Source organism: Grampus griseus (genome assembly GCF_964374135.1).
Source record: "Grampus griseus genome assembly, chromosome: 7".
NCBI lineage: Eukaryota > Metazoa > Chordata > Mammalia > Artiodactyla > Delphinidae > Grampus > Grampus griseus.
In genome coordinates, this window is record NC_139001.1 from 22358051 (window position 1) to 22502229 (window position 144179).

At 38.1% G+C, this 144179-nt stretch overlaps 1 protein-coding gene across 1 annotated transcript; it reads left to right on the plus strand.

Moving 5' to 3' along the window:
• Nucleotides 1-1103: 1103 nt before the first annotated feature.
• Nucleotides 1104-76574, plus strand: BARD1 (BRCA1 associated RING domain 1; the record flags this gene model as incomplete). Its single annotated transcript, XM_082658764.1, has 11 exons — nt 1104-1246; nt 12793-12849; nt 16195-16343; nt 29106-30067; nt 38938-39018; nt 40710-40882; nt 50861-50969; nt 56949-57081; nt 57666-57758; nt 75080-75177; nt 76242-76574. 11 exons carry the CDS (start codon nt 1104-1106, stop codon nt 76572-76574), a joined length of 2331 nt encoding a protein of 776 aa, XP_082514890.1.
• Between the last annotated feature and the right edge of the window lie 67605 nt (nt 76575-144179).

Consider the following 144179-nt stretch of genomic DNA (forward strand, 5'->3'; position numbering starts at 1 on the left):
CTTAAATCACACAATTATGCAGTGGAGGAAGTGGGATTAGAAGTAGGACTTCCCTGCTCCTGAGGTCTCCAACTAACTCTATTATACACCATAGCATCTCTCCAAGTTCATTTAACATTTTAAGTTCTCTAGAGTTTGATTTCTCTGCAAAGGGTAAGCAATGGCTTAAAAAAATCAAGGATTAACTTCTTGGCTACCTGTGAGGTTAAATGTATATATTTATATATATTTGGTTAATTTCATGTGTTATCATAGGTCAGGTAAAACACCCTATAAGACCTTATTTAGTTTTACTCGTTCTGCGTCTACTAACCACGTGTTTATTTGGAAATGTTTTAGATGGCTGCCGTGTAGCTTGAAGACTGAGCGGGACTTGGGTGGACACCGGGTTATCAGCTAGAAGGCTATGGGAACACTCCAGGTGAAAATGATACAACTGGGCCTGTTGTGAAGACAGAAGTGGGAAGATTTGAGAGTAAGGGGAAAAAGATGCAAGGGTTTGGCAGCGGACTGGATGGGGAGGGTGAAGGGGTGCGTAGTAGGTGTATCTGTATATATGGCCATCAGTGAAAAGCCGGGGGGTGGGGGTGGGGAGAGAAAAGAAAGTTACCTTCTTAGGAATTAAAAGAGTGTCAATGTTACAAGCAAAGCGTTTCCAAGCTCAGCAGTAGTCGAAACAGCACAGACCATGCTCAACTAAAAAGTTTCTCGGTTTGTGACTTTCCATTGATTAAATTCGGCTGAGGGTCCCTAGAGTCCTCACTATGGGAAAGCAAGGACTTGCTCACTTTCTTGCCTTTACGCCTCAGGGCAGCCTGTGGCCCCGCCCCCTTTCCCAACGACAGCAGGTGTCCTACCAAGGCCGCGCCCCGCCCCTCGCCGAGGCCCCGCCCCCCGTCCCGCGCGCCGGGACTTTTGGCGCGTTTTGGCCATGCCCCGCCCACCCCGCGCGCCTGGTGCCCTAGGCGTCCCGCAGGCACAGAAGTGGGAACAGCTGGGGCAGGGGGCCTGCTGTCAGGTCGCAGGCTTGCGCTGTCTGGGTGGTTGCCCGAGTTCGCCCAGCCTCCCGCTCTCCCAGGAGGCTTCTCCGCGAGGGCGGGGCGATGCAGGGGAACAGGCAGCCGAGGGTCCGCTCCGGGAACGAGCCTCATCCTGCGCCCGCCATGGAGCCGGCTGGTCGCGGCGCCTGGGCCCACAGCCGCGCCGCGCTCTACCGGCTGGAGAAGCTGCTGCGCTGCTCGCGTTGGTAAAGACCGACCCTCGAGGGGGCTGCCGGGAGGGCCTCGGCGGGGGGCAGGCGTCTTTTCAAACCTCCGGTTTCCTCCGTTCATTCCCGTCTCCCCACCTCCCCCCAGCAGTTGGGCCGCCGAGCAGAGTTAGTACCAGGGATCTGGTGTTATTTATCCCCACTCCGGGCCCCCATTCAACCCTTTCTGGGCGGCTTTCTAGCCTTTCTTGCACCAAACCCAACTAAGATGGTAGTTTTCAAACTTTAGCGGGCCTGAGAGTCTAGAGGCGTGGCTAAAGATGCGGATCCCTGTTCCCGCCTCCAGAGTTTGAATCTGTAGTGCTGAGGCATCTGCACTGTTTACCGGGCCCGTGATTCTTGTGACCAGGGTAATACCAGAACCTTAGGCCGAGGGCTGTTACGTTTGAAGAGGCCCACTAAATTAGAAGCAGCTGTCACCGTTTGCTGAGCTGGCCCCGTTGACCTTTTCTCCGTCGCAGCCTTGTTTGGGGAGGGAGGAGAGTTTTGGGGACTTTTTTGAGGGGTAGATTGAAGATGGCGGGGTGATGGACATCGCCAATTTCTCTTTCAATATCACATTTCCTTGGTTTGATCAAAGACTGTATGGTTTGGGGTTCCAGCTCTTAAGAGATGCTGTTTATTATTTTTGCTTATTTTCCTTCATGCTGTTACACCATGGGAATCCTTTAAGTTCAAAGTTTTCATTCCATCTGAAGACATCACTTTCTTGACTGGTACTCCTTGCTTCTTCTTTTCCTGTAGCTCCTCCTAGTATAGAAATAAAGAAGGTTTATAAAACCCAAGAAGGGCTTATCTCACTTTTCATTTCTTCCAAAAGCGTTTATTGAGCGCCTGCTGTGTGCACAGCTCAGTATTTCTGCATCCGTATCACTCTGGCAGGTTTTCTCTCTGCTTGTAGCTGTTCTACCCTATTTCTTTTTTGGGACTTTGTTTTGATTTTTTTTTCCCCCCTCTGATGTCCAACTTGCAGAACTTTGTTGTACGTAAAGCATAAGTAACATAGCAACTCTTTCTTTAAAAATGGAAAGGACGTAACTGTCAGAGTTTCGCACTTATATTTTGTTTTACAAAATCTTCAAACCTTGTGACAAAATGACATCATTACCCTCCTTAGAAAAGTGGCACTTTTGTACATGAAGACATTCTGATGTTGTGTGTGTTTTCCCATAGCACAAGGGTCATCCATCAGAGACTAAAAAATTTAAAACTGGCTCTGCTGGTTGCTATAAGCAATTGTAGTCACACCTTCATAAGTCAACGAAAGTTAGACATTCAGATGGCACATTTCTGTACGGAAGGCACTAGGGCGGCAGCGTGATGCCTCACTTGGACCGTAGAGTCAGACTGCTGGGGTCAGGTTCCAGCTTTGATACTGCTGAATGGCCCTAGTCATTCAACATCTCTGTGCCTCAGTTTCCTTATCTGAGTGACGATGGTGCTCAGCTCATCCTCCTGTGAGGATTCATTAATAATAAAAAAATATATTATTGAACACCTACCAAGTGCCAGACTACTCTAGGCATTGGAGATTCATTAGTAAGCAAAGCAGACAGAAACCCCAACCCTTATGAAGCTAACATTCTATGGGAGGGAAGAAACTAAATGAAATTATACATGTAAAGTGGTGAACGTGGTGATTGTTATAGAATAAGTGATTAACAGCAGGTGTTTTATGAAAATACAAAAATACAGTCTGCTTGCTGAATGGTTTGGGGGAGACAAAAGAGGAATAAAAGAGGAATAATCTATAGGTTGTCCTGAAATCTAATAAAGCCAGTTTCACTTTTATCCCCTACCAGTATTTTTCCAGTTTCTAACTGAAGTGAGCAGACAGTAGGAGCCAAAAGACTGAAAGTAGACATCAGTAACTAGGTCCAGACTTTTAATACAACCCATCGTGGCTGGTTAATGATACTGAACTCCAGTGATTTGTTTATTCATGAAAAAACATTTTTCTTTTTTGGTCCGCAGCTCGCCATGCGGCTTGTGGGATCTTAGTCCCCCAACCAGGGATTGAATCCGGGCCCTTGGCAGTGAATGCGAGGAGTCCTAACTATTGGCCTGCCAGGGAATCCCCTCCAGTGATTTAAAAAAAAAAAAATTAATATACGGACCACTGATGGATTAACTAAATCTCAGGTGTTTCTTTTGGTGCATATTTTAACATAGGGCTCTGCAAACTTTCTCTGTTAAGGGTCATATAGTATATATTTTAGGCTTTGCTGTCACAAACAGTGTCTGTTCTTGTTTTTTTTTTTTTTACAACCCTTAAAAACATAAAAAAATAATTCTTACCTCAAGGGCTTTACATAAACAGGCTACTGGCTTGATTTGGTGCATAGACAGTAGTTTGCAAAACTGTTTTAACAGGTAAAACATCTTAAGGTTAAAAATCCTTTTTGGTGTAAAATTTAATGTCACATGGGGTTTAGTGTTTAGAAATGATTAGTGTTCCTCTCCCTGTCACTGCACGTTTGGCACTGTCTGTAGTGAGTAAAGCATAGGAAAAAAACAACGCATTCTTCCCTCCTGTGCTTTGCCTAGTAGCTGCCTGACATCATTACTCCAAAGGAGCAACTCAGGATGGCCTGCTTCTTGCTTTTGCTACCCATCATTCAAAACAGTGTCATATTATTTGAAATTGTGTGTCGGTGTGTCTGTCCTTTTTACAGAGCTTCAAAGTTTTACCCAGTGGGCTCGTGATTACCCCAATTACCCTCACATTCAGCTTGCAGCTGTCATCCATCTCGTGCTCCCAGCTGTCACCTGTCCTGTGTAGCATATTGGATCTGTTTTGCGGCAAGCATTACTTGTGAGTGAGGGTGGATTGGCTACATTACAGAGCATCTTTTCTTCACCTTTAACATAAGTATGACTCAAAGGTGAAGCTGATGAAATTGTTCAAGAGGCCAGATGTGACATATGTGTTAGGTCCAAGCCTCACAACCAGATAGAAGCTATTTAAAGATTTGGGAAAATGAGACAGGAAGCATGAGAATAATGGGTTCCTAAAGGAAGCAGGAAATGGGAGCTGTAGTGAAAAAGCCCAGGTGTCTTATGACACTGTTTTGGGAATTTAAATAACTAGATACCTCTTGATCTGTTTTTTGGTGGGGGCTGGGGTTTAGCATCTACCACAATTTTAATTCGGAGTTCTGGTGACTTTTATTTATTTTTTATTATTATTTTCATTTTATTTATTTATTTATTTTTGGCTGCATTGGGTCCTCCTTGCTGCGCGTGGGCTTTCTCTAGTTGTGGTGAGCGGGGGCTACTCTTCGTTGTGGCGCACGGGCTTCTCATTGCAGTGGCCTCTTTTGTTGCAGAGCATGGGCTCTAGGCGCGCAGGCTCAGCAGTTGTGGCGCACGGGCTTAGTTGCTCCGTGGCATGTGGAATCTTCTGGACCAGGGATCAGACCCGTGTCCCCTGCATTGGCAGGCGGATTCTTAACCACTGCACCACTAGGGAAGTCCTCTAGTGACTTTTAAAATTGTAGTTGATTTACAATGTTGTGTTAGCTTCTGGTGTACAGCAAAGTGATTCAGTTATACATATATGTACATTTTCTTATATTGTTTTCCATTATGGTTTATTACAGGATATTGAATATTCTCTGTGCTATACTATAGGACCTTGTTGTTCTAGTGATTTTTTTCTTTTTTCTTTTCTTTTTTTTTGCGGTACGCGGGCCTCTCACTGTTGTGGCCTCTCCTGTTGCGGAGCACAGGCTCCGGACGCACAGGCTCAGCGGCCATGGCTCACGGGCCCAGCCGCTCCGCGGCATGTGGGATCTTCCCGGACCAGGGCACGAACCCGTGTCCTCTGCATTGGCAGGCGGACTCTCAACCACTGCACCACCAGGGAAGCCCTCTAGTGATTTTTTAATCAACTTTTAGTAAAAAGTCAAAAAACAGTCTTGTGATTTTTAAGATAGGTGATTTTATTTTTCTAAATTATCTCTTGTCGTTTTAGTAAAGGTGATTGAGATTGTTTTCTCTTCTCTTTTGAGGCTGCATAGTTTAGTGGTTAAGAGAATGGATTTTGGACCCTGGCTCAGTGATTTTGGACAAATTATTTCATTTTTGTATGCTTCCTTTTCTTGACCTGCCGATGAGTTAGTAGTAGTTTCTACTTTTTAAGTTTGTTAGGGGAATTAAATGAGTTAATTTGTAAGGTACTCAGAGCAGTGTGTGTTATGTTCTAAGTGCTATATGAATGCTTGTAAAATAAAGGGTAGACTCCCTGACTCCAACATTAGCCTTTGTCTTTCTTCATTAGTTTGGAATGTTGAGAGGCATTCTTATAGGCCATTCATCCTTTGACGGGATGATTACTCCCTTCATTGTTAGGAAACAATCCCTGAGGCACTGTAAGTTGGGTAAGTGGTGATGCAGTGAGGCTTTCTACCCTTAAGGCGCTATCCTTAGTTATAAGGGATGAAGTGTACACACAGTTCAGGGTAAATTAGGATGAAGGCCAAGGGGATGCAGAGAAGAGTACTTGGGTGGGATCAGTGGAGGAAAGATTCCTGGACTTTTGAATTGGGGCTTGGAGAGATTTTTATAGGTGAGCCGGGTAGAGGATTATAGCAAATAAAAATATGCTAAAAAGTATGTAGAATAGAGGGGGAGTGAGTCAGGTGGGCAGTGTTAAAGACAAGGTCAGATCCTAGGGATTAGAAGCTTAACATTGTTTCACATAGTTACTACCTGAGGAGAGCAATTTGTGTAACTTTCCTGGGACGCCGGTGTCCTCATATGTAAAATGAGGAAAATGGATGAATTGATTTTTCAGGCTCTGTCCAATTCACAGACTCTGGAATTATTAGTGTCTTTTGGATGCAAAACATTGTTTAAAACGTTTTAGGGCTTCCCTGGTGGCGCAGTGGTTGAGAGTCCGCCTGCCGATGCAGGGGACACGGATTCGTGCCCCGGTCCGGGAAGATCCCACGTGCCGCAGAGCGGCTGGGCCGGTGAGCCATGGCCGCTGAGTCTGCGCATCCGGAGCCTGTGCTCCGCAACAGAAGGGGCCACGGCAGTGAGAGGCCCGCGTACCGCAAAAAAAAAAAACCCAAAAAACAAAACTTTTTAGTGAAGTTTGACATACACATAGAAAAGGGCACAAATCATTAGTGTTCACGTATCATATGTCCCTCCAAATTATGGGATTCATTTACTTTTGTGGTATTTTTATTCTTTGATTGACACCTGTCTCCTTCAGTTATACTGCACATTTCATAAAGACAGGTTCACATTTGCAGTCACAGTGCTGGACACATAGTTTCTTAGTGTTTGTTAAATTAAGACATGAAAATTTAGGTTAAGTTAGGGTCACATTGCAGGTGGAAATACCAGAGGACCTGGTTAATTCATTTGAATTGCCAAGAGTCCTCCACAGCTTCCTGGTAGTAAACAGTGACTAAAGTTTCAGGGGAGTTGTAGAAGGTGCAGGTCTTTCCCCCTGGGATTTAGAGCTAGAACCACGACATGCACAGTCCTGTTACAGGCTACACATGCCTGGTGTTATATAGGGCTTGGGACTGCCAGGGAGACTTACCAGACAGACACATTGAGCACCCTTTAGTACTGTCCTCCATAGCAGAGGAGATGGAATTACAAGTGAAGTTACTGTTATGCAGGTCTGGGGGCCCAGAGGACAGTTTTCAGGGTGGAGGGCAAATTTGAAAGTTATCTACGTATATGTGGCAATTGAAGGCATACTTCTGGAAGTGGGCTGGGAAGAGGGTGTAAAGGTGAATGCCTATATCTGAGCCTGGAAACTCAATATTTGAACATCGGGTGGAGGAAGTGATGCTTTAAGGACAGGAATATCAGCAATTACTTAGATACTGTTTTGCTTTGGAGGAAAGGGAATATAGAAGACAAAATAACCTAAACTGTTTGAGCTGGGTATACATGATATTCTCTGTGGCTTATCTGTCTCCTAATAGTAGATTCTATTATAGTCATTAATAGATAGAATTCTATTACCCCTTTGATTTTGGGGATATTTGACTCATTGATTTATTCAGTATTTATTGACACTGAACAATTAGACATGAGTTACTGTTTTTCTCATATGATTTACTTTAATATGGCATACAGAATAACTATACAAAATAAGATGCTTTCATGTCATTATCCATATCCCTGACTTGTTAACAATTTTATTTATTCTCCTCAAGAAAAATAAAGCCAATTGTTTAATTGGCTTGGGGAGCCTCTGCATTTTGTTGTTAAATGTGTTGGTCCACACCTAAAAATAGCATGGGAATTTTCTAAAACGCAAGAGCGTCGTAGTAGCTATCTTGCCTAATATTAAATAGCAGTTGATATCTCATGGAAGCTTAGGGAGTCATTCAGTTAAGAAATAGGTCTCCCTCTGTATTGTAATCTCAACTGAATTTACTTTCCTTTTCTTCTTTGCAAAGAAAATTTTCTCTCAATAGGACCTTTAAAAAGAAAAAAAAAAGTTTGTTTTCCCTATTTAGTTCTTCCCTAAGTTATAATCCTCTGACTGTACCGGTCTTTCCAAATGAACTACATATAAAGTAACAGAAGTATGACTGCAGATGGAAAAAAATAAAGTAGCTGAATTTTCAAGGTACAGAAGTCCTGTTACCATGCAAATGTCTTTTGTTATTCTTCTGGATTTTTTTTCCTTCTAATATATATGTATATCAAACAAAAAATAGGGTAAGGATAAAATAGAATTGTTAATATAAATGCATTTTGTATGTAGTCTTCCACTTAGTTCGTTCACTAAGGATTTATTGAAATCCTGCTGTTCGCATAGCACCACGCTAGGTAGGTAATGGTGTGTTGGGGAGCTCTGAAGAATTGAAAGTCAGGATCTCTTGTCTGTAGGACTACAATCTATTTGGAGACTTAAAAAAAAAAGAAGAAGAAGAAAAGAAAGAATCAGGCAGATAAAATACAAAATACTTAGTTTCCAACATTGATTTCCGGAGCCCCAGCTTGATGCCATCTCTGGAACTTTAGAGCATTTTGTACTTAAGTCGTATGTTAACTTGGCTTATAAAACTACCCAGCTAGATTGTAAGCCCCTTAGGAAAGACTGTAATGCAGTCAATTTTGTGTCCTTTATATGTGTCTGCTGCAGGGTACAGATTCTGCACGAGTGATGGCATGGAAACTAAATTCCAAGAAACTGTGCTTCTTTGTTTAGTGTCATTTTTATTGTATCATCTTGGATGGTATTTGGAAAATGTGTTCGGCTTGAATAGTTTTGTGGGAGGAGGAAGTATATTGTAGGCTGGGGACAGTCTGAGCAGTACTAGACTTGGAATTGGTCATAAGGTGTTTGATAAATGTTACAGACACTGACTGGCCTGATAAGAGCAGTTTTTGTTGAGGAGCAGTGAGAACAAAGATTGCCTGGCTTTGGAGTAACCAGACTGTGAAGAACTTTTTAAGTTTTTAAAAATTGAAAGTAATACATGTATATGCCAAAGAATTAAAATAACATGGTATACGGTTATTAAATATTTGTTAAATGAATGACAGGTATGTCTGAATCTTCTTCAAGAACCCACTCTGATCAGTTTCTTGTGTATCCTTTAAGAGGTTCTCTATGTTTGTGCCTCAGATGAGAGGGTACCGGTCATCAGGTAGATGTATCATGATTTATTTAACCATTTCCTTGGTAGAAACTTAGATCATTTCCAGTCTTGTGCTGTAATAAACACAAGACTTATGCTGGAGTGAATATCCTTGTCCATGTGCCTTTACATTAAAAATTTTTTATTAGAATTATACGTGAACACAGTTGACAAAGTCAATAGGACAAATATTATAATGAAAACATTATTTTGCCTCATCCCTTATCACCCTTGAGTTCTATACTCCAGATACAACCTCTTTCATCTCTTTTTATTCTTTAATTTCCAGATTACGAAATGTGTTTCTATTGCTAGTTCTAGATTTTTTTTTTCCATTTTAGACATTTTTTGTTAACTTCCTACTCTGAAAGGGTGAGTTTTTTTTTTTTATTACCAATGATCAACTTTCTACTATGGAAGATGACTGGATATAGAATTCAAAGTACAAAATAATTTTCATTCATTACTGTGAAGGCCAAATGTTTTTTCCTTGTCACCCGTGAGATGTCTTACGCTATTCTGAATCCTTAAAAAAAAAAAAATATATATATATATATATACACATACACACACACACACACACACACACACACACACACATATGTATCTGACATTTTATTATTTCTTAGTTCCTGGAAGCTTTTGGTATTTTGTTTAGATAGATATCTTTAGTGTTTTGAAATTTCAATTTTTCAAGCATCTGAGATTATCTGAAGAATAAATTCCTTGTAGTAGGATAGTTGAGTTAAAGTTTGGTACATTTAAAATTTTGATAGATACTGTCTGGTTGTAATAAGAATTCTTTTATTCCAGAGTGTCTTCTCAGCTAAGCTCTAGACATTTTCAGAAAGTCTCGCTTTGACAAAGATTTGTGCCACCCCCTGTGCAGTGTATCTATTCTTTGAGCTCTTCCATTAAAATTCTTTTGAACTTGGCACTACCGTCTCCCAGCTTTGGCTATAACACTCCTCTCTCTGCTCCTTCTCCCAGCACATGTGTGCACGTACTTTTCATTCACTCTCCCAGTGTCTTTTCTCATCTATTAACAGCAATAAAAAGTATTTTCTAGGTCACTAATTAGAATAATTAGTACAGTTGATCAGTTATTTGTAGTACTAGATTCATTGCTACTTGCACTGTAGCATCTTGTTGCTAGGGTGAAGGGTAAGAACTATAGATCAAGGGGTACAGAGTCATCTTAGGATGGAAATTTAAGTTTAGAAATAGAATCAAGGCACTGAGTCAGGTATTGGCAGAGAAAGCCAGAAGGCTGTGGACTGCATCCTGGGGGTAAACCTACATGGAGAGATGGGAAAAGAAGCAGCTAAGGACGAGCTGAAATCAGCACATAAATGTGCTATAAGGAAATTAAAACTCAGTGGAAGGGAAGGTTTTAGGAAAGAAGGTGACGTCGATGTTATTTCACAGAGGGTCAGGGAGAGAGGACCAAAAGATGCTTTGGTCAGCAGTTTGAGCAGAGTGGTGGGAATTAAAGCTAGGAAGGAAAGGAGATGGAGTTAGCTGGTACAGAGCACCTACAGAGGACTTACCAGAACTTACATCAGCAAGAAAGGGAGGAGTTGGGGCAGACGGTACAGTGGGGGGCACGGTATAACGCTGGGGTCCCCAAGCCCCGGTCCGTGGCCTGTTAGGAGCCAGGCCGCACAGCAGGAGCAAGTCTTCATCTGCCTCGCTCCCCATCGCCTGCGTTACCACCTGAACCATCCCTGGCATTACTGCCTGATTCTGTCCTGCCGTGCCCACCCCGCCCCCCGTCCATGGAAAAATTGTCTTCCATGAAACCAGTCCCTGATGCCAAAAAGGTTGGGGACTGCTGGTCTAAAGGGTTTTTTGTTTGTTTTAGTTTGCAGGAGAGATTACGTTTGCATGTTTAGATACAGATGGAAGATGAAAGGTGACTGTAGTGATGAGAACAGACTGTTAGAAAGCAGAGAAGTTAAGGGATCTAAGGACAATAGAGCAGCACGTTTTACGAAGGAAGAATGACTGAAGGAGTTCTTTTCCTCTGAGCCTGGAGGGAGGGGTAAGATTATGGGTGGAGAGGTAGGAATGAGTCTGGTGGTGAAAAGCTCACACTGCTTGCCTTCAGTAAGGTTAATGGGATTTAGAGCCTGGGGATTGTTTTGTATAGCCGTCTATTCATTTGTTTACCCACAGAACGTCTACTACATCACTTTGGTAGAGATACAAAGGTGAGGAAACTACCAAATGAGTTTATAGAGACAAGTTTGTATATCTTCCTGTCTTTTTGTAATGGTTATTCAGAGCCTGAGAGCAGGCAGGGGAGTGGACTGGGGAGCCTGTCTAGCATTGTATCAATAGATTGGCATCCTTGAGTGTCTAAGAGGTTAGTAGAATTAGGGTGGTGGTGAAGATGGCCCAGAACAAGTTAGCTCTGTGGCCTGGGCTGGTAGGGAATCCAAGGAGCTAATACTGAATGGAAGTCTTTCCATGTGGAAAACAACCTGAATATGGAGGTTTGGTCAGGGTGATGGGATAAAAGAGAAGCGGGATATTATGATAGGAGGGAGTGAGATCACACCACTTTTGGGATCTTAGAGGCAGTAGAATGCAGCACACTTGATTCGAGATCAGGGGTTAGGTTTCGTAGGTCAAGTAATGAACAAAAATTACAGGACCAGCATACGCATTGTAGTAAGGGTCATCTGAACTGCCAGAATCACAGAAGTGGCTGGCACATCACAAGTCATATTTTTATCACCGTGTTCTATGTAGTATGACAGAAAAATCAGATATTCTGGGTTTTTAGAAAGTGATGGGTTTTATAATGTCAGTGAGCCCCATTTTCGATATCTTGAGTATAACATTGTGGGTGTGCTCTGTTTTTAGCACTCTTTCTGAAAGCTCAATTTCACTTTAATGTTCATATCTATTAAAATGTGCAGTGTGATACTTTTGATCTTTCAAGAAGTGTGGAAAACGTTTTATTGATATATGGTATGTGTACAGAGGTAATTGGATAATAATGGTGTAAATACCTACAGGTCCTAGGGTTAGTATAATAAACCAAGCACAAAAGATGTTCGTTCTTTAAAAGCTTTACTTCTCCTGTTTGCTCCTGCCTCATTACGCCCTCTGAATATAATGACTTGATATGTGTTTATTAGTTAAGTAGCATTACCTTCTTAGGATTATCAAACTTAGCAGGTGTTTTTTGATGGAAACGTTGGGAATACTTACTTGTCTGCAGACAGCCAGCCTAATGATTCCCATTTGCAGTTGCTTTAAAGAAAACAAACAACTTCCTGTAAAATGAAAGAATGGCTGCATTTTTGATAAGACATCTGTAGAAAATTGGTGGGTACTTGACAACAACCGGAAACCAAATTTTTTTTTTTTTTTTTAATGGGAAACCATAAATTCTTACGGTCAAAGTGACCAGATGTCCTATTTTTCTGTGGCAGTCCTGCTGTTCTATCTAGTTATCCCCTTCGCTCTCAGAAGTGTTCTCATTTGGACAATACACTACATAGGCATTCTACTTGTGGGTCTGATTTTGAGATTGATGGTCTACACTTTGAATCATTAGTTGAAAGAAGCAGCCAGTGGTTGGTTTTGCCTGTAAGAGGTTCAGAGACACTGAACAAAGTTGCTTCTTTCTATGATTTCACAGTATATGCATTATAAAAAGTGTTATAATTTGTACTGAGTTTGGTAGTTGCTATTTGAATTCAGCAGGTGTGTGATGAGACAATATTTAATCAGGGAGTAGCAACCTTTCAAATGAATATACCCTTAATATCTTCTGTTTTGAGAAAGAAATATGGTAGTGTTGGGCCTTGGACTTGTGAAATGTTGAGTAAAAAATGTTTATCTAACAACGACCTAAGTCTTGATTATTTTTCTTTCTTCAAACAGCACTAATATTCTGAGGGACCCTGTGTGTTTAGGAGGATGTGAGCACATCTTCTGTAGGTAAGTAATTATGGTTTATGATAGCTATACACACATACACACACATTTAGTGTAACTATGTTTTTTACTAGGTAATAGTCATGCAATCATGTTGATACTAGTATTACCTTATGTTGTGTAACTCTCATAGATTGCAGTGACTTACTGTACATTATCTCATTTTGGTCCTTTCAACTGTCTTAATTTACAAATCAGAAACTAAAAGCTCAAAGAGGATGACTTGTTGACAGTTACAAAGCTTAGTAAGTGACTTTGCTAAGTTTTGGGGAAAAATTAATATCTGTTGTATAATTCAAATATGTCTCTCTTATTTTTCCGGTTAGTTTTGAATCCAGACTTTGCAAATTGTGAAACTTTAGTTCTTATCGTTACTGGATTAGTTTCCTAGGGCTGCCATAACAAAGTACCAAAAACTGGGTGGCTTAGAGCAACAGAAATTATTGTCTCACAGTTCTGGAGGCTAGAAATGTGACAGCGAGGTGTCAGGTAGGTTGGTTCCTTCTGAGGGCGATGAGGGAAAATCTGTGCCATGCCTCTCTCCTACCTTCTGGTGGAGAATCTTTGGATTCTGACATTTTCCTTGGCTTATATAGATACATCACTCTCATCTTAGCCTTCATGTCCACATGGCAGTCTCCCTTGTGTGCGTGTTTGTCTTTGTGTCCAAATTTCCTCTTTTTATAAAATACCCATTATATTGGATTAGGGTACTCACCCTGATGGTCTCATCTTAACTTGATCATTTACAAAGACCCTATTTCCAAATAAGATCACATTCACAGGTCTTCGGGTTTAAGACTTCAGCATCTTTTGCTGGGACACAATTTAAGCCATAACAGTTATTATAAAATTATACCCATTAAAGCCCTGGCTGAGAGGTTAGTATATTAGGTTTTCATTTCATCTTATTTCTTACTCAGTAGGAATCAATTAAAGGAGTGAATGTCATAGTTTAATTGTCTGAGACAGGGTTAATATATCCTCCTTTGAATCAATCTTTTAATTATTTCAAGTTATGACTGTGATTATCCGGCATGCACAGACTGCAGTATGAAGTTTAAGCACATGTGGAAGTAATTTACTGTATGACTTCAGTGGGCTGGGGGTGTGTGGAGGGCACCTATGCTTGGGGTCCCAATTTTGTTTCTAGAAACATAGGTCTGTTACATAGGGCATATCCAGCAGGAGGATGGGGTAGGAAATAGTATCTATTGCCTACCTGACGTCTCCATCTGGATGACGACGAAATGGGATTTCAGACTTGATATGTTCAGAGCAGATCTGTTGATCGTCCTCCCCTTTACTCTGTTCCTGCCTCGGTAATCTTCATAGCAGTAACTGGTGCCACTGGAATAAATGGTATCAAAGTTGCTCAAAGCGAAAACCAGTAGTCATACCTGGTTGCTATTTTACTTCCTTATCCCACGTCATTAAGTTCTGTCAGTTTCACCTCAAAATGTGCCCTAAATCTTGAACTTTCCCACTTTTCTCTATATTTACTACTGTTTATACTTTGGTCCAAGCCACCATCAAATTATTTCTCCTCAGACTAGTTCATAGCTGGTTCGCTTCCCCATTTTCTACGTTCTTGTGGGTGATCTCACAGGAGATCTTTTGAAAATGTAAATCACGTTTGTATCATTACGGCTCTTAAAGTCCTTCAGTGACTTCCTATTACAATTAGAATGAAATCCAGACTCTGCTCTGAGGCCCACGAGACCCTGTGCAGGGCCCAGTCCTTGCCTGCCTCTCGGACCGCACATCCCTCTGGCTCACACTGTTCAGCCACCTTCTCCTTTTAGTGTAGTAAACACATCAGACTCACTCCTGCCCCAGGACTTTTGCACTTATTATTTCTTCCGTCTAGAATGTACTTCTGCCAGATTTTTGTGAGGCTAGCTTTTCATCAGTTCCATTTCAGCTCAGATATTACCTCCTCCAAGAGGCCTCCCATTATTCCTGTATAAAATTTTGGCCGCTCCCTGTCTCCGCTCTGAAGCAAGCAGATTTGTTTCAGGTGTTGTACTCACTGTATATAATAGATTAGTGACAAATCTGGAGCATAACAAACTTGAAATTGTATGTAATGAAATTGTATGTAAAGCTTGTGTATGTGTGTGTGTTCCATACATTTAATTGGATTCTAAAGGGGTCTGTGACTTCAAATGGCCAAAGAAAGATTAAGGGAGGCATGAGAACATCTTAAAAGAGAAAATGGTCATCTGTATGTGAACAGAGGAAAGAATTGATTCAGTGTAGTTTGGTTCATTTTTATTATATGATGCCAAGAATTAGGGTTTCCCATATAAAACTGAGACATTTAAAAAATACTAATTCATTTAAAAACAACAATAAAAAACCCATTACATAATAACATAAATAACACTTTTTAAGGAGAAATAACTATTTTGCAAACTAAAGAAAAAATAGAAGAGTGGCACTGCTTTTACATTTTTGCAGATTTCTTTATTTTGCTGAGTAGAAGACAGGTTACGTATTTTGAAGGGGGCTCCATTGTAAGAATCCTCTGGCCCTACAAACGAGAGGGTTACATGAAAAGGGATGTAGTGTTTGGAGGAGATGTGGCTTTTACGACTATTATATTACCCAGTCCTGCTAGAGCCCATCTGGTGAAGCTAAGGGAGGTGTGGATTTAGAGCTTTCTTATTTCAGGATTCACAGATAGGCTTCAGGGGGGATTGTGAACAAACGCTCGTGCACATCTTTGTCAGAGTCACAAAGGGTTTGTAACCCCCAAAGTTAGGAAAAACCTTTCTAACTATGAGACTGTAACTCTTGGACATATAACCCGAGGTAATTTAGTTGAGTTTACAGGTTATAAAAGTACCTGAAAGAACCAAACATCTTTTCTCAAAAACTAAAGCCTTTAGACACTTGTACAAAAATAAAAGAAAAAACACCTTTCCCCATTTCTTTGCAGTAATTTTAGGTATCTCCATGAAGCACAGTGTTAGCTTTAGAGTAGGAAAGGTTGAGATGCATGGCTTACATGCATTAGGTACTAAATATTTTTTTATATCTCCCTCTGTACTCTCACTCTTTAGAAACTATAGATTTATTTTCAGGGAAAAAGTATGCAGACTATTGTCTGGCCAAGTGTAGTGTCTACATAGCAAATTACATAAGCAACTTTAGATTTAGATATGGTGTGTGTGTGTCAGTGTCATACTCTTTCAAAAACACTGTTTTACCTAATATTTTATAATTGACCATTGTTTATTAGAACAGCCTCTGCTTCATTTACTTCAGTTCAAACTTCATTTTTTTTTAATTCAGATCCTGCTGAATGTATTGATATCTATATATTTTTTGATCCTTTTTAAGTAATTGTGTAAGTGACTGCATTGGAACCGCATGTCCAGTGTGTTACACCCCAGCCTGGATACAAGATGTGAAGATAAATAGACAATTGGACAGCATGATCCAGCTTTGTAGTAAGCTTCGAAATTTGCTACATGACACTGATTTTTCAGGTGAGAAATTTCACTGTCTCTCTTAGTTAAATAACTGATAAATTCATATTGATTTCATAGTATGTAAAATATGAATGACGTATTTCAGATGTTAAGATTTATAGTGTTAGGAATCATTTTGAGAGGTGACAGATACCTTAGAGGTAATTAGGTCTGACTCCCTTATTTTATAGATGAGAAACCAGGGTCCAGAGAGGTTAAATGATCTTGCCTGAAGTCACACATGCAGTTAGTACCAGGAGCAGGAGAAATAGAGCCCGTTTCTTCTGATTGTCAGTCCAGAGACTTTTTCACCACCTATACTACCTGCTTTTTACAGTTATAATAATTTCTGTATAATATATATGGAGTAGTGATTTTGTCCTTAAACTCAGTTAACTATTATTTCACAAGATAGAACACAACCTTTTGGGTATCACTTTTCTACAAATTAGTTAGATTAATTTTGCACAGTTTTGAAAGAGCAAAACTCTAATATCCATTTTCTTTTCTATTTAAATGGAGGTTAATGTTTTTCAAATTGTTCTTACACTCTGTGTATTAACTATATATTTTCCCATTGTGCTTTCCGCTGAGAGCTAATTAGCTGTGGAAAGCAAGTAAAGTGTTTTTGAATCTTCATAATCAGATTGAAATTGTCTTTTTATTGGCCAGATACCATCATTTTAGCTTGTGTTTATGGGAGAACCTTTTCTTGACTGGCAGGATGCCATGAATGATTGATAAAGCTCATATAAAATGGTTGAATTTCTGTTTTGAAAACTTTTGATCTTAGTTTTCCAACATGATGTGTTATTGTCAGCTACTAAAGGTGAAGTTGATTGGGCAAAATAAAGAAATAAGGCAACTACTTTGAGTCGTATTGACCAGGTCCATATTTCTGAGAAGAATTTAAATCGCAGTTTACCTAAGAAAAGTTTTCTTCGTCTAGTTTTCTGATTTTTGTATTAGACTCCATCCTTTCATGACAAAATGTGCTATGGTGATAAAGTTTTACTGATTTTCAGATGTAATTATATATGCACATGTTTTAAAAAGTACTTTAAAAAAATAATATGTAGTAAACCTCTTTAAGAGCACAGTGAAGAAAAGTTTTATTAGTTCATCTGTAATGTTTTCCTTCTTTATCAAAGCCAGTGCTGACAGTGTTTTATTTTCTGTTTAAAACAGATTAGTGTATGATCTGTTACCCCTCCCCCCAGCCCCTTACCATTGATTAAAACAGGAGTTGTTAATTAAGAGTCCATGCATTTTTAGGGCTTCCCTGTTGGCACAGTGGTTGAGAGTCCGCCTGCTGATGCAGGGGACACGGGTTCGTGCCCCGGTCTGGGAAGATCCCACATGCCGCGGAGCGGCTGGGCCCGTGAGCCATGGCCACTGAGCCTGCGCATCCGGAGCCTGTGCTCCGCAACAGGAGAGGCCACAACAGTGAGAGGCCCGCGTACCGCAAAAAAAAAAAAAAAAAGTCCGTGCATTTTTAGCAGTGTTGGGGCTTGGGGCCGGGGTGAATTAGCAAGTCTCTTGAATTAAGTGTACAATATGAAAAAGGTTCATGTCTATGTGAAAGTGGCTTTCCTCAGATTCTTTAAGATGTGTGGTCCGTTAGGAATGTTGGCCATGCATTGAAATTTGGGTGCCATCTATATTTTGTCTGTGGCTGTCATGATGTTTCATTCTTCTTCAGTTGCTGTAGAGTAATATATTAGCTTGCTAGGGCTGCTGTAAGCAAGTACCACAGACTGGGTAGCTTATCAACAGACATTTATTGTCTCACAGTTCTGAAGGCGAAAGTTCTAAATGAAGGGCTAGGTGAGTTTGGTTACTTTGAGGTCTGTGAGGGAGGTGTGTGTTCCAGGCCTCTCCTTGGCTTGTAGAAGGTGGTCTTCATGTTCACATGGTATGCTTGTATGCATGTTTGTGTCAAATTTCCCTTTTTTATAGGGACACCATTCATATTGCATAGAGCCCCACTTTCCTCATCTTTACCAATTATATCTGCAATGACCCTGTTTCCAGATAAGGTTATGTTCTGAGGTAATGGGATTAGGACTTCAATATATGAATTTTGGGAGGGACATAGTTTAACCCATAAACAAGTAATGTGACATTTTTAATGGTGATAATGGGGGAGCAGAATAACCTTCAGTGGGTTGATTGTAGTCAGTTATCGCATGCCGGGGTACTGCGTACCATGTGGTGCAAAGAATTAGATGACTCCTCAAGAAATTTTACTGTAGTTAGTGATGTTTGAATTATCAATATGGTTTTCATATTTTGTGGACCATGGAATATGAAATGCCTTAAGATTTCATCATTAAAAAAGATATTTAGGAAAATTGCTGAGTTGAGAACAAGTTTTTGTGTGGGACCTGAGGCCTTTTGGAATGCTGTCTTTCTCATCTCAGAGGAGAGGTGGAGTTTGGGGAGAGAATTATGGTGATTCACTTTCCAAAGGCCATTTTGTGTTCATTTTCCTTATTATAATGAATAATAATTACATTTAGTCATTACTAGACTTTAACTGTGCTGGCTTTAATAGTTTACTTATTTTAAGATGAATTGAAATTTCACTGATTGCCTAACCTATAATCAGAATTTTAGGATCTTTATTCTGTAGGTGAGGAAATTGAGGGCCTAGGTTAAGCAGGGTGGTCATGCTGTCAGTTTCTTGCTTATTGTTTTATCATTTAACACGGTGCTTTTGTTATACGTGTGGCCGTTTGTTTTACTTGTTGAATTGTGTTGGAGAAAAATTGGCAGCGTTAAGACTAATTCATATCCTAGAGACTAGACTTAATTAAAACAATTTTTAAAACAAACTCTTAGGTTTTGATTTCAATAATCCATTTTATAATGGTGACATCCTCCTTTGGTACATTTAGAGAAGATGAAATAAGTCTAGAGTATAAACATATACTTTTCTATCTGGAGCTGTAATTTCCATGGTACAAAGTGTTTTCTACTTATTGTAAGTTGCATTGTTATCAACTTTTCCTCCTAAGGTCCCCCAAAACAAATTTAGCCTTGAAGGGCATTTGAGGTGTTTTCTTTCGGTATATCCCTTGGTTCCTTATAGTTTATCTGTTCAATATATTTCATGTATATATACCTTTATGTTAGTTTATCATCTAGCAAGTACTTCTAAAACTAAAGTATAAGGCAAACTAGGTGAATGCGTAGAGGGAGCTAATAGCTGGGGACGAATAATGGTTGATCCTCTTTATAATGAGGAAATTGGAAAATGATATCATTATAAAATAAAGGTATTAGATTAAGTGATTCCTGAGTTCTAGCTCCAAAATCATATGGTTCTGTTAAATAGTCAAGTGCTGAAGATGATGAATTAAGCGGAATGGTTGGACATCTCCCACATTTTCTGTATTTATTTTTTTAAACCTGTAGTTCACAATTCATCTTCCAAATGAACCTTGTTACTTTCATTTACTATAAAATATATAATTACTATAATTAAGATGGGTAATTAGGAAGAACTTGTTAAATGGTGGACATAGTATATAGTGTACTGGAGATAAAGAAGCTTGATTTACAGTAATACTTTCTCAAATGAACTTCTAAATACTTGAAGAAATTTTTCTTGGTTCAGTGTACTTTAAAGAGAAGAGGTTGTCTGTCATAAATTTTTCTGACAACCATTTATGGATAATTTTACCTTATTCTTTAAAATGTAGTCTGCTTTCTACCAGTGGCGTTAAATTTAAAAGTTTTTATTTTCTCTTGCCCCCTATCATATTAAATCAGACCTTGCAGGTGCTGGTTAGGTTTTGTGAAGCATATGTTGGTGTTGGTGACATTAAAAAAAATGCTTTGATTATGCTTTCATAGGATCCCAACTTTCCCTTCTGTTTTCTGGTTTGGGAGAGATCCTGGTCTTTCTGTAGCAAATTACATAGTGTTTCATATATGCTATGACTTTTTTATAATAGATGAAGATGAGCATTTGAATAGCTGTGTCGCTGTTGTTTTGTTTTAAATAGAACTGAATACTTCTTAACTTACAAAATAATCATTCTTTAGTGAAGGTGTTAATGTTGCACAGATGGTAGCAAAGTACTTTCCTTTGATTTTTAATAAGGGGCTAGTTTGTCAGAGTTTTCTCAACTTCTGCTGTGAAACCTATAATAGAGAATAATTTGAAAGGCACACAGTGTACATCATTATAATCCTTTGATGTAGATTAATGATAGCTAAATCACATTTTCTAATTGCCTCCCTTTTCTTTAGTTTATTACTAAATTTTAAGAAAAACACTTGGCTAAGCAGCTCCTTAGCAACATGTGTGTTGTCTGTTCCTCGATATTTTGTGGTGTACTCAGAAATATTTAAATTCAGAGAATAGAATTGTTTTAAAAATGTCATCATTAGGAAATTTACTATGTAGAGGAAGGACCAATATTTTTCTTCATGAAATGAGTATGATAATTTATCATGCTTAGAAGCATTCACCCGTAAAAACTGTTGTAGCTGTTAGTAGTATGATTTATGCCAGCAGTGGTGGTGATTTTGCTTTTTACAGTCTTAACTTAGTTATACTGTGTAAAATCCAGAACTTAAAATCATGCTTGCTGTACTGGTTCTTGCTTAGTTAGGACAAGATGCATAATCAAAATCTTCTTAAGTAAATTTATTACTGGATGACTAGTGAGATTATTGTGTACAACGTAAACTACATAAATATATGCTCTCTGAATTTACTCCTTTATAAGTTAGGAAGTATGTGCTCCTGAGTTTGAAGTTTTGTTGTCTTTTTAGATTTAGATTTTTTAGTTGATTGAGTGTGTTGTTACTACCTACAAGCCTCAATTTCCTTTAAAATGCCTAATTCTACATTTTGGAAGTTTTATAAGTGTTGAGGACTTCAGAATTTGACATTGTTTTTAATTGAAAATGTCATCAGCTATGTTTAATAATAAATTTTAAAAACTCAAGTACGAGTTTTTACAGGCTACCAGAGGATTAACCTTTAAGACTTTGTAATGCTGAGTCTTCCTTAAAAAGTAATCTTGATAACATTTCATTTTGACCTTTTCTCTAGTCTCGAGATTATGTCGGAAAGGACTTGGTTTTGAAATCTACTTGTCACTGCAGAGAAAAGACCTTGTTGAATTTAGACATAAAGTCTGTGTGAATGGATCCTCATTCTGTTTGTTTTTATTTCCAAGATCCTGTCCTAACAGCACTTTTCTGAGCAGGTGATGTTCAGTTCGGATGTAAAAGGGTGTCAGAGGGTCTGCTCTTATTCGGATACCCACTCCTCCTTCCAGCTGGGTTTATCATTTACTGACTTGTCAGTGCAGTGCTTTCCTTTTCCATTTCCAGAAGGAAGGGATAGCTTCTTTGGAGTGGAGTGGCGTTTGACTGAATTCTTTTGCTTGGCAGGGATCATATGTCTGAAATTTCTACAGAGATAAATGCTAATTGTTTTTCAAAATCCACTGTTTCATTTTTTCTTATCTGTTTAAAGTGCTGTCTTTTACTTGGTAGATGGTAGATCTATTTATAAGGATAGGACTTTTGTACTTAAGAAACATGAGGTGAAAGAATAGGCAAAAGAGATTTTGAACTTTAGAGAAGATCTGAGCTTTTAGTTTATTAATCCTCTTGTGTATTAATAATTTTAAACTGATAAAATAAAGTGTTCTGTGTGAATAAAGAATATCTAAAAGGAATTCAAAAAATGATATTTCATAACTTCCTTGTCTTTTGCTAATATTTTAAGACATGAGAAATGTTGAAATGTATTCCCAGAAACAATAAGAAAAATGAAATTAAAATTACGTTGTCTCTTTTAACTATGAAAGCTTTGTAGGAAGAGCACACTTGACAATGTTTTATAACACTGTAGTAATGTCAGACACGCTTATTCCCTACACAGTGGCTGTTACCAGTCCTTAGGCGAAAGATGTACCGGTGGCTGTTGGTTTTCTTCTTAAAGTAACTTAGTGTTAGAACTTGGTTCATTAAAATTTTTCTCTTGATTCCATAATGTAAGAAAACTGTTATACAGAGTTCTCTTCAGCTTGAATGAGGAGTGACCTCTCAGGAGAAAAACATGATTCAAATAATGTCCTTTTTCCTTCTTTTTAAAAAAATAAGACAGAACATATTTCAGTTGTCCTAGTTGGTTATAGGAGATTCAGTCTGTGTTAATTTGGAGAATGAGTATCAGGCAATATGAAATTATTTGTTAGTCACTGTCAATCCTGTCAGGTGGTGGCGGTCATGGTGATGGTGTTTTTTCTAGTTTCCCTGCCTTTCTGGTGTTCTTTTTTATACCTGAAATGTCCTCTTGATAATCCAGTTTGTGTGGAGAGAAGAGCACTGAATTGGGAGTTAGGAGACTCCCTTCCTCTCCTTTTTAACTTCAATGCCTCATATTTAAAATGAGAGAATTGGACAGGTGATCCTTCAGATTTCTTCTAGCCCTTAAATTGAATTCTAACCTCCCTTGTCTCAATACCTGTCAAGATTTAAGAGAGGATATCAGATAATTTATTCATCAATTCATCAATGTTTTCTGAGCACGATTTATGTGCACACCTCTGTGCTGGGCTGACCTGGGTTTTACCTGCCTGTGTGGGGCGAGAGAAGAGAATTTCAAGGGAATATTTTTTAAAGAAAAGTGAATGGGCTTAAAGGCAAAAACAAAGCAAGAGAACCTGAAGAGGGATCACTGCCAGAATCAGAAAGGGAAAACTGTACAGTTCATCACTGACTCTTTCTGGAGCATCTGTTAACAGGCAAGATCAGTAGGTCTGAAAAAATACAATACGTACAAAGATTATACTATATGTGTGTAGAAAAAGGCTCACTTCTCCATTGTGTCTCCTCTACTCACACTACTGTGTTACATACAGTACTGTTTCACTTATGACACCAGATGTGTGGGTTTTCCACACATCATGCTATTCTGTGACATCAGCTGGGTGTCTACAGTTTACTCAGTTCTGACACTGTCCACTTGGGGATAGTGTCAGATCTTACAGGTTAAGAGTCCCACAAGACTGCCCCCCCGACCCAGCCTCCACTCCCCCCCCCGCCACACCAGGTGCCAGTCTCAAGTCCAGATTGTGCTTCTGACCAACTGGCTATAGATTGGAAGCTCCCGTCAACTCCTCAGGTTTGAATAATTTGCTAAGTGACTCACAGAATTCAGGAAAACATTTTACTTACCAGATTACTGGTTTATTATAAAAGGATATACCTCAGGAACAGCCAGACAGAAGAGATACATAGGGCTAGGTATGTTGAAGGGGTAAGGGGCTTCCATGCCCCCTCTGGGTGTGCCGCTCTCCCAGCAGCTTCACACGTTCATCAACCTGGAAGCTCTCTAACCCTGTTTTGGGGGTTTTTTAATGGAGACTTCTTTACATAGGTATGATTGATTAAATCATTGGCCATTGGTGATTGGCTCAACCTCAATCCCTCCTCTCTTCCTGGAGGTCAGGGGGTGGGACTAAAAGTTCTAGCCCTATAATCCAGGTTGGTTCCCTTGGCAACAAGCCCCCATCATTAGGGGCTTTCCAAAAGTCACCTCATTAACATAAACTCAGGTGTGGTTGAAATGGGGCTTGTTATGAATAATAAAAGACACCCATTTCACCTTTTTCATTTGGAGCTATTTTGGGAACTGGGAACACAACTAAATATAACAAAAGATGCCCCTGTGGTTCATACGGGAAATTACAAGGGTTTTAGGAACTATGTGCCTGGGACAGTGGACAAAGACGAAATACATATTTCTTGTAAATCACAATATCACATATAGTGTGTACTTAGTGAAACTTTTGAATGTTTACTTAGTGGCAACATGAATTCAAATGCCAGCTCTATCACCAATTAGGTATATAACTTCATGTATTTTATTTTCTATTTGTTTAATTTACCTAAGAAATATAAGAGAACATTCTCTAAGTAACTGATTAAGCAATATAAAAGTGTGTAAAGTGTGAAAGTCCCCCCTTCACCCTTTATCCCCAACCAAAAAACCCAACATCTTTTTCAGAGGTACTGTTTTCATTGTTTAACCTTCCTAGTCTTTCTTTTATGAATTTATGAAAATATTTGGACATAAACACAATAAAATTTTAAAAATGTAAATAGGGTTGTGCTACACTTAAAGTGTCTTGAGGATGTTTGCATGTTAATTGACATGTATCACGGCTACATAAGATTTTGTAATATAAATGCTGCATAGTTAACTGATTTCCAATTGATGAACAATAGTTAACTGATTTCCGGTGAATGAACACTGACTTTTTTCCTAATTTGGGCTATTACAAATATGGCTGCAATTAACACATCTATGTTTTCAGGCACATGTATGAATATTTTGTATATTTTGTAAGATAGGTTACTGGAGGTAAAGTTGCTTTGTGAAAGAGCATGTACGTGTAAAATTTGCAAATATTTTATCACATTGTCCCTGAAGTTCCTCAGTGCAGTGCTGCATCTTTGGTGATACTTGGCAAAGGGCCTGTCATGGCTTCCTGCACGTACAGGGGGTTGCGATATAGGAAAGGAGCTCTGAGCTTTGGGGAACTGACTGTTTTTATAATAAGCAGAAATAGGGGAGCTTTTTTTCCCCTGGGGAGACACTACTGCATCCCTCACGGTGGCTTGCTGCAAACACAGCCCTGAGCAATGGCCTGGGTACAAAGCAGCCAGGGCCTTGCCTTCTTGGTACATCCTGCAAGAGTGTGTAGGGATGTTCAGGAGCCCGGGCGGCCTGTCTCTTCCAGCATCAGTGTTTTTTCTCTAGGTGCCTTCAGTGGTGCAAGCCAGAAACATATGAATTGTTTTTGTCACCTTCTCCTTTATTCATTTCGTCACCAAATCCTGTAAATCTTATCTCCTAAATATTTTTCAAATAATTCTACTTCTTTCTTTTTCTACTATCACCTCCCCAGGCTGTCGTCTTCTACTTAGACTCCTCTTTCGGCCTCTTAATAATTATTCTTGCATCCACTCTTGCCTTCTTCTGACCTATTCTCCCACACTCAAGCCAAGAGAGATCTTTTAAAAACACAGGTGTAATCATGCCACCTGATTCATATAAAGCAATTTATTGGTTTTGTATTGCTCTTAGCATAGGTATCGAAGTCTTTAACATTGCCAGCTAGAATCTGCACGGTCTGACTATCGCTTTATAGTCTTCATCTTTAAACCACTTTATTCCTTGCTCTCTCTGCAAGGCAAGTGTACTGGTTGTCTTTTAGTTACTGAAATGTATCATACGCCCTCTTGCTACTGGGCTTTAAGCATTTTATCATCTCTCCCCTGCCTATTTGTTTAATTAGTAGCCTTTTAGGTTTTGTATTTTACCATTTCTACTGCTACAGTGCTCGTCAGAGCCACTGTGATCTTTCTAGTGGATGATAGCTATGTAACTGGTCACTGTGTCCATTCTTTTCTTCTAAAGTTCCTTCTCAGTAGCAGCCAGAGTGATCATTCTAAAGCATAAAACATTCTTCTTCCTGAATTGAGTCTGAATGAGATCCAGCTTGCTTTAGCTGGGTTGTATGATCCCATTAAGTTCATTTATTTAGCAGGAGGCATTGGTTGAACATCTACTATGTGTTAGACATTGAGTAGACACTGGGGAATGGCAGGGTAGAGATACAAACTTCTGCCTTCCTAGAGCTTATATTCTGATGGGATGAGACAGACAAGACACAAAAAGAGGTGTAAAATAAGTAGGAGGTGAGAATTTGTAAATTTAAATAGAGTGTCAGGGATGATCTCACAAAAAATGTGACCTTTGAGCAATGACCTGTAGTTGGTGAGAGAGTGAGCCATGCAGATATTTGGGGGAAGAGGTCTCTAAGCAAAGGGTCAGCAAATGTGAAGGCTTTGAGGCAGAAGCATACCTCTTGTGTTTGAGGAACAATAGGGAGGCCCAGTGGCTGGAATGGTGAGGAAGGAAAGAACAGGAGGTGAGATCAGGAAGGAAATGGAGGGTCTGGTTATTTCTGGCCTTTTAGACTAAAATTGTGGCTTTTATTAAGAGTCAGATTGACAGCCTTGGTGGGTTTTAGTGACAGGATCTGACCAGTTATAAAAGGACCACTGACTGCTGTGTTGAGAATCGACTTAGAGCAGAGGAGGCAAAGACATCATCAGGGAGAGGACAAAGGAGGGTGGGGCAGTAATCTAGTGAGACAGTATGGTACTGTGGTGGTAAGAGTGGAGGTGCAAAAAGTAGTCAGATTTTGGATGTATTTTTCAGGTAGAACTGGTAGAACTTGTAATTTACATATGGAATGTGAGAGAGAGAACAGAGACAGGTTTGACTCTTAAGGGTTTTGTCCTAAGGCAGCCGGACTGATGGATGTGCCATTTACTGAGATGGGAAAATTGTAGGAGGAGCAAGTTTTGGTCATGCTTGGTGTGAGATACTTACTAGGAGTAGACATGCAGGTAGAGTCGTTAAGTAGGCAGTTGAATAGTGGAGCCTGGAGTCCAGGGGAGAGGTCTGGGCTGCACTTACACATTTGGAGTTGCCAGCGTATACATAAATAACTGCGTGTATGTTATGTATATATATGATTATTAAGGGAGAGACTGCAGATAAAGTCCTGATCCCTCCCACCTCAGAAGTGAGTGGAATGAGGAGTAGCAGCAAAAAACCCCGAGACTGAGCTTTTTATAGAATGCTTCTGCTTACCTGCCTGACTTCATTTCCCTCCATTTTCTGCTCCTTCTCCAAGTTCCAGCCACAATGGCATGCTATCCATGGAATATGCTAAACTGGTTCCCATCTTAGGACCTTGGCACTTACTCTGCCTTCTGCCTGGGAAACCCTTTCCTAGATCCGTAAGTGACTGCTTCCCTCTTGTCATTTAGGTCTCAACTTAAAAGTGAGCTCCTCAGAGAGGCCTTTCTTCATGACCTTAGCTGAAGCAGCAAGGTGTTTGTGTAAAGAGTGCTCACTCACAAAATGTCATTAGGGACAATGATTATTTTCTTTTTTAAAGTTCTAACGAATCTTTGTGTTTTATTTCCTGATTATAAATAGTATCTTTTTAGAAAAACTTTCTTATATAGTATATAATACATACATCGTAAATGTATAACTTGATGAATTTTCACAAACTGAACTTACCCAGAAGAATAAACAGTACTCTAGAAGCCCCTCTCATTGCCTGTTTCCAGTCACTGACTCCTTTCCCCATAGGGATGATCACTGTTCTGACTTAACACGTTAGATTAGTTGCAGCCGTTTCTAGGTACTCTTTTATATCTGGCTTCTTTTGCTCAAGAGCATGTTTGAGTATATAGTTATAGTTTATTCATTCTTTTTAGTTTTTTGTTTATATAGCTCGAGGTTACTTTAGATGGTACCTGAAGAGTTGTGACTATTATCTTTAATTCCCGAGATTCATTTTGTCTGAAGTAAGTTGAAATCAGGTAGCGTAGTCCTTTCAACTTTGTTCTTCTTCAGTGTTGTGTTGGCCATCCAGGTCTTTTGCTTTTCCACATTATAGTTACTTTGCTCTTCCATGTAAATTTTAGGATTAGCTTGTCTATTATTTTTTTTTAAAACATACTGGAATTTTCTTGGGATTATGTTACAGTCTATAAATCTGTCTGGGAGAATTGACATCTTAACAATAATGAGTATTCCAGTTCATGAACACGGTATGTCTTTCCAATTGTATAGGATTTCTTTCATAAATATTGTTAATTTTCAGCAATCAGAGCTTGTACATATTTTGTTAGACTTGTACTTAAGTATTTTTTTTGGTACTATTATAAACAGTACCAGATTTTTTAAAAATTTCAGTTTACATGTTCATTGTTAGTATACAGAAATACAGTTGCAGTTGAACTTGGTACATTGACCTTGTATTCTATGACCTTGTTACAGTCACCTGTTTTATTTTTTTAAAAAGATTCTCTGGGATATTCTATATAGCCAATCAAGTCAGCTGTGAATAGACACAGTTTTATATCTTCCTTTACAATCTGTGTGCCTTTTATTATCTTTTTCTTACCTTGGTGTGCTATCCAGGACTTTCAGTATGACGTTGAATAGGGATGGTGAGAGCAGACATCTTCACCTTGTTCTTGATGACAGGAACAAGATAATAGGAACAAAACAGTAGTTCCAGTTTTTCTTCATTAAGGATGGTACTAGCGGTGTGTAGTTTGTAGATGTCCTTTATCAGGTTGAAGAAGTTTCCTTTTATCCCTAATGCTGAACCTTTCTAAAAATAATGAATGGATGTTGGATTTTGCTTTTTTCTATATCTGTTGAGAAAAGTCACATGGTTTTCTTTTAGTTTGTTGATACAGTGAATTATATTGATTGATTTTCAAAAGTCTTTTTTTAAATTAAGCATCAGTTAATAAGTCTTAATTTTTTTTTGACTACTGCTTATTAAGTCTCATACCTGCCTATCAGTCTGTTTATTTATTTAGTATAGCTTTTCTCCATGGCTCTTATCACTACCATACAGCAGACTGTATGTTGTACTTATTTATTTGTATATTTTGTCTTTCCCGTGTTCTGTTCCCTGCTGTGTCTCCAGCCACTAGAACATTGTCTGAAATAAAGTAGGATTCTGTAAATATTTGTTGAACGAGGATATCTGCTTTCAGGGAGTTCAGAATCTAGGAGGGAAGGAAGAAGTACACAAATAAAAGGTGATACACCTTAGGAGAACTATCAACAAAATTCTTTGGGAGCTCAAGATGGGAGAGATTGTCGTGTAACAGATTTCTTTTCCTTTTTCCTATCAGATGTGAAAGAAGAAACATCTAGGAAAAGTTTATTTAGTGATGCAGAATATAAGAAGAATTCAATAAAAATGTGGTTTAGTCCTCGAAGTAAGAAGGTCAGGTATGTTGTGAGTAAAGTTTCAGTGCAAACTCATCCTCCTGTGATAAACGATGAAAATGCTCAGCAGGCCTCCATGTACGAATTTGTCTCCACAAGCCCTCCAGTGGATGTTTCTGAGAGAGCTAAGAAGGCTTCCACAAAATCTGGAAAAAAAAAGAAAAAGAAAACTTTGGCTGAAATCAACCAAAAATGGAATTTACAGGCAGAAAAAGAAGACGGTAAACTTGACTCCGAAGAGGAATTTAAGGAAAAGCTAGTATCCTTCTGTAGCCAACCATCTGTTATTGCTAGTCCGCAGATAAATGCTAAAATAGACTTACTAGCGAGTGGCTCCATAACAAAATCTGAATGTTCTAGAAGCTTAACTGAAGTCTCTTTACCATTGGCTGAGCAAATTGAGTCTCCAGAAATTGAGAGCAGGAATGAAGTAGTGACTCCTGAGAAGACTCTCTGTGAAAACGATCTTACATCTAAGAAATCCTTGCCATCAGGTCATAATGGGAAACGTGGGCGTCGCAAGAGACTTTCCAGTTCTGTTTCTAAGAGACGTAGAAGCAGCAGTCCGAGCACCAGTGGAAATTCTATTAAGCAAACAGTGCTCTCAAAAAACATGCCATTGCCTGGATGTTCTTCACCACCTTCAAAGAAACTTAAAGTTGGTGACACAGTGAGGAGGAAAAGCAGTAATATATTAGATGAATCCATTAGCCCTTCACCAGGTACGCCCCCTTCTACACTGAATAGTCCAAGTTACAGACGAATGATGTGTAGTCCCTCAGCAATGAAGCTATCGCCCAGTAGTCTTATGGCTATGAAAAGAAATCATCGAGGAGAGACTTTGCTCCATATTGCTTCAATTAAGGTAGGATGCTTACTCGAAAATACAACTTCAGAATGAGACCCAGTATAAAACAGTTTCTTTGGAGTTTGTGGAAAATGATATAAGATTACTAGGCTAATTAACCTAACCAGATGTGATACTTCCTGTGAACCAGAGAAGCAGAAATTCATAGGGACTGTATCCCTACGTCAGAGCAGTGGCCCCTAGTCCTGAGGAGCTTGATCTTGCAGGACAAAACCAATATTTCCGTATTTCAGCTTCAGCTTTGCCAAGTGCTTTCATTTTTGTCTATTCCATAATGTTTTTTGTCAGTTTTCACCATTTTGTTTACCCATTCTTCTCATGCTTTATGGATATAGACAGACAATTGCCAAGTTACTGCTGGCAACACATCTTTATTACCTAACTTCAGAGCTCAGGGGCAGTGTGAGAGGGGATGAGCTTCTGTATTGTTGACACTGCTAGTGGGTACTGCCGGGATCTGGGAGGTTGCGAGACGTGGTCTGTACATTTCTCCAATGACCTGACAATTTGATTGTCAGAAATGGCTCCTGTGGTTCACCACAAAGGGGCTTCTCTGGAGCCCACAGTCAGCCCATTCCTTTTCCTAGCCTATTCACTGAGTTACCTTTGTTGCCTCTACACCTGGGATGCGGCAGTGTTCGTTTTTTGGAACCTGGCTAGTTTGCTGAGCATGTGGTGTATGTACTTGTAGTGGTTAATCTTTGAAATTGATGCAAGTGCTGCACGTAGAGGGGAGCAGTTAGCATCGTAGCTTTATAGACTTTGGTCTGTGAATTCATGCAAGTGTTATGAAAATACAATATGGGAGAGATTAGTACTAAATTAGCGTAGCTTTTATGATCTTTCAGTAAATTTACTGGGAAACCCTTGGGTCCTTTGCATGGATGGGGAACTTTGGGAGGTCTGGAAAGAGCCCCTTGAGACCCTGAACATGAAGCTGGTGAGCAACATAAAATGTCTGGGAAGAACACGGAGTAGGCATTGAGTCCAGAGATTCCTGTATTTTTCTGTGGAGAAAGGGAAAAGCACAAAAGTGAGTTTCTTCCAACGCTTTTTTTTTCTTGCTTTATCTTCCAATAAATGATGAATGTAGGATCTCTACGCCTGATGCCAGTAAGGGGAGAACCTGCAACATGACTACTTTCTAGGCATTTCGTATCCTATGAACAACTTGAATTTTTGGAGTTGGCTCTGGTTACGTTTTAGTCTGATTTTTTTTCAAAGCATGATTTTAAAAAGCAGACTATATTTTTTGTCCTCTTTGTTTTACTTATATCTATGTGTTTGTATCGTATAATATATAAGGTATAATAATCCTAACAATGTTATTAATGCTTCATAGATATAAGTAGCTAGCATAATAATAAATATTTTTTGTTCATTTTTCTGGCTAATACATACATGTAGACTGCTTTAGTTTCTACATTTTGCTTACTGGGAATTATTTTCAGACCAGCAGTTAAGCATCTGCTTTCATTGGTAGAGAATTTTTCACTCAGTTGTAAGAATCATTTATCTTTATTAGTGAGGATCTCTAGGACCTAGAGTCTAGGCCATGGTTTGGCACATCTTTCTTAAAGGGGCAATTAGAGTAAATATTTTCGGCTTTGTAGGAATATAGTCTTAACTATTCAACTCTGTTTTAGTGCAAAAGTAGTCATAGATAATATGTAAACCAATAAAACTTTACACATGAAATTAGGTGTCGGGCCTACAGGCCGTAGTTTATCTGTGCTTGGGGTAGCCTGTGGAATCTTAAGACAGGAAAGAATGGTGGCATGGTGCCATCTTGGTGAATTTTCTCTATTGATATGTTTAAGATTGCTTCAATACAAGTTTTGTCAGATTGTCATTTTACTCAGCAATTGTCTTGCCAGAATTAGAATTACTCATTTTGATTCTCTTGAACTTATCAAATACTATACTGTCATTCATTGGCAGATTCTGATATAGTACATTTAAGAAAAGTTAATTGATTTCTATTGTATTTTAAAATGCCTATTTAACAATAATGTCCTCTTTTACAAATTTATTATAAGTTGAATGCATGTCCCCGTCTCAGCTAGATTTTAATAATCAAACAAATACTTGAAGGAAAATCAAAGGATTTATCAGTATATTTATCCTTTTATAAATAGTATTCATTTCATTTTCTATCCTAATTTTTTTGTTTACAACCGAGAATGAATAATCTGTGCATACTTGAAAACCAAATGCTGCAATCCTGCTGTCTTGTTTATGCTTTGTGTCCACCTCCTTCAGAAAAGGATTTGAGGTGGCTCTAAAGTTAAAGCTACAGTTGGCCTTTGAACAGGGCAGGGGTCAGGAGGGCTGACCTCCACATAGTCGAAATCTTCGTATAACTTTTGACTCTTAAAAGTTAACTACTAATAGCCTACTGTTGACTGGAAGCATTATTGATAAAACAAAGTCGATTAACACATAGTTTGTATATTATATGTATACTGTATGCTTACAGTAAAGGAAGCTAGAGAAAAATGTTGTCAAGAAAATCATAAGGAGGAGAAAATACATTTATGGTACTGTACTGCATTTAGATAGCATAAGTTTACATCATCTGTTTATAAGATGAATCGTCTGTCAGTACATGCATCAGCGTTGTCTTATATGATACAAAACACTGTAGTTGGTATATGTATTACTAACACTAGACGTCAAAAATGAAAAGATATTGTGACGAAGAAATTCGTATTTATTTACATGTATAATGATTCATGCATTGATAAGAAGCAGTAATATGATTGCTTTATGGTAGACTAGTGTAATTGATAGAGTTGCATCGCTGTAGCCTAGCTATATACTATAAATGAATCATAAAATTTTATGGCCTAAGTATTACAGTCGTATTCATATTACAGTATTGGAAACATCATTACGTTTTTTTAAAAACCACTTACCTGTGATGATAGGCTAATGGGCAGTTTCTCCAATTACAAGAGAGAGGCATGCTGTACAGAGAGGCATCTTGTATGGTAATGTAATTCTTTGAGAGCAAAGTTATAAAACAGTAAGAAGACTAACACATTATTAATTTTATATTAAATATCACCTTATGTCTATGTAAGGATAAACTATTATCTACATATATTTTATGCATTCATGACATACCTAACTTTTCTTAATTTTTTTGATAGTTCTGTGCTACCTGGATTGTCTGCAAGGTTTTTCAAATTGTCACAAATATTCCAAAAACTTTCCAATATATTTATTGAAAAAAATGTGTGTATAAGCAGACCCGCACAGTTCAAATCTGTGTTGTTCAAGGGTCAGCTGTACTATAACATGGAACGAGGAGCAGGGAAAACGAAAGAGTTACTGCAGCTGAGTCATGAATACAGACCTGATGACTTTTCAGGTAGCCGGAACAAATGAGGTTTTTTGCTGTCAAAGATAGATTTTGTTGTTGTTATTGTAGTTGTTATTTTCCCCTGAAACATCTTATAGACATGCAGTGTCCACATTTTCCATGTTTCCCCCAGATCCTAAGTGTGCACTGTGCATGCCTGGTGGATACACTGAGGGCAGAGAACCCCACAGTAGTTTTACTCTTCTGTTGGGCTAGTTAGCTTCCCTTGCTAGTGATGGCTTTATAGAATGATCTTTGAACTTAGTCACATCATTAATAAAATTCTTTAATAGCTTGCCCCAGACCTACCTCTGGGCATCTTTGTTGGCCATAGCTATCACCCTAGTGGAAGCTACCTGTATTTTCTTGTCCTAACCACTTGAAATAGTTTCCTATTGCTGTCATAACAAATTTCCACAAATGTAGTGAGTTAAAACAAGGCAAATTTATTTTCTTACACTTTTGTAGGCCAGAAGCCTGGTATGAGTCTCACCATAGTAAAATCAGTTCGTTGGCTATGCTACTTTCTGGAGACACTAGGAGAGAACCCGTTTCCTTGCTTACTTGGGTTGTTGGCAGGAACTGTGTACTTCCTTCTGGTTGTAGGACTGAGATCCTGTTTTCTGGCTGGCTTATAGCTGAGGGCCCTTCTCAGGTTCTAGAGGCTGTCACATTCCTTGGTGTGTGGACCTCTTCCTCTGTATTCAGAGCTGACAGCAGCAGGTGGAGTCCTGGTATTCCATCCTTCTGCCCCAGCCGGGAAGAGTTCACTGCTTTTAAGGACTCATGTGATTAGATGGGAGCCACTCGGACAGTGCAGGATAAATCTTCCCCACCTCCAGGTCTGTACACTTAATCACATTGCAGAGTTCCTTTTGTTGTGTAAGGTAACATAGTCACACGTCCCTGGGGATTAGAATGTGGACATTGTTGGTGGCAGTGTGGGTGTTGTCAGTTTTCATCCACATCACTGAACTACCTTCTCTGCTTTTCCTCTGTACTTAGTGCACTCATTTCTTTGTATAACAGCCAAAGTCATCTGACCAAAGCCATAACTTGTCTTTTCTGTGCTGCCCTACCAATAACTTCCCGGCTCACTTAAAATAAAATCCACAGTCCTCCTTATGGCCTCTACAGACCTCTGCTCAGACGCCACTTCTTCAGAGAGACTTTTCTGAACGTACATAAAATAGCAGTCTCTGCCATATGCTTAGCTTGTTTTGTTTTTCTTCCTATTATTATTTCTTGACATCATTATTAGAGATCTTTTTGTTTCCTGTCTTTCTCTTCAGAATGAGAGCAAGAGTTGTTTGTTCAGTGTTCTGTCTTCAGTGTCTAGAACACTGCCTGGTATGTAATAGATTGATATTTGTTGAATAATTGAGCGATTTTCCCACTTAGCCATGATCTGAACCCTCTTCTTCTGACATTGAACTTTAATGCTACCAATACTTGGCACATGTTCTTTTTTCTGCCTCTTATATCCTTTCCTCTGAATCTTTCCCTTTTCCCTCATGATCCTTTGTATCTAACGTTCAAAATCTAGCTTATAGCCTGCCTTCTGAATCAGTCTTTTACAGAATTCCCAGAGTTGGTTTTTCCTCTATGGTGACATTGTTTTGTTTGCATTTATATGTTTTTAGCTTTCTGTTTATTATATGACTCCTCAATTTGACTTTGTGGTTATGTGGAGTTTATTGCCCATTTAAAATGTAATTTCAAAATGTGAGTAATAACTTCATGCTTCAAAAATAAGAATAAAAGTATTTACAGTGGAAAGCCTCACTCCCATTTCTGTCCTCAGCCACCCTCTTGCTGACAAGCCCTTTCTTGTGAATTTCTTTATACAAATATAAGTAAATGCTTTCCATATTAGTACACACTTTTCTGTACATTCTATTGTAGCATAGCGTTCCATGAATTTTTATTATTTTACTGGTTCCTTACTGATGGATGCCTGTGTTTCCATTGTTCTGCTTCTATAAACTGTGCTGCAGTGAGCAATCTTTGTTTCATATGTGAGCAGGTATATCCTTAGGATAAGTTCCTAGAAGTGGGACTTTTGGGTTAATGTAAAGCATCTGTTAACCTTATTTATCTTGAAACGCTCCGTACTTGGCAGTAGAAGTCTCTTATTAAATATCCAGACTGCCTAAATATTCAGGCTGCCTGAATGTAGACAGTTACTATATCATCAGCAGATAATGTTTATGTTCTCAGTTCTCAGATCCTTTTCTCCTCAGGATCATGGGCTTATAGGCCAGCCAACTAGTTTTTGGACATTCAGTGCCATTTGCATGCATACCTTAGACAGGATTATTCTTGAATTCTTTCTTTATACATTTATTTTCTTACACTATGGAATTTCAAGCAGAATATTTATTAATACTGTGTCTGGGATGTTGTGAGTATCCTTATTCAACCAGAACAAAAGTTGAGATTCACTGTGCTCTCTTCATGCCCCCATGTTTGTACTTGAATATCTATGTCACCTATGGCTAAAGTGATTTTGAGAACATTATGTTATAAACAAGAGATTTTATGAGGAAGCATTATGCCTACTAGAAACTAAGATAAACACTCATTGTTTATTCTTCTGATTTAATAAGAAAAATCTTAGTATTTGACATTTCATTATACAGAGAGAAAAATTTGATTTGTTATTCTGCTTTTTCACCTTTGCTTTAGAATTTGTTGATGCTGGAATAAACTGCCCCAAAGTTCTCTAGCACAGATTCTTCAAATGGTAATGATTACTCATAATTCATGCCATGGCAGTGAATGTATTAGAAATAGAAGAATGGCTTGAAGTTGACATGCCATGATGTATTTAAGGTACAGACATAATAGATAATATGTTGAAGGCAACTTACAAGGGATGGTATGCCTAACATAACAAAGGTGATGAGGATTTCTTAGGTAGAGAGAAAATCCCTTGTGAGACATCTCCTTTAGGGTTTGACTTTGTAACCATTCATTATACCTTAACTTAAGGCAGTCATGTTATAGTGTGTGTAAAATCATGTTATTACTTATCCTCCATACTGGCTTCCTCAGACAATAACAAAGGACTCAAAAGCAAACTGGCATCTGTGATATTTTCAAGATTTCAATTTCTAGAGCACCTCTTGGAGTCAGTCTCCATTTTTCCCTTTGTCACCCACCATCTTTGTAATACCAGTAATTTACTGTCACGATGGCTAGGTTGTCTGAGTCATCTGTGAAATTATTTTATTCAGTAAATAACTAAGACACCCAGAAAATGTTTAATAAACTTTAGAGCTCCATTCCAGATGACTAAACTTTTTTTTTTTTTTTAACAACACCTAGTTGCTAAAAGGAGAAATTTTAGGTACCTGATTAGTTCATTTATGTGGAAAAGCTTAACCATTTGGCTAAGTCATCATTATTGTACCTAATTGTAATGTACTATTTTTATAAAAATATTTATTCTTAATAGTATTTTAGAAGAGCTAACCTTTATAAGGAAAAAGTTTTATTTGTGTGTGTGTGTATTTGTTTTTGGAAAGTTAACTTATACTACTGCCATATGCATGTATGAAGAATATTTCCTATGAATGAAAGGTTAGCAATAAGAAAATTCAATATGACACTCATGTTCCCTTGTTTTCAGCCTTTAAGGTTTTATTTGAAAACACCAAGTCTATTTAAAATTTTTTATAAGCTTTGGTAAATACTTTTTTCTTAGATGGTTTCCCCCGCTGTGGTTTTAAGAGAATCTCAAATATTCTTTTAAGTTGTGAGAAGCCTAAAAGTGAGTGCTTATTACTCAGAAAATATTCTGTTTGAGAAGAAAGTAATTTAAAGAAATCAGAAGCGGAAGTTAATTTGTTTCCTGGAAACTTTATATTGGTTCAAGCTTACGCAGTTACTGTGGACCCTATCTAATTATCGTAATTTTATTTATGTGCATGACATTAAATTTACATAAAGTAGAAGGAGAAAATATGACGAGCTTTTAAGTACTAGGGAGGAAAAAGCAGATCGGGTATAAAAAGCAAGCAATTTGCAAATCAGCTATACATTTCAGGGAAGTATAGGGGTAAAATGTTAACAGAAGACACTTTTGATAATATGAAGAGGTAACATGAAAGAAAAATACCACTGGCTAGCAACCTGAAAAGAGATTCTGCTTTTAGCTTCTGAATTGTCACTAATTGTCTATGGGACTCTTCCATTCCACAGTTATGTTTATATTATTTTACAGGCTTCTTCAGGTTAATATGTTTTTGTGATTGCCATGTAGAATTAGACTGAGGACATTTTTGAGAAGGTTTACATATATTTTTTTGTGGATACTTTCATTTTGAAGGTCAGGAATGCGTGTGGTTCTGGCAGTTCATCTGCCCCAATATTCATGGGTTCATTTAAAAAAAACCAAATTTGTATCTTGACAGATTTTCCTGAGCTCATTTGGAACTGGCTTGAATATAGTGCAAAAGGTGCTAAGTGTATGTTAACTTGTGCTAGAGGTGTAGAATTTGTACCTCTAAGGAACTATGGGAAATATTTTTTTATTGGAAGTGGGGCAATTGATTTGAAACATACAGAATACTTGTTTTTTTAGGCCCATTTAATATTTAAGGTCATTTTGCTAATTTAGGATCTTAAAAATATATGTTGTATGCAGGTTTGTTTTTTTTAGAAAACTGAGTAAGCTACCATCTTAAGATTTGCTGTATTTGAGAGGTAGTCCGAAACAATCCAATAAAAGCAAATGTTACTGTGTTTAGGGGACTTAGTGACTTCTACATTTTCAAACCAATAGAGAAAAACTCATTTCAGAAGAGTGCTGGGGCTGGAAGTGGTAGGAGAGAGGAGATGTCCTTCTCCCTAAAGAAGCTCTTCTCAACACACAACATTGGCATGTATAACTTTTGTCATATGTGACTTTTATTTATTCAGCCTTTTTCAGAGTAAGCTGTCAGTTATTTTGGAGAAAATAAGCTTTGCTTTTGCCTAAAAAATATCTTTGAGCAAATAAGGTAAATATAAACTAAATATTTCGAGGATAAGTGGATTAACTGCCAATAAGACAACAGTTTTTGGCTTTCTAAGATTGGTTTCACTGAGCAGCCCTGTTGGCTTTAATTTTGTTTTAAACAGAAATCAGAAACCATTTTCATGTGTGCTCAGAAAGGATGTTTTTCACAAACAAAATGGTGACTTTAAAAACTTCATTTTGATCAGGTGATCTTTGGCTAGTGTCCTTGGTATTTTGAAATGAATTTTGATACAGGTTGTTAATAGCAGAGATTTTGTACTCTGTATTCAGTGATGGACCACATGGCTTTGATGAGTTGGTACCTCGGAACAATCCATGCATACATAGCTTACCATTTATTGACTCACGAGCAATAGGCATAGAAAAGAAAAGATTTAAATTTTATCTTGAAGAAGGTAAAATCTTAAATCTTAATATTTTTTTTCTGTCCTTGATGATTTTTAATTTCTTTCTACCTTTTCATTTTTCTACTAGGGCGACATACCTTCTGTTGAATACCTCTTACAAAACGGAAGTGACCCGAATGTTAAAGACCATGCTGGATGGACACCATTGGTAGTTTCTAGTTGTTTGTTTTTTTATTATCATTCTGTTTATGTTTTATAGTTATTATAGTTTATAGTTATATAGTCACCTATATATCATCCTCTACCACATATACAATCTCTTTTTAATCTGAAGAACTTATATTTTCAACAAATAAGAGTAAATGATTATGTTTTATCTAGCTTTTCTGTTGTGACGGGCGAAAAATTGGCTACCTTTTGACTGACTACATTTAGATTTAAGAATCCAGTTACACCATATTGCTGAATTTAGCTCATTTATGGAGAGGTAACTGCTACAGCTGACATCTGGCTCCATTCTGCAGCATTGCATGTCATTGGAACCACATTTCTTGGAACAAAGAGAGGTCGTAGGAACTGGGTGTAGCAATGTATCACAAGGCAGTGATTCTTATCGAGGATCTGTCTTAGTCTCACTTATACCCTATCTAGGGTATGACACACAGAGGCAGTAGAAATCTTTGCTCATGTTAAACATTTTTTAAAGTCTTTGCTTATTATTACTAAAAAAAAAATGTGAAGGATAGTCTGGGAAAAGAATGGTACAAATACATGGGAACAAGTGCTATATCGGCTAATTACATTAGGACAGTAACATGTGGCTTGAATGCAGCCATAGAAGTGTTAAGAGATGAGGTGGATGCCCTTATTCTGTGAACTGTAAATTCACAGAAATTGAGAGAGTCTCATTAGAATAGGTGCACATAGGGTTTTAAAGTTGTATATAATGACTTCTTGCCAATTTTTTAAGCTGGGAGTGTTTATTCTGGATCAGAGTCACTTTGTTGTTTGGACTCCACAGGCTGGCAAACCTTTTCAAAGAATGGTTAATTTTTCTTTTAAGCCACTCAGGCAAACTGTAGTAAAGTTGGTGAGTGATTTAGAGGACCTAATGCCTTATTTGGATCCCTTTCTCCTAGAAATAGACCTACAGACATTTAATGTGGTGTATCGCCTATTAAGATTTCAAAGTATGTACTTAAAAAGTATGGCATGCCAGAGGTTTATTAGAATACTACAGCATAGTGGCATTTTTAGCAGATCGTTAAACATAAGGAAAGATGTGCATGTAAAGCATCTTTGAACATTCATTCAGTAAGCTCTTTTTGAGTGCCTACTCTGTGTTTTTTCTGTTATCATTGGCACCAGCCATACAGTATCTGTAGCTTCAGCAGTTGGAGAGGCTTTTCTTATAAATACTCATTCTAGGATATTCACTTTGTTGGGTGGTTATGTATACATGCAGGTGCACCGCTTAGCTTATGGCTAAGCCCCTGATTTGGTGAGTTCTCTTCAGCCTTGGAGGATTTCAGATTTTATGCATGATCTGGTTGTTAAATATTTTCTGTGGTTTTTTTTTCTTGTTTTAGATTTCTTACTGTAGAACAATTTAGGAGCCATAATTGGCCCAAAGCTATATTTTCTTCCAAATTAAGAGAGCTTGACCCAAGGCTCAAATGAAAAAAATCTTTTTCCATGAATTGCATAAATCTTGATCGCCATGCATCTTACCATAAAGACTATTAATAGTGGCTTTTACTCTGTCAACAACTTATGGTTTAGTACGAGTATTTAGGTAAGAACCAATTTACTGATTGAGGTTCACATTTTTCTGAAGTGTGGTTTTGTTATGATGCTGTTCATTGCTCTTCCTCATCACTCTTCTTTTTCTTTAATTAGCACGAAGCCTGCAATCACGGGCACCTGAAGGTGGTGGAATTGCTGCTCCAGCACAAGGCGTTGGTGAACACCACTGGGTATCAGAATGACTCACCTCTTCACGACGCAGCCAAGAATGGGCACGTGGATATAGTCAAGCTGTTACTCTCCTATGGAGCCTCCAGGAGCGCGGTGTAAGTAGTTCAACTTAAAAACTGTTTTTTTTGCTGACTTATTCTTGAATCAAGGTCTGTGATGAAACAGAGACTTTACTACCCAAGTTGATGGCTCTGTTTTCTTTCACAACTAAATTTAGATGTGGCCATTATATTCTGGATTTAAAATCAGCATTCATGCCCTTTTCCTTTATGATACTTACATATTTGAGGGAGATTTGCTCTTTTAATTCAGAAAGAGTTGTCAAGTTAACTTTGGAAGCTTTGACTTTCTGGCAAAATTCACTTAGTTTCTATATTATATAAAGTGATTCATACTTATTAATAAGGCAAGAATTAGAAGCATATAACTACTTTGTATGCTTCCCAATACTTTAGAATTGTTTTAAATATTCTATTCCTTTTCTCCTTTTTTTTTTCGCATATTTAGTGTAACCACGGTTAAAATATGTAAGAATTCAGATGTTAGGCAAGTGCAGTCAAATTATTTCTTAGATTTTTTTACATCATTCAGATGAGCTCTGGGTAAATTGTTTTGCAGTGTTAGGGCAGAGAGACACATTAGTGAATGCTGGCGGCTGCATTTTAAAATTGCTGTTTTCAAGAGTGTCACAAGCAAATGCTCTATGTGGATTTTATATCTTTAATCTCTAACTTGGTTCATGTCTCCCTATATATTATTTTACTCTTTTCAGTTAACGAGGTAGTTGAAATGAAAATGCAAGAATTGCCTCTCTGTGCCAGCATTACTTCTACAGGTTTGGAAGGAGCACACAAAAGTCAGGACTTAACGCTGGTTACAGAGGCAAATAAGGATCACAAAATGCAGAGCTTCTAGGTTGTAATTTTTTTTATAGGTAATCATATAATGTAATTGAAAAACAAGTTAATAACACAGGAATATACCATACCTTGGTGCTGTTAGTTTTGATAAGTGTTTTTTTTTGTTTTTTTTTTTGGTACATGGGCCTCTCACTGTGTGGCCTCTCCCGTTGCGGAGCACAGGCTCCGGACGCGCAGACCCAGCGGCCATGGCTCACGGGCCCAGTCGCTTCGCAGCATGTGGGATCTTCCCGGATCGGGGCACGAACCCATGTCTCCTGCATTGGCAGGCAGACTCTCAACCACTGCGCCACCAGGGAAGCCCTGTAGGTGTTTTTAATATCCTTTATTTCCCATCACATGTAATAAGATAGGGCAAGCTCAGGGAATACATATCTTATATTTTTCAATTTTTCTGTTTTTTTACATACACACACATACACAGTATGTATTCATGTATGTGTGTGTATATATACATATATATACATATCTAACAGATATGACCCTCCTGTGGGCATAGCAATCCATTTGATAGAGCAAGTGGTTGCTTGGGTCAGGTGAAACAGAATAGTTTCTATTCATGGGTTCTTAAATCAGCCATGACTACTCTAATGAATGGAGGACTAGTCAGGACATTAGGGATTCCAGCTTTTATTTGTGACTCCATTATTGACTTTATAGCCTCAGGCAGGTTAGTTTCTGTGCCTTGGTGTCCTTACCTATAAAACATGGGTGATGCCGGCTGCTTTTCTGTTTCCTTAGAGCATAGTGAGGATTAATGAGCCAAAACACAGGGCCTGTCTTATGGTGTGTGCACCATGATTCTTCACTACATCGTGAAGCCCATTAATACACAAGGTGAGGGCCTGAGACAGTGAGCGGGTCTGCTTTCACAGGTGCCTTCTCAGATAGCTGTGTTGTTCTCAGTAGGCTTACGTAGTGAAGTGGCAGTTTTAGGTACATCGATAGCCCAGCACTGTCCAGTAGATCTTTCTGCACTCATGAAAATGCTCCGTTATCTGTGCTGGGCACTCAGTAGCTACTAGACATCTGTTACTATTCAACACTTGAAATGTGGCTATTGCTACTGAGGAAATAAATTTTAAAATGTATTTTAATTAATTTAAATAGTCACATATGCCAAGTGGCTACTGCATTCCAGAGAGCTGGTTGATATAATTAGGATAGTAGGGAAGGAAGGTTTATTTGGTGACAGAAGTTGGGAATGATGTTGGATAGAGGATAGTAAGGCAACTATAGGGCAAATGCAAGAGTCAATTTAATCTAGGGTATAACAGGTTGGGAGCTGTTTCTAAACATCCTTATTTTGTGGACTACTGGTCATTATACTTAAGTATTTTCTGTGTTTTCTGCTTTCTGTTTTATTTTGTGGTAGTTGTTGTTGACGCGATTGGCTTTGCCATTTACTAACTGGTTTCCTTTTCAGATTACTTTTCATAAAGCAGCCCAAGAACTTTAAAAATATGCAATTCTGGTCAAATGACTTACTTGCTTAAAACCCTTCACTGGCACCTCTTAATGTTTTTAAAATAAAAGTCAGACTTTAGAACATGGTTTGTAGGGCCCCAGATGGTCTGGCTCTCCTCATCCTTCCAGACCCGTCTCTCCACAGTTCCTCCTGTCCCCCTTCTCCTTCAGCCTTTTTTTTGCACTAGCATTTCTAAATTTTTATTTCCTTAAAACGTGCCAAGCTGTTTTGCTTCCTAACCTTTAAATATACTTTCTCTTTGTCTGGAGTATTCGTTTTTGGTGGTCAGTTTCTCATTCTTTTGGTTTCATCTTAGGTATCATTTCTTTCTGGCTGGCTTTCCCGAATCCTTTGTCTGTATGTGACGCTTCCTCTCAGTCATAGACCAGAGGTGGTAGTGCACCTGCCTCTTACTATCTTCTCATTAGGTAGTATGCTCTAGGTACCAGGGATCGTGCCTGCTCTCCCAGGCCCTGCCGAGTGCCTAACGTAGTCTGTACCCACATTTATTTGTAGAGTGAATTAGTAAGTGTTCGAATGCATAAAAAGACGGTATATTTTTTCCTCTCTTGATAAAAGGGGCTGATGAGCTGAAAATAGGAATTGCTTCCTTCTGCTCCCAACTTGACTATAATTGTGAAGAGAATGTCTAAAACTAAGTTTCCGTAAGCTGCACCTTGTCTAGGCCGGTAGAATGGGTTCCTGGTAGATGCCAGAGTAAATGATATGTGCTCCCTGAGCAGAATTGTTAGTGTCTTGCCCATTAGGCACCCATGTTACCTTTTGTGGGATCACAAAATAATTTCCCAAAGTAATTCCTCCAGCCTTGGCATTTTAAGGTTTTAGGGTTCTTACTACTCTTTTTTTTTGCCTGAAGTTCTTGTTCCTTTTAAGCCATTAATATCTCAGACTCCAGACTCTGAGTTGGCAAACACGCTTTTCTTTTTTTCTCTGTTACTCTTTTTTTTTTGCAGTATGTGGGCCTCTCCCGTCGCAGAGCACAGGCTCTGGACGCGCAGGCTCTGGACGCGCAGGCTCAGCGGCCATGGCCCACGGGCCTAGCCGGTCCGCGGCATGTGGGATCCTCCCGGACCGGGGCACGAACCTGTGTCCCCTGCATCGGCAGGTGGACTCTCAACCACTGCACCACCAGGGAAGCCCTTTCTGTTACTCTTAATGTATCTCTTTTCTCAATAACCAGGACTAGACTCTTTCCATCCCTGGGAGAAGAGTAGAGACCTTCTCCCTACTCTTAGAGTAGAAGAAAGTAGTAGAAGAAAGGGCAAAAACTATTCTTTTATCTTTCCTTCTTTAGGGCTTGGTACTTTGACTAATTGAAGTTGTAGATAAGTAGGGTTCTTTTGCTTATTCTAAATTTCTAAATGGCATTCTTTAGCTCTAGAACAGACATTTTGGCAATCTTTATTATCTCAAAGTTGAAGTCTTCTTTCTACTTAGATGCCTTCTTTTCCTGGGTTTCCAATGAAATGCTGTTAGGTTTTCTCATTCTCTTCTCCATCACTCCCTTTACTTCTTAAACCTCCCCAGTTGTTTTACCTGCTACTTGTATTCTAGTAGGAGGGAACAGACAGTTATATTAGTGGTTACAGAACAGTATGATACAGGCCTTCATAGCTCAATGCCCCAAGATTCTGTGAAAATCCAGGGTAGGGGCTAGAAATATGACTAGAGGATGCCATGAAAGGCTTTCTAGAGGAAGTAGCACTTCAGCTGAATTTGAAGAAAAAGAATAGGAGGATGGGCTTTTCAGAGAGAGGATGATGGGTGCTAAGGTACTACGGCCAGACTGCTTGTTGGTTCACTTCTAGGAGCTGATACAAGACTGGAATGAAGGGAGGGAGGAGGATGAGATGAGAGGCCAGAGAAGGTGGGCAGAAGCAGTGAAAGGCCTTGTGTGCTAAAGAGTTCAATTTTTTTTTTTTTTTTTTGCGGTACGCGGGCCTCTCACTGCTGTGGCCTCTCCCGTTGCGGAGCACAGGCTCTGGACGCGCAGGCTCAGCGGCCATGGCTCACGGGCCCAGCCGCTCCGCGGCATGTGGGATCTTCCCGGACCAGAGCATGAACCCGCGTCCCCTGCATCGGCAGGCGGACTCCCAACCACTGTGCCACCAGGGAAGCCCTAGAGTTCAAATTTTAAGTTGAAAACTTTCACCTTCACACTGGGCAGGAAGTTCAGTGAAGAGGTGTGTCCAATAATCTAGGGTACAAGTGATGAGAGTCTGAATTAAAGTCGTGACAGTAGCAGTGGGGGGTGGAGGGGGAATTGGCTGTTTTTATCAATTTATTCCTTCACATGAAGTTTGGTTTACTATGTTAAGTTTCAAGAATATCCTATTATGATTTTGATTAAAATTGGGTAAGTGTATAGATAATTAATAAAGTTGATTTCTCACTCAGGACCATGGTATGTTTCTCTGTTTGTTTAAGTCTTCTGTTATACATCTTAGTCAAGTTTTTAATCTATTTTATATATGTGTGTTTGTATACACATGGAACTAACTATTTATTGAGATTTTCCTAGGTATTTGAGCCTTTTGTTGCCCTGGTGAAGTGGATATTCTGTTAATAAATAAAACTTGTTATTCCTGGTATAGAGGAAAGCTGTTGATTTTAGTGTGTTTCTCTTATACCTAGCCAACACCTAATTTGAAGGATTTAATGGTCATTTATTAACTTTTATTTCTTACTGCCTTTGTCACAGTTTCCAGAACAATATTATAAAATAATATTGATAGTTGGCATGCTTGTTTTATTCTCATTTTTAAAAAATAGTGATTGTAGGTTTATAAGTCACTATTAAAATCAATATTAAAAATAAAGATCTTCTCATACAGATGGCCAACAGGCACATGAAAAGATACCCATATCACTAATTATTAGAGAAATGCAGATCAAAACCACAGTGAGGTACCTGCCACCTCACACTAGTCAGAATGGCCACCATCAAAAAGTCTACAAGTAATAAATGCTGGAGAGGGTGTAGAGAAAAGGGAACCCTCCTACACTGTTGATAGGAATGTAAATTGGTGCAGCTGCTATGGAAAACAGTATGGAGACTCCTTAAAAAACTAAAAATAGAGCTGCCATATAATCCAGGAATCCCACTCCTGGGCATACACCTGGAGAAAACCATAATTTGAAAGGCTGCATGCACCCTGATGTTCATTGCAGCACTGCTTACAATAGCCAAGACATGGAATCAACCTAAACGTCCATTGACAGGAATTGATAAAGAAGAGGTGGTATACGTATAAATACAATGGAATATTACTCAGCCATGAAAAAGAATGAAATAATGCCATTTGCAGCAACATGGATGGACCTAGAGATTATCATACTAAGTGAAATAAGTCAGAGAAAGACAAATACCATATAATATCACTTTTATATGGAAGCTAAAATATGATGCAAATGAACTTATTTACAAAACTGAAACAGACCCACAGACATAGAAAACAAACTTATAGTTACCAAAGGGGAAAGGGGATGGGGGAGGGATAAATTAGGAGTTTGGGATTAACAGATACAAACCACTATAAATAAAATAGATAAGCAACAAAGTCCTACTGTATAGCACAGGGAACTGTATTCAATATCCTATAATAAACCATGGTGGAAAAGAGTATGAAAAAATATATATATATGTGTATATATGTATGTATAACTGAATCACTTTGCTATATACCAGAAAACAGCACAACATTGTAAATCAACTATACTTCAATTAAAGAAAAAAATCTTCCTCCCAGTTATTTTACCATTTTTAAACAAGACTATTTTATTTTATTAAGTGATTTTGAGATGATCTTAGACTTTTTGCCTGTTGATGTCATTAACATATTTTAAAATATTATACCATGTTACATGCCTGGGATAAACTTGACTTAGTGTATTGTGTTATTCTTTAAACAAATACTTTATATTAGTTTGCTAGGGTTTTATTTAAGACTTTTGCATCTATAGGTGTAAGTTAGAATGGTTTGGTTTTTAGGTTTCATTTTTTGCCCTCAGATTTTGATATGAAAATCATACTTACAGCTTCTTAAAAATAATCAGGATGCTTTCCACCTTCTCTGGTCTGGGGGATGTGAATGGAGTATCTTACAGAAATAATTCCCACCCTGCCTCCTGTTTTCCATCCCCTGTCCCTTGTCTCCAACCTGATATAACATTATTTATTTTGATAACTTTCATACTGTATAATATTTGGAGATCTCTCTTAATTTGGTTACTAGTTGTTATCACTCTGAAATACTAATGTATTAATAATAGAGTGCAGGAACTAAAGAGAAACGGACTTTTTGTTATCCCATTAAATTTATTCTGAAATCGTCCCTGTGGACTATAATACAAAGTTTACCTATTTTATAGTTTTATCTGAGGCCATATGTGTACTTCTGACTTTATCTTTTATTTTGATTTAATTTTAATATTCTAATACTTTACTGTTTTCTTAAAGTCACATTTTGCTTGGAGTACTTTCTTATGTGCTTTGAGCTTTTGCTGTGCAAACTTTGGCGTTTTTTAAATGCCTCTTACATTTGAATACAGTGTTAATTCATTTAACTCTGAATTTACTTGTGTTTTGCATGAGAAATTTACTTCTTAAGGACTAAAATGAGAGTCCATTACCTAAGAAGGAAAATTTGTTCTATATTAACTTCAGATGTGAGAATAAGGTTCATATCTTCTATACTTCTTTGTTGCTCAAGAATATTTTTATTGATAACTGTTCAAAACCTCGTTGGCTATCCATCTGCACTGCCTTCTGTGCATCCCAGTGTGAACTTAAAACCAAAGCTATTCCAGTCACATCAGAACTATTTTGAGTGTTTGGAGAATATCATATGCTTTTTTTTTTTTTTTTTTAACAGAAATACAGAGTTTAGGATTTGTTACTTGGTCTGCTATTAACAGAGTTTTCCTTGCAAGGAGGTAGAATTCTTAATTAGAAAATAGTATATAGACCATTGGACTTACTAATTATTCCACTGCCCTAGTTAATGTTTAAAAAATTAATATGTAACAGATAATTTATGTTTTATAGCTTTTAAAAAAACATGTTGCTCTTTTGAATTTCTCTGCTTTTTCTTGCTTCACCACAATTCAAGTGACTTGAAAACTTAAAATCTATGTTTGCAATTTCATAGTTGTTCATAAAGGATTTCATCATGGACCATCTTGGTATTCTGTCATGCATGATAGGTTTAGCGTTAGTAAAAAAACCTTTTTGCGTGTGTGTTTGGGATTGAATGATCTGTATGTGCAAGTGCAAGTTTAAATTTGCCCATCTCTCCTTCTCCCCTTCTACTGGTGGTAAAACTCATCTTGGGCACAGTTGTAGGTGGGTGTCTATTCTATCATTCTTGAGGGGAAGAGGACATTGAAGTGCTATACTATATTCTGAACTCTACCTTTGGGGTAAAGCCAAAATGTTAAACTCCTGAAAAAAAGCTGAAGTGTTAAACTTCCTTTTTATTAGCCTTAGTGATTAAAAAGAATCCTAGTGAGGAAAGGACTTTTCAGAGTCATCTAGTTTATACTTTTTATCTTTACATTGTACGTTCATACTTTTTATCTTTTATGTTGTACCATATAGGAAAACATAAATCTACTCCTATTTTAATGTTGCTAAGAAACCAGGTTTCTGTCCTTCCCTTTAGTGTATATCTAAATTGTCATTACAAAGCATACATGAAGTATGTCATAAAATTGGAGAAAATAAAGAGAAGAGGTCAACACTGGAGATGTAACTTATGTTCCTATAATCTTCATTTTGTATCTGTCTCCCCCAAAATGCCAGTCTGTTAATATTAATAGCAAGCAATTATTGAGCACTTACTATCTGCCAGGCACTGTTTTAAGTGCTTTTGATACATTAATTCATTTGGTCCTTACATATACATTAATTCATATATTAATCTGACGAAGTAGGTTGTATTCTCATTTTACGGATGAGGAAACAGAGACATAGGAGGTTAAATACCTCTAAAGTCATACAACTATTGAGTGGCAGAGCTGGAATCTAAATTCAGGCCGTCTGATTGTGTAACTCTAGCTCTTAGCTACCCTGCTCTATTGATGATATCCCTTCTGCTTACAACCGTCTAGGGAGCTGTTCAGGGTTTCTTGTGCCCTAAGGAGACAGTCTACCTCTTCAGTACCATCCTTTTTGTTTCTGGTCACAGCTTACATTTCCAGAACACCCCATTCTTCTGTGCATTCTCTCTCTTCTCTCTCTGTCTTTCTCCTCCTTCTTCTCTTCTGTCTTTCTTGCTCTTCTCTTTGTTTTTAAATTTTTTGGTGTTTCTCATTTGCCACACTAGCTCACTTCAACGCCTTCGCACAAGGCCTTCGCTACTCTCTGCTGGGAGACTCATTCTACTTCTGTACCTCCTTTTATTCTTTCTCCTTTCACATATAAGCAGCTTCACCAGGCTTTTAAGTTCTTCCTATTTTCTTTCCTCTGCTTTTGCCCCACTGAGCTCTGTGCAGACCTTATATCTCATTGGTTCTTACGGGAGCACAGGCTCCAGACGCGCAGGCTCAGTGGCCATGGCTTACGGGCCCAGCCGCTCTGCGGCATGTGGGATCTTCCCGGACCGGGGCACGAACCCGTGTCCCCTGCATCGGCAGGCGGACTCTCAACCACTGCGTCACCAGGGAAGCCCCCACACTGCATTTTTTTACATGAACATTAATGACCATTATATAGATACCATGTAATATTAAAAAAACAGAAAATTTTAAAAGAAATGTTCATTTTAGAAAATTTTTCTTCCATGGTATAATAAATTAAAATCATTTTGAAACCATATGTAAAGAAGTGGAATAATAGACATGGTGCTATAGTTTTAACAATTTATGATTGGAAGACTAGTCATGGGCAATATGGAATATTGTTGGAATGAATGGAAGGAAAATGTGACCTTGTCAAGTCATTGGAACCTTTCTCTCTGTTTTCTAATCTATGAAATAACCATTGTACCATGTTTCTGAGGTCTCTTCCAGTATAATATTCTGTGACTCGTGAATTAGCGCATGCTGGGAATTCTGCGTCACCATGTTCTCTGTAGCACGTCAGTTTGCTCTGTGATGGCTGTGATTATTGTAGATTATAGTGTACATACATAGTAAAATTAATTTAAAAAGTGCCCTGTTTACTACTTTATTAAATTGTTTGTCATGTGGCATAGTTTTCCTTCTAGTGGATCTAAATTCCTATCTTGTGAATTTATCTAATTTCTGTATTTGTTTATATAGACTATGGAGCCTATAATAGCTACAGTAAATGACTTTTACTTGCATTTGAAAGCATCTCACCCCATAGTGATTAATGATTATGAAGCTATATTTTAAAATATGAATATGAATACACAAGAATACAGAGTTGTGAAAAACTTCATGTGTAAGTAACAATAAATTCAGTTAGAAATACTCCCTATAAAGGTCTGGTGTCAAATTGAAGTTTTATATCTTTTTTCTATTCAGCAGCTTGTGGTACTTGATCCTTATGCCTTATGTGAATTCTTGAGTCATTTATTTTAGTAAAAATTGTATATTATTAAGGAAGTTGAAAAAGTTGTTCCACTAGTTTATTCATTTAGTTAAGAATCAAATCACACATTTTATTTACTTAAACCCATCTGCACTTATTTTACCAGTAACATATTTGGTCTGCGGCCTGTGGATTATACAGACAGTGAAAATATGAAATCGCTGTTGCTGCTACCAGAGAAGAATGAATCATCATCAACTAGCCATTGTTCAGTAGTGAGTATGGTTTTAGCTTTGGGAAATTTATGTATTTTATTGAAATCAGTTATAAAACAAACATAATGACAAAATTTCCAGTTAGCAAACTGCTTTTATTCACCAATTATTGAGCACTTTCTGTGTAGTAGCTATTGTGAATTCAAGTTCAAAGACATAATCAGAATAAATCAACAAATATTTATTAACCTGCCCCCTCTATATTTTAGGCAGCACTCATACAGCAATAAATATGACTGATAGAACTCTTATTCTCAAGAAGCTTACATTCTAGTGAGATCTAGGAAAGAAAAAGACTGTAAATATGTAAACTAATAAAATAATTTCGGAAACTTATAAATGAGTGCTTTGAAGCAGATCTTGTAGAGTGTAACAGAGTGGAGAATGGGGGCTCCAAAAAAGGCACTGTTTTAGCTGGGTCATCGAGGAGGGCCTTTAAAGAACCGATACTTGGTCTGAAACCTGAATGACGATGAGCGGGCATCCAGGTGAATGTCTGGAGGACAAGTGTCCAAACAGAGGGAACAGCAAGTATGTAGGCCCTTCAGTGGATGACCCTGGTGTATTTGAAGATTAGAGAGAGGGTCATTATTGCTAGTGAATAGGGCATGTCTAAGAGTAATGGGAAACCATTGATAGGATTTAAAGCAAGGAATGGTATGATTTGATTTATGCTTTAGAAAGTTCACTCTAGCTGCTTTCTAATCAAGAAACATGGTGTGGCAGCAAGAGTGGAAGCAGGGAGATTACTTAGGACTGTTTCTTTGTGACAGGAGAAAGATACCGTCCTGGATTAAGGTAACAGCAGTGGAGATTATGAGAAGTAATGAGATTAGTATGTATTTTTGAGTTAATGCCACCAGAACTTTTGGATGGATTACATACAAAGTGTGGAGAAGGAGTAGAATTAATAGTGGAGAAGATGGTGGTGCTATTTACTGCCTTGTGGAAAGAATGCCTGTTCCTTAGGAACCTCTAGTTTAGTGGGGAATATGGATGTAAAAAAAATTATTACACACTGCAGTGAATTTGTAATACATGCCATAGAAAATGTACAGTAGAATCATGAAGGAAGAAGCTGACTTTAGGAGGGATCAGAAGAGAAGGTGACAAGGTGTTTAAGTAAGCCTTTAAAGGTACAACTTTTAACAGGGTATCTAATAGAGTGCTAGTGGCTGCACATAACGAAAACGTTCACGCAAATGCTTAAAGACAGCATATTATCTTATGTAACGATAATCCCAATATAGGATAGCTCTTAATTTGGTTAGTTTAGCAATTACGTGGCTGCACCAAAGACCCAAATTATTTCTGTTGTTCTACTTCGCCATCCTCCGCTTGGTGGCTTTGTCCTCACTAATCTCCCTCCTAGTGGCTGCAGGATAATTGCCACAATTCCAGATGTGACAGTGTCCAGCGTTAGGACCAAAACCTTTCCCAGAAGCCTTCCAGTGGACTTGCCCTTTATGTCTTACTGGTCAGGACTGGTCACACAATTGTTTTTGGCATACATCACGGTTGAAGATAGGGTCAGTCCTTGAAGAGTGGGTGTCTGAACAAAATTAGGATTCTCTTAGTGTGGAGGGAGTGAGGAATGGCTTTTGATTGCTTGCTGCAATCAGGTGTACGAAGCAGGGATGGCAGGACAAATCTAAGGGACAGCTGGTCAGAGAAACAGAGACACGAAGGAACTTAGAAATTTGAGAAACTAGAGTTCAGTGTTAGAGGAGCATGAGGTGTGTTAAAGAGCAGTTGGAGGTAAAGAGGTTGTGAAAGACCTTGAGTTCCCTGTGGAGGAGTTTAGACTTTATTCCCCAGTTAGTGGGGCGCCTTCAGCGTGTCTCTAAGTGGAATGGGACTCTGCAGGGGGTAGTTGGGGGCAGGCCGGGACTGAAGACTGGTTAGGAGGCTATTGAAGTGGGAGTGAAATGGTGAGGACTGGAACTACAAGTGGTGGGGGAAGGAGGAGGTGTGTGGAGAGGAGATGAGGGCTTTTAGAGAGACAGGGATGGTGGACGCACTGTATCTTAGCAACTGCTCAGATGGGGGAAAATGAGAGAAAAGGATGAGCTGAGATCTAGAACTGTTCAGAGAAGACTTCTTGTCTAGTGAGGGCAGTGGAATAGTGATTGACCCCATTGTTTAAGATAAGGAGGTCACCGAAAGTGTTTATAATTTGAGGTGGTCATAGGTGCTGTCACAGGCTGGTTACCCTTATACTTTGAAAACTCTTAATGTCCTGCTCTAGACTTAAGCCTTTTAAGTGTGCCCCATCTATAGAATTGGAAGACCTAGAAATTAGCAGTTTAATTTCCTCATTTTATAAATGAGAAAACTGAGATGTAGTGTGATTTGCCCAGGGTTAACCAGCCATAGGGAAAAAAAAAACTTTTTTAATGGATCAATTAGAACTTAAATTTCTTAAATCTTAGGTCAGTATTCATTCAGTCCCATCGTACTTAACTATAAATTGGCACTTTATTCATTTGGACTTGAACTCTGCTGGCAGAACATAAATAAGTTGTCATTTGCCAATGTTTCTTTTATGTAAAATCTGGGAAAGGATTATTTTAGATATGTCAAAAATAAAGATATCTTTATGGTATTATCGGAATCTGAGAGTGGCAATCTTCCTTTTAATTCAGCTATCCAATTACGATCCTGTTTTTATTAAATGTAAGAAACCTATACTTTCTTCATGTCACATGGACATAGCCTGTGAATATCGTTATTTGCTATCTTAATGGTAGATCGTTGGCTAAGGAAATGACAATGAATGGTAAAATGTCCTTAAGTTGAAAGGGTTGTTTCTTTTTTTTTTTTTTTTTCCCCGCGGTACGCGGGCCTCTCACTGCTGTGGCCTGTCCCGTTGCGGAGCACAGGCTCCGAACGCACAGGCTCAGCGGCCATGGCTCACGGGCCCAGCCACTCCGCGGCATGTGGGATCCTCCCGGACCAGGGCACGAACCCGTGTCCCCTGAATCAGCAGGCAGACTCTCAACCACTGCGCCACCTGGGAAGCCCCTGAAAGGGTTGTCTCTTTACGCGTACTCATTAAAATCAAGCTCTGGGATCTGCTTCCCAGCCACTATCAGACTCCCTTTCACTCATCTTTTTCAGCCACACAGGCTACCTTGCTGTTTCTTGAATACCCCCAAACACGGTCCCATTTCAGGTCCTTAGCATGAGCTGTTTTCTCCACCAGGAACAAATGTAGGGAGCCAGATGTACACATGGCATATGCTTCCTCACTCCCTTAGACTCCTTGTATAGTTTTTCAGGTCCTGTTACTGATAAACTCATTAATTTGGATAAATTCAGAATAACTAATTTTTCTAAGAAAAAGTTTCATATCTAATTATTCCTTAAATAAAAGTGTATTTAATGCCAGTGTACATAATATCTAATCTCTCTAAAAGCAGAGTATTGAAACTTTTGGATGTTTTCTGAACATCTTTTGAACCTCCTGGTTCTGAGACATCTGCTTACTCTCAAATCAGATGCCTTCCCCACTCCCACCTCCCACCCCATATCAGACATGTGGCTTTGATAGCTGTTTGCTTTATTTTATTCTTTTTTTTTTTTATATGCGGTACATGGGCCTCTCACTGTTGTGGCCTCTCCTGCTGCGGAGCACAGGCTCTGGACGCACAGGCTCAGCGGCCATGGCTCACGGGCCCAGCCACTCCGCGGCATGTGGGATCTTCCCGGACCGGGGCACGAACCCGTGTCCCCTGTATCGGCAGGCGGACTCTCAACCACTGCGCCACCAGGGAAGCCCAATTTTATTCATTTTTTAAAGAGTTTTCCTTAACTATGAAAAATTAGTGCCAGTTTCTATTTTTTATTCTAATTTAGAAACTGGATAGGAAAATGCTTGACCCACTTTGGTGCTTTCCTGAGGTTGGTGGAAATAGTATCATATGCTATATTTAGAATTGATATCCTTTCATTTGTTATTTCGTGCAGAGAACTACTTTAGCTGAAGTGGAGTTATATAAATTGAAAAGTAATGTGTTCCGTTCAGAGCTATTTTATGGCACTTATTTGTATAACTGACAAGAATATTTGAAATGCTGTTTTTTAATATTATCATTGTATAGCAATTGCATGATTGATAAAGTAGACAACTATTTTCATCTTACGGAGTGTTTACAGTGTTTAGGTTAGGCATGGTTACCTCATCTTATAATTTAGTGAATAGGAAAGGTAAGTGGACAGAAATGTGATGTCAGTATGTGTGTGGTGTGTGCACAGCATATCCAGGAAAACCTTTGCAACTTGAACCTTAGAGAAAGAAGTAATTCAGTAAGCCAAACTTTTAAGTGTTGAATATTGCCATTAAAAAAACTTTTTATAGAAATCTTTTTAAAAATGTCTACAATACACACTTAAATACATAGTAGAATCTTACTTAATGTATTTTGAGTGAATAAATTATTGAGATCAGTCTGTTTACAGTTGTAGCCAACAATTTATGTGTAATATTGTACAGCATCAGACTGGATAAATTGGTATCACTACTCAGATATGTGAAATGAATATTTAAATATCAGTTTTCTCCAATCTACTTGCTGAACTATACTGGTAATTATACCTGCAGTGTTTCACTTATGTTCTGTGGAACTTTTGAGAGCCCAGATGTCCAGAATACATATACACTCATACATTTAGGAGGACCCTTTGTATGGTGTTTGAAAATTAAAATATTATGTTTGGCTTTTTATCTTGTAATACAGTAGTCCTGATTTACGTTTTCTTTCTTATCTGCTGGGTCATTGCTTTTCTATCAGGTAGCTTTTGGCTAACTCTCACTCCAATTTCATTTATTAAATTTCTGTTGGCTGCTATTGAAAACACTGTCCCGTTGCTTCTTTGAATCTTTCATGTCTAATCTTTAATGGTGTCCATTGGTGCCTCCTTTTTATTCTTGTCTTTTTTGTCTTCTGTAAGTTCTAAGTCTTTCTATTAAAATGAAAATATTAGTCTTTGTTAGATCACTTCCCTTTTCATAAGCTGCATTGACTTACTACTGTTGGTGGGTCTGATGTAACTTTGGTATTCCTTTGTCTGTTTTCACTTTCTTGGTTTTGAGAGGTAACTGTTATAGTGTTAAAATTTTGTTTTCTGTCTTTGAGATCAGTGCTGTTCTAGAAGTCTTAGTTTTCTTTAATTTTTTATGTAATCTCAGTTTAAATTAAAAAGACCAAGTTGAGTTTAACTCTATTGGAATAAGTTAGTGGGGGGGGGAGATAGAGAATTGATCATTTTAAGTGGGTATTTTGGGTTACTTTAAAAAAGGGGGGAGTGCTTACTGGTGACAGAATGAAGTTGTAAAACCCTAGAGAGACCCAATTTAGCATCAAGGAGGGACTTCCTAGTGGCACAGTGGTTAAGAATCCGCCTGCCAGTGCAGAGGACACAGGTTCGATCCCTGGTCCGGGAAGATCCCACATGCCGTGCAGAGCAACTGAGCTTGTGCGCCACAGCTACTGAGCCTGCATTCTAGAGCCCATGAGCCGCAACTACTGAGCCCGCGCACCGCAACTACTGAAACCCACGCGCCTAGAGCCCGTGCTCCGCAACAAGAGAAGCCACCGCAATGAGAAGCATGCGTACTGCAGTAAAGAGTAGCCCCCCGCTCGCTGCAACTAGAGGAAGCCCCCGCGCATCAAGGAAGACCCAATGCAGCCAAAAACAAATAAATAAAATAAATTTATTAAAAAAAAGTAGAATCAAGGAAACAAGACATTCTGGGTATAGACAGCTAGCCCAAGTAGTGTTTTATTGGGAGAAGGGGGTAAAGAAATAGGAAAACAGTTATTCAAATGCATTGAGCATTAAGGTTCAATGGAAATTTTGGGAAATTACTAGATAAACTAAGGAATGAAATCCAAGCTTCTATCAATTGAAAGTCAGTTTAATTTTTCTCTAATCTTTAAATGTTTTTAACACTGGCATCTCCTCTTCCATTGACAGGTAAACACTGGTCAGCGCAGGGATGGGCCTCTTGTACTTATAGGCAGTGGACTTTCTTCAGAACAACAGCAAATGCTCAGTGAGCTTGCAGCAATTCTTAAGGCTAAAAAATGTGCTGAGTTTGACAGTACAGGTGAGGATTATTTATTTATTTATTTTTGGTTGAAGAAATTTTTAAATGGGTAATTCCATTGTAGAGCTCCCTGCTCCCTTTGATAATTTATATGTTTTAACCATTGGGATCTGACTATATACTTTGAATCTGGTAATAATTCTAAAATGGTTTTACAGTTATAAACTACTTACTTACAAGTCTTAATTTAGTTAGGAAATATAAAGTTTAAAGCTTTGCACCTATTTTAAGACAGAACAATACATCAGAGCAACTTTATGAGTTTGCTAATGACAAATAAATTGTAATGCAGCGTAATGCTTTACTTCCTTAGTTATAATTTGAAATAGAAAAGAAAAATTTGTGTTGGCTACTGTGGCTTTAAGATACATGGTTTATGATCTGGTTTTTCATGTTGGTAGCCAGAATAGAGAATGAAACTAAATAAAAGAAGTCTTATACCTAAGTATAAAAATTGTTGCCTTTCAAGAAAATTCAGGTATAAGTTTATAAAATGTAGACTAACTGGTTATAAAAAGCAGACTGGTTAAAAAACTATTTCGGTTTATATTTCTGTTTCTCTTATTGCTTTTTTTGTTTTCCAGTAACTCATGTCATTGTTCCTGGTGATACAGTTCAAAGCACCCTGAAATGTATGCTTGGGATTCTCAGTGGTTGCTGGATCCTAAAATTTGAATGTAAGTATTGGATTTGGGAGAATTACAAAAGGAATTAAGTAATGAAATAAAATGAAATTGACTAATTTCATTTTTATAATACACTACTGCCAATGATTATTTAAGGACCTTATGCTAATTTTTTTTTTACCTCTGGCTAGTCACTGCATTTTGAAAAAGCGTCTCATATTAATGGTATCATTTAGATGTTCTTAGTAAATATCCACAAGTATGTTTCAAAATCTTTTATTCTGCAGTACCAGCTATTTTAATTAAGAGTAAATGGATTATGTAATAGACCTGTAAGCTTAAACAATCTGTATTACTGTTACGTGATATATTTAACTTAATAAATGCATGTTTTAAATATACAACTATGAAATGAAAGTAGTTTGTTGCTTTCCCTTTTTGATTCCTAAAAACTTAACTGTATAACTCTCCTTTGCTCTCTTAGCTAATATGGTATATTTTAGCAAGCTGTTTGGCAATTTAGACGGCGCTGTACTACCTCGTTTGGGGCGAATACACTAGGTAGTCTCTAAACCTCTGATGAAAATGTGTCCCCATTACCCCTTTCTAGTTACGTAGTCAAACACCACTACCTTTGGAGCTGCCTCTCGCCTTCCCAGCTCTCACTTGTTTGTTTTTCTTAACCTTGGATTCACCTAGGACTTAACAAAATAAAAAGAAAGCTCATGCAAGGTTATTTTCTACTCCTCAGTCACTAAAGTATCTACTTGTGATATGACGGCTAATGTAGGACAGTGAAATGATCTTTTTTGCTAACTAATTGTTTATAAAAGAATAATGGCTATAAAGGGGGTACACAGGGAATCTTGTTATGATGCAGTTGAGTATCTTGATCCTAGTGGTAGTTATGTTACACAGTCTACACATGTGATTAAATGTCAGGTGTACGTGCGCATGTGTGCACACATACACACAAAAGAGAGCATGTATAATTGATGAAATCTGAATAAGTTCTTTGGATTGTACTGGTGTCAAATTCTTGCTTTTGATAATTGTGCTATCGTTGTGTAAGATGTTAACATTGGAGACAGGGTGCATGGAACCTCCCTGTATGTTTCTTTGCAACCACCTGTGAATCTATAATTATTTCAAATTAAAAATTTAAAAAAGAATAGTGAGTATTTTTAATGAACCTTTCCTTTTAAAAAGCAAATGATGGATTAGTTTTGAAAAATCTTTTGTTTTATAGCTTTGTGTTTTGAAGGTTTTATGGCAGAGATGCTTGATTTAATCAAAATCTTTATATTATTAATTTAATCTGTTGTTTGAAATTAACTTGGTTTGTAAAAAAGTTTCCTTTTAGCAACTGATATTCACGTCTTTATAAAATACAGCTACCACTTTTCTTGTGATGGTAGTCTCCACTGATTTGGTCTGAGTTGGCTGTGACTAGTAATGCTACTCTATCTGTTCTCGACAATATCTGTTACTAGACTCTGCCAGTCAACCAGTTAAACAAGTATGATAAACAATTGGACTGATTGGCCATTTACATAGAAAAAAAAGTTTCTCTTTATGTCTCTTATTTTTGAACTTTCATTTCCCTTTCTAATCAAGGGGCAAGTCTTATTGGGCCTCAGTATTTTAAAAAATGACTTAAAATGGATCCATGATTATAGATGTTTTTGTACTGAACTTGTGCCAGAAACCTTGCCTGTGGTTATAGGAAGGAATGGATTTTCATAATAATAAGGTCTCAGTAATAAAGAAGCCATGTGAAATTTTGAATATTAAGACATTTACCACTTACCCAGTAAGTCTAGTTCTTGTGAATTTGCCAGACTTGCATCTGTGTATACAGACTACATGATTCATTTCCAAATATCTGCCTTCTTTAAGAAAGGGAAGTTTTGTCACTTTAGTGGCTTGGTCATGTCATTTTTATAGAATCACTGATGGATTCAAGCTGACCTAATAGCGTGCTGCTTGGTGATTTTCACAGTAGTGAATAATATACTCTAATGTCAATCGTTCTTTTAGGATAAAAGATGGATGGAATCTCTTACTGAAGTTCATATCCCCATATTGTCTAATACAAAGTTCAAATAGGTTTGAGAAATAGGTTTAGAGTTTGAGACAATTACTTTAAATAGCCGCTGGGTTTATAAAAAGAAAGCAAGAACCCTCAAATACTTTCTATCCTAATACATTTTTCTATGGTTTCTGTGTTATTCTTTCTTTCTTTCTTTCTTTTTTAAACATCTTTATTGGAGTATAATTGCTTTACAATGGTGTGTTAGTTTCTGCTTTACAACAAAATGAATCAGTTATATATATATACATATGTTCCCATATCTCTTCCCTCTTGCGTCTCCCTCCCTCCCACCCTCCTTATCCCACCCCTCCAGGCGGTCACAAAGCACCAATCTGATCTCCCTGTGCTATGCGGCTGCTTCCCACTAGCTATCTACCTTACCTTTGGTAGTGTATATATATCCATGCCTCTCTCTCGCTTTGTCACAGCTTACCCTTCCCCCTCCCCATATCCTCAAGTCCATTCTCTAGTAGGTCTGTGTCTTTATTCCTGTTTTACCCCTAGGTTTTTCTTGACATTTTTTTCCCTTAAATTCCATATATATGTGTTAGCATACGGTATTAGTCTCTCTCTTTCTGACTTACTTCACTCAGTATGACAGACTCTAGGTCTATCCACCTCATTACAAATAGCTCAATTTCGTTTCTTTTTATGGCTGAGTAATATTCCATTGTATATATGTGCCACATCTTCTTTATCCATTCATCCGATGATGGACACTTGTTTCCATCTCCGGGCTACTGTAAATAGAGCTGCAATGAACATTTTCGTACATGACTCTTTTTGAATTATGGTTTTCTCAGGGTATATGCCCAGTAGTGGGATTGCTGGGTGATATGGTAGCTCTATTTGTAGTTTTTTAAGGAACCTCCATACTGTTCTCCACAGTGGCTGTATCAATTTACATTCCCACCAACAGTGCAAGAGGGTTTCCTTTTCTCCACACCCTCTCCAGCATTTATTGTTTCTAGATTTTTTGTTGATGGCCATTCTGACTGGTGTGAGATGATATCTCATTGTAGTTTTGATTTGCATTTCTCTAATGATTAGTGATGTTGAGCATTCTTTCATGTGTTTGTTGGCAGTCTGTATATCTTCTTTGGAGAAATGTCTATTTAGGTCTTCTGCCCATTTTTGTATTGGGTTGTTTGTTATTTTGTTATTAAGCTGCATGAGCTGCTTATAAATTTTGGAGATTGATCCATTGTCAGTTGCTTCATTTGCAAATATTTTCTCCCATTCTGAGGGTTGTCTTTTGGTCTTGTTTATGGTTTCCTTTGCTGTGAAAAAGCTTTGAAGTTTCATTAGGTCCCATTTGTTTATTTTTGTTTTTATTTCCGTTTCTCTAGGAGGTGGGTCAAAAAGGATCTTGCTGTGATTTATGTCATAGAGTGTCCTGCCTATATATTCCTCTAAGAGTTTTATAGTGTCCGGTCTTACATTTAGGTCTTTAATCCATTTTGAGCTTTTTTTTGTGTATGGTGTTATGATCTAATCTCATACTTTTACATGTGCCTGTCCAGTTTTCCCAGCACCACTTGTTGAAGAGGCTGTCCTTTCTCCACTGTATATTCCTGCCTCCTTTATCAAAGATAAGGTGACCATATGTGCGTGGGTTTATCTCTGGGCTTTCTATCCGGTTCCATTGATCTATCTTTCTGTTTTTGTGCCAGTACCATACTGTCTTGATTACTGTAGCTTTGTGGTATAGTCTGAAGTCAGGGAGCCTGATTCCTCCAGCTCCATTTTTCATTCTCAAGATTGCTTTGGCTATTCAGGGTCTTTTGTGTTTCCATACAAATTGTGAAATTTTTTGTTCTACTTCTGTGAAAAATGCCAGTGTAGTTTGATAGGGATTGCATTGAATCTGTAGATTGCTTTGGGTAGTAGAGTCATTTTCACAATGTTGATTCTTCCAATCCAAGAACATGGTATATCTCTCCATCTATTTGTATCATCTTTAATTTCTTTCATCAGTGTCTTATAATTTTCTGCATACAGGTCTTTTGTCTCCTTAGGTAGGTTTATTCCTAGATATTTTATTCTTTTTGTTGCAGTGGTTAATGGGAGTGTTTTCTTGATTTCACTTTCAGATTTTTCATCATTAGTGTATAGGAATGCCAGAGATTTCTGTGCATTAATTTTGTATCCTGCTACTTTACCAAATTCATTGATTAGCTCTAGTATTTTTCTCGTAGCATCTTTAGGATTGTCTATGTATAGTATCATGTTATCTGCAAATAGTGACAGCTTTACTTCTTTTCTGATTTGGATTCCTTTTATTTCCTTTTCTTCTCTGATTGCTGTGTCTAAAACTTCCAAAACTATGTTGAATAAGAGTGGTGAGAGTGGGCAACCTTGTCTTGTTCCTGATCTTAGTGGAAATGCTTTCAGTTTTTCACCATTGAGGACAATGTTGGCTGTGGGTTTGTCATATATGGCCTTTATTATGTTGAGGAAAGTTTCCTCTATGCCTACTTTCTGCAGGATTTTTATCATAAATGGGTGTGGAATTTTGTCGAAAGTTTTCTCTGCATCTATTGAGATGATCATATGGTTTTTCTCCTTAACTTTGTTAATATGGTGTATCACGTTGATTGATTTGCATATATTGAAGAATCCTTGCATTCCTGGGATAAACCCCACTTGATCATGGTGTATGATCCTTTTAATGTGCTGTTGGATTCTGTTTGCTAGTATTTTGTTGAGGATTTTTGCATCTATGTTCATCAGTGATATTGGCCTGTAGTTTTCTTTCTTTGTGACATCCTTGTCTGGTTTTGGTATCAGGGTGATGGTGGCCTCGTAGAATGACTTTGGGAGTGTTCCTCCCTCTACTATACTTTGGAAGAGTTTGAGAAGGATAGGTGTTAGCTCTTCTCTAAATGTTTGATAGAATTCGCCTGTGAAGCCATCTGGTCCTGGGCTTTTGTCTGTTGGAAGATTTTTAATCACAGTTTCAATATCAGTGCTTGTGATTGGTCTGTTCATATTTTCTATTTCTTCCTGATTCAGTCTTGGCGGCTTGTGCATTTCTAAGAATTTGTCCATTTCTTCCAGGTTGTCCATTTTGTTGGCATAGAGTTGCTTGTAGTAATCTCTCATGATCTTTTGTATTTCTGCAGTGTCAGTTGTTACTTCTCCTTTTTCATTTCTAATTCTATTGATTTGAGTCTTCTCCCTTTTTTTCTTGATGAGTCTGGCTAATGGTTTATCAATTTTGTTTATCCTTTCAAAGAACCAGCTTTTAGTTTTATTGATCTTTGCTGTAATTTCCTTCATTTCTTTTTCATTTATTTCTGATCTGATTTTTATTATTTCTTTCCTTCTGCTAACCTTGGGGCTTTTTTGTTCTTCTTTCTCTAATTGCTTTAGTTGCAGGGTTAGGTTGTTTATTCGAGATGTTTCCTGTTTCTTAAGATAGGATGGTATTGCTATAACCTTCCCTCTTAGTACTATTATTGCTGCATCCCATAGATTTTGGGTCTTCGTGTCTCCATTGTCATTTGCTTCTAGGTATTTTTTTATTTCCTCTTTGATTTCTTCAGTGATCACTTCGTTATTAAGTAGTGTATTGTTTAGCCTCCATGTGTTTGTATTTTTTACATATCTTTTCCTGTAATTGATATCTAGTCTCATAGCGTTGTGGTTGGAAAAGATACTTGATACAATTTCAATTTTCTGAAAGTTACCAAGGCTTGATTTGTGACCCAATATATGATCTATCCTGGAGAATGTTCCATGAGCAGTAGAGAAAAATATGTATTCTGTTGTTTTTGGATGGAATGTCCTATAAATATCAATTAAGTCCATCTTGTTTAACGTATCATTTAAAGCTTGTGCTTCCTTATTTATTTTCATTTTGGATGATCTGTCCATTGGTGAAAGTGGGGTGTTAAAGTCCCCTACTATGAATGTGTTACTGTCGATTTCCCCTTTTATGGCTGTTAGTATTTGTCTTATGTATTGAGGTGCTCCTATGTTGGGTGCATAAATATTTACAATTGTTATATCTTCTTCTTTGATCAATCCCTTGATCATTATGTAGTGTCCTTCTTTGTCTCTTCTAATAGTCTTTATTTTAAAGTCTATTTTGTCTGATATAAGAATTGCTACTCCAGCTTTCTTTTGGTTTCCATTTGCATGATATATCTTTTTCCATCCCCTTACTTTCAGTCTGTATGTGTCTCTAGGTCTGAAGTGGGTCTCTTGGAGACAGGAAATATGTGGGTCTTGTTTTTGTATCCATTCAGCCAATCTGTGTCTTTTGGTGGGAGCATTTAGTCCATTTACATTTAAGGTAATTATAGATATGTATGTTCCTATTCCCATTTTCTTATTTGTTTTGGGTTCGTTATTATAGGTCTTTTCCTTCTCTTGTGTTTCTTGCCTAGAGAAGTTCCTTTATCAGTTGTTGTAGAGCTGGTTTGGTGGTGCTGAACTCTCTCAGCTTTTGCTTGTCTGTAAAGGTTTTAATTTCTCCATCAAATCTGAATGAGATCCTTGCTGGGTAGAGTAATCTTGGATGCAGGTTTTTCTCCTTCATCACTTTAAATATGTCCTGCCAGTCCCTTCTGGCTTGCAGAGTTTCTGCTGAAAGATCAGCTGTTAACCTTACGGGGATTCCACTGTGTGTTATTTGTTGTTTTTCCCTTGCTGCTTTTAATATGTTTTCTTTGTATTTAATTTTTGACAGTTTGATTAATATGTGTCTTGGCGTATTTCTCCTTGGATTTATCCTGTATGGGACTCTCTGTGCTTCCTGGACTTGTTTAACTATTTCCTTTCCCATATTAGGGAAGTTTTCAACTATAATCTCTTCAAATATTTTCTCAGTCCCTTTCTTTTTCTCTTCTTCTTCTGGAACCCCTATAATTCAAATGTTGGTGCGTTTAATGTTGTCCCAGAGGTCTCTGAGACTGTCCTCAGTTCTTTTCATTCTTTTTTCTTTGTTCTGCCCTGCAGTAGTTATTTCCACTATTTTATCTTCCAGGTCACTTATCCGTTCTTCTGCCTCAGTTATTCTGCTAGAGTATTTTTAATTTCTTTTATTGTGTTGTTCATCGTTGTTTATCTTTAGTTCTTCTAGGTCCTTGTTAAATGTTTCTTGCATTTTGTCTATTCTATTTCCAAGATTTTGGATCATCTTTACTGTCATTATTGTGAATTCTTTTTCAGGTAGACTGCCTGTTTCTTCTTCATTTGTTAGGTCTGGTGGGTTTTTATCTTGCTCCTTCATCTGCTGTGTGTTTTTCTGTCTTCTCATTTTGCTTATCTTACTGTGTTTGGGGTCTCCTTTTTTCAGGCTGCAGGTTCGTAGTTCCCGTTGTTTTTGGTGTCTGTCCCCAGTGGGTAAGGTTGGTTCAGTGGGTTGTGTAGGTTTCCTGGTGGAGGGGACTAGTGCCTGTGTTCTGGTGGATGAGGCTGGATCTTGTCTTTCTGGTGGGCAGGTCCACATCCTGTGGTGTGTTTTGGGGTGTCTGTGGACTTACTATGATTTTGGGCAGCCTCTCTGCTAATGGGTGGGGTTGTGTTCCTGTCTTGCTAGTTGTTTGGCATAGGATGTCCAGCACTGTAGCTTGCTGGTCGTTGAGTGAAGCTGAGTGCTGGTGTTGAGATGGAGATCTCTCGGAGATTTTCGCCGTTTGGTATTATGTGGAGCTGGGAGGTCTCTTGTGGACCAGTGTCCTGAAGTTGGCTCTCCCACCTCAGAGGCAAAGCACTGACTCCTGGCTGCAGCACCAAGAGCCTTTCATCCACATGTCTGAGAAGAAAAATTAGAAAGAAAGTATTAGTAGAAGTAGAAAGGAAGGAAGCAAGGAAGCAAGGAAGGAAGAAAGAAAGAAAGAAAGAAGGGAGGGAGGGAGGGAAGGAAGGAGGGAAAGAAGCAGGGAAGGAAGGAAAAAAAGAAAGATAAGATAAAGTAAAATAAAATAAGATAAAATATAATAAAGTTATTTAAATAAAAAAATAATTATTAAGAGAAAAAAACAAACAAACAAAAACGGACGGATAGAATCCTGGGACAAATGGTGGAAGCAAAGCTATACAGACAAAATCTCACAGAGAAGCATACACTTACACCCTCACAAAAAGAGGAAAATGGAAAAAAATCATAAATCTTGCTCTCAAAGTCCACCTCCTTAATTTGGGATGACTCGTTGTCTATTCATGTATTCCACAGATGCAGGGTACATCAAGTTGATTGTGGAGCTTTAATCCGCTGTTTCTGAGGCTGCTGGGAGAGATTTCCCTTTCTCTTCTTTGTTCTCACAGCTCCCAGGGGCTCAGCTTTGGATTTGGCCCTGCCTCTGCGTGTAGGTCGCTGGAGGGCGTTTGTTCTTTGCTCAGACAGGACGGGGTTAAAGGAGCCGCTGATTCGGGGACTCTGGCTCACTCAGGCGGGGGATAGGGGGCACGGAGTGCAGGGCGGGCCTGCGGCGGCAGAGGCCAGCATGACGTTGCAGTAGCCTGAGGCGCGCCGTGCGTTCTCTCGGGGAAGTTGTCCCTGGATCCCGGGACCCTGGCAGTGGCGGGCTGCACAGGCTCCCCGGAAGGGGGGTGTGGATAGTAACCTGTGCTCGCACACAGGCTTCTTGGTGGTGGCAGCAGCAGCCTTACCGTCTCATGCCTGTCTCTGGGGTCCGCACTTTTAGCCGCGGCTCGCGCCCGTCTCTGGAGCTCCTTTAAGCAATGCTCTGAATCTCCTCTCCTCGCGCACCAGGAAACAAGGAGGGAAGAAAAAGTCTCTTGCCTATTCGGCAGGTCCAGACTTTTCCCCGGACTCCCTCCCGGCCATCCATGGCACAGTCACCTCCTGCAGGCTGTGTTCATGCCGCCAACCCCAGTCCTCTCCCGGTGCTCCAACCAAAGCCCGAGCCTCAGCTCCCAGGCCTGCCCGGCCCGGCGAGTGAGCAGACAAGCCTCTCGGGCTGGTGAGTGCCAGTTGGCACCGATCCTCTGTGCGGGAATCTCTCCGCTTTGCCCCCTGCACCCGTTGCTGTGCTCTCCCCCGCGGCTCCGAAGCTTCCCCCTCCGCCACCCGCAGTCTCCGCCCGCGAAGGGGCTTCCTAGTGTGTGGAAACCTTTCCTCCTTCACAGCTCCCTCCCACTGGTGCAGGTCCCATCCCTATTCTTTTGTCTCTGTTTTTTCTTTTTTCTTTTGCCCTACCCAGGTACGTGGGGGAGTTTCTTGCCTTTTGGGAGGCCTGAGGTCTTCTGCCAACATTCAGTAGGTGTTCTGTAGGAGTTGTTCCACGTGTAGATGTATTTCTGGTGTATCTGTGGGGAGGAAGGTGATCTCCGTGTCTTACTTTTCCGCCATCTTCCCAGAAGTCTCTGTGTTGTTCTTAATGTCAGGCAACTTAGTGTGATTTTTAAAAAAATGTTCACAGCTATTCAAAAATAGTTGAAAACCATCTATATTAAGGAAAGATGTGGTGGACCAAAGCTTTCAAAATTAATCATAAAGATTTATGACTTATTAAAACTAGATCTTGTGTTTGAGGTTATCCACCAGCTTGCCTGGTAGACAGAAGCTTTACTGGCTGAACTATATAGAAAGTTTAGTATCAACGTTTTATGGCATTTTCCACAAACCAGGTAGATTAAAGAGGAAATTTCATCTAAACTTTCTCTGCAGAGAACTGTCTTATTTAAAAACTTAAGCAAATTTAAACAAATTAACAAAAAGAATTACACAAAACAGTCTGGATCTATTGGATCCAAATTTAACTATTGGAAGGCTTCTGTTGAAACTTATTTTGTCTTAATTGGTCCATATCTTTTATTTCTTTATATTATATATAGAGAGAGAGCATCTTACAGTGTCATAGTTAATGAACTTTGAATGAACATTCTAAGAATAGGGCATAATTATACTATTGTACTAGCCATTCTGTCTCATCGTATTTATTTTACAGATATTTTATCAAATGGTATTTATCTTTATTTTACAGAAACGGGAGATACAGCTAGGAAAGTTCCTTCTTCAAGGTTAAATTTGTGCCTGAGATTCTGCTTTAGTCCTAGTTTTGGTGCTAATTCCTCACAGGCAACTAATAACCATCCCCATACAGGGTGAATTTTGGTAATGAAAGAGGTGACTAGAATGAAGATTAGAAGATATATAAATATGCCATTTTATTCATCTCTTAGAGAATGAAAAAAGTGGAATTGCATCCTAAGGATGTAAACTAGCCTTCAGAAAGTGAAAATGTATTTTACTGACGTGTTCTTTCAGTACACTGCTTTCAAAATCTCATCTAGCCTAACCTTTTTTAAAAAAAAATTTAATTCTGCCTCTTCATTTCTCATCTCATTGTGATGGGGAGAGCAAATGGTTGTCCTCTTTTCTTTCATAATCTCTTCCTCTTCCCCACTCTCATCTAAGTTTAAATAAAATTGCTGCTATAGAAGTTCTGAAAGGCCTTAGCACCTAAGGGAATTGCTGTGGGAATGTGCCAGACATTTTGCACTGGACTTGTGTCTGTGAAGAGAGAAAGGGCCAGATACGGTGTTTCTTTGTTTTTGTTTTAGATGAGGAAGATTGATCCTAAGAGGCAATCATTATATCATCATTTTATAAATAGCTTCATAATCAGATTAATAAATTTATACTTTTCTGTTAAAATTTATTTCTTCAAATTGATGTTGAGTGAGCTGTGGAATTTTAAAAATACAGGTAGTTTTTACTAGTCATATTTTGCTAATTATCAAAAAATAAATATACCAAAGCATTTCTGTCAGCTAAGATTGATTAGGCAACTTCATGCTTAGAGAAATATTTTACAAAGATTGTCTAAGAATAAAAAAAAATTAACATCTGTTGATATAATAGTCCTACTTCTGAGAATATACTCCAAGCAAGTAATACAAAAGAAAGAAAAAAAACTATTTGCATTGTTATTTCTTATAACAAGAAGTAGGGGGGAATAACCGGAATATGAGAAAATTGAGAACATTCTGGAATGCTTAAAGGTGTTTTCTGAAAAAAATTTTATTTTTATATGATAATTAGTAGGACTGAATATGAAAAAACAAGTTTGTTTAAATTTTTTAAAGAACATAAAACAATTATATCTTCACTGTCAATATATAAATGTGTGAATATGTACAGGGAAAGAAACAAAACAGTTGTAGATTGGTAGGTAGAGGTCTGTTAGTTTATAACAGTTTCAAAATCAATGTATGTCTCTTAAATTCAAGTTTTTTATGAAGAAGTTCAAATTCTCAAGTTCTAATAACAATTAGATCTTCTTTTTGATCTTTTCTAAAAATTAATTGGGTAGGTGAGGGTTTCATTGTTTTTTTTTTGTGGTACGCGGGCCTCTCACTGTTGTGGCCTCTCCTGTTGTGGAGCACAGGTTCCAGACGCGCAAGCTCAGCGGCCATGGCTCACGGGCCTAGCCGCTCCGCGGCATGTGGGATCTTCCCGGACCGGGGCACGAACCCGCGTCCCCTGCATGGGCAGGCGGACTCTCAACCACCGCGCCACCAGAGGGTTTCATTCTTAGTCAGGGAAATTAGAACCTGTGTATGTGTATTGCTCCAATCTGGTACACCAGATTGTTGATACCTGTTGTGCAGACCTAGCAGATAAATTTTAATATGGTTATTGTCCAATAAAAATGGAAGTCTTACATAAATATTTCAGTTTTAAATATATGACTAACAAAGGACACCAAGTATGAGTTTTTAAATTATTGAGGATTGTTTTGATATTATTATTCATAATACAAGGTTTTAGAATTGATACCCAGATTTTGCCCAAGCAAATTTTATGATACAGTAATATATTTTTGTGATAGAATTTGACCTGCTTCTCAATATGCATTAAGTAAAATAAATAAATTTAGCAAACTATCCTATGAGGAAATGTATTTTTATGTATAAATATGCTTATAATTAGAATATTGGCTTAAAAAGTAGCCAAAAATAAAGTTGTTCAATGGTATTTATATGAAAACACAAAATCTAATGATCTGTGGCAGTTGATTTCCTAAATCTAAATGTTTATGATGGCACGAGAGGAGCATTTACCTTTTATTTTACATTTTCAGCCTTCATTTTATTGTCCTTCCACTCTTCACTGTGGAATTTCATAGTATTGGGCTTAGCTCTTCTTTTACTTGCCATTCTATTTTTTAAAAATTTCAGTGAGAGTTTTTCCATTTTTGTCATTGTTGTAAAAAGTTTCCTCTTAAAAACCATTTCCTTTTGTCTGAAATTTAGTGACATCATAGCCTATTTGACTAAAAAGCCTACTAGAAAAGCATCTAAAAATAATTTTTTGTTGTTTTTACAACTTGGGTGTTCATTTTCAATACAATCAGAAAGGAAATTCTTCAGTGTTTATTTTACTAATAATGCAGTTTTCTTGAGTTACGTAAGTGCCCAGTTTGGATCTAATGACATATTTATTAGGATTTTTGATTTTGACATAAAATATTTGATTCTGTATTTTCTTGTTTTTTAGGATAACATTTAGTGTTGGCTAAGAGTAATATTTAATTCTGATTTTCAGTGCTATTTCAGTTACAAATAGCCAGTGGCTTCAGAAGAATAACAGTTCTTTAAATTAGGAATTTATTTATTACTCTAGCTTTTGAAGAGAGTAAGCACATTCTGTGGTCTTCGTGGAGGGATACTTTCCTCTTTGGACATTTAACAGATCTCCATTTGAACGCTTTATTCTGTCTTCATTGTATTCTATAATCATTTGTATGTAGCTGTAGATTCAGAAACCCTTTTTTCTACTCCCTCCCACTTGTGCAATCCTTTTTTTCTTTCTAAAACTAGGAAAAGTGACTAAACTTAATATAGATTAATGAACATCATCAGTGGTTCATGCAGCTGAAATGAAAATATACATCCATGGATATATGTGCTTTTATGAGGTAGGAGGCAAGAGTGGCTCCTCGAGATTCAGAATAAAGGAATACATTTCTGGATGGTACAAGCTTCCTTTAAAAAAAAATCATATCCCGGAATTCATAAGCTGCATTAGTATACAGATTCTAGACTTTGCTTAGGTAGCCAGAGCTACTTTAATGACTTCGAGTTAATGACTTTGAGTTAAGCAGTACTTTGGGAATTGGGCTGCTTACCTCTATATAAAAAAGTAATAAAATCAGGGCAAAAGGAAAGCTTACCTGAAATGGTATACACATGATCCGGAATACATCTGTGCTGAAAAGAATCTTAGTTTTAATAAGATAGGTAGTTGATTCCTGTACTTCTGAAAAATGATAGCTTTGGTCAAAATCTTAAAATATAATAGAACGTGTGAAAAGTAAGAAAGACGATATAAAGCATACATTTTACAAGGATAGTGGCTTGACACATTTTAAAGTATATATCATTCTGGCATATTCAGAAATCTGTGTTTACATAAACAATATAAATTATTCATGTATAGTCATTTCAGTTTGGATTCAGATCCTCCTATTTAGCTGAGAAGGTTAACTAGTGATGTTGCATATGCGTATTTCTTCACAAGAATCAATTTCTGCTGAACTGTTTTATTGGCAGGTAATGGAATAATATGGACTTTATTAAGTACAAATACAAAATATAATTTGGTTGAGTTTTAGGATGTATTTTTTATTGAAGTATAGTTGATTTACAATGTATTAATTAGTGCTGTACAGCAAAGCGATTCAGTTATATATATACATTCTTTTTTATATTTTCCATTATAGTTTATCATAGGATATTGGATATAGTTCTGTGTGCTATACAGTAAGGAAGTATCTTTAAATTGCTGGAAAAAGACCTGTTTTAAAATCTTTATAGAGATTAAGGATTACAGTATATATTATACTTTAGATGAGTTTATGACTAGGAATGTTGTGAAAGTTCTGATAGTTTTTTTAACATGGAAAATAGATATAACACTTCTTGCTGCAGTTTGCTTAACTAACTTACGTTGAGTAATTAAAACCTTAAAATATTATCTATTATTTAGGTTTGTTAATTAGGTAGTATTATGGCTTGTAGATTCTTCCATTTCATTGATGATGTTAATATATCAGCATTTAGGTTGCTGAAAGTTGAAAGCATTTCATTCTTGTTTTGGTAAATCAGTTCAATTGGTTTATCTCAAAAGAAATCTACTAGGAAGTTGATATTAAATGTAATTATCGTAAATGTCTACTGAGAAGTATGAACATTCTGAAACTCATAGGGTACAAATGAGAGAGTGACAGCTTTGGCATCAGTCAGATTAAAACAAACTCATTGATTCACTGAAGACAAAGCCAAATGCACTGTTCTCCCCCCTCCAACCCCCCACTCCCAGGTAGTCAGCAGTTTTTGACACTTTGGAATACCTTTTGGCTAATCTCTTAAAAATAAGGATCCTCCTGTTTAGTCATCTGTTAAGTGGTTGTGTCATTTACTTTGAGATACAGTATATTAAATCTGAGTAGAGAGTACCTGGCATTTCCTAAGATGCTTTATTTTTTTAATAAAATAAAGATAAAGAAACACTGATCTAGAAGTTGGAGGATATCTGAGTTCTTATCTCACATGTATCACTGGGAAAGCTGCTTAAATCTCTTAGGATTTAAGTTTCCTTATCTATGAAATGAAGAGGTTGATTAGACAAGCATCAAGTCAAATTGGCAATCTAAGTCGAAAACAGATAAAATTTATGTGGTTTAGTTCAGCATAATCATTTAATTTTTGTGTCTTTAGGTATGATGTACATTTTCCTATTTGTTACAGTCTCCATAACTCCCTACCACTTAACACAAGGTTCCCCACATGATTATATAATTTGAGTGGCCCTTGTAGGTGTTCGAGTTACAGTACACCCGAATTTCAAAAAATTCTCCATGTTTTCTGTTCTACAACGGCAATCCTAACAGATTGTTACAGACCTAGAAACTGTTCCTTAGTTTTCACGGGGAAGCTGTATTTTCCTTCTTTAGCTGATATTAAGTGGTAGAGAGAGTTGGCAAATTGTTACTTGGAATAAAAGGATATCAGAGGAACACATTCTTCATTTAGCTCAGTAATTGTAATTAGAGCATTGGATTTTTCTGCCTGCCTTTACAGAAATTTACTGAACAATTGCTATAAGGCTGAAAGTTTTGTGACTTGAGGCATATTTACACTGAAAGAATACTGGCATCTTCCTCTGGTAGTGCCATGCTGCCCTCTTGGTGTCTGCCATCTCATTTCTCTTGATGCCATGCTTATCTCATTCTAGTATCTGTTAAGACTACATTCTGTTGATTGACTAACGCTGGCATATTGCCTGGATCAATTGAAACCATTTTAGTATGCTTTTTTGATAGTTTAAATAACCAGTCAAATAAACCCATAAAATGCATAAGCAGCCAGCATAGGCACAGCCCATTTATTTATTTCTGTAGTTACACATTAGCTCTTTACTTGTTACAGTTACTTGATATTATAGGAATTATTCAGTGTTCAGTCCTTGGCTTTATATGCTGGCATATACAGTTCATCTAAAGATACTGGTATAAATGCTCTTCAAATATCATCAGGAAAGGAGGTTTAGGAAGGGGGTAACATGCTTAAGTGATAAAAAGTAAAAGTAATAATTTATATGTGAAATAATGAGTTTGAGGTAAGTCAATGATTTGGCTAGATTGGTAATTTTTTTTGCATTGGTGTTTAATGTAGAACCAATATATGATGTCATGTAAGCACACTGTCAGTGTTTCTCCTATGATTTTGACCTAGTCAAAAATTTTATTTTGAGACTCATTTTTAGTATAGAGTAATGTTAATATTTTAGTATTAGCTTCATTGGAAAGATAGTTTTTTATACCCTGTGGGTAGTTATTAAAAATTCTATTTTTAAAATATGATTTTTACTACATGCAAAAAAACAATTTTTAATAAAAAACATCATATTTATGATAAGTTAGTGAGAAGAGTAGAATTCAGCATAGCAAACTTAGCTAAATATGATCCTTGGACTTCCCTGGTGGCGCAGTGGTTGAGAGTCCGCCTGCTGATGCAGGGGACACGGGTTCGTGCCCCGGTCCGGGAAGATCCCACATGCCGCGGAGCGGCTGGGCCCCTGAGCCATGGCCGCTGAGCCTGCGCATCCGGAGCCTGTGCTCCGCAACGGGAAAGGCCACAACAGTGAGAGGCCCTCGTACCGGAAGAAAAAAAAAAAAAAAAAGTCCTTGTATTGAAAACACTGGGGATGTTTTAGTCCCCAGGCAAAACTAGCAAAAAATTAAGAATCACATGATAGGGAATTATAGATATGTCAGGGTTGAGTGTTCAACTGGAATATGCATTCATAGTCCCAAGTTAAGAAAAAATTCAGTCCCTTGACAAAGCTCTGCTTTTGGTGAGATAGATGTATTCAGTCATTAAAATATTCTAACTTTTATATATTATGCAATGTCTTGGAATATCTCAGTTGAAGCAGCTCTAAAACATTTGAAATATTCACCAAGTCATCTCTAGACTGGTGACTTCATTGACTACCTGTCAATTCCAAACACGTCCCAGACTCTGCTTTACTGTTTATTTTAACAAGAGCTGTAGAGCCCCTGTTATTTGACCAGCTTAATAAGCGAGGTGTTCTGGACTCAAGTACTTTCCTTAATGTCAGATCACTTATAGTCTAACAGGAGGTTAGGCATAGGACCACCAGAATGAGTGGGGCAGATGATAAGACCTCAGGGTCAGATCATTGTGGGCTGAACTAAATGAGGGACTTTTTATTACTTTAATTTTGATAATGGTTATAAATTAAAATTTAGATTTTTATTCTTGTACATGAAATAATGTACTGACTTAGGTTTTTCAGAAAGAAAACTAAAATTTGTATTCAGTACTACTTCATTGCTCAGTCCTCTGAAGAAAAGATTTCTTACATTTTCTTTATATGGAAAACCAGTTTTGTTTTGTTTTTTTTTGCGGTACGCGGTCCTCTCACTGCTGTGGCCTCTCCCGTTGTGGAGCACAGGATCTGGACGCGCAGGCTCAGCGGCCATGGCTCACGGGCCCAGCCGCTCCGCGGCATGTGGCATCTTCCCGGACCGGGGCACGAACCCGTGTCCCCTGCATCGGCAGGCGGACTCTCAACCACTGTGCCACTGTGGAAGCCCTGGAAAACCAGTTTTATTACATTTTGTTTTGGCATAAGTAAAGTTTCTTTTTCTGTTTCAGAACAATATTTAACCATGAAGAAGAAAAATCAGGTAAATGGCATAATTTCAATGTGAAAGAAATAATGCTCACTTGATATTTATTTGGCTTTTATCCTCGTTCTTTTTCCCAGGGGTGAAAGCATGTCTACAAAGAAAAGAATATGAACAGGAAGAAAAGTATGAAATTCCTGAAGGACCACATAGAAGCAGGCTCAACAGAGAACAGCTGGTATTTTCCTTTTGATACTACTTTTATTGTTCTTATTATAACTTAATACTATTATTACCATCAAGAAAAACTTCTCCTGCCCTTTCAACAAGTCCAGGTGACTGATTAAAATTTTAATTGTGCTTATTTCAAGCACTTGATTCTGAGAGATGATTACAATGAGCAGTAAAAACCAGAATGTAATAATTTCATACTGTTACTAGATTTTGGGCATCTTGAACATTCCCATAAACCTTTCAGAATCTGAGGTGAGTCTCAGATATAGGAAGTAGCTTGAGAGAAGACTTAGAGCTACTGCTCGGATTTAGTTAACCATGTCTTTATTACCATATATTGTAGTTTTAATGGATAAAATTCCATTACCCTATTGACATATAGGTATATTAAAAATGCCAAAGAAAAGTTTTTGTAGAAGGGACTTGTGAAACTTTTTCTGTAAAGCTCACAGAAGTGTGTTTCATATCTAATTGGATCCCTAGCCATGGCCATATAATGTATTGTGTTCTAAGGAAAACATCTCTAGAATCCTGGAGGCCACACTCCCACGTCACTGCCCTGGGGACCTTAGATTGGTAGTATATAGGAACCTAAATATGGATGGGCAGAATTGGAAAACTCCATAGAAAAGCTGTTACTCTTACAATTAAGTTTAGCTTGGTATCCATGAAGCATGTTTCAGTTACCCTAGGAAGGAATTCTTGGGGCTTTAAGTCCCACGAAATAAATGAATAAATATTCTGATATAAGACGCTTGATGAACAGGTTTTATGTGGGTGTATACCATACACACACACAGAGACACACGCACAGAGCACACCTAAAATGTGAGAAGAGTGAAAAGCACCAGAGTCTTAAGGAAAAAATTGTATAGGAAACCTTTATTTGCATGAGTATTTTTTTTTTTTTTTTTACCTAAGTGGTTTATTTGAAATACAGCTTGTCCTAGCACCTCATTAAGTAGCTTCTTAACTGCTTGTGACTTCTCTTTTTATTTCCCTATTCATATGCAGTGTTTTTAAATATTTTGGTCTGCTTTTAATGAGCTTTTTTTTTTGTTTTTTCAGTTGCCAAAGCTGTTTGATGGATGCTATTTCTATTTTGGGGGAACCTTCAAACACCATCCAAAGGACAGCCTTATTAAGCTTGTCACTGCATCTGGGGGACAGATCCTCAGTAGAAAGCCCAAGCCAGACAGTGACGTGACTCAAACCATCAATACAGTCGCGTACCATGCCAAACCTGACTCTGATCAGCACTTCTGCACACAGTATATCATCTATGAGGATTTGTCTAATCATCGCCCAGAGAGAGTTAGGCAGGGCAAAGTCTGGATGGCTTCTTCCAGCTGGTTTATAGATTGTGTGATGTCCTTTGAGTTGATCCCTCTTGACAACTGAATCCTATACCAGATGTACATTTCAAATTGAACTTACACAGTGTGAGAGCCCAGTGACTGCACTGTTTTGATCATTCACATTTTTACAAATAGGTAGACTCATTCATACATTTTTTTGCCTTGAATTAAAAAAAAACAAATTGCCAGATTATGAATTCATTCTATGTTTACCATTTAGATGCGGAGATTGCTTTAAGGGATTTTTCTTTTTAAAACTGGCATATGTGTTGATTCATCATGTCTTTCTATTCACATTATCAGCTGTCAAAGATTAATGAGAGGGGATCAGAACTGTTGGTTAAACATACAAGTGGTGTCATTATGTCTCACCCTTTTAATGTTCTTTGATGAAAAAAATCCACACCTGCCACCAGCAAAAATACTTGCCTTCGTTTAGTAAGCAAATAATATTGTCAAATAATTTATTCTGGCTTTGTTATAATGAAAATAGATTACCTGGTCTAAATTTGCCACCATAGGTGTTGAATTCTTCTCCTGTCTACAGTTGTATTTATTTTGCTACTTATAATTTACCTGTTCCTACATTTTTGTTCCCTTTTTAAAAAAATCTTGTCTCTTAATCAGGAAATCATGATTTGAATCTCAACATTACTGTTCTCTGGTGGTGAAAGTCGACATTGGGCTCATGATATATATTTTTATTGTATATATTTGCTTATTGTTAATCAACTTATAACTGTGTTAATATATATATAAATGTGTAGGACATTTTCTCTAACACATTTTAGAGACATTGTTAGTCAAATGTAAATAAATTAGGGAGCAGTCTTTCTGGTAGACCTTATGTATTGCTAAAATAATTTTTCTGTAGGTCTTAATTTCTTTCTTCATAAATTGTTTTTCACTTTTGGATTGCTGGGGAGGCAGAAGTTGGTGATTACTTGATTTAGAACAGATTTTTGTGCAGGTGATACAAAAGGCTATGACAGTAAGTTTAATGGTAGTAGTGAAAAGGACTTATTCGTAATACCAGGACCAGGACCATCAAGGCTGCAGAATAGTAGACAGGATGTCACCTGAGAATGGGGAGACCTGGGAAGGTTACTCTGGTCTGAGTATTTCTTATTTGTGAATCAATAAGGTAGATTAGATCATTTTAAAATATTTTCTAGAAGTAGATTCTTTAATAAGTCTTTCTGAAATTTAATGTACTTATAATATTAAAGATTTGGAAAGGGTGTTACTGTTGAGACTTGCCAGTTTGGTCCCTTTTGGGCCAAAGGGAATAGTTTGGTAACCATTAGATTAGAATACTGAGATTCTGAAGTTCATGAACATTTTAAGATCCATTTATTTGAAGTTTGAGATTCAACTGATTATTTCAAAATAAAATTTACTTTAATCCCTTCTTTGACATGTTATTTTTCTATATGAAGAAATAAATTATGTGAACACAATAATACAGCTGACCCTGACCTTCAAGGGTGAATTAGCTCTGAAACACTCTCTCCAACCAGTATTGTGTTTGTTCCACATTTCATTCAAATGGAGAATGATAAACAACATAGCACCAAGCAAATCTGAGGGGTTAGATAATGTCTGGATTAAATAATTTAAGACTCTGGGATTTTGGTTGTCATTTTTGATTTATAACTGACTTCTAGTCACTTTCTATTGCCTCATTGGTCATATTCCTAGACAGGTTTGTGTTTGTTCCTCTGATCTGAATCCCCGTTTGTAAAAACACTTTGGGGAGTTGCTACTCGCTTTCCTTCATTCACTTTCTTGGTTTGTCCTCCTCCCTCTTTGTTGTATTTTGTGTCCCACTATTAAGCAGTTTTGTTTTTGGTTTCGTTAAATATTTATTTTGGCAGCAGTTAGTTGATGTTAAGCTCTTGAAACTTGTATTTTCTGTATAGATATACTTGTAATTATTTTCATTTTTCAGTCATAGATGCAAGCTTCCTTTTTTTTTCTTAAATTTATTTATTTATTTTTGGCTGTGTTGGGTCTTCGTTTCTGTGCGAGGGCTTTCTCCAGTTGCGGAGAGTGGGGGCCGGTCTTCATCGCAGTGCGCGGGCCTCTCACTGTCATGGCCTCTCCCATTGCGGAGCACAGGCTCCAGACGCGCAGGCTCAGTAGTTGTGGCTCACGGGCTTAGTTGCTCCGTGGCATGTGGGATCCTCCCAGACCAGGGCTCGAACCCCTGTCCCCTGCATTGGCAGGCGGATTCTCAGCCACTGCGCCACCAGGGAAGCCCCTCAAGCTTCCTTTTTATTTGCCATAAATCACTAAAGTTCTTTGTGCTTCCACATCTCTGTTTCTTCTATAGAGGTGACTTACTCTGCACTGTTGAAGAACGATCTTCTGCAAGACTTGTGAGGAAATCTTTAAGCTGACAAAAGCTTGTCTTTTTGAGCACTGCATTTCTAAAGTATATTAGGTACTTTATTACTTAAATAAACTTTTTTGAATACAGTGTAACCTTGGTAGTTTGGAATCATCATTAAGACTGTCATTTATTACACAGTGATTCCCTTGTGGTTCATTTTTTTTTAAACTGAAGTGTAATAGATGTAGTACTGTATCAGTCTCATATGTGTGTCATAGTGATTCAATATTTTATATACATTTCAAAATGGTCACCTTGTTAACTGGTTACCATTTATCACCACACAAAGTTATTACAATATTATTGTCTATATTTCCTATGCTTCGCATTACATCCCCATGACTTTATTTTATAACTGGAAGTCTGTACCTCTCAATCCCCTTCACTGATTCTGCCTGAACCCAACCCGCCAACCCCCTTCCCCTCTGGCAACCACCAGTTTGTTTTCTGTATCTGTGAGACTGCTTCTGTTTTGTTTTTTAGATTCCACATATAAGTGAAATCATAGAGAAATTGTATTTCTCTGTCTGATTTCACTTAGCATAATATCCTTTATGTCCCTCCATGTTGTCGCAAATGGCAAGATTTCATTATTTTTTTATGGCTGAATTTGTTGATATTGTATATAAACATTGTACACATAAGTCACATCTTTTTCCACTTTCTCTTGATGGGCTCTTAGGTTGTTTCTGTATCTTGGCTATTGTAAATAATGCTGCAGTGAACATCGGGGTGCATATATCTTTTCAAGTTAGAGTTTTTGTTTTCTTCAGGTTAATACCCAGAAGTAGAATTGCTGGATCATATGGTAGTTCTATTTTTAACTTTTTGAGGAAACTCCATATTGTTTTCCATAGTGGCTGCATGAATTATGTTCCCACCAACAGTGTACAAGGGTTTCTTTTTCTTCACATTCCCTCCAACACTTGTTATTTCTTGTCTTTTTGATCATTGCCATTCTGACAGGTGTAAGGTGATAAACACTTTTGATTTGCATTTCCCTGATGATTAGTGATGTCGAGCATCTTTTCATGTGCTTGTCGGCCATCTGTATGTCTTTGGAAAAATGTCTCTTCAGGTCCTCTGTCCATTTTTAAATAGGGTTGTTCTGGGTTTTTTTTTGTTTTTTGGTGTTTTTTTTTGTTTTATTTTTGGATATTAAGTTATAAAAGTTCTTTATATAGTTTTGATATTAGCTCCTTATGGAATATATGATTTATGAATTCAGTAGGTTACCTTTTTATTTTGTTGATGGTTTCTTTTGCTATGCAAAAGCATTTTAGTTTGATGTAGTCCCATTTGTTTAGTTTTGCTTTTGTGTCCCTTCCTTGCCTGAAGAGACAGGTTCATCAAACTAAAATGCTTTTGACCAATGTCAAAGAGCTTACTGCCTATGTTTTCTTCTAGGAGTTTTATGGTTTGCCTCCAGCTTTGTTCTTTCTCAAGATTGTTTTGGCTATTTGTGATTCCATACAAAGTTTAGGATTCTTTGCTCTAGACCAGTGAAAAATGCCATTGGTATTTTGATAGAGATTGCATAGTATCTGTAGATTGCCTGGGGTAGTATAGACATTTTAACAGTGGTAATTCTTCCAATCTATGAGTAAGGTGTATTTTTCCATTTATTTGTGTTGTCTTCAAATTCTTTCAGAGTACAGGTCTTCCACCTCATTGGTTAAATTTATTCCTAGGTGTTTTATTCTCTTTTTATGCAATTGTAAATGAGACTGTTTTCTTAACTTTCTGATAGCTTGTTTTTGGTATATAGAAATGCAACTGATTTCTATAAAGTTTGTATCCTGCAATTTTACTAAATTTATGTATTCCAGTAGTTTTTTCATGGCGTGTTGGATTTTCTGTATATAGTATCATGTCATCTGCAAGCAGGGACATTTTTACTTCTTTTCCAGTTTGGATTCCTTTTATTTCTTTTTTTGTCAGATTTCTGTGGCTATGGCTTTCAATACTACATTGAATGAAAGTAGTGAGAGTGGGCATCTTTGTCTTGTTCCTGATCTTAGAGGAAAAGCTTTTAACTTTTCCCCAGTGAGTATGATGTTAGCTGTGTATTTGTCATATATAGTTTTTATTATGTTGAGGTACATTTCCTACACGCACATTATTGAGTTTTTATCAAGAATGGATGTTGAATGTTGTCAGATGTTTTTTTCTGCATCTGTTGAATTGATCATATGATTTTTATCCTTTGTTTTTGTTAATGTTAATGTGGTATATCACACTGATGGATTTGCAGGTATTGAACCCTCCTTGCATTCCTGGAGTAAATCCTATTTCATTATGCTTCATCATGATGTATGATCCTTCAGTGTATTGTTGATGACTTTGGTTTGCCATTTTTTGTTTTGTTTTGGTGTCTGGTTTTGGTGTCAGGGTAATGCTGGCTTCGTAAAATGAGTTTGGAAGTGTTCCTTCCTTTTCAACTTTTGGGAACAGTTTGATAAGTATTAACTTTAAAAAATTTTGGTAGAATTCCCCTGGGAGTTTTTAAATTCCTGTTTCAATTTCACTACTAGTAATTAATCTATTCAGATTTTATCTTTCTTCATGATTCAGTTTTGGAAGATTGTGTGTTTCTAGGAATTTAGCCATTTGTTCTAGGTTGTCTGATTTTTCGGCATATGATTGTTCATAGTAATTTCTTATCCTTGGCATTTCTATGGTATCAGTTGTAACTTCTCTTTCATTTCTGACTTTATTTGGCTTCTCTTTCTCTCTCCACTCCACCCTCCCCCCCGCCACACACACCCTTATGAGTCTGGTTAATGATTTATCAATTTTGTTTATCTTTTCAAAGAACCAGCTCTTACTTTCATTGTTCTTTTCTATTGTGTATTATTTTTCTAGTCTCTGTTTCAGTTATTTTTGTTCTGATCTTTATTGGTTCCTTCCTTCTACTAACTTTAAACTTTGTTTGTTCTTCTTTTTCTAGTTTCTTTAGGTGTAAAGTTAGATTGTTTATTTGTAAATTTTCTTATTTCTTTTTAAAAATTTTTTAAAATTTATTAAGGTATTGTTGATGTATAATATTGTGTTAGTTTCAGGTGTAAATTTTCTTATTCACATAGTCTTGTCTCTCTGAACTTCCCTCTTAGAGCTACTTTTGCTACATTCCACGGATTTGGGAAAGTTGTGTTTCCATTTTTATTTGTTCAAGATATATTTTGATTTCCTCTTTGATTTCTTCATTGGCTGATTGTTTAGTAGCATGTTGTTTAGTCTCCACGTGTTTGTGTTTTTTCCAGTTTTCTTTTTGTAATTGATTTCTAGTTTCATACTGTTGTAGTTGGAAAAGATGTTTGATGATGATTTCAGTCTTATTAAATTTATTGAGACTTGCTTTGTGGCGTAACATGTGATCTGTCCTGGAGAATGTTTCATATGCACTTGAAAAGAATGTGTGTTCTGCAGTTTTTAGATGGGATGTTTTGTCTATATCTCTTAAGTTCATCTGGTCTAATGTGTCATTTAAGGTCAACATTTCCTTATTAACTTTCTGTCTGGGTGATCTAGTCATTGATGTAAGTGTGGTATTAAAGTCCCCTACTATTATTGTATTACTGTCAATTCCTCCCTTTATGTTTGCTAATTTTTGCTTTATGTATCTAGGTGCTCCTCTGTTGAATGCATAAATATTTTCAAATGTCATATCCTCTTGTTGGGTTGACCCCTTTATCATAATGTATTGTCCTTCTTTGTCTTTTGTTACAGTTTTGGTTAAAGTCTGTTTCATCTGATACAAGTATTGCTACCCAAGCTTTCTTTTTGTTTTCATCTGCATGGAATACCTTTTTCCATCCCTTCATTCTCATCCTGTTTGTGTCCTTAGATCTGAAGTATCTTGTAGGCAGCATATAGATAGGTCTTTTTTTTTTTTAAATCCATTCACTCACCCTATGTCTTTTGATTGGAGCATTTAGTTAATTTACATTTAAAGTAATTGTTAATAATTAGGAACTTACTGCCATTTGGTCAATTGTTTTCTGGGTTTTTTGTAATTCTCTGTTCCTATTTTCTTTTCCTATTCTTTTTCCTTGCGGTTTAATGATTTTCTTTAATGTTATGTTTGGATTCCTTTCTCTTTATTTTTTGATATATCTATTAGAAATTTTGGTTTATAGTTACCATGAGGTTCATATATAACAGTCTATATATAAAGCAATCTATTTTAAGTGGATAGTTGCTTAAGTTTGAGCACAGTTTAAAACACTAGGGACTTCCCTGGTGGCATAGTGGTTAAGAATCCACCTGCCACTGCAGGGGACATGGGTTCAATCCCTGGTCCAGGAAGATCCCACATGCTGCGGGACAGCTAAGCCCGTGTGCCACAATTACTGAGCATGTGCTCTAGAGCCCGCGAGACACAACTACTGAGCCTGTGTGCCTAGAGCCCATGCTCCACAACAAGAGAAGCCACTGCGATGAGAAGCCTGCGCACCTCAACGAAGAGTAGCCCCCCACTCACCGCAAGTAGAGAAAGCCCGTGCGCACCAACGAAGACCCAATGCAGCCAAAAATAAATAAATTTATAAAAATAAAAACACCACATCCCCCCCAAGGTTTATGTTTTTTACATCATATTTTACATCTTTTTGGTGCTTATTCATTTATTACTTATTGTAGTTATAGTTGATTTACTACTTTTGTCTTTTTATCTTCATACTAGCTTTGTAAGTGGTTAATTCACTACCTTTACTATATATTTGCCTTTACCAGTGATATTTATGTTTTTCATATATTAATATTTTCTTATTTCTATTTATGGTCTTTTCTGCTTAAAGAATTCCCTTTAACATTTCTTATAAGGCCAGTTTAGTAGTGATGACTTCCTTTAATTTTTGCTTATCTGCAAAACTCTTTATCTCTCTTTATATTCGGAATGACACCCTTGTCAGAGTGTTCTTGGTTGTAAGTTTTTTCCTTTCAGTGTTTTGAATATTGCATGCCACTCCTTTCTGGCCTGCAAAATTTCTGCTGAAAAGTCTGATGATAGTCTTGTGGGGGTTCTCTTATATGTAATTAGATTTTTTTTTTCTTCCTGCTTTTAAAATTCTCTCTTTAATTTTTGACATTTTAATTATAATGTGTTTTGGTGTGGACCTCTTTGGGTTCATGCTCTTTGGGACTCTGTCCTTCCTGGACCTGGATGTCTCTTTTCTTCCCCATGCTAGGGAAGTTTTCAGCCATCATTTCTTCAAATAAATTTTCTGTCCCTTCTCTTTTCTCCTTCTGGAACCCCTATAATGTGAACGTTAGCACACTCGATGTTGTTCTAGAGCCCCTTAAGCTATTCTCATTTTTTTTTTAATTCGTTTTTTCTTTTCGCTGTTCTTTTTCTTTTGCTGATCTGTGTAGTTTTAATTTCAGTTATGGTATTCTTCAAGTCTGAGTGGTTCCCTCATATTTTCTAACTGTTGAAGTTCTCACTGTGTTCATTCTCTTGAATTCACTGAGCATATTTCTGACCATTACTTTTAATTTTTTATCAGGTAGATTACTTATTTCTGTATCATTAAGGTCTTTTTCTGAGGTCTTGTCTTGTTCTTCCAGTTGGAACATATTTCTCTGTTTCCTCACTCTTCTTGGCTCTCCGTATTTTTTCTATGTATTAGGCAAAACTATTCTCTCATTCTTGAAGGAGTGGCCTCGTATAGGTGCTGATTCTTCTTATTCAACCCTGCACTAGCTCTTGGTTGTCTCTTGGGTCTTTGTGGTTATCTATACTGCCTAATTTATTTATTTATTTATTTATTATTTATTTATTTTTGCCGTACACGGGCCTCTCACTGTTGTGGCGTCTCCTGTTGCGGAGCACAGGCTCTGGACGTGCAGGCTCAGCGGCCATGGCTCACGGGCCAGCCGCTCTGTGGCATGTGGGATCTTCCCGGACCGGGGCACGAACGTATGTCCCCTGCATCGGCAGGCGGACTCTCAGCCACTGCACCACCAGGGAAGCCCTAAGCCAGACATTTTTGAGGCTGGTCTCTTTGGTATAGATCCTAGGGGTTGGGGTGCCTGATGTGGGGCACCAACCCCACACTCCTCCAGGAGAAGCACCTGCCTGGTGAAATCCCTCCTTATTGTGTGCCACCAGGTGTGGGTGGGATTTTTGGCAAGAGTGTTTCTCTGCCACTCCTACCCATCTTGATCTCCTTTCATCTTTTCTTGTAGAGCAAGTATTCAGTTAGTTCTCAGGTTCTATTCAGATGGAATTGATGCAAATGTAGTTTTGTATTTGTCATGTTTGTGGGAGGAGGTGAGTTCAGCCTCTTCCTATGCAGCCATCTTGAATCACCTCTGTCAGAGCCTTAGGGTTCTACTGAAGTCAGAGGGTTGGGAGCTTTTCTACAGTGTTACACATGGCTGTTTTCTAGTTCTAGTTCTACCTGTATTTTGCAGTTTTCCCCTTGACAGCTGCTACTTTATAGCTACTTACCTATTTCCATAAATACATTACCCTATCTAATTTGTTAATTTTTTTTTCTTTTGACTTTCTGGGAAATGGAAACCAGATAGGAAGCATATTAGAATTATGGATGAAATAAGGATAAATAAACAATGTGTGAGAGTTTTAATGATTCACCTGAGTTAGATACTTACATTTTCATAGGTAAGACTTATCATTTATTTCATCTTTCTTGTTTTCTTTTGAGCCTTCTTTGTGAATTCAGCAATTAAGTGACCTCTGCATAGATGAAGATTGTGTTTCGGAAGGTTTGATGTTTCCTGTGGAAATAAGATGCAGAGAGGGGGACCACATTACACGTCAGCTCTTACTGCCTCCATGAGTTGGGGTAGAAAAAAGAGTCAATGATGTTCTAAAGGTTTGTGGACCTCATCATGGTCACAAATGTCTATTCTCTAAATGTGGCAGGAAATAATGTTTTTATTTGATAACGATGAGCCACTATTTTATTTGAAGACGGAGTGAACTACAAATTGTGAACTTAATGTATATCTTTATAAGTCAGCCCTTTTCAAGAATATGCACATCAAAGCAACCAATAAATGAAAACTAAGCAGCTCTACTTTTTTTCCCAGTCAGCTGATATGTATTATGTTTGGCTGCTTAGCTGCATACTCTCTTATGAATTAGGGATTGTTGGTTATTGGTGTAGCTTTCTAAGTCTCTGAGTGCACCTGTCTATACCTGGAAGTGTCTATTAGAATGGTGATATGGGAGAAGTGAGGAAAACACTAAACTGTTCTGACTCTGACCTGGCTTAAAGGGTTTGTGATTAACACCCCAGCACTTACAAGGATTCCTTTGGTCCCAGTGCTCCAGTTTGCCTGCGCGAGCCACTCTGAGAAGGTCAGTGAGCCTAACGTCAGGCTTGAAGATTGGATTGAAGACCCAGGAAGGGCATGCCTCCTGCACAAGCTTTGAAGTCGATTGGACTTGGGTTTGTTTACCATCTTTTTACTAGTTTAGTTAACCTGTGTGTACAATTATAAAGTTGGGATAATACTGTCTGTCTCAGTTGGATGTCAAGGTGGATGAAAGCACTGAGCACCTTGTAGGCACTCACAGGATCACCTTTCATTCCTGTGTGAGCAAGATGGATCAGAGACATCTCTAAAAGCAGCTCTTGAAAAGTGGCTTTGGGTAGCACAGCTCATCTTGGCCCTGAATCATCCTGGCTATTGTCCCCATCCCCAGCTCAACTGCTGGCTGTCCTATCTTCACTTTACTGACATTAGCCTTAACAACATCCAGGACCTGGCTTGTCTGGCTAATTTCTCATGTCTGACTTCTCTCCCCAGCTATGAGTGAAGTTTCCCCAGCTATGTAGCCTCTCCTACCCATTCAGGTAAGATTTTGTTTGGCTTTCATCCCCTGAATGCATGTACTTTGGGTACCAAGACTACTTGCCTTCCATACTTAACATATGCCCCTTAGAAAGCACTGGCCAAACTTCTGTCAGCATTGTGTCACAATCCCTTTTGGGCACCTCAACCCTTCTGCTGTATGACTTTGGGATAAACTTACTTTACACATCTCTTAAAAAAAAAAAAAAGAGGTTGATTTTTGGCTGCCTTTGGTTTATAACTTGTGAGACTCATATTTTCATTATTAATACTACAAAATTTTCAAAACCACTCCCCATTGCCTGCTGGCTAAAATAATATTGCCAAAATATTCTTCCATCAGTGAAGTATAGAGGTCTTTTTCTAAATTTTACCAGTGTGGCTACACTGTTTTTTAATAACTCTTCTTACATAAGTATTACATAGTTACTGTAGAAAATTTGCAACATACAGAAACACAGGGAAGAAAATAATAGCCAAATTCAGGGACCATAAACTGACAAATTGGTTTTTGGCTTTCGTAATGTAAAAAAATAGATTGAATGCTAATTGAAAGGTCATGTATGCTTCAGTTTTCCACAGTCCCCATCACTCCTTACTGTCTTACCCTGCTTCCACTTTATTCACTTACTTGGGCCTTGGAAATATTGAGTTAATCCACAACTCAGAATAACAACTATTAACATTCTTATCTTTTCTTCTATGCAAGCACACACACATATAGCTTTTATAACTAACGATTTAAACCCTGAAAATACTTCCCATATTTTTCCATGTAATTAAATATTCCTAAATGTAATTTCCTGTAGTTGTATAGTAGCCTATCAACAACATGTAGTATAATTTATCAAATCTGTGCTGTTGAATATTTGGGTTATTTCCATTACAAATAAAGCTGTATAAACATCTTTATAATACATTTTGGTCCTGGGGGAAGGGAGAGATTTTCTTTAAAATGTCAAGCCAAGTCAGTATCTACCATTACCATCTCTATAAAATGCAGTGCACACCCTACATATTTAAATTAAGACCTATAGTTATGCTTAAAATATAAAAATTAGAAAATGAGCCTTCGTTGATTGCTATGATTTTCATGAGTTGATGAGGCTTTACATGTAAGGTTCAGAACACTCCAACTCTTATGGGTTAGAAGCTAATTAGAAAAAGAAGCGGAAAAGGAATTTTAGGCTGTTTGGTAGAGATCTTACGGGTCATCTTGCCAGTGAGGAGCTCTTGTGTTAAGATGAGGAAACGGGCCTGGAGACCTTTAGATCACATACCTCGTTATTGGCTGGGCCCAGATTAAAAGCATGCATTTTTCTATTTCTGCCATGTCACCTTCCAGGGTACGTTGCTTCTTTAAGAAGTCCAAAGCACTCGCTGTTGTAGAGCCTATAATCTGACTTCTACTTAAAAGAACTTATTAAGCTGATGTAGAGCATCTAGAAGAGTAGATGGCATCCATCCCCTGCATGCTGTAACCCCCACCAGCCTCTACCTCAGCAGAGGTTACTAATCATTACTTCTGTTTTTGAGACCAAAAAGGGTCTTAAAATCTTTCTCAACTCTTACTTCAGGCAGCCACAACCAACTGGTCAAGTTGGTTTATCAGTTTGGATGTATTTACCATCACTAAACTGAGCCATGCTTGAAAAACTTAAGGAATCCTTATATGTGCATTGCTTTCCCCACAGCATACAGGAAGTATAGGACCTATTCCAGTCACTAATTGTGGCTCAGTATAGAAGTGATTCTCAACTGGGAGGCCATGCCCTCCTAGTTGAGGGTTGAAGGGGGATAAAAGCTCAAAGACAGGGAGAAATTGGGAAGGAGGAATATGGTTTGAAAAAGCTCTCTAGGTGATTTTAATGCCTGCACTTCCCACAGTGCAAGTTACATCTTTGGTACTATTTATTGTTGGAAATTTATTTGTGATATGGTCACACCATTTAGAGATTGTATTCTGATTCATGCACCTATTGCAATGCAAAATGTGCCTGTATTTGACTAGATGTAACTCTATATTGTGTATGTAATATATCTGATTCCTCAAGACATGCATTTCTAAAGCTAAGGTATGCGGTTTTTGCTATAGAATGTGGTTGATGCATGTGCCTTAAAATCATCATTCTCACTATAATAATCATTTCTTTTTTCTGTGAGTTCTGGAGTTCTGATACCTCGTGGTAAATTCATATTATTTTTCTGGGCTGTGGAAGTAATGATTCATAAATATCATGTTTATTTTAAAAAGGAATACATTGTGAAAAGCAAATGAAGTGTGAAGCTATTTTTCATTGACCTTTTTTTTTTTTTTGCAGATATGACAGAAGCACAAAGGGCAGGCAATTGACTTTTTCAGTAAGTATCCTCTTCAAGTGCTATGCAAAGATTCACTAGTAATCACACATAGCATTTTATCCTTTTCCATTTGAAAAATATAGATCTCCTTTTCAAAGGAGGTTGAACAAGAGTCTGATACTGATTCCCTCACTACTTTGTACATTGATTCTGGAATATTTATCTGGAAACTGTTGGATATCAGGCTTTGTTGCTCACTTGGAACAACGAAGGTGAATAAGACATGGCCGTAGCCCTCAAGGGGCTTACACTCCAGCAGGAGAGTCAGCAAGTAGAGAGATGACTGCACAGGTGGTATTGTTTCTGGCAAGGCTGGCACCTGTCACCTGTGTAGGAAGAACGCCTTGGTGGAGACCTGTACTCTAGTGGGCATTTCTGTGTCGGGGCATCAAGAAGACTTCCTCACACACAGCCATACGTGACTGACTTGGCAGAAGGACCAACCAGCATTTGCTCTGGATAGACAGGTATGTTTTGAAAAGGTTTCTAGGACTCATTCTTAGGACCAGATGAATTAATATTCACCATAAAACATTTTTTGATTTCCCTTGAGTGATGTTTCTAAGAATGACATTTTGTCAATATGTTATTAGGTTTTTTTTTTAATTAGAAAGTCAAGTCAGAAATAGGAAATGTATCTTGCTGAAGCCATGAATAGGAAATGAGGTGGGTTTTTTTTGGCTATCAGTGTTTAATTTGCTAAGTTATCACATTTAATCTCAAGATAATTTAAACAGTAGTTAAAGCTATACAGATTATGTCATCTACCTTTTTTCCAAAAAAATGCATGTTTTAATATTCATGCTGGTTTTCTATGAATTCAGATGTAGTCATTAAGAAGGGATTTTTTTTAATGTGAGAAAGGCTTTTTATATGGATTGTTGGCATTTAAAATAATTTCCATTTTGTAGCAAAGTAATTTGTGTACATAGTCTAAAAAGTCAAATAATGCTAAAAGATTTAGATGAAAAAGCATCAGTCTCCTGAATCTCTCTCTTAATTTCTCCCCAGAAACAATCATTTTGCACCCTTTCAGCAGTTTACTTGGGTATTTGCCTTCTCCGTTAGTATGTATGTGTGCCCTGCATTCTCTTGATTCATCCATTCTAGACACCTACTGATTTCCTCTTACGGTACATGGTCATCTTGGCAGTCTGAGATTCTGTCTCCTTTCCTCTCCAAATCTTCCTAATAAGTGACTTAAATCTCTCTTCAGGGTTTTCACCGTGATGACTGTGGAAATATTCCCTGCTCTTTCAAGTTATTTGCAGTGATTGCATTTCCTTTCTGCAAACCTTTTTCTTTTTCTTGAATTTTTGTTAGTTTTTAAAATTTACGTTCAAATGTTTGAACGTATGTCTACATCTTCCACTACTTCCTGACTTTTTTTTTTTAATTAATTTAATTTTGGCTGTGTTGGGTCTTAGTTTCTGTGCGAGGGCTTCCTCTAATTGTGGCAAGCGGGGGCCACTCTTCATCGTGGTGTGCGGGCCTCTCACTATCGCGGCCTCTCTTGTTGCAGAGCACAGGTTCCAGACACGCAGGCTCAGTAGTTGTGGCTCACAGGCGTAGTTGCTCCGCGGCATGTGGGATCTTCCCAGACCAGGGCTCGAACCCGTGTCCCCTGCATCAGCAGGCAGATTCTCAACAACTGCGCCACCAGGGAAGCCCCTTCCTGACATCTTTGAGAAAGGTCTCACAATATAATTTTTCTCCAAGATGAACCTGTTCGGGTAATAGACTGGTTTCAGTGTTTTTCTGGACACTTCCCTCCTAAGCCCTCTGGTTTCCCCTCTCCAGTGTGGACTGCTCACTGGTAATATCTGCTGCATAGCTTTCATCCTGCGACTTCTCTTCTCTCCCAGGTCCTGGAAACCCCTCTGCTTCTCTTCTCTATTGGAATCCCTGTTTTCTGCTTTACACCGATATTTTGATGGAAATATCCTCCAGTAGCTTCATGAGAAGCAATACAGTCTCTAAGTATTTTGTCTGAAAAATGTTTTTATTCTCCCATCACCACTGACATTTGGCTTGGTAAATAATTCTTAGGTGGTAATGGTTTTCCCTCAGAGTGGGATTTTAAGGGGTGAGTCAACTTCTTTCTCCTCGTCTGTGTTCCCTCTGCAGGCACTGGGGTCTGACCTTCCTCCCATCTACGAAGTCATTTTCATCTACTGTATACTGTTTTCATCCACCGTATATTGGGTTTTGCAGTGTGGTTTCCAGGCCAAGAAAGGGGCAAGCAATGGAACAATGCCTTTAACATCTGTACTCATTCTTCTGAAAACCAGAAATTTTTACCTTTTATATATAGTTAATAAAACGGTGCTTTGGACTACTTTGTCATTTGGAAATAACTGGGCATAGTTTGTTTAAAATGGTGTTCTCTGGCCCTCTTAGAGTAATGTTTGACAAAATAAGACAGGCTAGTCATGTGGGGCTTGGAGCAACTTGCTAACTGAACTTAGTTAAACAGTTCCAAATGAGATTTGGGCCCTTGAATGGTGATTTTAAATGGCTGAATCATTCTTTGCCCAGAAAAGCCCACTGATTCCATCTGTAGTATTCTGTATACAAACTATCATGATATTCATGGTTAATCTTTTTAGCAGCAAGCCTTCCCACCTAATGTTTTCTGACCAGGCATGTTTTTCTTTAGGTAGTACTATTGAGATTTATAAATCTTAGAGCCTAAAAGTAAAGGCAGTATTCACAGGAGATCTGCTGAGATGAAATGAAAGTCATCTAGATGTAGGGGAGGTGATGGGGATTTTAAAAGGGCATAAGAAGAGAAAGCTATCAGGTAATGATGACACAAAAAGATAAGGCCAGTTGATGATGACCGATTGGACATTTTGGAGGTGGAATACCAAGTAGAAAGTCTATCAATCTCCTAGAACTATGATTGAGGAAAGAGGAAGAAAGAATAAACAAAATGAAGCATACATAATAATTGCTTTAATAAATACACAAATTACACTATAATTTCTTAAGAATTGGCAGGTAAGCTACACCTCTTCATTCGAAGGTAAGCTTGTGGTTTTGTGGCTTTTCATCTGTAAGAAAATATAGTCATTCAATTCTCAATATATCTGTACATTGTGGGAGTTTAGGGCAATAAACCTCTTACCCTGCTATGAGTGGTAAATAATCCATAGAAATATCATATTCAGGTGGTTATCTCTGGAGAATATCTTAATATTATATAATAATTTTTGAAGGAAAGGAATCCATAGAACAACAAAAAAAAAATTCAGAGTTCAACATGTCCTTGATGGGATCATCCCTAGTAATACTGTCAACTTGTGCTGGGTTTCAGGAAATTGTGAATTAGAATCTCAGCCATTTTCTTCTCTTGTTTTGAACCTTTTCCAAAATTTTGTTCCATTATAAATCATTTCCATTTGTAGGTGATCTAAGGATCACTAAATATAGCATGTTGCTTCAGTTGTCTTGTTTAAAATGTTACATCACGTATAAACTAAAAGGCTACAGAATTGGACCTAAGGGGTTTTTTTTTCCCCCCATTTTTCTCCACTTTATATTTGAGTGTTTTCTTATTGCCAGTTCTACCACCAGATATTTTTAATACATTCTCTGCCTCTACCTCTGCCCTACATCTACATCTTGAACAGAAGACTGATTGCATTGTCTTTGGTTTACTTTTTTTTTTTTTGGCTTCAGCTAGACTTCCATTCCCCCCATATCACCATTCTCCTGCCTTCTCTGTATTTTTACCTCTCATTGACTGTTCAGTGGCATTCAGTCTCAAAAAGTCTGTTTCCATGCTCCCCAGTGATTTTCTAGCTTTGTCATCCAAGAGGAAACAAGGTTCCACAGGATTCTTGGAATTGCCTACTTTTATAAAGCCATCAGAGGTTCACCCACTTCAGTAAATAAAACACTACTTTTGGGGTTTTTTTGCCTTATGAATTATTAGCTTTTTTTCTTTCTCTCTTTTTTTCTCTGCAGAATTTGGGTTTTACTTCAACATTGACTCAGTGTAGCTATCAGAAAATTACCAAAACTTTTATTTCCAGTTACTGGTGAAAGTCAATGGTCTTTTGGCTCTTACTAAAGAAACCATGACCTAATTTGTATAAGCTCCTTAAAAGTCAGGACTATATAGTAATCAAAGCAGGGAATGCTTTCTTGTTGCATGCCTACCATGATTAGACATCATTTTCATTGGTTTACAAGTGTTAAATAATTCTTAATGGCTTTCATTTCCTTGGTACAATTTTTGTCCCATTTTAAAGATAAGAAAACAGGATTTGAAAGTTTAAGTACTTTGGCCAAAGCCTTACAGATAGCTTTAGTCCTGCTGAGACGTGAATCCAGATAATCTCACTCAAGGGCGTGAACTATTTACTACCTCAGCCCTCCACAACATCTTGGAAGCCACATGTAGCTCCAGAAGAGTTTTTAGTGCAAAGAATCAGTCCCTAAGCTCACTGAAGCAACAGCTCTAAAGAGGATGAACTCAGAAAAGCAGTGTGAAAGAGGACGTAGTGTCGTGGTTAATAATGGACTAACTTTAAACTATAAAGTTAACTTAAATGATTCGTGTTTGACACTCAGTTTCATCATCTGTAAAATGGGGACAAAAATGTCTTGAAGGGTCATGAAGATTAAATTAATACATATAAAGTGCTTGGCATGAATAGAGTAATAATTATACATGGAATCTGTCTTAGGAATACATCAGTCACATGGATCTGAAAGGCAGCGGTCTAAATGAGGTAGGGATTTATTTTTATCTTATGTAACAAAAAAATCTAGAGGCAAGTGGTCCAAGGCTGGTACAGTGGGTCCCATTCTCCACCTTACAGCATTGTTAAAGGTGTTCACTATAGCTTTGGCCATCTCATCTGCACTTTAGACTGGAAGGAGAGAGCCGGAGAGCTACCAGCTCTGTCAACCACACCTAAAATCTGCTTCTTCTGTCTCATTGATCAGAAAGTCACATGATCACCCCATCTGCAAAGTGTTGACCCTTAACAACAACAAAAGAAAATGGAACTGTTAGCAATGAAGCAGGAGCTAGCCAACATAGGTATGTGAGTGTGCATGTGTATTTATACATGGCGACTACATGTGTGTGTTATGTACCAGAAGCCATAGCAGAAAGAACAAACTACCACAAAACTAGGGAAGAATTGGAGCATTAGAAGCTATAGCCAGCAGCAAACGTAAGAAGCAGCAACAGCTCGTAGAAGCCGGGGGAAATAAGTTAGAGAGGGAATGAAAGGATGTTCCTGCTACAAACATTAAAATATTAAGACAGAAGAAAATGAGCTTGACCCTTGCAAAAGAATGGTGTGCAGATGCCATTTTATATATGTATAAAGGTCACATTCACGTCTTAAGAAGTTACCTTAATTGGTTAGGCAGAGTTATCACAAAGCCTCTGTATTGGGCTTGAACTCCACAGAGATTAATTACCTGTCCCCTTATCGTCTGTCCTTGGCCAACCTTCTCATAAATGAGTATAGTCCAGACAGTAATGAATGTAGATTTTTTTCAACCTATCTTCTCTCCCATGGGGAAAGCAAACCCAAACCACAAAACATCCACTCAGTAGATAATGAACTGATAGCATCATCTTTGCTCTAAAGGACAAGAGGTGGTCTGTGGTGATTGAAGCCACATGGTTGGCTTGGGGCTTTGCAGCCATCAGAAGGGGCCCATTTGTCATCAGCCCACTGCACACTGTATTCTTTTCTAGAGTGACATTTTCACATTGGAGATCTCCTTACCAACATGGTCCAGTGGATTGACATTTGCCCTGCAAATGGTTGATTTCATTAGCCTTATTGATCTGTAATGAAAAATAAAGACTTTCAATGCTGAGGCTCCATTGCTCAAACAATTATATAATCAAAGGTTAATTTAACCGTGGATACATGATCAGATTACATTTAGATGACATTTTGGTGTCTTTTCATTTGACGAGGCTTAAGTTCATCTGAGGGTAAATGCAGATACAGTTATGCCAAGCACATTTCTGAGGTTGATTTAAAACAAGGGAATTGTAACTATAAAACGGTAATAATTTTAGTGATACTGAGTTTCACTCAAATAATTCAGTTGGCAATATTTAATAGCTAAGATGATAAACAACAGGTATATACATTTCTTTAGCCATATATGTAATGGGTTAAATAAAGGAATCTTCAAGAGTGCCAATGCAAGATGGATGGAACAGATAGAAATATAACCCATGAAGAATAATGCCCAGGTTCACTGTTAATGGTGAATTTCTTATATAGTAAAGCTGGGAAACAGCCTGGCTGAAAAAGATAACTATGATTTTTTTCCCCTATGTGCTTTAAAATATGAAGGTAATGTGATTTTAATATGCCTGCATTTGAGAGAGGACAGTGACCCGTATACATTTCTGTCGCCTCTGGTCCGATAAAAAAAGGATCCATTTTTACCCTTTCATAAGATAGGCTATTTCAGAGAAGATTCTTGCTTATTAGGCAAAATGTACTAGTAACAAAAGAATGCAGAAAAGAGGCAAAATTTGTCCGATCTAGTGAAAAAGAAACATTTAAAAAATTGGAGAAATAATTAAGTGCTGGGCTGTCTTGGGATCTTACCAGAAAATCCAGAACTGAGCCTTTAGTGTTTAAGAGTCGTCATCGCCCTTGGAGGAGGATAGGCATATTTGTGTCCTGCAGTTATGAGTCAAGCCCATTTCATTGTGGCATCGATGGAGTTTGCTGGCTTCAGCTGCTCTGTGTTTGCCATTGTAAAGATAAGAGCTGATGCAATCACACAGAATCTCCTGTTATTTATGTCGATATACTCTCTCTGGCTTGAAGGATTCTGCTTTACCTAATTTCACATCACTGCTAGGCATGATTGGGCCAGTACAGTGTTTCTCAATTTCTTGGAGCTTTGCTCCATATTTCTGCCACACAAAAGTCAAGGATTTATGAAACTAAATCACCATCTCCTGATAATAAGATCTGCAACTGCCACTCTTACATCAGAGCGCACTCTCACATCCAGAAATTAAGATGTCAAGAATTTCTGCCTCTATCAGGACAAATTCAAGTATTTCTGAAACAGGGTTCAACTATAACATTTTGCCAAATATTTGTATTTATTTTATATATTAAGAACATAGCACTGAAACCATTTTTTTTTATAAAGAAAGTTTCTTTTGGCTTATATATCATTGCCAACAATGGTGACTCTGAAATCAGAATTTAGCCAGCTATATTTTTGATTCATGAGTACAGAATAACATGCATTTTGCTCTTCTGTAGCAAGATTGCTTCCTCAGAAGGGGTGGTAGTAAAAAATTTATTTTTTCTGAGTAAGCTAAGCAGACGTGAATCAGAAGACACATGCGGAGGAAATACATGTTCTGCTGAGGCGCTGTTTTTGCAAGGGCTCTTCTTGACAATAACCACACGTTATGTCCCTGTCCTTTACAATATTCTGTAATTTCTAATACAACATAAAATAAATGTACACTTTCCTTTTTAAGTCAACAGTTGTAGGTTCTGCTATCAGTCCCTCAAGTTAAAGTATATTGTGTGGTTGGAAACAGCATGATACAGTAGCAAGTGCATTAAACCAGGCATGTCCTGGATTGAGTCCCCACTGCGCCATTTACTAACTGTCAACTCGGACAAGGCTTTTCACAGTCTCCTTTTTTTTGACCTGTACCACAAGAATAATCATCTTTGGCTATCCCATGGGGTTGCTTTGCACATCAAGTAATAATGTGCGTGTAAATTGTTAGGTCCTTTATAGATACAAGAAATTATAATTTAAGAGCCTTTTAACACCATACTAGCCTTTCTAAATTCAGGGTTTATTCTATCAAGGGAAGAAATTTGCTGATAGATGTACTTGATCCAGGCAGGCAAAGTTATTGGCTGTCAGGAGAAATCGGAAGTTTTTGACATCAAACAGGTATGATATTTTAGAGATGGATAACACCTCCAGATCCTCTCTAGTTTCAAGATACAGGATTGCAATAATTATATTATTATTGTCAGAATATTAGCCACCTATCTAAATTTGAAATATTTTATAGATGTTATGTAATTAAGGTAAATAAAATCAATGGTATTTTCAAATAAATGGTTTACACTCTATCAAAATCACAGATACATTAGTTGTTACCCAGATACAATTATCATGCAGTTCTGATAATAATTCAGTTCAGATTATTTATTATCCTTCCTTCATATTTAAGGTAGTAAGTTATTTCTTGGAAAAGGTTAATTACATTCTTAAGTGAGGAGATATTTTCAAATAAAAATGTTTTATTCCTAATTCTCATTTTTTTTTTTTTTTTTAACGGTACGTGGGCCTCTCACTGTTGAGGCCTCTCCCGTTGTGGAGCACAGGCTCCGGACGCGCAGGCTCAGCGGCCATGGCTCACGGGCCTAGCCGCTCCGCGACATGTGGGATCCTCCCGGACTGGGGCACGAACCCGTGTCCCCTGCATTGGCAGGCGGACCCTCAACCACTGCGCCACCGGGGAAGCCCATCTCATTTTTTTTTTAACCTTACAGAATAGAAAGTATATCTTCTTGAGCTATTCTTCATAATTACATACACTCACTAGGATCAAATAATCAAATTGCAACCAAGATTAATGTTTACATTGGATTCTCAGTCACGCATATATTCAATATCACCTTCAAGAATTAAAAAGGGGAACTTTAGTGGCATAGACTATTGAAATTGCAAAGTAATCACATGAGAGGTATCTAAAAAAATGCATGTATTTTTGTTCTTTATGGTGTAGTAAAAATATGTGAATTTGAAATTTGGCTTTGAACTTAAAAACTTGCAAAACTCTACGTGACAGTACAGGAAATATGTTCTCAAAAGTAATCAAAAATCAAAGGTCAATTCAATATGACCAACAGAGAGATTACTAAACGTTATTTTTTTTTCCTTCCTATTTTTTTTTGGTTATTTTTTTGAAGGAAAGCATTCCATCTGTTAATGGCATTCTCCCTTAAATGCTCAAAATAATTTCCAAAAGAATGTCTTTTATTGAGACTTTTATGCTGCTTATCAAAAACTTTTCATTCTTTACACCCTATTTAGTCTTTTTTTTTTAACATCTTTATTGGAGTATAACTGCTTTACAATGGTGTGTTAGTTTCTGCTTTATAACAAAGTGAATCAGTTATACATATACATATATCCCCATAACTCGTCCCTCTTGCATCTCCCTCCCTCCCACCCTCCCTATCCCACCCCTCCCATTTAGTTTTGACATTATAAATGTATATCTCTTGAAAAGCATCATATCTTAAATAAATATTTACAAAATGACCAGGTGTACTACTGGTCAAGACAGTATGGACTTAAAGATAAGACATAGTTTTTGATTCATGAGGAGAAATTGTCCTTTCCTGATGATTTAACAAGTTTAAGAATCATTATTTTAAAAAGACAACAAATATTTTAAGTCTAAGTCAGATGAAAACAAATTGTATATTTTATCATCAATCTAACATGGGAGGGTGTGTGTGTCAGTTATATATTACTGTATAACAAGACTTAGTGGCTTAAAAGTTATATTTCATGAGCCTCTGGCTTGATTGGATTCACCTGGATGGTTCTGTTCTAGCTGGTATCAGCTGGGACTGCAGACATCTGTAGCTTTGACTGGGTTGGACCATTCAGTATGGGTCACTCACATGATAGGCAGTCGTTATTGGTTGCACAACCTCCTTGTGTCTTAGTTCTCCTCCACATGGAGAAGAACTAAGAGAAGAAGAACTTCCCTTTTTTGTCTTCAAAGGGAGTGCTGGGCTTCCCTGGTGGCGCAGTGGTTGAGGGTCCGTCTGCCGATGCAGGGGACGCGGGTTTGTGCCCCGGTCCGGGAGGGTCCTGCGTGCCGCGGGGCGGCTGGGCCCGTGAGCCATGGCCGCTGAGCCTGCGTGTCTGGAGCCTGTGCTCCACGACGGGAGAGGCCACAACAGTGAGAGGCCCGCGTACCGCAAAAAAAAAAAAGGAGTGCTGAGGGAGCACTCTCTTATTGCCAAGTGTCAGAATCAGGAGGGCACACACACATTCACTAGCTACCTTAGTTATCCCCCATCTCAAAAAAAATTGTCTAGGAATTTAATCAGCTTTTACTTCTTTCCCTTGGAGGTAAATACCAGTTACCTATACTCTACCTGCAAGTGTGGGAGGGGGGGTTAGAGTGGGCAGTGAATCAACTTCTCTGTGGTGCGCACAGACAGGCAATCAACTACCCTATTGTCTGCTCCCTCTCCCCTCCTGTCCTTTGTCTTACCTGTTCTTGGTCTTAAGTTGGAGACTTGATTATCTCTCTACTTCCCTGAATCCTACTTTGTTTGAACTCTAGACTACAGCTTCCACAATTTTATCTCATTTGTCAGCACTCTTCCGTCTGCTTTTTCTCTCCTAGAAATATGTTGAAACAGCCCATCTGCTGAAGGCCTCCATCTAGTCTTAGAGGACTTTTATCCTTTACTATCTTTTGAATGGGGTTCAATAAAGAGAGGAGACAAAGTCAAACCACCGTCTAGAACAGTGATCAGCTGATGCTCTGCAGTGTCAAAGTGATTCAAAGGGATGTTTTTCATCTCTTCCCCGGCTCAGCCATGAATTGATTTCTGACGCCTCTAAATTATATTGATAATCAGGTTGGTAACGTGATGCTCCAAGGTCCTTTCTACTCTTTAGATGCTCTCTCACTGGTAAGAGTTGCAGATAGCATCTTGGTGTCTGCTTTTCGTCTGACCTATGTGCACTATATCTGCCCCACATCTCCTCGTTTCTCACATAGCTACACAATTTTTTCCTCTTTTGATTATTTGAGTAGAAATCGGTGTGGTGTGGAGTTAAATGCCCACCTCAGTTGCCATTTGACTTGGAAGTTCTTTCCAAGACCTTAATTTACAGATAAGGACATTAAGGTACATTAAAGTATGTTAAGATAGTAACAGGTATTTAGTAACAAAGGTGGACTTACATACACATTGTTCTTATGTATGTTGAGCTAAAATTTGTAGCCCAGTAGCTAGTACCAGTTGGTGCTGGCTTTTTCTTAAGGTCACAAGAATAAGTTGTGTTTTATGGGGTTTTTTTCCCATGTACTGACTCTTCATTAATAGATTTGACCTCTTCTATCTTTTGACCCGGAGTCTTTCTCTTTTCCTGATTAAACAATCTTTGTTCTTTCAGCAGATTTCCTTTTAAGCTTTTAATTGTGGTAAAATGCACATAACATAAAATTTACCATCTTAACTATTTTTAAGTCAACTGTTCCATAGTATTAAGTACATTCACATTGTTGTGCAACCAATCTCCAGAGCTCTTTTTCATCATACAAAACTGAAACTCTATACCCATTGAAAATGACAGCTCCAGAGTTCCCTGTGGCCTAGTGGTTAGGATTCCGGGCTTTCACTGCGTGGCGCGGGTTCAATCCTTGGTCGGGGAGCTCAGATCCCACAAGCCGTGCAGTGTGGACAAAAAATAAAATAAAATAAAATAAAATGGCAACTCCACATGCCACCTTCCCCTGAGTCCCTGTCGCAATGAATTTGACTCCTCTAAGACCCTCACAGAAGTGGAATCATAACATTTTTGTGACTGGCTTATCTTACCTAGCATGTCCTCAAAGCAGTTCTTTTTTTTTTTGTTGTTGTTGTTGTTTTGTGGTATGCGGACCTCTCACTGTTGTGGCCTCTCCTGTTGCGGAGCACAGGCTCCGGACACGCAGGCTCAGCGGCCATGGCTCACGGGCTCAGCAGCTCCGCGGCATGTGGGATCTTCCCAGACCAGGGCACGAACCCGTGTCCCCTGCATCGGCAGGCAGACTCTCAACCACTGCGCCACCAGGGAAGCCCAAGGCAGTTCTTTTATACAGGATTTCAAACCCATCCCAGTCACTCTTCTTTTAATTTTCTCTTCTTTTTCCACATCCCATTCAAGAAGGTGAGGTCCAAATAGCACATATTAATCTAGGCATAGTCTGTGAGGCAGGGAACTCATTCTGAATACTATGTTTCCAATAAAGAATGTGTGAGAGTTTTGATTGCCTCCTGCCACTGTTGACTCATACTGAGCTTTACTATCAACTCAGACTCCTAAATACTTTAAGCCACTTCTTCCCTGCTGCTCCCCCCTCACCATCATGTCACACCAGGCACAAGGAACATTAGAAATTGCATATTAAGGTCATAATGAGATTTTGAAAATATGCATAGGATCTGCATGATGATGAATTTTCTTATGCTGTTTCTTTTATAATAACATTTCATATTTTCATTAAACTCTGGTCCATAGGTAGAATGAAGGCTGTGACCTTGGGAGATAGAAAATAATAAAAATTATTAATATACACTGACCCTGTTCTCCAAATTCATGTTCTATAATGATCCAGAGTTACTATGTCTTTTTTTTTTCCCTCTGCAGACACAACATATGAAATTGAATTTTTTCTTTACAAACACTTTAGTTTGCATTTAACAGGCTAACAGTTCCCCAAAATGATGTCAAGCCACACTTACGCACCTGTGATAAAAATGGGTTGTGAACCCAGGTATAGGTCGTTTGTTACTAACAAGAGTACCAAAGTTTATAAATGAGTTAGTTACCTTTTGTTAAAAATTAAGATATACCCAAGACTCTCTCTCACATGCTTTCTGATATGGGAGGAAAGGGGTTGAGTTGTAATTCATTAGCTAAGTGGTAAATGTTCATATTTCACAGCCTTGTCCTTGTAATGCAACTGCTACTTATGTACTGATAATATGTGAGAGATTATGAATCATTTAAATCCTAATAAATTGCAATTATTATTATTATTATTTAGTTTTACCAGTAAGGAAGACCGTAAGGATAAAGAAAGTATGAATAAAAATGTGAATTATAACTCTGCATTACATCCAGAGGTCCCAGCTATTTCTTTCTTTGTTTCAGCAAAATCTGTGTAACCAAGGGAATGGAATTTGTGAACATTGTCCATTACATATGTTAAAGCTGAAAAAAAAAGTGTTGAGAACCACTAATGTAGGCAATTAGGATAAAACACATACATGTATATCCTATATTTATATATAGGATATACATATATAGGTATAACTGAATCACTTTGCTGTATACTCGAAACTAACACAACATTGTAAATTAACTATACTTTAAAAAACATATCTGGGGACATGAATATAACTTTTACATTAGAAAAAAACTTATACATGTATAAGTCTATATTTTATGAGACACTTGAAGCATTGGTATTTAGGAGCTCAATATCAAAAAAACAAACAACCCAATCCAAAAATGGGCAAAAGACCTAAACAGACATTTCTCCAAAGAAGACATACAGATGGCCAAGAAGCACATGAAAGAATGCTCAACATCACTAATCATTAGAGAAATGCAAATCAAAACTGCAGTGAGGTATCGCTTCACACTGGCCAGAATGGCCATCATCAAAAAACCTACAAACAACAAATGCTGGAGAGGGTGTGGAGAAAAGGGAACCCTCTTGCACTGTTGGTGGGAATGTAAATTGATACAGCCACTATGGAGAACAGTATGGAGGTTCCTCAAAAAACTACAAATAGAACTACCATATGACCCAGCAATCCCACTACTGGGCATATACCCTGAGAAAACCGTAATTCAAAGAGAGTTATGTACCACAATGTTCATTGCAGCTCTATTTACAATAGCCAGGACATGGAAGCAACCTAAGTGTCCATCAACAGATGAATGGATAAAGAAGGTGTGGCATGGGCTTCCCTGGTGGCGCAGTGGTTGAGAGTCTGCCTGCCAATGCAGGGGACATGGGTTCGTGCCCTGGCCCAGGAAGATCCAACATGCCGCGGAGCGGCTGGGCCCGTGAGCTGTGGCCACTGAGCCTGCGCGTCCAGAGCCTGTGCTCCGCAACGGGAGAGGCTACAAGAGTGAGAGGCCTGTGTACCGCAAAAAAAAAAAAAAAAAAAAAAAAAAAAAAAGAAGGTGTGGCACATATATACAATGGAATATTACTCAGCCATAAAAAGAAATGAAACTGAGTTATTTGTAGTGAGGTGGATGGACCTAGAGACTGTCATACAGAATGAAGTAAGTCAGAAAGAGAAAAACAAATACCATATGCTAACACATATATATGGAATCTTAAAAAAAAGAAAATGGTTCTGAACAACCTAGGGACAGGACAGGAATAAAGACACAGACGTACAGAGTGGATTGAGGACACAGGGAGGAGGAAGGGTAAGCTGGGATGAAGAGAGTGGCATGGACATATATACACTACCAAATGTAAAATAGATAGTTAGTGGGAAGCAGCTGTATGGCACAGGGAGATCAGCTCCGTGCTTTGTGACCACCTAGAGGGGTGGGATAGGGAGGGTGGGAGGGAGGGAGACACAAGAGGGAAGAGATAGGAGATATATGTATATGTGTAGCTGATTCACTTTGTTATAAAGCAGAAAGTAACACACCATTGTAAAGGAATTATAATCCAATAAAGATGTAAAAAAGAAATGGATTGCATTCCAACCTGTGAAATAGTATTAAATATTAATAATGTTTATAAATATTAATAAATATCTTTGAATTTGGAAAATTGTTTAACAGGTATAGTTTGCTGACTCTCCCTCTTAAAATACATGTAGCTTCTTAAAGCTATATTGGGTTTTCCAACAATATCAGCACCTTCAGGAAATACATATGACTCAGAAATAATACATTTATTACTAAAAATTAATTTGTGTATTTATCAAAAATCAGGGATAGAGAATTACTCTCTACTTTTTTACTGAGATTCATTCAAAAAATGTCAAGATGCTCAAATTGTTTCTAACAGCTAAATTATTAGCTTTACTTGACCATAATTGCCTTAATTTTCATAGTTTTCATAATTTTCATAAGTTTAGCTTTTGTTTTCTGATCTTTAGGTCATACTTCCATAGAGTTATATTTTATTGATAATTCTTTTCTAATTACATTATTTAAATTGCATAACAATCTCATGTTTCCTCTTTTAGGATGACTATAGCTTTTTCTGCTTCTGTCTTCATTCTTCTGCTTCTTTTGCTTTGTGCATTTACTTATACACCCAATTGTTTTCCTCTTACTTCCTTATCATTTAACTTATCATATTGCACATATTAGCCCCTATAATCTCAGTTATTTCAGCTTGAGTTGATAAAATTGAGTTTGCTACTAAATGAGTAGAAATTAAACTGCCCATTCACTGCCCCCAAGTTTTGTTGCTGTGTAGTAGGGTTTCAGAGTGGTACCATTTAAGATTCTTTATGCAGTTATTGAAATTTTTCTTTAAAAATTATTTCTTTTTTACTAAACACTCTCTAGATTGCTGGGCTGGCTGGACACCCATGCTCTTAGTGAAGGCCACAGGGTCCGAAGTGGGTGTAGCTTGTCCCTTTCCCCTGCTGCCCTCCTTGGTATCTTCCTGCTGTCACTGTATTATTATACCTGGAATCTCTACAGTCAGCTCTGCTCTTAATTGCTCCCTTGACCCTTTACTGTGTTCATCTGTTTTCTTCTTTCTTACTTTTCATGTTGTTCTTCCCACCCATCTGGCTTTGGTGTTGAAAAAGCCTGATTTTAACCATTGCTATAAGTGTTTGTGGATTTCCTTCCTTATGGTTCTTGAACCAGCCAGCCACATGTCATCTTTTGTGGTGTTCCCATGTTTAACTTTAGCAGCAAATATCACGAATGATACTGGTTCATCTTTTGGCCATACCACTTTCAACATGATGGATCTTGCTTCATGCTTGCCCCAGCATGGACACAAGATGGCTGCAGCAGCTCCAGACATCACACAGCAATCTTCTATGTCTGGAAGAGTGTCTGTGCCTTTATAAGAGCAAAGAAGACTCGCCTACAAGTTACATCAACAGAATTGCTTTCTCATCTCAGTGGTCAGAACTGAATTGTTGGACCAATTCTGAAACCGGTCACTTGGGAGAGGAATGGAATTGCCATGATAGACTTATACTAAACAAGATTTTCCCACAGATCTGGGGAGGGGCCCAGCTTCCACTAAAGATGAGGATACAGATTCTTGCACAGAATCAAGACTTTGTTAGCAAGAAGTCAGAGATGGGATTGGCTGTTGATTAGGCCACAAGTTCAACTGCTATAGGAATGAAGATATTTGATTGAACATGTAATGACTGGAACCAAATAACTGAGATCAGACTTGAGGAAATATTCTATCCAAGAGGCTTTCTGTCAGGCCAAACCACCAGTGTCCTTTTGATCTCTGAAGCAACAGTTGATGTCATAATCACTGACACTTAGCATATCTGAACTTTTGGAGTTAATTATCCTCTCATGTCTACGTTCTGTTTCCCCAACTAGATAATGGTGGTGGATAATATTTTGACATGTGGAAATCAGCAAAAGGACAATTTAGGGTTTAAGGTTATAACCTTGTTCCTAATACTAGTCACACTTCCATGTATAGACCAGAGATTGGCCCTGAGCACTGAATGACTCCTTTTGCCTTCTCATTCAGGGGCTGCAGACTGCCAGCTGTGGGTGTGTCAAGTTCACAGACATGCTTTGTTTCAATATTACAATGTTTTTGAAAAAAATTTTCTGAATAGTTATTAATATTTACAAATTGAGAGATGTTATATAAAATCCTGATTTCTCACTTCTTTTGAAAGATCTGATGCTATGACACCACTGGGTCTGCATTCGTCAGGGCCGCAACTGGCTCGGGCTGCCCAGTGCTGGCCTTTTTAGAAGGGATCCTGTGGGCTCCTTTCCTCCCACAGCTGGGTTCTCTTTACACTCTGAGCATTTCATTCACTTAAGGTAACTGGCCCCTAGACCATTTATATTTGAGACTCCTACTCCAAATCATTCTGTACAACACTGTCATATTGATTTTTAAAAATACTCTTCTGTTCTACACGTTTGATTTCTTCTAGTTGTCTTTAAATAGTTTTCAGCCTCCTTAGTAGCATTTTGTCCTACCACTTAAATGGAGATTTCCTACCTCCATTGCATAAACCCTTACCTCACCATTCCTCCGGTGGTGGTATCCCCACCTGCTTCCATGCCTTTCGTCGGGAAAACGTCTGTGGCCTGGAACACTTCCGTGGTAGGCTGAATAATGTCTCCCCTGCCCCGAAAGATACCCACATCCTGATCTCTGAAACCTGTGAATATGTTACCTCATGTGGAAAAGGGAACTTTGCAGATGTGGTTTAGTTAAGAATTTGGGGATGGGAAGATTATTCTGTATTATCCAGGTGTGCCCCATATATGCACAGAGTCCTTTTAAGGGAGACACGGAAGATCACATTGGGAGAAGGTGATGTGAAGACAGAAGCAGAGATTGGAATGATGCTATTACGAGTTTAAAAATGCCAAGGTAGCCTTTAAAAGCTGGAAGAGGCAAGGACTGGATTCTCCTCTGGCGCCTCAAAAAGAAACCAGTCCTATCGACAACCTTGGGTTTAGCTCTCTAATACTTATGGTAGATTGCTGACTTCCACAACTGTATTTCCTATGAGACAATATTTGTTTTGTTTTAAGCCACTAAGCTTGTGGTCATTTGTTACAGCTGCAACTAGAAAATCGCTGTAACCTTCTTTTCTATATTTGCTTATAAATGTTATCTTCTTGAAGCACTTCTGGGTTTTCAAAACAATGCACAATCTCTCATTGATTTTGTGTGTATTTATTTCTTAGTTCCCCTTCTGGGTTCCAAGCTCATTGACAACAGGCTGTTGGTGATTGAGTGCTGTGTTTTTCCCAGGACTTACTGAGTGTGTGAACACAGTTAATAGTTAAGGACTATTTGTTGAGTGAAAGGGAAGACTAAGGATGTCGGTGGCTGAAATGGTCATGAGAAGCAATTGTCGGTGAGCCAGTCGATTAGGATGCGTAAATAACAAGAGTTGATATGCTTTAGTGTCTTGAAAGGTTAGTGCATGTAGGTTACTTGCATTGGCCTGATGAACCTGAAGGAGAGGAGAACACGATTAAAACGGAGTGATTTCCCCTTCCGTTTGGGTGTGGTATGGATCCTGAAAAGCCTACATTGCCTGTTGGATCCCAGGAGAAGAAATTTTACTCAGTGAGTTTTAAATTCGACTTCTATTGAGGGTTCCTCCCAGATGACATGGATTATGGATTGCTAAAGTGTTTTTTCCTTGTGGGAGCTTTGGTCTAGAAGGCTACTCCATGCTAGAAATCGTAGATTCCCTTAGCAAATGAGGTCAAGATAATTTTTATTTGTTTTTCTGACACAGTAGAGTAGGTTACAGCTGTCTAAGTAGACAATGTGTTATTTCAGTTATACCTAGACAATGACATCCAGGCAGAATTTCTCCAGGGAAGGTGACACATTTGCATAATGTCACTGAAGGTTTGTGTTTCTGTATTAACTGACGGAGATGGGCAATGACAGGATGTCAGACGGCTGCAATGATGACAGAGCCCTTGAAAATAGAGACTGCGTGTTCCTTCAGGATGACATCACTCTTCTATTACAGGAAGGTGGGAGGACACCCAGAGGAAGGAGACAGGGAAAGGTGGGAAAAGATCTGCTGAGGAGTTGAGAGGGTGAAGAGTAGTGTTTGATCACTGAAGGAAGGAGGGAAGCAAATGTTATAATTATGTTCGACTTTTGATAACAGAATGGGAAATTTGGCACAGATGAGTTAAGCATTTTATATAACTAAAGTGTTAAGGAAAGAGGAGAACAAATAGATTAGGGTAAGACTAATATATTGCTGTTGTTTTTCCATTCTGTCTGTTTGTTACAACTTAAATTCTTGTATTTTATATGTGTAACCAGAGTGAAATGCACCCTAAATCTCTGGACCTGTGTAGGTTCACAAGAGCAATTTCGGCATTTGTTTTTTGCCTCTCCTAATGAGGAACTCAGCACGTGGTCAGTTCTTCAAAAGAATCCACACGTGTGTGTGAATATCTTAGTGTGTGACATAGACATTACTTGATATTTTACAGAGGAGATGACTTGAATATGTGTGTATGTGGGGGAGTGGTTATATCACACAAATACCAGCTGTGTCTCAGCAAAATTTAAATTCTCAAATCCACTGAAACAAAGGGCTCTCCAATTAATAGGCTCTGCCAGTTTCCGAGGGAAGATTGCCTTTTGTTACCTATGCATCCTTTTTTTTGTTGCAGCCAACACTGAAGTGGCTCACTGCCTTAGGTTGGGTTCTCAGAAACAAACCCTCAGATGAGAAGTCAAGTGCAAGTGATTTATTTCAGATGCTCCCAGGAGAAATTGGAGAAGTGAGGGAAGCAGAACATAGAACAGGAAGAAGCCAAGCAAAGGTGTAACCTCAGGCGAAACCTTACCCTTGACATGATGCTGTGTGATACAAATTACACCTCATAGTTTGTGACTTAAGGCAAGAAGACTGGGCTTCCACGCGCAGGCACCATCGGTCATTGGCCAAGGGCCAACCTAAGGGTAATAAACTGTCATGTATTTGAGGCTCTCTTTATGTGCAGGCAAAGGACTCCAGGAGCCTAAGTGCAGTCCCTCAAAGAAGAGGTACTACCATGGGCCTTGAGGGGCAAGTGCACGTGGAAGCTGGGGTGAAGGTGCACAAAGAAACAGAATGAGGGACCCAAGAAGATGTAGGCTGTGCACCGACAGTGTCTGCTGCCCTATCAAAGTATTCTTTCCAAATAGTGACTGCCCTTTCCAAGAGGAATTCTTGATGACATCTTTCTCTCCTATTTTATCCTTATTGCCCTTCACCAGAAGACTTCCCTGCTCTTTTTTTTTTTTTTTTTTTTTTTTTTTTTTGCGGTACGCGGGCCTCTCTCTGTTGGGGCCCCTCCCGTTGCGGAGCACAGGCTCCGGACGCACAGGCTCAGCGGCCATGGCTCACGGGCCCAGCCGCTCCGTGGCATGTGGGATCTTCCCGGACCGGGGCACGAACCCGTGTCCCCTGCATCGGCAGGCAGACTCTCAACCACTGCGCCACCAGACTTCCCTGCTCTTGAACATTATGATGGGAATTGATCAAGGCATATTGCCCTTTAAAAATGGCATAGAGAGTGGGATGGGCTATATGGGTCAAAAATTTTCTTTCTACATGAGGTCTTCATTCCCTTGATTCCATTTGAGTACTCTGTCTAAACTGACTTTCTGGGTTCTGGTCCAGCACCCCCAAGTGACGTAATTGTGGTGCTTCTGCTGGTATTCTAGCTAATCTAAAACTTCACTGGTTTTGGAGTGACATCTTGACAAAATACTTTCTTTCCATGATCTCTCTAGGTTTTAACCCTGCTCTGAATTACTGAGGTTCATTTCTCCCTTTTTAATGTTAATGATGATGATAACAATAAAAGTGACAGCTACCATTTATTGAGTGCTTCTCAGGTAATTTAGATATAAATTCTCACTAAATTCTCACATTGGCCCTAAGAATGAGTACTATTATCTTCCTTTTATGGGTGAGAAAACTGAGGCTAAGTAGGAAAAGCAAAGACAAGAACAAAAACACAACTTTCCCGAGGACCTTTCTACTCTTTCCACATGGTACACTGGGTTTATTGTATATAACAACCCTTCTCCCCTCACACAGCCACTCAGTGTTCTCTCTTGGGCAAGTGACTTTAGAATTTTACATACTTGAGGCAAATTAAAGGCAAATACATGTTTTTTCAAGATCTGTGGTAGGTTGTCTTCTTTAGATGAATGACAATCTATTGTTCAGCCCGTATGCGTGGGCTGTAAGCTACCAGCAGAAAGGTTAGTTAGCTGTTCCTTTTGAAACCTAATGTTTTTTGGAATTGATGTTTTCCTCATTAGAGGCTCTCAGCATGTAAAAATGCTGTTTTAAAAATCACTCTGAGAATGCAAAGAGCAAACACAAGCACATTTTGATGTATTCATAATGAGGTGAGCTACTTCAGTTAATAAACAGGCCACAGCACTATGAATAGAAGTGCCCCCACAGTGGTCCACGCAGATGAATCCAGTGATGTGAAAGCCCCCTGAGAGCTCGACATTTCTACTGGGCCGGGACTCCCATGACACCACTAAGAGGTAAGAGCAGGGAAAAGACTGTCTGCACTGGGACCAATCTGGGCAGCTTTTATTTTCGTTTTAAAGTCTAGATTAAACCAGTTTTAGATTATTTTTGTTTTCTTTTCAAAATCTAGACTGGAATTTGATTCATCTGTCTCTCAAAGCTGCATCCTCATTTACCACCATCTCATGACGTTCTGGTTATCAGTTGCTGTGCAGTGAACCGGGCCAAGATTAGTGGCATTTTTAAGAACAAATTTTATTATATCTCACAATCTTGTGCATCAGGGATTAGGTCAGAGCTCACCCAGGTGATTCTTTTACACCACGTGGCAACAGTGAGGGTGAATCAGTGGTCCTCAGTTAACATTTAAGCTGTTGAAATAACTCGGTGAATGAGATGAGGTGAAGAGAAAATGCAATCGAGGTAGGAATTAGTCAGTTGGAAGATCTGGTTGAGGGACTTTGTTTTAAGGCATCAGAAAAGGGTTTTTAAGAAATGGAAAGAATGAAAGAAAAGAGATATGAAGGGTAGATGTAGAAATGCCAACACTTCTTTAATATTAATCTCAGAAAGAAAAAAAAAGGGAAGGGAGAAAATATCTAAGTAAATAATGATGGATACAAGTTTCACATACAAAAGTCAATAACTTTCTTCTGCAAAAGAGAATAAAAACTAAGTAGAAAATATAAGAAAACAAAATGCCTTTCATTAGAGCAACAGAAACTATGAAATACTGAGGAATAAAACTAACAGAATGCACAACATCTTCAGTAAAAAAAATTTTTTAAGCTTGTAAAGTTAGTTAAAGAAGACAAATAAGTCAATAGATATAATGTATTCAAAGATGAGATTATATGATATAGTGAAGACCTAGTTCCTCCCCAAATTAATCTTAAATTCAATGTAATTCCAATTAGAATTCCTAGAGGACTCTTTTATGAAATTTGAGAAGCTGGCTTTCTAAAATTTATATGGAAAAATAAGTCTACGAATAAACAAACTCTTTTTAAGAACAAAATTGAGGACTATGAACTATTAACCCTTGGGATCTAGTGCAAAGAAATAAAAAAAAAGATGGCACTGGTTCAGGAAAAGAGAATTGACTAATGGAAGAGTGTAAATATCCCAGGGTTAGATCCACATATTTATGGGTATTTGGTATATGACAGTAGGTATAGGGTGGATTATTAATAGGTGATCTTGGAGAAACTCTCCTTCTATAGAGAGAAAAAATAAAATTGGATTACTACTTAATACCATATGAACCTCAGATGAGTTAAAGATTTAAACTGGTAAAGATAATTTTTTTTCCAATCCTTATTATTGAAATCACCAGCTTTTTTGTTTTTAATGTATTTTTTTCTTCCAGTTTTATTGAGATATAATTGACATACAGCACTGTATAAGTTTAAGGTATACAGCATAATGATTTGGCTCACATACATCATGAAATAATTATCACAATAATTTTAGTGAACATCTGTCATCTCACAGAGATACAAAATTAAAGAAATAGAAAAAATTTTTTCTTGTGATGAGAACTTAGGATTTACTCTTTTGACAACTTTACTATATAGCATAGAGCAGTTTTAATTGTATTTATCATATTATATGTTACCTCCATAGTACTTACTTATCTTATAACTGGGAGTCTGTACCTTTTGACTGCCTTCATCCAATTCCCCTCCTCCTACCCCCTGCCTCTGGTAACCACAAATCTGATCTCTTTTTCTTCAAGTTTGTTTTTGAAATATAACTGACGTACAACACCATATTAGTTCCTGATGCATAACATAGTGATTCCATATGTCTATAGGTTTCAAAATGATCACCACAATATGTCTAATTATGTCACCATACAAAGACATTACATAATTGTTGACTGTGTTCCCCACACTGTACATTTCATATCTGTGACTCATTTATTTTGCACCTGGAAGTTTGTACCTCTTAATTTCCTATTTTTAATTTCACCTATTTCTTTCCTCTTCTTACCTCACTCTCCTCTGGCAACCACCTTTTTATTCCGTGTATCTATAACTCTGTTTCTGTTTTGTTATCTTTGTTCATTTGTTTTTTAGATGCCACATATAAGTGAAATTATCCAGTATTTGTCTTTGTCTGACTTATTTCACTTAGCATAATACCCTCTAGGTCCAACCATGTTGTCTAAAACAACAAGATTTCATTCTTTTTTTATGGCTGAGTAATATTCCATAGTGCACATGCATGCACATATGTGTGTGTGTATACACACATCTTCTTTATCCATTCACCTATTGATGGGCACTTAGGTTGCTTCCATGTCTTGGTTATTGTAAATCATGCTGCAGTGAACATAGGGGTGCATATATCTTTTCTAATTAATGTTTTCATTTTCTTAGGATAAATACCCAAGAGTGGAATTGCTGGATCATATGGTAGTTCTATTTTTAATATTTTTGAGGAACCTCCATACTGCTTTCCATAGTGGCTTTCCAATTTACATTCCCACCAACAGTGCCTGAGGGTTCCCTTTTCTCCACATCCTTGCCAACACCTGTTATTTGTTGTCTTTTTGATAATAGCCATTCTGACAAGTGTGCAGTGATATCTCATTGTGGTTATGATTTGTATTTCCCTGATGATTAGTGATGTTGAGCATCTTTTCATGTGCCTTTTGGCCATCTGTATGTCTTTTTAAAAAAAATATTCAGATCCTCTGGCCAGTTTTTAATCAGGTTGTTTGTTTATTTTTTCTAGTGTTGAGTTGCATGAGTTTTTGTATATTTTGGATATTAATCCATTGGATATATCATTTGTAAATATCTTCTCCTGTTCAGTAGGTAGCCTTCTCATTTTGTTGATAGTTACCTTAGCTGTAAAGATAAAATTTTAAAGTTAATAAAACAAAACATATGAGAACATCTTTATGACTTTGGATTATGGAAGGATTTTTGAAAAAATCAGATTCCTCAAAGCATTAACCATCAGGTAAAACTTCATGTTTGACTTTTATCATAAATCACCTTTTTTTGTTTAACAAAGTTTACCATAATGAAGTTAAAATATGATGGTAGATTGAGAGAAGATATCTTCAATTTCTAAAATATAAGAAGGGATTAAAACCTAGAACATAGAGGAAATGTCTGCAAATTAACAAGGAAAAGGAAGGAAACCCAATCAAAAATTGGGCAAAGACAATGAATAGGTAATTCAGAGAAAGGGAAACCAAATGGCTAAGAAGTATATGAAAAGATGTTCACTTTTTTTCAGTAAATAGAGAGATGCAACTTAAATTTATGAATAACACTACTTCGACAAACATCAAAATTGAGGAAGTCATGATGAGAGTAGGGAGGCCCTGTTCAAGGGAAGCATCACGTACAGTCATTTGGGAAATGTCCTGCCTGTGCTTAGTGACGTTAAATACAGATGTACTTGTAGACCCCACAAGCCCATTCCAGTGTATATACCTCAGAGAAACTGGCCCAGACGCATGAGGGAATGTGTTTGACGAAGCTTACAGCTGCATTTTTATTGGGCAAAATTTGGTCCTTGATACATGATGGTCTTTAGGGGAATCAGACTCGAACTGTGGTAAAACCACATGGTGCAATATTATACTACCGTCACAATTAATTAACTGGATTAACAGCAGTGTGGGTTAGAACTCAAGAAAAGTGTAACCAGAAAAACTTAACAAATACTAAGATTTAAATCTAATATTATTTATGAAATTTTACAAAACACAAAAATATTTTAAGGGTACCTGTTTATCTAATATACATAAATATGGTATATTAGGGGTATATTTTAAGTACAGTAAAGTAGGTGACTAGAGACGAGAAAGGGAATGGGATGGGGACAGAGACAAAGCAGATATGTAATAAAATAAAATGAGACAAAGTGAATAGCTAGTGATGATGGTGGGCCATGAGGAGAGCCTCATTATCTTTATTGTGTGTACCTAAGAGAAAGGAAATAAAGACAAAAAGAAAGGAAAATAAAGGGAAAAGACAAGAAGAGCAGAAGAGCAGGAGAGAGAGTGAAACAGCATGAAGGGACCTTGTGGAGTGGGGACTTTGAGTCAAAATCCAGATACTGCACTGACTGGCCAAGCAAATCATCAGTTTATAATTCCCTAAACTTCTACAGTCCTTTTAATTAATTCATTCAGTCCATAAGAAATTTCCTTCAAGTTTGTTGTTGATGAAATTGGGGACAATGACAACAAGTACACTTGGTACAAACAGCATTAGAGATATTGACAAAACAGGAAATAAATACAATACCCTTTTTACTAAAGCCGCTAAAAAAAAATCATACAATTCTGCTGACTATATTCCAACTTCTATTAGAAGTGTACTGTTTTTGAATTTTTTTAAATTAAAGTCATAGGCAGAAGAATCTATTTTCTAAAAACTGTTCTTAATCTAAATGTTGATTTAATCATGGGCACCAAGAATGGGTGTTTTATTTTCTCTGTGTTGCCCATCTTCACTTTTCACTGTCTTTAATGTGCTATCAAATGAGAAACTGAAAAGTCACTCGAGTGTGAAGTCACACCAAGTGTATTTTCTCCTAAGGACCCTGCCATCACCTTGAATTTGGAAACTTGGGTATTGACTGACATGTGCTCACAACCTCTTCTGGTGAAAGCCCATTGGCGAAAAAAACAGTCATGCAGCCTGTTCTGAGCCATCTCTGTTCTTACAGGCCCTCGGGCAGCACCTTGCTTAAAGATCATGTGTGGCCCAAAGCTTAAATACTTCTGAAAGCTCTGTTTTACATTTTTATTTATTTATTTATTTAATTTTTGGCTGCGTTGTATCTTTGCTGCTGCGCGTGAGCTTTCTCTACTTGCTGCGAGCAGGGGCTACTCTTCGTTGTGGTGCGTGGGCTTCTCGTTGTGGTGGCTTCTGCTGTTGCAGAGCACAGGCTTCTAGGCACACGGGCTTCAGTAGTTGTGGCACACGGGCTCAGTGGTTGTGGCTCACAGGCTCTAGAGCGCAGGCTCAGCAGTTGTGGTGCACAGGCTTAGTTGCTCCGCAACATGTGGGATCCTCTTGGACCAGGGCTCGGACCTGTGTCCCCTGCATTGGCAGGCGGATTCTTAACCACTGCCTCACCAGGGAAGTCCCTGAGAGAGCTTTTTAAGAAAAAAATAGTACAAAACTCCAAATTCAAAACTACAGGTAAAAATAAGTATATATTTAGAAAGAGAAAAGAAATCACACAAAAAAATTATTCAGTTTTTGTGGAGCTGACAGATATCACAAACAGTAAAAAATTCAGGCAAATAATATAATATCCTGCCTGACTCTTTGGACATTTCTTCCTATATAAATTTATGTTATGTAAGTATATAAATTATAAATTATTTAAATTAATAGTATTTCGCTTTTTAGATTTATGTCTGCTGAATTTTTAATGGCTATTATAGAATGTATTTACTTATTTATTTTTGAAGTGTTGAATATTTTATTTATTTTTTTAATACAGTAGGTTCTTATTAGTTATCCATTTTATACATATTAGTGTATATATGTCAATCCCAATCTCCCAGTTCATCACACCATCCTTGTCTTGTTCGTGATCTTAGAGGAAATGCTTTCAGTTTTTCACCATTGAGAATGATGTTTGCTGTGGGTTTGTCATATATGGCCTTTATGATATTAAGGTAGGTTCCCTCTATGCCCACTTTTTGGAGAGTTTTTATCATAAATGGGTGTTGAATTTTGTCAAAAGCTTTCTCTGCATCTATTGAGATGATCATATGGTTTTTATTTTTCAATTTGTTAATATGGTGTACCACATTGATTGATTTACGTATATTGAAGAATCCTTGCATCCCTAGGATAAATCCCACTTGATCATGGTGTGTGATCCTTTTAATGTGTTGTTAGATTCTGTTTGCTAGTATTTTGTTGAGGATTTTTGCATCTCTATTCATCAGTGATATTGGTCTGTAATTTTCTTTTTTTGTAGTATCTTTGTCTGGTTTTGGAATTAGGGTGATGGTGGCCTCTTAGAATGAGTTTGGGAGTGTTCCTTCCTCTGCAATTTTTTGGAAGAGTTTGTGAAGGATGAATGTTACCTTCATAGAATTCAGCTGTGAAGCCATCTGGTCCTGGACTTTTGTTTGTTGGAAGACTTTTAATCACAGTTTCAATTTCATTACCTGTGATTTGTCTGTTCATATTTTCTATTTCTTCCTGGTTCAGTCTTGGAAGGTTATACCTTTCTAAGAATTTGTCCATTTCTTCCAGATTGTCCATTTTATTGGTATAGAGTTGCTTGTAGTAGTCTCTTAGATGCTTTGTATTTCTGCGGTGTCTGTTATAACTTCTCCTTTTTCATTTCTAATTTTATTGATTTGAGTCCTCTCCCTCTTTTTCTTGATGAGTCTGGCTAATGGTTTATCAATTTTGTTTATCTTCTCAGAGAACCAGCTTTTAGTCTCATTGATCTTTGTTATTGTTTTCTTTGTTTCTATTTCATATATTTCTGCTCTGATCTTTATGATTACTTTCCTTCTGCTACCTTTGGGTTTTGTTTGTTCTTCTTTCTCTAGTTCCTTTAGGTATAAGGTTAGATTGTTTATTTGAGATGTTTGTTGTTTCTTGAAGTAGGATTGTATTGCTATAAACTTCCTTCTGAGAACTGCTTTTGCTGCATCCCCTAGGTTTTGGATTGTGATGTTTTCATTGTCATCTGTCTCTAGGTATTTTTTGATTTCCCATTTGATTTCTTCAGTGATCTCTTGGTTATTTAGTAATGTATTGTTTAGCCTCTATGTGTTTGTGTTTTTTACGTTTTTTTTCACTGTAATTGATTTCTAATCTCATAGCATCATGGTCAGAAAAGATGCTTGATATAATTTCAATTTTCTTAAATTTACTGAGGCTTGATTTGTGACCCAAGATGTGATCTATCCTGGAGAATGTTCTGTGTGCACTTGAGAAGAAAGTGTAATCTGCTGTTTTTGGATGGAATGTCCTATAAATATCAATTAAATCTATCTGGTCTATTGTTTCATTTAAAGCTTGTGTTTCCTTATTAATTTTGTTTGGATGATCTGTCCATTGGTGTAAGCGAGGTGTTAAAGTCCCCCACTATTATTGTGTTACTGTTGATTTCCTATTTTGTAGATGTTAGCAGTTGCCTTATGTATTGAGGTGCTCCTGTGTTGGGTGTATATATATATATAATTGTTATATCTTTGTCTTGGATTGATCCCTTGATCATTACGTAGTGTCCTTCCTTGTCTCTTGTAACATTCTTTACTTTAAAGTCAGTTTTATCTGATATGTGTATTGCTACTCCAGCTTTCTATTGATTTCCATTTGCATGGAATATCATTTTCCATCCCCTCACTTCCAGTTGTATGTGTCCCTAGGTCTGAAGTGGGTCTCTTGTGGACAGCATATATATGGGTCTTGTTTTTGTATTCATTCAGCATGCCTGTGTCTTTTGGTTGGAGCATTTAATCCATTCACATTTAAGGTAATTATCGATATGTATGTTCCATTACCATTTTCTTAATTGTTTTGGGTTTGTTTTTGTAGGTCCTTTTCTTGTGTTTCCCACTTAGAGGAGTTCTTTTAGCATTTGTGGTAGAGCTGGTTTGGTTGTGCTGAGTTCTCTTAGCTTTTGCTTGTCTCTTTTGCTTGTAAAGCTTTTGATTTCTCCATCGAATCTGAATGAGATCCTTGTCAAGTAGAGTAATCTTGGTTTTAGGTTCTTCCCTTTCATCACTTTAAATATGTCATGCCATTCCCTTCTGGATTGTTGAGTTTCTGCTGAGAAATCAGCTGTTAGCCTTATGGGGATTCCCTTCAATGTTATTTGTCGTTTTTCCCTTGCTGCTTTCAGTAATTTTTGTTTGTCGTTAATTTTTGCCAACTTGATTACTATGTGTCTCGGCCTGTTTCTCCTCATGTTTATCCTGTATGGTACTCTCTGCACTTCCTGGACTTTGGTGACTATTTCCTTTCCCATATTAGGGCAGTTTTGACTATAATCTCTTCAAATATTTTCTCGGGGCCTTTCTCTCTCTCTTCTCCTTCTGGGACCCCTATAATGTGAATGTTGTTGCGTTTAATGTCGTCCCAAAAGTCTCTTAGGCTATCTTCATTTCTTTTCATTCTTTTTTGATTATTTTGTTCTGCAGCATTGAATTCCACCACTCTGTCTTCCGGGTCACTTACCCATTCTTCTGCCTCAGTTGTTCTGCTATTGATTCCTTCTAGTGTACTTTTTTTGTATGTTTTTTTCTTGTCAACTTTAAATATTGCAATTATGTTTTTCAAGTTTATAATCTATCCTGCATTGAGCAGAAATTCTTCATTTTGTTATACTTAAATTCATTACATTTTCTAACCTTTTGATATGTGTGGTTTTAGCCTTTCCTCACCACTATATCACAACTATTCCCCAACATTTTCTTTCATTAGCTTCCTAGTTTTTTTATACTTATATCTTGAATTCATGTGGAGTTCCTCTCTAAGTTGTAAGGTAAGAATTCTGCTTTATTTTTCTTCATATTTGAAGCCATTTTTCACCAATCTGTCTCTCTCTCTCTTTCTCTCTTTTTTTTTTTTTGGCTACACCTGAACGGCATGTGGGATCTTAGTTCCTCAGGCAGGGGTTGAACCCAAGCCCCCTGCAGTGGAAGCACAGAGTTTTAACCACTGGACTGCCAGGGAAGTCCCACCAATCGCTCTTAAAAAAACCTGTCCTCTAGTGTATTTTTCATTTCAGTTACTGTATTGTTCATCTCTGTTTGTTTGTTCTTTAATTCTTCTAGGTCTTTGTTAAACATTTCTTGAATCTTCTCGATCTTTGCCTCCATTCCTTTTCCGAGGTCCTGGATCATCTTCAGTATCATTATTCTGAATTTTTTTTCTGGAAGGTTGCCTATCTCCACTTCATTTTCTGGGATTTTATCTTGTTCCTTCATCTGGTACATAGCCCTCTGCGTTTTCATCTTGTCTATCTTTTTGTGAATGTGGTTTTTGTTCCACAAGCTGCAGGATTGTAGTTCTTCTTGCTTCTGCTGTCTGCCCTCTGGTGGATGAGGCTATCTAAGAGGCTTGTGCAAGTTTCCTGATGTGAGGGACTGGTGGTGGGTAGAGCTGGCTGTTGCTCTCGTGGGCAGAGCTCAGTAAAACTTTAATCCCCTTGTCTGCTGATGGGTGGGGCTGAGTTCCCTCCCTGTTGGTTGTTTGGCCTGAGGCAACCCAACACTGGAGCCTACACGGGCTCTTTGGTGGAGCTAATGGCAGACTCTGGGAGGGCTCACACCAAAGAGTACTTCCCAGAACTCCTGCTGCCAGTGTCCGTGTCCTCATGGTGAGACACAGCCACCCCCAGCCTCTGCAGAAGACCCTCCAGCACTAGCAGGTAGGTCTGGTTCAGTCTCCCCTGGGGTCACTGCTCCTTCCCCTGGGTCCTGATGCACACACTACTTTGTGTGTGCCCTCCAAGAGCGGAGTCTCTGTTTCCCCCAGTCCTGTCGAAGTTCTGCAATCAAATCCCGCTAGCCTTCAAAGTCTGATTCTCTAGGAATTGCCCCTCCCGTTGCCGGACCCCCAGGTTGGGAAGCCTGACATGTGGCTCAGAACCTTCACTCCAGTGGGTGGACTTCTGTGGTGTAAGTGTTCTCCAGTTTGTGAGTCACCCGCCCAGCAGTTATGGGATTTGATTTTGTTGGATTGCACCCCTCCTACCGTCTCACTGTGGCTTCTTCTTTGTCTTTGGATGTGGGGTATCTTTTTTGGTGAGTTCCAGTGTCTTCCTGTCGATGATTGTTCAGCAGTTAGTTGTGATTCCAGTGCTCTCGCAAGAGGGAGTGAGAGCACATCCTTCTACTCTTCCATCTTGAACCAGTCTCCCTATTATAGAATTTATAATACCTATTTTTAACTTATCAGAGTCTAACTTAAAATAATATTATAGTACTTCATATGTAAGAGTCTTTAACAGAGTTATGTCCATTTCTCTCTACTGTCCCTTTTGCTATCATTGTTTCATTATATTTTTTCATGTGTTATAAATCCCACAATATATTATTATTTTTTTAATAAGTCAAAAATTTGGAAAATACAAGTCATATATTATCTACACATTAACTGTGTCTAGCTCTCTTCATTCCATTATGTACATTTGCATTTCCATGAGATATCCTTTTATTTCAATTTGAAGAACTTCCTTTAGTGTTTCTTGCACACAGGTATGCTAGTGATAATTGTCTCCCTTTTTTTGTTGTCTGATAAAAGCCTTTATTTTCCCTTCATTTTTAAAGTATAATTTCACTGGACATAGAATTTGAGGTTGATAGTTTCTTTTCCATCAGTTTAAAGATGTCATTCTATTGTCTTTTGGAATGTTTTCCTTAAAGTGATGTGTCGTTTTTCTCTGGTTGCTTTTAAGACTGCCTTCTTATCACTGGATTTCAGCAATTTGATTTTGATGTGCCTACTTGGGGTTTGTTGAGTATATTGGATTTCTGTAGGTTTTTGTTTTTCAATAAATTTTTTAAAAGTTTGGACATTAGTTCTTTAATTTCTCTTCCTTTGCCCCCTGCTCATTCCTCAATTTCAATATTTAAATTTCATGTATAGTTAAAGTCTTGATACTGTCCCATAACTCACTGTTTGCTAATTTTAACGTTTTTTGTTTTTTTTTGTTTTTTCTGTGATTCAGTTTGGATGGTTTCTTTTGCCATAACTTCAAGTCAGTGTATGTGTCTTATCTGATATTAAGCACATATGGTGAATTTTCATTTCATACTTTTCATTTCTAGTTCTTATTACTTCTTCTTTACAGGTTCCATTTCTTTCTTCGTTTTGCTTGTGTTTTCCTTTAAATCCAAGAACATATTTATAGTAGCTGTTTTAAAGTTTTTGTGTACTAGTTTCATTATCTCTGACATTGTGTGACTTTTCCTTTTGATTGATTTTTTTCCTGGGTTATAGATCAAGGATCTGCTTCTCTGCATGTATAATAAATTTTAATTGGATGTTAGACATTATCATGTTAAATTATTGAGAATCAAGATTTTGTCGTCTTTTTAAGAAAGAATCTTGAATTTTGTTTGGCAGGCAGTTGAGATAGTGTGATACTTTTGAGGCTTGTTCTTCAGTTTGTTTGAGTGAGTCTTGTGTAGCCCCTACTATAGGACTGGTTTAGCCCCATTACTGAAAGCACGGCCCTTCTGGAGTCTCTGTTGAATGTGTAGGTGCTTCAGTGATGTCTCCACTTTGGCTCCCTGGAACTTGGATGTCTCCCAGCCCTGTGTGAGCAGTGAAAGTTCTTCAGCTTACAGCTTATAGGTTTTCTGACTCAAGAGGATGCCTAAGCAGGTTTCTTTGAGTTCTTTCTCTGTGTAGAAACTTTCTCTCCAGTGCTCTGCCCTGCAAATGTCAGCTGCCTCCATGACTCTGATCTTTGTGTTTTCTAGTCAGCAGGACCACTGTGGTTTGTTAGGGGTCCCCAGTTTCTGTGCTACTGGCTGGAATGTGACTCCAGGCAGAAAGCGAGGGAAACATGTAGGGTTCACTTTATTTGTTTACCTTCCCTTAGGGTTCACTGTCCTGGGCTGCCTGTTTTTCAGTGTCTTTAAACACTTATTTGTATTGTTTAGTTTTCAGATTGTGCTGGGGGCAGGGCAAATCAGGTACTATTTAATCCATCATGGCTGGAAGCAGAAGTCAAATCCACTAATCTTACCAAGAAAAAAATTTTTCAAAAAATATATTAGATCCCTACAAGAATATAAATCTCTCTTTTTTTTAATTGTTGTTGTTGTTCACTAATTTGGTCCAAGTGCTGAAAATGCCTTTTATCATGTAGTTGCTCAATAAATATTTCTTAAATACATAAATAAATCAATACAAACTATTTTTTTAAACTAGCATGACCTTTGCTATTAATCAGAAAGCAAGATTGATGATGTGATATATTAGCCTATTTGTGGAATGAGGGCTTTTGATTAAATACTTTAAAATACAAGTGATTAATAATAATAGTTACTATTAATAATTATTTAAGTGTGTATTCCTGATTAAGGCACTTCAAATATTAACTAACCCCCCAGGGTACAGGGATAAGTTTAAAATATTGAATGTGCACATGTATACCACACTATCTATGTTAAAGTCTTTTAGAGAAAAGTACAGACAACATCCAACACAGAAAAGGTAAAAATTCTTCTTTCTGCCCCTAATTCTTACTCTCTCACAATTCTTTTCTGCATGATTATTATTTTTTATTACTAACTTATGCATAGACAAGTTATATATAAATATCTAATCCCTCTTTTGTCCCACAAATGATTGTGTATTATATACAGTAAACTGCACCTTTTTAATTTCATGTAATTAGATCTGTTAAGGAGAATTTCATAAATCACTTCATTATTTTAACATTTACCTAGATTTCATTAAACAGATATGTCATAATTTATTTAAAATATTTCCTGTTGATAGATATTTAGTTTTTCCCCGTTTATTTTTGGTTACAAACAGTGCTATAATCAAAAGCCTTGCATGTATGTCATTGTGCTTTCATGTGCCACAGATTCCATCATATGATTGTACAAAGCAGCAATAAAAATGTACCCCAAACCAAGTAATGAACAAGTAAGCCTTCAGTACAGTAGTCTTTTATTGCTGCATAATAATTGCATATCCCCAGTTCAGATTATTCTAATAAGGAAATTTAGGTGCACAAATTTCCACAAAATGTGAACACTACTTTGTAATACACCTCTGCCTCTTCTCAATGGACTCTGTGTCATAATACATGGTGTTAGTGTGGTAAAAGTCTTTTTTACTAAGAAAAAAATTACATGCTTCCACTTCTTTGGTCTCTGGATTAGAAAGAAACAAATTTGAAACTCTGAGCCTTTTGTGTGTGTGTGCAAAAAAAAGAGAGGGGGTTTCACATAAATCGAGTCAATCTTGTTTTCATTTTCATTTTTGTCTACTGTGTAATTCATTAAATTAGCTGTTTGCAGTCACAAGAGAACTGCATGTTTCTTGCTTTATTTTCTCATTACGTTGTCTTGGGATGCTACCTCTGACAGAGGAAACTCTTTTTTGCAATTCTAAAACACACGATAGCCTCGTGCAGATAGAATTATGGCTACAGCAAGTTATCACTGAGAAGATGAGGCACAACTATTTTTTCATATGTTAATGAAAACCCCAAGTCTCCCCCAAAATAATTGTAGGGCATGAAGTCCTTCAAATAGGTTTCTTGTTCACCAATTAATATCTTTGTGTATTGAAGAAATTCGCAGTGGAAGCCTAAAGACATTATTAAAACAAAGCAGAAGGTTGGATTTTGTAATGTAAAGGTTCTAGATAGACACATGGGAGCCTAGACAGGGAATAATTCTAAACTATTCCCAATTAAAGGTCATTTGGTAGGACACTGGAAATGTAATTTTCTTGAGGCTTTGATCCTTAATTGTTTTTTCCTTATCAGCACCTGGAGGGTTCCCCAGACCTTGCATACTTCAGAGTGTTCCTTTTACAACAACTACCCAAAATGTTCAGAGCAGGTGATCTTAGAAAAGTCTTGTTAGGAGGGAGAAGAGCCAGAGGACGATTTCTTCGGGAGACAGTCTGCTGGGTTATTCGTTCAGGTCACAGCGTGTGTTAGCATTGGGGAGGGATAGAGGGTGCCTGCAAGATGGGACAGGAGAGAGACCCAGATTTTCTGGAAAGCCAATGGAGCCATGCAGTTGTGGGAAAAATAAGGTGACACTCCAGGAACCGCTTCTGTTGACATTCCACTTGTACCTTCACTGCCCTGGGGTCTATGGTAAACTCTGATTTGACTAGCACTGTGGTGTTCAAATAATTGGAACTTGCTGAACAAAACCTCTCCCCTGATACCCAGCTTTACAGTAATGACAACTATTTAAAAAAAAAAAAAACTGACAGCAAACCATTGTTATCATTTAGCATTTATAGAATGTCAACAGCATGCTTGGTGCTGTGGGAAATGAGGACTACAATGCTGAGATAGCTTGATGAGTTTATGTTGTCAAGTAAACAGCAGCAGCTCGAGCACTTAGGTTATCCGCGTGAAAGGGACAGGACAAATTTGCTGAATTCAGTGATTTGGTTTTTTTTGCCTCTTTGCTCCTTCTTTGTTTTTCTTGGATGTCTCATATCTCACAGCTCAGTGCTTCTCAAACTTGGCTACCTATAGGAATCACTCAGTGAGCTTTTAAAAATAAGATGGTTCTCTAGAAAAATGGTACAGATGAACCAGTTTGCAGGGCAGAAACAGAGACACAGATGTAGAGAACAAACATATGGACACCAAGAGGGGAAAGTGGCGGGGGGGGAGTGGTGGTGGTGGGATGAATTGGGAGATTGGGATTGACATATATACATTAAAATGTATAAAATGGATAACTAATAACCTGCTGTATAAAAAAATAAATAAAATGCAAAAAAAATTTAAAAAATAACATGGTTCTTGCTTCTTATGCTTAAAGACATTGAGGTAATAGCTCTAGGGTGTGTTCTGGGCAACAGGATTTTTAAAAGTCCCCTACATGATTCCCATCTGCAGCTAAGGTTGTGAGACACTTATGTGGTTTTGTTTTTGTTATCGTTGCTTGTTCATTGTTAAATCAGCTGCCCCGGATAGCATTTCAGTTAAAACCACCTTGGTCTTTATTCTAGTTTTTTTCTCTTCTCTTTGTGCCTTTTTATTTTGCTTGTTTGTTTTTTTGCGGTATGCGGGCCTCTCACTGTTGTGGTCTCTCCCGTTGCGGAGCACAGGCTCCGGACGCTCAAGCTCAGCGGCCATGGCTCACGGGCCCAGCTGCTCTGCGGCATGTGGGATCTTCCCGGAACAGGGCACGAACCCGTGTCCCCTGCATCGGCAGGCGGACTCTCAACCACTGCGCCACCAGGGAAGCCCTCTTTGTGCCTTTTGCAAAAAAAAAAGGAAGTTAACCTTATTACTAACCCCACCCTACTTCCGCCATAAGATTAATGGAAGGGTGTTCTTGCTCCTCTCCCACGTGGTATGTGCATTTCAACTGGAGTCTTCTGGAGACAATATCTTATTTCTATCCAAAGCTGTGGGTCTAATGGTACAGATTTTAAGTGAATTATTTGGTAATAAGTCTCTACTTAACTCGTGAATCGTGTTCCAGCCCTCAGTCTGTTTGCTTGGAACAAATATGTAAGAAAGACCTCTGTTAAAGTCTACATGTTGTGCTTCTCAACCAGCTTCAGGTATTTGTTCTGGATCAGAGGGGTGTCCTTCCCTTACGCAGAATCTTTATACAGACCCGGAGAGTCCCGATCGAGTTACATCTGCACTTTTGCCCACCCCACATCCTTCTTCCTTTTCTTCAATCATCCAAAGAGCATACTGGATCATCTTTAGGCTCTGGGATGCCATCCCAGAAGTAGTTCTCATGTTGGGGTGTGGATATCCTAAGACCACGTATGTACGAAAGGTAGGCAATGTCTGACTCCCACGTTTCAGGAGTAGGTAGGTGTATTAGTTACCCTATTGCTGTATAACAAATTACCCCCCAATTCAGCAGCTTAAAACAACAGACATTTATTATTATCTCACTCAATTTCTGAGGGTTAGAAATTCAGAAATGGCTTAGCTGAGTGGTCGTGGCTCAGGATCTTTCATGAGGTTGCCGATAAGTTGTCATCGCAAGGCTTGATGGGCTGGAGTACCTCGCTCACCTGGCTGTTGGCAGGCCTCCGTTTCTTGCTGGCTGTTGGTCAGCTGTCTCATTTCCTTACCACGTGGGGTCCTCCATAGGGCTGGTCATTATGTGGCAGCTGGCTTACACCAGAGTCAGAGAGAGAGAGAGAGAGAGAGAAATAGAGAGATCAAGATATAAACAGAAGTGTCTGTTATAATCAATATTGGAAATGACATGCCAAATTTCTGCTGTATTTTATTGTTCATACAGATTAACGCTGGTATAATATGAAAGAAGACTATATAAGGACATCAATACAAAGAGGTGGGATCATTGGGGGCCATCTTAGAGTCTGGCTACCACAAATGGGCTGGACCACACACAAGAGAATTGTATGAATTTTGTTGAGATTTACCACCTGTTCTCATTAAGCATTCTACCCAGTTGTCTAACTGTTCCAGTCCTGACCAATGAAAGGGGGCAGGCGAAAGCCAGTACTCTCACAACTGGGCGTTTCTTGGAGGTGGCTCTCTAGGATCCAGAAAACCCATTCACACTGATGGGCACTTACTAGGTCCTTAGTTTGAACAGCAGACTTTTCCCCCGATGATAGATGGATGAAGTTTATGTTCATCATCTCTGTACTGCTTTGGTTTGTTTGAAATATAAAGAAGCACCTTGTGCCTTGTATCAAACCCTCAGAACTTGGACTCTGAATCTTCCATATAATTCTACTATATTATTTTCCATCTTAAGTGGTGATATATCATGCCCTGCCAGGGATTATGCTTGGAAAGGAAATGTTGATTATCAAAGAGATCATGACATCCTAAAGCTAGATTATGGCCCCTCTCACAAGCGTGATATTTTTGAGTTAGAGAGGATTGTAGACACTTCGTCTCATACCATAGGGACTTTTTTGTCATTGTCATTTGTCATTGTCATTCTCCTATTTCTACTGTTTCATTTAACCACAGTGTCTTGTGAGCTCTTTGGGAACAAACTAATTTTTGTGTCACAGTACATATAACACTCTATAGATACAAGGACTCTATAAAAAATATAAATTAGATGACACGGTTTAGATTACTCAATAAACATGTACTATATATTTTCATAGATTTTGCAAAATGAATGCACGTACTAGTATTTTAATGTTATACAGACTTGACCTTCATGGTAATCTTGCAAAGTGAACTAGACAAAAATTTTCATGTCATTAATATAGAACAGCCAGTGAGTGAAAATGCTAGACTCAGAACCCAAGACTTTCGACTCCTGCATTGTCTAATACTCTGTATACTACCTCTGGACAATAAAACATTCACTCTCAGAGACTCTTCTGTTCAGGTAGCCTGATGAAAAAGATCCCTGTGGGATAAATGTCAAAATAATTATGTGAGGGAAAGAAGCCAGACAAGAAAGCGTATGCATACACCATGTGATTTCCTTTATATAAAACTCTAGGACAGTGGTTCTCAATCAGAGCCAATTTTGCCCTTAGGAGACATTAGGCAATGTCTGGTTACATCTCTGGTGGTTATAACTGGAGCACAGGTACTACACACACATCTGATGGGTAGAGACTAAGGATGCTGATAAAGCCCCTGCAATGCAGGTAACAGCCCTCTACACCAAAGAACGATCTGGTCCAAAATGAGGATAGTGCTGAGGTTGAGACACTCTGCTGTAGGAAATGCAAACTAATCTATAGTGACAAAGAGGAAGTCAGTGGTTGCTTAGGGATGGGGGCCGAGGAAGGATGGGAGAAAGGGATTACAAAGACCACCAGGAAACTTTCAAGAGTGATGGAACATTCACTGGCTCGATTTTAATGATCAGTTCATGGGTATAAACATACATCAAAAACAATCAATTTGAAAAGTTAAGTGTGTGCCGTTCATTATTTGTCTGTTATGCCTCAATAAAGCTGTTCCTTTAAATACTTGAAGAATTTAATGATTATATTTGGAGAATGTAAGTAGTTTAGAATTGATGTAGTATGAAACAAGAGATTGGATCCAGTGGTGGGATATGAGCAAAAAGCAAGAGTCAACAAGAAGGAAACATTTTATCTTACTGATGAGTTTGGGCCTCTTTTTATAAATGGCAGGAAGTTAGTAAAGTATTTTAAGCAGGAAACACAAACTTGTTAGTATTTTGGAAAGACTGCTTTGGTGCCGGTGTGGAGAATTGACTTAATGCCTGTTCTCATTACTGAAGTCTAGGGATTTTTATTTCATCAATATTTTATTATTTCACTGTCATAAATTAACATGGATTTGTGCAATTATGTTTCATTACTAAGTGGCAACAAATGACTCTTTAAAAAATAGAAGTAATTCCTTAACATAATTTCAATGTAAAGAGCCAGATAGAGAATTGTTTTTTCTTTTTTTTCTCGGGGTTTTAGTTCAGTAATGACAGTTTGAAACTACTCTCTGCCCACATTTAAGACATTAAAAGTCCCCAGTGGCTGAAGGGTGAGTGAGAGCAGGAGACAGGATGAGCAAAACCGCTCCGGTCGTGGTGAACAGCGGGAAGCCTCCTCTCAGGAGAGGGAAAGGGACATGCTGCCCTTTAGAAAAAATGAGACTCTCGGCCTCTTCTGTACTGAAGAGGGAAGCAGGATTTACAAGCCACAAAACTCTGTCAGTTTCAGAAAGAAAAAATTCTCAGCTAACAGAGATCATTAATAGTTTATCCTCCTGGACAGATATTGAGACCCTTTTATAAATCTGCAATGTCCTCTTGTCCTGGACAAACGCGGTGACCCTTTGTCAATCCTAAATGTCCTCTTGTACAATCCTGTGACCTCCTTCTGATGTATGTTTTTGGTACCCCTTTCATAAAGCTTTTGTGTTCTGTGCTCACTTTTAAGTACACACTGCATCCTTTCCTATTGAATGCCATGGTTTCTCATCTTTTTTTAACCGAATATCATGTCACCTCCCTGCCCTGCTGACTACAAAGCAAATCTTGGAGGGTCTTAGACTGTAGTTAGGTACCAACCAAAGCCTATCAGGTAGATGTGTTAGGAAACTGGATATGTTGGTTCATTCTTTGAGTGCTCTTTACTTCCTGCAGCACAGTTCGTATAAATAGCGAAGTCCTGTTTTTTTTTTTTTTTTCCTTTTTTTGCGGTACGCGGGCCTCTCACTGTTGTGACCTCTCCTGTTGCGGAGCACAGGCTCTGGACGCTCAGGCTCAGCGGCCGTGGCTCACGGGCCCAGCTGCTCTGCGGCATGTGGGATCCTCCCGGACCGGGGCACGAACCCGCATCCCCCGCATCGGCAGGCGGACTCCCAACCACTACGCCACTAGGGAAGCCCGCGAAGTCCTGTTTTTATATTCATAGACCTAATTGATTTTTTTTCTATAACAGTATTGATTTAGCATATCATGTGGGGGGCCATTTATTCTCCCGGAATGGAAAACTGGATATTGGAAAACTTAAGACCAGAGGAGGAAAACTGGATATTGGATAACTGGAAAACTGGATATTGGATATTGGAAAACTTAGGACCAGAAGAGGAAAATCAGAATGTGAGAAAAAAATCTGTGTATGCAGGAATGAAATTTAGCCAGGCCCGAATCCTAGGCTTGCTGGGGAATGTTCCTGGAAACTTGACTTTTTAAAAGTCAGTCTCACAGTAAACACTTAGTAAACACAGTAAACACTTAGGCTCATGCTACACTATTTCTTTGCACCTGTTGAGTATATAAACAAAGATTCCATCACAGGCAGGTTGAGAAGAGGCCATGAGGACATAAAGTTTCCCCAGGAAAATGCAAAAATGAGCTTATATGGCTGGGAGAATCCTCACTCTGAGAAAAGGGGTAGGTGGTATTCACACCTATTACTTCCATGCAGAAATTTGGAGACCTGGAAAGCTGTATCTCCAGGAGCACATAATTTTGTCTCTATAAATTTTTAAATATGTGCTGTTAAAGGACTTCTCAAGCTTCTAACCAAAATTGTGGCTATTTCCATTCATCATGTCACTATTCTGTTGAAACACACATGAGCATGTCATAAAATCTATAGGAAAAAATCATACTCTAGGAAAACAGAAAAGATATGTGAGTGTGAACAAGAAAACATGATTAATGTCTTCAAATATTTGATGGGTTATCATGAGCTAGAAGGATTAGATTGTTCTATGAGGTTTCCAGTAGTAGAACTAGGACCAAAAAGCAGATATTGGGTCAAGATAGGGAAGAGTTTTTTATATTAAGTGATTTAAGCTGGTCACAAGCAGCTTTTTACCATTGGATGTATTCCAATGAAAGTCTCATGACATCCTGTTAGGTCCAAATTGAGTCAGACTAGATATCTTCTATGTCTCTTGGAAATGGAATATTCTAGAATTCAAACAACGTGATATGCTTAATGTTAAGATTGTGAACTATGATCTTCATATAATTTTTGTATCATTTGGGATAATCAAGTCACTACTTGTTTTTGTTTGCATCATGAGATGTCCTTGTTTCTCTTCTGTGACTGTTACTTTTTCTATTCAACAGCTATTTAATTTGTTCTTTCATTAGTTTATTTGTTCATTCAATCACCTATGCAACAAACACTGTTGACTTCCTCATCTATAGTACTAGTTACTGTGTTAAGGACCCAAAGATGAAAAAGACAGTGTATCTGCTTTGTCCCCATGAAGATATGAGTCTATGCTCAGCTGCTATCAAACTTGGAGCTTTACCTTTAAATGTATGTGATGCTTTTAGTTTTTTTTATTGGTTGTTTAGACCCTTAAAATATAATGTCATCCATTCAACCTGATGGTTCCAAGCAAGGATGAACTGAAAACACATGTTCCATGGGTTAAATGAGAAGGTATATGAGAGACATTATTCAGTGGCATATTTTAATACTTTCTTCTTGACCATGACTGGGTGGTTGAACTTGTTGATGGTCAGTGCTGAAGGGCAAAGGCAGGGTTCAAACAGCACGATTCAAATTCTGCTTCCTCTGTTGATTAGCTGTGAAATTTAGCTACCTAACCCTTCTGTGTCTTGACCTTTTCATCTGGCAAAGGGAATTATAATAGAACCTACCAATGAGGGTTCTTATGGGCAATAGAAATAATGTTTGTAAACTGCTTACCACAAGGCTTCACAGATAGTAATTTCTCAGTGACAATAAGCTATGATTATGGTACCTTAGATGAGACTCTCCTCTGTGCTTATTTCTATTTTAGCATTTATTGCATTGGATTTTAGTAACTGCAGTGGACCCTTGGACAACACAGGTTTGAACTCATGGGTCTACTTATATGCAAATATTTTTTCAATAGTAGTTTAACTTTCTCAGTAACTGTTCTGATTTTTTTTTTTCTGGTTTGAAAAGACTTCTACTCTCTAGCTCCATTCTTGTGCTTTAGAATTTAAATATTCTTTCTATGTTTTCTGCTTTCCTAATGTAAATCCTGTATCTTGAAATCTTGAGCTCCTTTCCCCAAATTTCCTTCACAGGAAATATGATGCCTGTCCAGATGCCTTGGAGTTTACAAGCTGGTTTAGGTTCTCAACTTCTCACTTAATTACCAGTTACTTGCATGTACACGCTAGTTTTATATAGGACCATCAGGACCAAGACGTTAAGGATGTCTAATGTCTAGGTGAGGTTTCTATTTACCGCAGTTTACAATTTCATGGCAGTTGTTAGGGGGAGTTGCTTATTTCTCTACTTCTCTGTCATCTATGCAAAGTGTTTTTTCTTAAATGCCCTAAGCCTCAGTCATTAGTCATGGAGGTGAAATAAGCTAATTTGTTGTTGGGTGAAAGGCATTGATTCACAGCTTTCGATTGGGTGGAGCCTACGTATTAAAAGTTCTTAGGCATAGAGGATCCTGTCCCTTGTAGCTGTCCTATTTTCCCCTAAACAGTGCTAGGCACTGATCCTCAGGAATTGTGTATACTCTTAGACTCCAACTTTTTCTTAGGTAGACTGTTCCAAAATATAAACCAGAGTCGGGGTGGGGCAGGATGTTTTAGCAGATCTATTTGGCTCTTACACTAAGTCATTCCCTCCAATATGGCTTTATCAGAAATCAGGTTGCCATATGGCTTTCACCTTTCCGATTTCTGTATCTGTATCTCAACTAGTTCTGAATTCAGGCAGAAAAGAGGATTGTCATTTATCAGGCCTTCCAATATGCCAATCATAGTCAATTGTTATTTATTGGTATTCAATTTGGATTAAAAAATAATCCTGAAAATAGAAGTGACATATATAGATGGTGAAACATTCCAACCATACACATGAATAAAGTGAAACATGAAATTCTCTTTGCTTCCCCGTGTCCGTCCCTACAGAGTTAATCACTGTTAACATTTCTGTGACTCTTTAGAGAAGAAAGCACACATGCTCACATAGGTTTTTATGTACTCTAGAAAATGTAGAAAAAACCTTGGGTTAGGCAACAATTTCTTAGATATGACATCAAAAGTACAAGTTATAGAAAAAAAAAGGAGATTGATAAGTTGTACTTCAAAGTTAATAACTTTTGTGCTTCAAAGTACATCATCAAGATAGTGAAAAGACAACCCACAGAATGGAAGAAAATATTTGCAAATCATATATGTGTTTAGCGACTTGTATTCCCAATAAATGAATAACTCCTATAACTCAATAATAAAAGACAAATAACCCAATTGAAAAATGGACAAAGGATCTGAATTGACATTTTCCCAAAGAAGGTATATGAATGGCTAATAGCACATGAAAAGATGCTCGACATCATTAGTCATTAGGAAAGTACAAATTAAAACCAAAATGAGATGCCACTTTATACACAATAGGATGGATATAATAAAAAAGATGGACAATAGCAAACGTTGGTGAGGATGTGGAGAAATTGGAATCCTCTTACGTTGCTGGTGGGAATGTAAAATTCAGCCACTTTGGAAAACAGCCTGACCGTGCCTCAAAATGTTAAATATAGAATTACCATACGACCCAGAATTTCCATTCCAACGTACATAGTCAAGGGGAATAAAAATATATGTCCACACAAAAACTTGTACACAAATGCACTTAGAAGCATTATTCATCATAGCCAAAAAGTGGAAACAACCCAAATGTCCATCAATGAACAACTGGGTATATAAAATGTGATATATCTGTACAATAGAATATCATTGGACCATAAAAAAAGAAGGCAGTACTGATGTATGTTACAATATGGATGAATCTTGAAAACACTATGCTAAGTGAAAGAAGCCAGTCACAAAGGACCACATATTGTGCGGTTCCATTAATATCAGATGTTCAAAATAGGCACATCCGGAGAAACTGAAAGTAGTTTAATGGTTATCTAGGTCTGAGGGTAGGGAGAATGGTCAGTGACTCTTAATGGGCGCAGAGTTTCTTTCTAGAATAATGAAAATACTCTATAATAAGATTATGGTGATTAGGTGTACAACCCTGTAAACACACTGAAAATCATGGAATTGTACAATTTAAACAGGTAAACTTATGGTATGTAAATTATATCTCAAAAAATATGTTAGAAACAAAATTGTCCACATATATAGTTATGGTATACACACTGCCACCTTACTTTTTCATTTAACACATCTTAAGTGTGTTTTTTTCCATATAAAGCTGCTTATGTTTTTATTTTTTTAATTTTTTTTCTGATTTTTAAAAAATACGTTTATTTATTTATTTTTGGCTTTGTTGGGTCTTCATTGACATGAGGGGGCTTTCTCTAGTTGCGGCAAGCAGGGGCTACTGTTCTTTGCAGTGTGCGGGCTTCTCATTGCAGTGGCTTGTCTTTGTTGCGAAGCACCAGCTCTAGGTGCATGGGCTTCAGTAGTTGTGGCACGTGGGCTCAGTAGTTGTGGCTCTTGGGCTCTAGAGCACAGGCTCAGTAGTTGTGGTGCACAGGCTTTGTTGCTCCGCGGCATGTGGGATCTTCATGGACCAGGGCTCGAACCCATGTCCCCTGTATTGGCAGGCGGATTCTTAACCACCACACCACCAGGGAAGTCCCAAGCTGCCTATGTTTTTAAATGCTTATATAATATTCTAAATTATGGGGCACTTGATTGTTTCCTATAATTTAAATTTATATCACAGAGTTTCCTGAAGTTAAAAAGCGCCTTGTTCTTGGCCTGTCTGTATCCTACAAATGACCACAATTAGGGGATGAGAAGCATTTAGAACCAATACAGCAGAACGTTAGGGCAAAGAGGTGAATAGGTTTTGTTGTTGTTGTTGAGCCCAGGAGTCCTGGAAAAGAGGCAGAATGGCTGCAGGCTGCTCATTTCTCTCTGAGAATCTTTCCTTGTCTGACCCCATAGTTTTCCAGATATTAAAAATGGACCACCATGCCTGCCCCCAATAGGATGAACTTCATCGGAGTAAACTCAGTGCACTTGTATGACAGATGATTTTTCTTTTTGATTACACCTGTTTTGCATTTCTTTGTGGCGGTCTATAGGTTCTTTAATATTTTATATCTTATTTTAATATTTTTGCCTCCTTTCCCAGCTCCGGTCTGTAAGTTTATTTTTATTCATAATTGAGTCCTTGGAGGTAGTAACTATTCTTTTATAAATATTTAGAAATATATTTTGCTGTTGGTTTCTGATAAGTCCTTTTATCAGGTTAATGATGTTTTCTTCCATTTCTTGATGAATAGTTTTTCTTAAAAATCAGGAATGGATGTGGAGTTTTACCCACTTTGAGGGGATATCCATCATATGGGTTTATTTTTTTCTCCTTTAATCCTTTCATGTGATGAATTGCATTAGTGCATTTCCTAATCTATTTTCAATCATTCATTTTGCATTCATTTCACACATATTTATTTAGTGCCTTCTACATGGCAGATGCTGTGCGGAGCACCAGTGATACAGTAACAAGCAAAACAGACATTTTTCTTTAAACACATTGCTAAATGCAATCTGCTAATATTTAACTTTCCCTGCATTTAGATTTTAGAATCTATCTCAAGAAATATTCAAATATATACACACAGATATATTATAAAGGATGGTTATGACAACATTGTTTTTAAATGTTTATATGTCCATTTATAGGAGAATGTTGAAATATATTTCAGTTTTTCCACAGTGTAGAATAATATATAGCAGTTCAAAAGACATTAGCTTAGTACACACAAATATGGAAAGATATAAAAAAAATCAAGTTGCAGGATTTATGTATATGTCATTTTTGTAAAAATGAAAAAAAAACCTGTGTGTTCATAGTTTCTATAGGCATGAAAAGATAACTGGAAGAACATGAAACAGCAAACTAGTAAAAATGGACTCCTTTAGAATATAGGATGAAGGGGTAGGGAGCGTGAGGAGAGATTTTTACTTTTCAGTGAATAACCTTTGTATTGCTTGATTTTTTAAATTTTTTTTTTTACAACAAGCAGGTATTATTATTTTTTCAACATCTTTATTGGAGTATAATTGCTTTACAATATTGTGTTAGTTTCTGCTGTATAACAAAGTGAATCAGCTATACGTATACATATATCCCCATATCTCTTCCCTCTTGCGTTTCCCTCCCATCCTCCCTATCCCACCCCTCTAGGTGGTCACAAAGCACCGAGCTGATCTCCCTGTGCTATGCGGCAGCTTCCCACTAGCTACCTACCTTACGTTTGGTAGTGTATATATGTCCATGCCTCTCTCTCACTTTGTCCCAGCTTACCCTTCCCCCTCCCCGTGTCCTCACGTCCATTCTCTACGTCTGCATCTTTATTCCTGTCCAAGCAGGTATTATTGTTGTAACTACAAAAGGAGAAAAATTAATGGTAGAGCTTAAGGACTGGAAGGAGGGCCAATGGGAACATTTTGAGCATGACTCCATGGGGTAGGGCCCAACTGTAAGCAACAGCACCATTAGAGCTAGTTTTAAGCAGAATGGGTTTTGTTTTTTTTTTTTTACTATGTATAAGACAGCTTACAATATTCTTGGAAAAGCTGAAGGAACAGGTGGTAGGTGGAATTTCCAGGAACACCTCCAGAATCACCCTGCCTCCCTTGTGATCAGGGCAAGTTACTACCACTGCGGCAAGAAGCTAGAGAGTCAGGAAGCTGCGGAGTGGGGACCTCAGAGCCACACAGCTTCTGCTGTGACCTGCTTCAGTCTGTGCCCCACAGACTGCCTCCCTTCCCATTCAACTCACTTTCAGGTTCTAGCCTCACATGACGGTGTCTGATTGGCAGAACCCAAGTCTCATCTGGAACCCTAACCACCAAGGAGTCTGAGTTATAATTTTCAGCTTTACAAACATTGCACTGTAGGAAGCTGTACTAGAAGGAGGCTGGAATGGATATTACGCAGGCAAGCCACACAGTATCTGCCACGATGAACAAAGAGCACCTTGCTTTTCAAATACAGTAAATGGCTATTTTCCTGCAAAGGCCGGGAAGATCACTGATTCACGGGCAAAATCTTTTTTTGCATTATATAAAAATATATTGATATATTCTTATTATAAAAAATGAGAAAATAAGCAAGCACAGGTCAGAAAAAGGCAAATAAAGCATCTGAAATCTCGCCATAGAATGTTAATATTTTGATGTATGACCTTTCAAACCCCTGCATACGCAATCCCTGCTCCCCCACCCCACACACGCACAGACTTAAAACAAATAGGGACTTCCCTGGTGGTCCAGGGGTTAAGACTCCGCTTTCCAATACAGAGGATGCGGGTTCGATCCCTGGTCGGGGGACTAGAATCCCACGAGCCACGGGGCTACTGAGCCCACACATGCCACAACTAGAGAGCTCCTGGGATGCAATGAAAAGCCTGCACATCTCAATGAAAATCCCTTGAGCCGCAACTAACACCCGACACAGCCAAAAAAAAAAACAAACAGAATAATCATATCACACATCGACAGAATCCGTTTTAAATGTGTAGGAAAGCTTGATCCAATGTATAAAATGTAAAGTTAATTAAAAATCATAAAACACACATTGACTTAACAACGTGATTTAAAAACTCATTGAGGTAATAGACACTGAGTTTTTTTTTTAGACACTGAGTTTTAAAGAAAAAAATCACTTTTAAATCACTTTCATCAAGTCAAAAATAAGCTATCTTTTCTTCATTTTTAATGAACTCTAATTTTCAATCTAATCAGGTTTTGTTTTCAATTAACTTTTTTTAAAATTTGAAAAACATCTCCCTTCATACCTTGTTTCCCCCAGGATTGGGGGAAATTCTGTACACTGTCCAGTTTTATTTATTTATTTATTTATTTTTGGCTGTGTTGGGTCTTCGTTTCTGTGCGAGGGCTTTCTCTAGTTGCGGCAAGCGGGGGCCACTCTTCATCGCGGTGCGCGGGCCTCTCACTAACGCGGCCTCTCTTCTTGTGGAGCACAGGCTTCAGACGTGCTGGCTCAGTAGTTGTGGCTCACGGGCCCAGCCGCTCCGCGGTATGTGGGATCTTCCCAGACCAGGGCTCGAACCCGTGTCCCCTGCATTGGCAGGCAGATTCTCAACCACTGCACCACCAGGGAAGCCCCACTGTCCAGTTTTAAAACAATGGAAAGAAATACCTGAGTCAGTTATTAACCACCCACATGACCCACACCAGCCGTAAAACCTCTCTGAATCTTTGTGTCAATGTCTGTAAAGTGAAGAGGTTAAACTGTACTTTTAGGTTCAGATCTATGAGACTGAACATTCTATGAAGACATTTCCATTCTTGGGTAAAGGTTTCAGTCTGCAGAATCCTGGCTTTGATTTCCAGGCCTGCTTTTTATGGACCAGGTGACCTTGAGCTCATTATGAAATGCTGGATGCCTGAGTTGATGTATCTGAGCCGTGAGATTAAAAGTAGTTCTATTTACTTCCTGGAGTTTGACAAGGGCTGCCAGCTCCCTTGCAGCGAATTCCTATATACATATTGTAACTAATTAAAGACAGTAATGTGGTCCAAGAGACAGCTAAACAGAATTCTATAATTTCGGTGTAGATTTTAATTTTGAGATGGCTCTGCGAGATGTAAAAGCAACAGCGACAACATTTTAAGATAACAAAAGAGCACAGGAATTTATTTCAGCTAATGAATGGATTAGATGATCACTCCAAAGGAAGAGTTTACCTAGCAACCTACTGCAACTACCAATCTACTGACTTATATTCCATATATCTGCACATATCTATTAGAAAGGCTTTTACAGATTAAATGTGCTCATCTCTGGGATGAACTTGCAAGTGATTTTCTGAATTTTCCAAGTTATTAATTAAATTATTTACCTTTAGTGAACAGAGGATATTTTTGTATCTAGAAAAAATATAATCAAGTATGTTTTTAAAATGTATTTTAATGAAAAAATTGTGCTTTGCTGCATATATTCTAAGATGGCAGCAGGTAGTAACAAGGGAAGGAAGAGAATATACCTATTAAATTATTCTTCTCTGTTACGAGGAGAGAGTGAGAGACCCAGTGGGTAGAGAGTCCCAAGGTCCTTTTAGTCATTCATGACCCTAACTCCTCACCTGTCAGATGACCTTAAACTTTCACCTAATTTTAGATTTATCTGTAGGAATCAGTGTTGTCCTCTCAAAACTCATTTGTCTTCCTCAAGTTATATTTTCCAGTCTTTTACCAGAACTGAACTCATTCACTCTCTGGCTCATCTTCTTCATTCAACCATCATTTAATCCCATCCTTTTAGCACTTGAAGAGGTGGGTTCTGGGATCGCTAAGGAGCAGGGTGACACCGTCCCAGAGGAGTCTTTCTGCAGATGTCACCAGACTATTTCAATAGACTCCTGTTTCTCACTGTCTCCAGTCCCTCCCCTAATCATTTTACAATCTCTTTCCCATTATTTTCTGAAGCACAGCTCTGATAGTTGCACTCCCTTGCTCAATAATCACAAGTGCATTCCTAGTATAGGAAAAAAGCCAACTAAAACAAAAAAAAACCAAACACAAAAGATACACAAAAAAACCAACAACAACAATCAACCAAGCAAACAAACAAAAAAACACCAACAAAAGTCCTCCAAAGTATTTAGGTGGATTTTCAAGGCCTTCTTGTCTGTGTCCCAACCTATCTTTTCAACCTATTCTTTCTTCATTCTACAATCCCTCCCTCTCCTGCCCTTTGCCTCTGCTCTTGCCAGTTGCTTGGGCTGCCCTTCTCCATCACCTCCACACATCCATCTCCTTGTCATTTAGGATTCAGCTCAAACCCCCAGGAAGCCGTCCCCAATTCCCTTCCTTGAAATTCTCTATGCTTGCCTCTCTCAACTCCCATAACGGTCCACTGTCTCTTTCCTTGGGGACTTGCTACCTTCTGCTGTGTATTGTGGTTATTTGTGCTCTCTGGGAGCCCAGCCATAAACATTCTGTCTCTGATCTGACTTGGTATTTTCTATTGAAGGCTTGTAATAAATATATGCTATTAAAGAATTGGATCCAACAATATTTCTGGGTTAGATCCCACCAGGGTAGCTATACAGTGGATGCCTATTGAGATTTTGAAAAAAAAAGAACTTCCCCAGGCCAGAGAAGCAGCATTTAGTGCATGAGTGTTACAGTTTATTAAATGATTCAGACTTATTTTCTTGACGATGAATTGCCCATGGTTAACAATACACTGTCTTTTGAGGGGTTGTGAGCTCTTTCTTGGTGCTAGCCCCTAAATCTGCATGGGTGCCTCTGAAACTAGAAAACGGAAAAGTCATTTATCATGGATTTTGAAATCACAGGCAATGGAGTAAATTTTAAACTTATCACATTTTGCCCACTTTTCCTGCTTCGCCTCTTGCACCTCTGATTTATTTGTTTATACTTCTCTTTCTCATACAGGTTGGCTCTAGGCTATTTTTAGAGTGATTCTGTTGGGGTAGCTGCCAACCTCTATTAATGACAACCTGTGAGCGCTTGAGGAGGTGGGAGCAAGTTTGGTGAGAAAGAGGCGGGGAAGGCTTTTTTTCTGAGGAAGGGGGTGTTTCGTCAAGGATAGTGGAAGACCAGATTGCCCCCACCCCGGGTTATGTAAGCCATCCACCCCATCTTGTGTGGGTACCCTGAATCCATGAAGATGACCGGAAATCAGCAGATGCTCATGAAATGACCAATATTAAGTTTCTCCACTCAGGACTTCCCTGTTGGCACAGTGGTTAAGAATCTGCCTGCCAAAGCAGGGGACATGGGTTCAAGCCCTAGTCCGGGAGGATCCCACATGCCGCAGAGCAACTAAACCTGTGCACCACAACTACTGAGCCTGTGCTGTAGAGCCCACGAGCCACAACTACTGAGCCCGCGTACTGCGACTACTGAAGCCCGTGCACCGAGAGCCCTGCTTCGCAACAAGAGAAGCCTGTGCACCGCAAGGAAGAGTAGCGCCTGCTCGCCGCAACTAGAGAAAGCCTGCGGGCAGCAAGAAGCCCCAATACAGCCAAAATAATAATAATAATAATAATAATAATAAATAAATAAGTGAATGAGTAAATTTCTCTGCTCAGCAACATGATGTTTCAGAATAGAAGATTAATTCAGATAGAGAACATAAAGTAATGTTTCTCGAACAACTAGGTTTGTGATCTGAAATTTGAACCCATTACATATAAATCATTTGTCACTTTCAGATGATTTTGTTTGATTATTCTGAGTCTGAGAAATTCTAGAGTCCCTAATCAAGTTGATTTTCTAGGCTGTGAAGAGCTGTGATTAAGTCCTGGATAATGGTGACTTCACCAGAGATGTGGTGTTCTTGAAGTCTTTCCTTTGTAAGCCTTTGACCTTATCACCACAATTCTTTAAATTACTACAGAAAATATTAATGGGGAGAGGAGAGGAGTGGCATTGATGTGGGCATGTTGACATGTTGTAGAGGTCGTTTGTTCTGGTTATAGATGTGGCAAAATTCTAAAAGAAGCTTGTAAATAATTATAAAGGGAATGATTTTATAATTATAAAGGGAATGATTCTATACTTTAGTTAAAAATAATATTTAAAATGTGTGTTGAACAAATATATGTAACTGCTGCTAAATTGTTTTGACAAAATTAGCCCTGGATACGCTTTAAAAAAATACTCATTTCTTTCTCTGATAGTTAACTAATTCACATGGATATAGGAAAATTAAAAGAGAAAAACATACAGAAGACAATAATGGAGCAATATGGTTAAAATGGTACTTTAAAAAAAATTGTTCAGTGTCAGCAGAAACTCCAAAGGCTAAGAATAATACAATAGGTTTCAGGTAGCCCACATTGAAAAGTGAGATGTGTATCACCTGTGCAGGATGTCTGACGAGATGGAGGGACTGGGCAGAGTGATCTCCCACCTGGAGAGCATTGAAGAGGTAAGAGCATTGAGAAGGTGAGTTGCTTCTTTCTCACCTTAGTCAAGTGAGACAAGGAATTTCAGAAGATCTGCTTGGAGGACTTGATATTCATCCCCTGGAGTCTGCTAAACTCAGAACTGGGGCCTGTTTCTTTCCAGGAGAAATCCTAAGGTAAGGACTGACCAGGGGATGCTGGGAGTGAACTGCGCTTCCTTTGAAGGTGGGACAAAAGTGTTTTTTTCTTGGGGACCAGATCCCATTGGAAGGAGCAGCCTTTCCAGAATACTATGTGAAAGGACAACAGGACTCCAGCCTGGATGTGGAGTGCTGGAAGTCCAGGGGCCCAGGGAATGTCAGAAGTGTATTAGAGGAGAGGAATTGAGGGTGTAAGAGGAGACGGTAATCAGGAATATCCAGGGATGAATGTCTGAGGAATTTGCAGAAGATCCCTATGAAAGAAACAGTCAGCTCTGGGCTGCCATTTCCAGGGCACCGACACCAGATTATGAGTGAGTCATTCTGGAAAGCTCTTCCCTGCACCTTTACCTCTCCACACACTTCACCCTCAACCAACCCCCAAGAAGCACACATTTCAGTTAGCAAGCTGTGGAGGATGCAAAGGGAGAGGCTGAGCTGTCATCCCTTTTCCCCTGTGCAATCTTTCGTTGAAAGAGGGCCCAAGCAGTGGGACTGCTCAGGATACGTAAAGAGATACACTGAACATGAATTTGGAGCTTTACTACTACACCTGACTGGAATTGCGTGATTCATAGATTGTACTGGACTTTGTATTATCCAGGAAAGGACTATTCCTTTATTATTCGAGTCACCATAAAAAATATGGAAACTGTGAAATTTCATCCAACGGCAGGGCATAGCAAATTCGTAGAGTGGATTCATAGAAGCGGCACTGAGAAAACATGGCTGGTTTCTGCTTGCTCTTAGAGTACCAATCCCCCGAGATAACAACCACCCACAGATAACCAGTGCATCTCAGTTTCTTTCTTTCCAGCCTCTTCTCTTTGCCTACATACATTTTGTAAAAACAAAATGGGGATTGTATTCTATTGGTTACAGTTACGTTTTCTGTCTGTTTTCCTTAGTCCTTTACTAAAGTTTTTTTTTTAAAAGTTAGACAACAATAGCAAAATCCTTTAAAAAAAAATAAATTGGGGTGAATCTGGAAGAGGCAAGGCACTTTAACGCCATCAATTTTCCGTAAAGGTCAAGGCAATTGTGTAATTGTGGAATGATTATCATTAAGGACTATTACAGTGCTTTGCAAATCAGTTCGTTTTACTGGCTGAATTTTGTTGGCAGAAGTGAGGCATCGCCATATCTGAGAGTTTTACACTCCGTTTCTGTCTTGTGTCGAACCCTGAGTGTGTGGGTCCCTGGTCTGCCCCCTTCACCACGAGTCATCAATCTCTGTTGAAGTATCAGAAACACCTGATAATTGCAGCAAGACAATAATTTTAGCAGTATTTCATTAATTATGTTTCCTTCCCAGCTGGTGTTTTTCTTTCCAGAATTTTTTTTTCCTTCCTGTGTACACTTCATGCCCCTTGGGCAGGGGCCACATTTTCCATTTTGTCTTGTCTTCTGCTATTGCCTAACAAACGCTGAAATATAATTTAAAAAATGGATTTGATTCACTTAGTTAGGATTCATCTACAGAGACTGGCAATGCCACAGGTGTTTTTCAGCCTTGTGTTTTATGCTCCAAAGTTTTAGCTTTTCCAGCACCTTCTCTCGTCAGGAGCACATGTGCAAAGGATTCATGACTTTTTTGTAAATGAGGATTCCAGATATTAAAGGTATTCATAATCAGAAGGGACTACCCCTTTCAACTAAGGTGTGACATTGGCGAAGTTGCTGGGGTTTTTTCTCTATCACAGTTGTAAATTGACAGCCTAGGATAGGCTTGTTTTATTTGCTTTACACATGTTTTGTATAAGTTGAATTAATTGATAATATATACAAATCAAGAGGCTCACGTAAATGTTTAAGATGAAACAGAACAAAATTGCTGGCAACACAAGGCTCACTCCTGCTTGACAACCATCAACCGAGTAGCTATTTTGCTTTTGGGTAGGGTGTGCACACTCCATAAGGCTATAGTCTCCGCTACTCTGTACTGTTACCAACTCTGTGGCAATATGCTATTGATCACTTAACATTGCTCGCATTTCTTTCTAGACACAGCCCACTTCAATCATTCGGATAGCTTGCCTTGTCCCTGTATGCATTTTACCTTTTGGCTGTGCAGCACAGCATGCGGGGTCTCAGTTCCCCAACCAGGGATCGCACCTGTGCCCCCTGCAGGGGAAGCATGGAATCTTAACCACCGGACCACCAGGGAAGTCCCCTTGTTAGCATTTTAATTTTCTAAGTTCTGCTCCTTTCCTTGTCCAAGACACCATCCTTTCTAGAAAACCCTCCTAACTTGTCTCCTTGAATGTCTCTTGACCTTCTCCAGGCAAGGCTTGGACAACAATGGCTTCCCATTATCTTCAGGACAAAATCCACCGTAATTAACATCTCTCTAAGACCCTCCACCTTCCATTCCACCCAGGATCTCTATCGTCTTTCCAGAATCCTTGTCTTTTTTCTGCCACCTCCAGACTCCCTCTCCTAAGGACATCATGCATGCTCTTTGCTCGTCCTGGAATACTCTTACCCCCTCAATTTACTTTATGTTTACTTTTCATCTTAAACTTCCTTTCTCAGCCAGTGCCTCTTCATAATCGTGGGTACTCTCCTAGTATCCCATAATTTCCCTTTTGAAACAGCTTTCACATTTTAACTTCTTTGTTCAATATCTTGATCTCCACTAGGCTGTAAGGTTTATGATTCTATTTGTCTTATTCACAGTTGTAACTCCAGTACTTAACTCAGGGTCTAGTACCTGCTTTTTGTGCTCAGATACATGAAAGGAACCAAACATGAAACCGTGAGGCTCTGTCAACATAAGAAATATGTATGAGAGGTGAAAAACTTGAGTGAATTGGTTATTTAGCACTAGAAAATTGTGCAGTTTT